Source organism: Miniopterus natalensis, chromosome X (assembly GCF_054644295.1).
Source record: "Miniopterus natalensis isolate mMinNat1 chromosome X, mMinNat1.hap1, whole genome shotgun sequence".
In the NCBI taxonomy this organism is placed as follows: Eukaryota; Metazoa; Chordata; class Mammalia; order Chiroptera; family Miniopteridae; genus Miniopterus; species Miniopterus natalensis.
In genome coordinates, this window is record NC_142103.1 from 67,690,527 (window position 1) to 67,809,979 (window position 119,453).

The window sequence follows — 119,453 nt, forward strand, 5'->3', positions numbered from 1 at the left end:
TGGGACATTGCTGCTTCTGAGCAGGCAGCATGCTGCTTTCCCCACGCACATCATTCCTATCATCCGAGTAAGCCCACCCCTCTAGCACAGGGCCTCCTCCATGAGGGCAGGCCCCATGACTGATGGGCTCAGCACCAGGCACAAGAGTAGAGGCCCAAATAATATTTAACAGACAATAAGAAAGAGTCGGTGTCGCAGGGTCTAATGTGAACTGGAAAGAGGGGAAGGAGAGCCAACAAAGGGACACTGGTGAAGATGTCTGAGGTGGTAGGACAGATGACAAGGCCCCAGATAGAGAGCTAAGGAGAGGCAGAAGAGGTTGTTGGAGGTAGGAAGGCCAAGTTGTTGAGACCTGGCCATGGCACTACCTGCCTGAGGTCCCCTGAATTGTGTGACCCCAAAGCCTGGAGTGAAGGATGGCCCAGAATTGAGTGTGGGGACAGAGGAGAAAGCTGCCCATCCCCTCCAGACTTGCCCAAGACTCAGGGACCTGTGGGAGGGTTGTGCTTGGGGCAATGTGGAACAGGAAGGTGGTGGGAGGATGGTAGGAGAAGGCCACAGAGGGGCTTGTGGGCCTGGGAACCAGCAGGCAGGCATGCCCACCTTGGCCTATGCCCACCCCCAGCTAACCAGAGGCGTGCTGTATAGCGGTTTCTCTCCTCAGTGCAAGCCAGGCCCCCTGTTTCCAGCCCCAAACCCTGATCCAGTCCCCACTCCTGAGACCCAGGCCAGTCTTGCTTTGGGTCTCACTGCCCTCTTCAGGTCCCAAAAGTCGACAAGAAGATTCTTCTCCATCATGCTCCACGATGGGGGCTGGCAGGGGTAGCAGTGTGGAGGAAGGAGTGGCCAGCTTACCCAAAACTCTGGAGGCGCTCTCTCTGTTCTGGCTGGGGCTGAGGAATGGCCCTAGGGGGTCTTCCCCTGATGGGCACAGGAAAGAGGCCTAATGGGGCCAGAGCAGCTTGGGCCTTTCCAGAATTGGGGTACAAGAGGGCAGAGACCACGCAGACCAGAGGACTGGCCACCACTCTTCATACCAGAAGCCATAACCAACCCAGCCCGGGATCCCCCAGGCCTGGAGCCCATGGGTTCCAAAGCTGCAGCACAGCATAGGAAGTGAGGCCCCAGTGATGCCCTCTCCTGGCCTAGGGGTTTCCCATCCACTCTCTGACACTAGCCTTCCCCATATGAAGATGTGCACTGGAAATACTGTCTAGCCACAGCCACCGGTAGCAGGAGTGGGGAGAAGTTAGAGGAGACAGGCTGGGACTCTGGTGGCTCTCCAGTCTACAGGCCTCCATTCGCCTGTGAGCCCTTCCCGCGGGCCCTGAACAGCAGGGGCACTGCAGCCCAACCCTGGGGTACTAGAGACTTGGGCCCCCATTGGGCCTCCCACCACCCTCCTCTGCTAGCAGCCCAGCAGGGAGCCAGAACCACAGGCAGGCCCACCTCTAGGGTGGCAGAGCTGGCTGCCAGGGCTGCCTCTTGCTGGCACTTTGTGTAGGGGGCAGGGACAGAAAGTTCTTGTACAACCAAGAGTTTGTCTGCCATGATCAAGGGAGCAGAAGGTTGGGTGGCAGTGGGCTAGATCGGATGGTGTGGTCCCATGGGCAGTGGCCCTGCCTCCTTGGTTTCTTTCCCATAGGTCATACCCATCCCCTCCACACTCATCCCCCATCCCTGTCCCTTACCCCTCCCTCCAGCTCACCACTGGCCCATTGCTCTGTCTGTCTTTATTGATTTGGGAAAAACTGGAGGGGAGCTGGAGGGGAGCTGAAGGGCCACAACACAAGCGGGACCACCCACAGTCAGCGAAGCGCAGAACAGCATGCAGGAAGGACAGCCCCTGGTGCCTCTTCAGCTTCTAGAGGGGTTGTGCAGCGACAGCAGAAGGGAGCCCCCGTGGACATGCCCCACCAGCCCCTAGGCAAGGGCAGAGCCTGGGGGGTGCTCCACTCCTACTTCGGTACCATGTGCCACACACACACACACACACACACACACACACATCTCAAACTCTCCAGCAGAGGCCAGCTCCAAGGGTATGGGAATGGGGGAGAGGACTGAGAGGGTCCATGGGAAGAGAATCAGGGGTCAGTGCACTCAGCCTCGGCATCTGCCAGGGGTGGAGGGAGAGAGAAGCGCACAGGGAAGGGGAACAGTCAGGAGGCACCCCTGGCCTGCCCTGTGCCCGAGCTCCCAAAGCTCTCAGCTGTGGAGCCCACTGGGTCTTGGCACTGGGCCCCTCTCAGATTCTCATGGTCCCCGCAGTCCCCACTCTCATCTATTCCTCCTAGAACCCTGGATCCTCCCTTCCATCTGTGCTTTCTGCCCTCAGCCCTTTTCTTTCTGGGGTTCACCTAGCCTTTGGCCACATGGGGCCCAACACCCTCTAAGCTCACCAAGGAACCACCTCCCAGGGGATGCAGGGCCCACCCCCACACACCTGGTCATCACCAGCTAGGGGGCTGGCCAGCCCGGAGGCCCGGGTGGCTGTGGCGGGCCATCCTCCGCTCTGAGGCCTCTTCACCCTCTGAGCTCTGCCCCAGCTTTCGGATGTGACGAAGGAAAGAGGTGGCATTGAATGCTCGCTGCAGGGAGAGAAGGGTATCAGGCTATGCCCCAGCCCTGGCCCCAAGACTTCAAGGATCACAGAGGCCACTGGCAGCCCAGGCCATCCCCCTCAGGCTAAGGAATGGAGTTGGTGGGGAAGGGAGGCAGCCTGGAGCGAAAAAATGTCCACAGGCCTGGCCCATACTGACCTTCCAGTGGGTCCGGGCAAAATTCTTCTGGATCTGTTCACTGACTGAGCCCAAGATGTCTTTGTCAAAAGCAGCATCCCCAGAGATCCTAGCAGGAGACCAAGGGTCAGTGGGAGGGGGGTATCTCTAAGGGTGTTGGTCCTTTCCTCTGGTCCTGGGACAGCTGGGCAGGGGTTCCACTCACCAAAGATGCTGTAAGGCCTGCTGGCAGGTGAACCTCTTCTGGGGGTCTCGTTCCAGAAGGTGCCGGATGAAGTCTTTGGCTGGAACAGGGAGGCCAGGTCAGCCCAACCTGTTCCCATTCCCCTTATCACTCCCCCCTCCCCTCTCTGAGCTTGGGGCCAGCCTCAAGTTCACCTGATTCTGAGATGTCATCCCAAAAGGGAGAGTCAAACTCGTAGCTGGCCCTCAGGATCTGGCTGAAGAGTTCGGGGTCGCTCTCATCGTAGAAGGGAGGGTACCCACATAGCCTGGCACCCACAGATGAATCACCCAGCTGTCCAACCCTCCCCAACCCAGCAGGAGGCAGGCAGGCAGAAGAAGAGCCTTCCCAGTGGTCACTCACAGGATGTAAGAGATGACACCCAGGGCCCACACATCTACGGCCTTCCCGTAGGGTTTCTGCTCCAAGAGCTCCGGGGCTGGGGGCCAGAGACAGACAGACAGACAGACAGACACACACCCGTGCACGCACACACCAGCCTTCAGTGCTGTCTATCTCAGCCTAGTCAACCCCAGGAATGGCCCACCACCCACCCTGCCCCTGGCACCAGAGTCCCCACAGGGTTCCCCGGCCCCCTGGCCCCCAATGAGCCTCAAGGTGCCCCCTCACATACCCACATATCCTGGGGTACCACAGGCAGTACCCAACATGTTGCCAGCCTGAATTTTGGAGAGGCCGAAGTCGGAGACCATGATCTTGGAGTCCTCGAATGGCGTGGCATAGAGGAGGTTTTCAGGCTATGAAACACAGGTGGCCAGAAAAAATGCCAAGTCAGCCTTGGCATGGTCTCCAGGGCTGGGACAAGGGGCTGGGTCCTCTCAAGTCCCCCAGACCCTTGGTGCACAGGGAGGCTGGGTAAGGCCTGGGCAGGTGGGCAAGAGGGCAGGCACCTTGAGATCACGGTGCACAATGCCCAAGCTGTGCAGGTAGGAGACAGCTCCAAGAACCTGGCCCACCAGGTGGCTGGCATCCTTCTCTGTGTAGGAGCCACGCTCCATGATGCGGTCGAACAGCTCACCCCCTGTGACCCTGTGAGGAGCAGGTGCTCATTTGACCCACGCCTCTCGGCCCCCATTCACCACCCAGCCCCAGCCTACCCCTGCTCTCCTCACAGCTCCATGGCCAAGTAGAGGTGGGAGGGGCTCTCGTGGACATCCTCCAAAGCCACGATGTTGGGGTGGCTGACCCTGTAACGGCAAGAAAAAAGCCCTTGTAGGCCACTGCAGCAACCCTCTGGGCCTCAAGGCCTAGGAGCACTTCCTTCCACCTCTGTCCCCTTCCCTACCACGGGCCATCCCTGCCCAATCCAGCAAGGCAGAACCCCATGCCAGGCCTTCCTGGGGACACAGAGGAGGCAGGACACTGCTCCACAGGCCTTAGGCAATAGCAGCTTGGCCAGGGCCAGGCACGCACCTGCGGAGCACTGCAATCTCGTTCTCTACCAGGGCCTCCTTGCCCCGAAGGGCCTTCTTGGAGATGCACTTGAGGGCAACAAGGTGTGAGGAGCCCCGCTCCTGAGCCAGCACCACCTCAGAGAAGGCACCCCTGCAACAGAGACAGTGGAGGCAGGAAGGGAGGGGGAAAGGTAAAGAGGAGGATGAGATGAGGGGGAGGGTAGAGAGAGCAGAGGTGGGGAGAGGGAAGGGCCCCCCCCAGCTGAAGCAGAAGAGGAGGCCCTCTCCATCACAAGCCGACGTCCCCCCCACACACACACACATTCACCAACACACATTCATTGCCACACATGCACACACATCACATTTCACTGACACACACTCACGAGCCCAGCTTCTCCCGGATCTCATAGATGCTGCTGATGTCCTCCGTCTGTTTCTTGAGCAGCAGCATGTCTGGGGGGCAAGGGAGAGTTGGAGGGAGATGCCCTGGGTGAGGAGCAACCCCGTCTCCCACCCCAGGCCCAGCAGTTCTTCACCCACCCTCAGCGACAGCCTCACTCAGGAACACACGTCCGGTAAGGTTCCATACACCCTCCCCCAGCCCGGATACATCTCGCCCCTCCCCCACCGCCCAGGTCAGCACTACTTGGTGGACGCCTCCCCAGCGAGGCCACAGCACACACTCCTTCAACCACCACCCCCAGATACACTGCCGCGATCCTGAACCCCCCCCACACCGATGGAGATCAGCGCCCAGACACCAGCTCTCTGCCGCCACACAACCAAGTCAGCCGCAATCAGCCGCCTTCTAGAAGGCTCCATGCACCCCCACCCTGGCCACTCGGAGCCCACCCCCATCCACAGCGCCCAAAGGCCGAGACTTGTCACCCATTCATTGCCCAGCTCCCACAGGCACACCCCACCCAGACCACCAACCCGCCTGAGATGCACCTGCGACCCCAGCCCACAGCCGCCTGCCACGGCCACCCACGCGGCTGTCCAGGTGCACCCGGCCCTCGGCGCCGCGGGGCAGGAGGAACTCCGCAGCCTGGGCCTCCCAGGTCTGGAGCTGCGTGGGCAGCGGGCGTTCGGGCCGGGAGAGCGCTGAGTATGACAGGTGTGCGCGGGGGCAAGCGGGGGCTACAGCGACCGCCGGGCCCGACCCTGCACGCCCCCGCCTGGGAGCGCTCGGTACAGACCTGGATCGAAAGCCGCAGCGTCGACTCACGCAGTGGCAGCCGCGCGGAGCCCCCACCCCCCACCCTGCCGGCCCCGCCCCCTCCGAGCGCGCTCCTGCCGAACGCTGGCGGCGGAGCACGAGGTGGCTGAGCCCGGCTGCCGCGCTGCAGGGCGCCTTGTAAGGCAATCTGCAGGCGCTGGCTGCTGGCTGCGGGCTGCCGGCTGCCTCCCTCCACCGTCATTCATGCAGGTTCCCACCGGCTTCAGCCCCTGGCGGCCTGGCTGGGCTGGCCCCAGGGCCTTTGCACCACTGGTGTTTTCCATCCGGAAGTCTCTTCAGTCGCATGTTGACATGGCTATGAGCCTTCTGGTCTCCACTTCGTCCAAGCCATTTGGTCTAAAACAGCCCCCTTCCCTGTCCCAGCCCTGCGACTGCCACTTCTGTCCCCCTGGCCTGAGCCCCATCGGCACTCAGTTGGACAGCCACAGCCTTCTCACTGGGTTCCCTCTGCCCTCTGAACCCTAACCTTAACCTCTCCTACACCAGTCTCTTCCCCACCCAGCAGCCAGAGCATTCCCTTCATTGAGACCATGTCACCCCTGGGCTGCAGACTCTCCAATGGCTTTCCATGTCACTTCAAGTCAAAGCATGAGTCCTGACAGTGGCCCCAGGACTCTGTATAATTGGTCTCCCTTTCTTATCACGGCTCTGGCCCCTCTCCACCCTTGCTCAAGCAGCTTCAGCCAACTCCAGCTACACTGGCTTCCTAACTGACCCCCAAACACACCATGCATGGGGTGTATACCATACATGGCCTTCAAACACACTAATATGCACCTGCTTTAGGCCTTTCACTTGCTGCCTCTCTGCCTGGAATGTTGTTCACTCAGATATCTGCTTTGTTTGCTCCATCAGGTCTCAGCTCAAATGTCACCTCTTCAAACAGACCTCCCCTGCCCCCACCCCCCACCCCCCTTGGTCCTGTCTTCAGAACATCCATCAGCTTCTGTGTCTTTTCCTCACCATAACATCCACTCCCAAAAAGTGTCTCTGCTGACCCGGCCCAGGCAAAGTGCTCAGGAAATAAATGCTGGGTGGCCAAAATCAATCTCTTCAACAACTAGTGGATTCCTTTCACTTAGTCCCATGGGTTCTGGTGCACTGCCCAGGGGGTCCAGTCCTCACCAGGGATGGGGGGGATGGGTGTCCTGGCTGTTGACAGGAGCACGGTCACACAAGCGAGAGCTGCAGGGGCTTCATAGAATCACAGGGTCCAGGAGTCACCTGTTGAATCTGTCTTTACAGGGATCTGCAGGCCCCTGGCATCACACAGTCTTTAAAAGGGTCCATGGGGCAGGCAGAGGTTTTTTAAAATCATCTTTCCAGATCTCAACTCCCACATGTACTCTGTCCAAAAATCGGTAAGTCTGAGAAGGCCCTCTCTTGTTCCCATCCCCCACCCTGTCCCAATTGCTCCTCTCAGTTCACTCAAGAAGGTTCCAAGGGCCCCAGCACTCGGCAGCATGAGCCTCACTCCCAATTGCTCATCTCTATGAACAGGGCTTCCTAGGACTTACACCTAAAAACAGAAAAGAGGAATGGGACTGATGGTGAGCCCCATCTCACACTGGCAGTAAGTCCTATTTGACGCAGACTGGAGCCCATCCATCTTGTTTGTTTGATGATTATGCCAGAAGAAACATGATCAGAGCCCCATGGTCATGGGTTATAACAAGAACTGTAACATATACATTTGTGTTTCAGAGAAGTACGATGGAGGAATAACAGAAGACTGTCCACATGGAGAAAAGTGGCACATGGAGACCTCTCTGAGAGGCAGCAGATGAAAAGTGGAGGCAGGAATAAAAGGTCCCACTTCCCAAGTGAGCCTGGGAAAGAAGAGCCAGCATGCAGACTTTGAGATGGACATGGGTATCAGTTCACCAGGTGATTTTGATGCCATTGGCTTCGTGTAAAAAGTGATATCACAATTTTTGTTTTAAGTCAGTATTTACAATATACCAGAAATTACACCCTTCACATCTATTTAAATAGCTGTTGAAATATTGTAAATGTGAACTTCAAAATGCATGTGTGTGTGTTGGGTGGTAGTGGATTAAGAGCTTTTGAAAATCCTTTCAGGGGACCTCTTACAGAAAAATTAATTCAAAGTCACTCATAGACCTAAATGTAAAATGCCAAACTTCTAGAAGAAAACACAGGAGAAAATCTCTCTTACCTTGGCTTGGTGATGAGTTTTTAAGTACAACAGGAAAAGCATGGTCCATGAAAAAAAAAAAGTGATCAATTGAACTGTATCAAAAGTTTAAACGTTTGCTCTGTGAACAGCATTGTTAAGAGAATGAGAAGACAAGCCACAGGCTGGGGGGAAATCTTTGCAAAACACATCTGATAAAGGACTGGTATTCAAAATATACATGGAACTCTTAAAACTCAACAATAAGAAAACAACTCAATTAAAAATGGGCAAAAGATCTGAACAGAAGTGTTACCAAAGAAGAATTACAAAGGGCAAATAAGCATATGAAAAGGTGCTCTACATCATATGTCATTAGGGAATTACAAATTAAAACAAGATACCACTACATAACTATGCAAATGGCCAAAATCCTAACACAGACAACACCAAATGCTGGCAAGGATGTGGAATAAGAGGAACTGTAATTCATTGCTGGCGGGAATGCAAAATGGTGGAAATACAGTCACTTTGGAAGACAGTTTTGGTGGTTTCTTACAAAACTAAACATACTCTTATACGATCCAGCAATTGTGCTCCCTGGTATTTACCCAAAGGATTTGAAAACCTGCACCCAGATGTTTACCACAGCTTTATTCACAATCAGCACAAAGTCAAAGCAACCAAGATGTCTGTCCTTTAGTAGGTGAGTGAATAAATAAACTGTGGTACATCTAGACAATGGAATACTATTCAATTATAAAGAGGAAAGAGCTATGAAGCCATGAACAGAAATGAATGAATCTTCAATATACACTGCTAAGTGAAAAAAAGCCAGTCTGAAAAAGGCTACATACTGCATGATTTCACGTATATGACATTTCAGAAAAAGCAAATTTATAGAGACAGTAACAGATCAGTGGTTGCCAGGGGTGTGGGGAGGGTTGGCATTTGACTAAGGGAAACCCAGGAGTGATTCTGGCCATGAAACTACTCTGTATGATGCTGTAGTGGTGGATACGTGACTTTCTGCATATGTCAAAACCCAAAGAACTGTACAGAAGAAAGAGCGAATCTATGCTAATATGCAAAATTAAAAATAATATTTCAGGAGGTTGGGGGATGCCAGGAAGGAATGCAGACTATAACCAAAGAATCTATGTGTATTACAAATGTACAAAAGCATCTCCCTGAAGGGGGTCAGGGAAAAGGGGCTGATCTAAGTCCCTTTGGAAATGAGTGGAGTCTAAGACCTAAGGCACAAGGAACCGCTTGTGAACACTGAACTCTAGCTGACAACGCTGTTCCCAATGGGGTACGGGTTAGCAATTCTTAAACCACTCTACATTTGCACTGGAATTAGACAATTAAGTAAATGGAAGGCAGATGGTGGGAGCCAGGCTTCTCACTGTTGAAGTGGGAAGAGACAAACAAGCAAGGGGAGGTACTAGAATGATCCATGTGGTGATGGATCAGAGTTGAAGACATCAGTATGAACTTATGTTTACCATAATATAGATACAGATGCATATAGATATATGCATCTGTATCTATATATTATGTATGCATATGTTTATAGATATGTGTATCGCATAGGTTAGTTTACACATAAATTTCTTTGTTCTATCAGCTGAGAGGGCCTATAAGCAGTGATACTCCAGCAACAATGAGCACACTAGAGCCCAACCTTGGTTTCTAACACCATTCTCCAATAAAGGGCTCCTTGGAAAAAATGGCCGATTCTAGGGCTGGGGCAAAAAAATAGACAATATGATCCTGGAGCACCCTGTAGTGCCAGAAAGGAAAGAAGTGTTCTCTCTCTCTCTCTTGCACTCTCTCTCTCTCTCTCTCTCTCTCACACACACACACACACACGTGACAGGGGTATGAGAAAGGGACACAGGAGTCAACTGAAAGAGCCCCAAGCTCCCATTGGCTGATGCTGGAAAGATTTGAGCAACAAAATAAATAGAGTAGAATTGGATTATAACCAAAAGTATAAAATAAATATCCAGTTAAAAATAAATGATTAAATAATAAATAGGGGGAAAGAGACAAGCTCTGTGCAGATAATTCCAAATAATTTGTGTAGAGACTTGCCCAACCCCCAAGGGGGAGCATAACCCCATTCTCAAGTGTGGGCTGTGCACTTTGGTCCAAAGAGGACAGGGTGAAAAGGGGGGAAATTACACTGAAAGTGGAGACACCAGATGAACAAATGCAACCTCAGCCAGGTGACCAAGGTTGATGTGGACAGAGGCTTAGTCATGTTGACAGCATGAAGCCTTACTATGATGTGACAGGAAGGGTGCTTCACCTCTGCGGTCCTCCTCTCAATAGCCATGTCCCCGTCTACTCGGCAGAAACAGCAGACAAACTCCGAACAGCAGTTCCCCATCTGAGAGGATAGTCACAGCCAAGAGGAGCCTAAGGAGACACGACTAATGCAGTGTGGGATCCTGGGACAGAAAAAGGACATGAGGGGAAAGCCAAGGAACTCTGAATAAGACTACAGACTTGAGTTCATCATAAGGTACAATACTATTGATTATTGTGACAAATGCACTGCACCAAAACAGAATGCTAGGAGTGCGTGTGTGGGAACTCTCACTGCTATCTCTGCCATTTGTCTGTACATCTAAAGCTATTCAGAAATAAAAAGTTTATTTAAAACATAAAAACAAATTTATAAATCCTTTCAGGGGTCTGTGTGGATAAGCACAGCTGGTGAACAAGGAGTGCTGTGCAGGAGTGGGGGTCAGGTTGCCCCCTCCTAGACCCCAGGCCCAGTGGGCGGCCTGGCGCCATCCTCCCCTCACCAGCTGTTGGAAGTACAAAGCCTTTCAAGGTGGACTCCAGCCTTCCCTCTGTTGCCAGCTAATTCTAACTGCAAAGCTCCTTGTGCAGGCAGCCTGCAGCAGAGGAGGCGCCCCCACCCTCCAGCTGCCCAGGTCCTCCTGGGGTTAACCCATTGCCCCAGGGCAGGATGCCCTCCCACCCAGCCCACTCCGTGGTCCACGGGGGGGGGGGGGGGGGGGGGCTGTAGCCCCAGTCTCGGTGGGTACTGGGTCCAATTCCCAGACCTCCCTGGACAATGGGAGCCCTCCTTCCAGTGCTCCCCTCCTCCCCTCCCCCTCTTCCTGGGCTCCTACTCCACCTTCACCCCCACTGGTTGCCCACCATGCTGCTGCCTGGGGAACACTTTGCTTCTCACCCAGTACACAGCCCACACTTGAACACAGGGGTTACACTCCCCCTTAGAGGTTGGGCAACTATTTACAGGTATCTCACCCTCTCCTGCACATGCTCTGGAACCAGAGCCACAGGACCATGAACACAAGGACATGACAGGACAGGCAGAGGCTTAGATGGGGCTGGCAGGGACAGCTTCCTGGCCCTTAGCTGGGGTCCTGGGGCATCCGCCCCACTCCTCTCTAGCAGCTGCTGGGGGTGGGTGGCAAGGTACACCTTACCCAAGCACTGAGAACACGCCAAGATCCAGAGGGCTGGAAATCCCTCTGTCTTCGTTCCACTCAGGTGCCCAGCACGCCACGGAAACTGCCCCAGGAACGCTGCAGCTTGGATGCTCCCACAGGCTATGGGGGTCAGCACACCAGAAGCCAGCATTATGGCCCCAAGCTCCCACTTGGGGAAACTCTGGCCTAATCATCCAGTCCAAGAGGATCGGTTCTTGAACTTCAAGCACCAAACAAGCCCAGCTGCCCTGGCTGGGCACGGGTCAGAAGGCTCCCTGACTTTCCTCTCTAGCCTCCTGTAACAGGTGGTAGTTGAGCTGAGTCCTACAGGATCAGAAGGAGGTCAGCAAAGAAGAGGTGCCCCAGGAAGTGGGCCTTGGCAAGGGCCAAGGGCAGGGAGAGCAGCTTGGGAGGCGGCTGCTCTTCAGTGCTGGGGAGCCCAAAGGCCAGCTGGTGCCTAATCTTGCAGCCTTGGAGAGGAATTGAGCTTGATCTCCAGTGCAAAAAGCCCAAAAAAAAAGAGCAGATGGTGAGGGACTGGTCAGATTTGTGATGCTATGAGAAGTGTGCAGTGCATGGGCCTCAAGGAGGATGCCACTGTGTAGTCCAAGAGGGCCAGGGGAGTGGTGTCCTGCTTGAGGAAGACTGGGAGAAGGGGAGGGGGAACGGTGTGGCCCTGTCTGCTCTGGCAGCCTGTTGCACCGCCCCCCAGATGAGGAGGCCCCTGCTCCAACATCTGAAGACACCCTTTGAAAGCAGCTGTCCTTGGAGCAGTGGGAGCCTCCACCACAGGAGTCCCAGAGCTCACACAAGCCATCGTCACCAGCCACTCTGGCCTAGCCACCTCCCTCTCAGCCTCTGACCCCAAGGAGCCACGTTCCTGCCACTAGCCTTGGAACCTGCCTCCCCTCCCAGGAGAGTGGTTGAGGGCCTCACCCTTGGCTCCTTGGGTCCTTCTTGGGCTCCCTTCGCCTTGCTCTTTTCACCCCATGCCCTCACCCTCCCGGAAGCTGTGGCCACTTCCCCAAAGCACCATCAGCTCGCCCATGTCCTTCTCCAGTCACTGCTTTCTCTCTCTACCAAGCTCCTTGGACAAGCGTGATCTTGAGTCACCTGCCCACAGACACATCTTCACTTCCCCCTGCTTCTTTGTGCGCTGTCTGGCCTCTGCCCTCGCCTCTTCATTGAAGCAACCCTCACCCAGGGGGCCAGCTCTCCCGGCCATCTAAGGGTAAGGTACTTCTTTATCGCCCCTTTGACTCCAAACCAGCTTCAGTTCTAGGCTGGGCCAGAGAAGACTCAAGTTAGGGTCTTCTGACGAGCAGTGCGACCCTACCAGCTCAAGGGTCTCCAAGCCCTCCTCAATCCCACCCATCTCCCCCATAAGCCACTTGAGGCTCCTCCAGCCAGCCTAGGTGGAGATGCTGCCCCTCCCTCACCTAGCAGGTTCAATCTGGCTCCAACCGGAACTGCTTTTCTTCTTAAAGCCACTGGATGGCCGAGGGTTTAGCTTAACAGGATGAGCCATCTGGGGACTGCAGCAAGCCTGGGACTTGGGCCGGCAGTGGGGAAGGAGGGGCACACTTCACGTACCGGTCCAGGACAATGATCCCTTCCTCCTCTCCCCTCATGACTGCTCTTGGCCCTGGAAAACTCCAAACAGGCTGCTCAGCTGCCAGTGGAGAGGCAGCTGAACAACCTTGTTCTTCCTGGGGAGTCCTGGAGGTCCTGGGGAAAGGAGTGTCAAGAGTGGGGAGCTGGGACCTCCCAGCTGAGGCCTTTGAGGAAGGGTCTGTACACCCACTAGGCACTAGGGGGCAGTCTTAACCGACTTCTACCTGAGTCTCCAGCAGTTCTGGCAGGGATGGGGGCAGCAGGGGTCCCTATCACTCCCCCACCTTGGTGACAAAATGTAGCCTTGCACCTCAGCCAGAAGGGCTCCCCTCTGTCCCCTTAAAAGGCTCATAGAGACTTGTCACACCAAACGCTGGGACCCTGAACTCCAGCTTCCAGGGCTGCACCCCTTGGGAAGGACAGAATGCCAAGAAGAGGCAGGGTGGTACCTGTGGCAAAACCCCACAGCACACCTGAAGGCAGACATCCCCACCCCCAGCCTTTCCCTTGTGGCCAGCTGGGCCCAGCCCTTCAGGTGGCTGAAGCATCCTGCACCCTCTCTGGTGCCCAACACTGCCCCTGCCCCCAGATGGGAGTCAGGGAGGGACCAGAGATGAGACAGACTGGAAGGGGGAGGAGAAGGAGAAACGGGGATAAGGATGGCTGGAAGGCAGCCAGGGAAGCGGCTCTTCTAGAACCGGGAAGGACAGGTTAGGAGTGGCAATCTGGGCAGGGGTAGGCCAAGGTGAACCTGGGGACAGGGGCAGACTGGCCTCTGGGGAGGAGGTGCTGACGGGGGCCTCAGGTAGCAGCCATCCTGTGCTTCCCGCTGGAGCGCCGTCTCCTCCTCCGGAGGAGGGCGGGAGGAGGTGGGCGGAGTGACGGGGAAGGCGGGAGGGAGGGGCGGGGGAGGGGGAGGGGGAGCAGCCCGGTCGTGGGGGGTGGGGCGACAGTGACATCACCCGGGAGTCTGTTCTTAAGCAGCAGCCGGTCAGGGTGAGGAGGAGAGGAACGGTAGGAGCGCGGTGGCGAGTCGCTGAACCTACCTCGGCCGGGAGAGCGGCTGGAGCCGCCGCCGCCGCCGGGAAGGAGGGGCGAGGGCGCCCCGGGCGCCACTGCCGCCTGAGCAGGAGCCGCCTGAGCAGAAGCCGCGGGCGAGCCAGGCAGTCGTACGGGCCCGGGCCGGGGCGGGGGGCGCGGGCCGCAAGCCCATGCTCCGGCCACCGCTTGCAGACAGCGGGCGCCCGATGCCGCCCACGCCCCGTTAGGCTGAGCCTCGGGCCGGGCGAACCGCCGCCGCCGCCGGAATCGCGCGCGGGCAGAAGCCTCGGGAGTCGCCGCCGGCTCCCGAACCGCGGGCAGGAGCCTCGGGAGCCGCCGCCGCCGCCCGGCCGGGCCCCGCCGCCGCCCGCGCGCCCCCGGGCCCCCGACACACATGAGATTCTTCAGGCTCACTTTCAAGTGCTTCGTGGACTGCTTCTGACCTCGCCGCCCGTTCGCCCCGCACCCCACCCGCCGCCCGCCCGCCCGCCGCCCCGACTCCGGCCCGGCCGCCCCTGGCCGGCCCGCGCCTTCGGGGCCCCCAAGCCGCCGGTGCCCCCCGCCACCCGTCCCCCGGCCCGGCCGCGCCACCCGCTGGGACCATGGCGAAGAAGAACGCTGAGAACGGCATCTACAGCGTGTCCGGAGACGACAAGAAGGGCCCGCTGATCGCGCCCGTGCCCGACGGGGCCCCAGCCAAGGGCGATGGCCCCGCGGGCCTGGGGGCGCCTAGCGGCCGCCTAGCCGTACCTCCGCGCGAGACCTGGACGCGCCAGATGGACTTCATCATGTCGTGCGTGGGCTTCGCCGTGGGCCTGGGCAACGTGTGGCGCTTCCCCTACCTGTGCTACAAGAACGGCGGAGGTGAGCGCCCCCGCTCCTCCGCGCAGTGGACCCTCCCCCGCCCGCCACCCGCCCCATCGGGGCACCCGGTCGAAGTCCAGGGAGTGGGGAAGGCCCCCTGGGCAGTCGGGGGCCAGGGGTCGCCCCTCGCCTGCTGTTGCCGCTCCGTGGCCCAGCCTGGCAGCGTCCACCCCCAGGCTAGTCATGTGCCTGGCAGTGTGTGGGGGGAGGGCGCCGGCGAGCCTCTGGCCCAAGCCCCGGGGCTGCCCCCTTGTACTCCTGGAGCTCTGGGATTGGCCACTGAGGTGGGAAGGAGAGGCCTGCCCCCTGGGGGGGCGCCCAGAGGTGAGGAGCCCTGGCTGCCTCCGCTGGTCAGGCACACAAGTGGCACATTGTGTGGGCCCCCCACGTGTGCACACACGAACACACACACACACAATGGGCCACTCTGTCCCTCCCCCTCCCATCTCTTCCCCTCCCTTCCCTTCCCCTCTCTTCTCTTCCCCTCTCTCCTCTGCCCTCCCCTCTCCACCCTCCCCTCTAGCCTGGGCCTGGAACACTGGGTGCCTGAGCCAGGCATGGGAAGCCTTCGGCCTGGGCTGCTTGGCGCCCCGCCGCTGGACACACTGCATGCACACCCCATGCCTGCTTGCCCGCCCCAGCCCAGCTTAGCAACAGAGATGGGCACGCATGTCCAACGACTGCAAAGCAGCACGGGGCTTGGTGGAAAGCCACCGTGACTGAGTGATGGGTGGGAAACTGAGGCCCAGGGTGAAGGCCTTTGCCCAAGGTCACACACAAGAAGGATGCTGGGACCAAGAGCCAGGCAAGCTGCAGTGAAGACCGATTTCTGAGTAGTGGAGAGAGCTGGGCCAGGGGCAAGGGTATGAAGCTGGTGGAGTGGAGAGTGCACAGAGGCTACTGGGGCCCAGATCCCCCAACCCCCCATTCCTGACCTGTGGTCTCTGACCCTGCTCTGCATGCTGCCTCCAGAGCCAGGTGGCCTCTCCCACAATGTCTCCCTCTGTACTTGCTCACTGACATTTTCAGACACACACACACACACATAGACACCCACTGGCAGAGGACTGCCACCCACTCACCCTCTTCCCTGGACCTTTCCACTTGTAGGCCAGTATGTGAATACAGGGAAGGCAAGGGCTCCCTGCCCTCGCCCAAACCAGGAAGGCCACCAGGCCTGAGCACCAGCCATGGTGCACGTACACACATGCACGCACATGCCCTCACCGCCTTTTCTTCCTGTACTGCCTGGCAAATAAGGAACTGTGACACGAGGGATGGCTTGTGTATGCAAGCACATGTGTCGCTATACCCATTAGGTCACCCTAGATAATCATGGAGGCAGAAGCCTTGTGGGCTTAAGGCTCCCACTTTAGGGAGCTGGGCCACAGTTCCCACTCAATACTCCAACCCCCCCCCCCCAGGGCTGTTCACCCGGGGCGTCTGAGTCAGTGGCCACCCCCTGCACTGATTCACCCAGTGGGAAGTTATGATGGGGCTGGGGTAGAGCCCAGAGCTGGGGCTTCACCCAGCCTCCCACGCCCTCTGAAAGCTGGAGTGGCCACAAGCCTACACGGCCTGGTTGTGGAGTTTTGGTCAAGTCCCTGGTCTGTGCCCTCCCTCAGGCGTGTTCCTTATTCCCTACATCCTGATCGCCCTGGTTGGAGGAATCCCCATTTTCTTCTTGGAGATCTCATTGGGCCAGTTCATGAAGGCCGGCAGCATCAACGTCTGGAACATCTGCCCCCTATTCAAAGGTGAGCATCCCTGGGCCAGCCCCTCTCTGCCCTCTCCCTCAGCACTCTTTCCCTTTTCCACTGCTGGGGCAAGGCTGGCACCCACTTGAGAAATCTCATCCTGCCTGAGCACTAGGCCTGCGGCCCATTGATGGCCCCCCAAGTCATGAGGGGGAAGCTGGAGACCATGCAGACCACTCTGACTTTGGGCAGGGTAGGGCTAGAGGGGGGATTGGGCCTCTCTACCAGGGTGAGGATGCCCAGGCCCAGCAGGCTCACTGGGGCTGAGTGGAGGGTGGCTGGATGCAAGAGACAATGGTGGGAGAAGCTGCCCAGGGCCAGCTCTCCCAAGGCCAGAGGGCCAGGCTAAGGAGCTTGGATAGGAGCCACTGAAAGTTCAGGGTCTGAATGCAAGAACCAATAATGGCAAAGGTCACCTTAGAGCCCCTTCTGTGTGTGGCATTGTTCCCCATCGTCTCTCAAGGCCCTAGGAGGTAGGTTTTACTGTTACTGTCCAGAGGAGGCTGAGACACAGAGGGGAAGTGACTAGCTGAGATTGCCCACTGAGAGGGTGACTATCTCCCACACTGCCCCAGGTCACCAGAAAGCCCCCCATGCTGCTGAGAACTGGAGGCCACTGGGGGGCCAGGTGGAGGCTTGGCCCTCCTTCAACTGCCATGGTGACAGTGAGGTCCAAGAGAACGGGCAGGTGTGTGAGGCTAGGGAATCAACAGGACTTAATGCTCAGATAGGGGCAGGATGGGAGGGGCTCTGCTTTGGGTCTGGGGAGGATGCAGGTGAGGCCAGGAGCAGGGGCTGATTTTTGGCCAGGGACAGATTGGAGAGTTAGCCCAGCATTGGGACACTTGTACAAGGGATAGTCTACGGGGCTCGGTCTGGAACACAACAGAGGACCTAACGGGATGGATGGTGGGGAGGGGGAAGACAGCAGATGCAGGGAGCGGAATGTTAGGGGAGTGGTGGGAAGCTGGCCAGAGAGATCCTGCATAGAAACTGCTCTCCTCCTAGGCCTGGGCTATGCCTCCATGGTGATTGTCTTCTACTGCAACACCTACTACATCATGGTGCTGGCCTGGGGCTTCTACTACCTGGTGAAGTCCTTCACCACCACTCTGCCCTGGGCCACGTGCGGCCATACCTGGAACACTCCTGACTGCGTGGAGATCTTCCACCACGAAGACTGTGCCAATGCCAGCCTGGCCAACCTCACATGTGACCAGCTTGCTGACCGCCGGTCCCCTGTCATCGAGTTCTGGGAGTGAGTCAGGCGCCTCTGGACCAGGCCCAGCCTGTGCTTCTCTCTCAGCTCCACATGTGGCCCCTGGCCCAAGTCTGCATGGGTTGGGTGGGGCCCGGCCCTGGGGGGATTCCCAGCAGGAGTCACTCCTGGGCCCTGCCTGCCCTCGGGGGTCCTCCCCAGCCCAGTCCTTAGGGGAGCTAGAATGGATGGGCCTTGCTCCTTCAGCACCATTTCTTACTCCAGGCACTATCACTCAGTCATACCTACCAGCCTGGGGGAGGGGGAACTACCACTATGCATGCTGGGGGTAGCCACTAGCCCCACCACCTTTGTCCAGGGGCTCCCGGGCTCTAGGCATACACACTGTGATGTCTCCAGGTGACAGGCTTGAGCCTGGGCCCAACCCAGGCGCTCAGGAGGGGCCAGACAAAAGCTGCAGGAGGAGCACCACCCCTGGGACAACTCCCAGTAGTTTTGCCCTCTGCTCATTCAGCCTTCATGTGTTCTCCCTCCCCAGGAAGAAAGTCTTGCGGCTCTCCACAGGGCTGGAGGTGCCAGGGGACCTCAACTGGGAGGTGACCCTGTGTCTGCTGGCCTGCTGGGTGCTGGTCTACTTCTGTGTCTGGAAGGGGGTCAAATCAACAGGAAAGGTACAGCTGGAGGTGGGCAGGGCTGGGGGGAATCTCTGCCAGGAACCACTGTTGCAACAGGAGGTGACTGGGTTAGGGCCAGGACCCGGACCTGAAGAGGGGGCAGGTACTTCAATCCAGGCCACTTGATCCCCACCCTATGGCTTCATAGTCCTCCCCACCCTCCAAATCCAGGTCTAACAGCCTTCCTTCTGGTTGGAGAGGCCCAGGCAGCAGCTGCCCCTCCCCTGTGTTGGGCATCCCCGCTCCCTCCCCTCCTTCCACATTCCTCTCTATTCCTCACTCACCATCTGAGTCTGCTTGGACAGTCTGGGTGGACCTGCTCTATGGCTCTCTCTCGCATGTCTGTCCTGGCCCAGAGTGGAGTCTAGACACATGCTCGCCCCAGAAGCTCTCTGTAAGGTTCAGGAGACAAATGTGTGAACAGACCCATAATAAGACAGTGTTCTGAGGGCTGTGGGACATGGCCAGGTCCCTGGAAGGCTGGCTCACTCCCCAGCAGGGTCTGAAGAGCAGCCGCTTCCCGAGCTGGCGGTCCCACTTGGATGGAAGGCAGAGGCCTTTGCCGTCTGTCTCACTCTTGCCTGTCTCTGGCTGGCCTACTTCTAATCCCAGCTACCAAGGACCCCGCCTCTCTGCAGATGACGACCGGGAGTCAGGGACACAGGACACATAGAACCTGCCTCCAGGCTGCTGTCCCATTCTCTGCCCGGGGAGGGCCCTGCCTCTCCCCTTCCTCTGCAGCTGACTTGTGCTTGCTGTGGGGCTGCTAATGCCCCAGCCAAGCACCTGGCTGCCTTTGGAAGGAGAAATGGCTCTGAGGAGTTTAAGGGGAGGCTGCTGGCTGGCCTCATGCCTTACCTCTGAACACACTGTCCACTGGCGGGGTACCGTAGCCTGCCCTGCTCATGCTGGGGGCTTCTAAGAGGGTGGTGGGTGCTGCAGGGCCCCTCTGAGCAACTTGGCCCCCCAGATTGTGTACTTCACTGCTACGTTCCCCTACGTGGTCCTTGTTGTGCTGCTGGTACGTGGAGTGCTGCTGCCTGGCGCCTTGGATGGCATCATCTACTATCTCAAGCCTGACTGGTCAAAGCTGGGGTCCCCTCAGGTGAGGTGGAGGTAGTGGGAGGTAGACTAGGGGGCCAGCCCAACAGGGCCCCTCACATCTACTCTTTCCTGGTCCATGTCCAGGTATGGATAGATGCTGGGACCCAGATTTTCTTCTCATATGCCATTGGCCTAGGGGCCCTCACAGCCCTCGGCAGCTACAATCGCTTCAACAACAATTGCTACAAGTATGGACCCCTGCCCTGCTCCCCTGCCCTGCCTGCCCATGGGCAGCAAGCAAGCAGCCTAACCAGCCCCCGGGGTCTCCTGTGCTCCCAGGGACGCCATCATCCTTGCGCTTATCAACAGCGGGACCAGCTTCTTCGCTGGCTTCGTGGTCTTCTCCATCCTAGGCTTCATGGCCACAGAGCAGGGCGTGCACATCTCCAAGGTGGCAGAGTCAGGTAAAGACCCCTGGGCCCCAGCCTGGCATCCAGAACAACTGCTACTCTCCTAACATACCATGTACATGAAAGCACATACAAATTGACCTTCTGAGAAATGAAAAAAAATTCAAACTCAACTTGTCACTGCTCTGGGCCAGAGACAGGCCTGGATGAGCAACTGCAAGGCACAGCTGCTCCAGCTAGCTTAGAAGCTGAAGCCTTGTGGGCCGGGCCACCTGGGAGCTTGAGCCCCAGGCCATCCACCCCCAGAGGCCTTGGGATATGGCCTCATATTTGCCAGTGTTGCAGAGGGAAAGGAAGGCCTTTAAGGCATCAATGGTGACCAGAAGTCCAAACCAGACACCCCACTCCTATGGGCAGAGATATGTTGAGGACTTGCAGGAGCCTTCCAGCCCCTGGTATGGCACACCCACACAGGGCTTGAGCCACTTAGCAGTGCCTTGATATGAGAGGAAAGGTCCTTGGTCACAGGGTGTTATGGCATCTACGGTTCTGGTATCAGGGAGTAGGGGTGGGGGACAGGAAGTGGGCATAGGCCACCGGTGTCCACATCCTGCTCCTTTCCCCCTCTAATTAGGGCCTGGCCTGGCGTTCATTGCTTACCCCCGGGCAGTCACGCTGATGCCCGTGGCCCCACTCTGGGCTGCCCTGTTCTTCTTTATGCTGCTGCTGCTGGGCCTTGACAGTCAGGTTTGCAAGGGGTACAGGACAGAGGGGGGCTGGAAGGGGGTGGCAGGTGGGCAAGGGACGTGGCCTGAGCACCTGGCCACAGTTTGTAGGTGTGGAAGGCTTCATCACAGGCCTGCTGGACCTCCTCCCGGCCTCCTACTACTTCCGTTTCCAAAGGGAGATCTCCGTGGCCCTCTGTTGTGCTCTCTGCTTTGTCATCGACCTCTCCATGGTGACTGATGTGAGTGGGGGCAGGGTAAGGGCTGGCTCTGGCCCCTGGCTGCCACTTGGCACCTGCCCTGACCTGGCTCTGTCCCCAGGGTGGGATGTATGTCTTCCAGCTGTTTGACTACTACTCAGCCAGTGGCACGACCCTGCTCTGGCAGGCCTTCTGGGAGTGCGTGGTGGTCGCCTGGGTATATGGTAGGTCTGGGCCAAGGGGTAAGTGGGGCTGCAGAGTGGAGCTGGGGTGGTGGGTCTCCAGCTCTAGCCCTCCTGCCTCACCCTCACCCCAGGAGCTGACCGCTTCATGGACGACGTGGCCTGCATGATTGGGTACCGGCCGTGCCCCTGGATGAAATGGTGCTGGTCCTTCTTCACCCCGCTGGTCTGCATGGTAAGGGTCAGGAAGGCTGGACTGGGTAGGGCGGGGCACCTCGGACCACTGGCTGATTGCAGATTCTTTCCACAGGGCATCTTTATCTTCAATGCTGTGTACTCCGAGCCACTGGTCTACAACAACACCTATGTGTACCCGTGGTGGGGCGAGGCCATGGGCTGGGGCCTCGCGCTCTCCTCCATGCTGTGTGTGCCCCTCCACTTGCTGGGCCGCCTCCTCACGGCCAAGGGGACCATAGCTGAGGTCAGTTCCTTGACACCGCCCCTCCCTTATGTTGGGTCAAAGCCTTACCTCCAGGCTGTCCATTCCTCCTACCAGGATGGGTGATTGTACCAGAAACCTCCAGGCCAGCTGAATGAAAGGAAAGCTGGCCATCCAGAGTCATGGCAGGGGGAGGAGAGGCCTGTCCCTAACCTCCATTCTCACTGCCACATAACCCTGTCTCCCTGGTACAGGGATTAGGGCCTGGTCAGTGTCCTGGGAGGAGCAGTCCTGGGCCCTGAGTTGGTGCCAGGTGGTGGTAGTGGAAGGAGGCCAAGGACAAGCAGGTGCCCCTCCCAGGGGCTCACTATGTCCCTTTCTCTTGCAGCGCTGGCAGCACCTGACACAGCCTGTCTGGGGCCTCCACCATTTGGAGTATAGAGCTCAGGACTTGGAGGTCAGGGGCCTGACCACCCTGACCCCAGTGGCCGAGAGCAGCAAGGTTGTGGTGGTAGAGAGCGTCATGTGACAGGGCCGGCTCCTAGTGCCAGCTCTCCGTCTTGTAGCCATAGCAGCCCCTGCTTTAGCGCCCCCAACCCCTCCAGGGGGCTTGCCTTTCCCTGACACTTTTGGGGTCTGCCTGGGGGGGAGGGGAGGAAGCACCATGAGTGCTTATAACTAAAATAACTTTTTCCATTTTTAATAAAATGCCAAAAATACCACAACCCACCAAAAATAGATGCCTCCCCCCACCAACCAAGCTGGTGCCCACGCTGCTTCCCAGGCCCTGCCGCCTGCCCTTCCTAGTGCCCGCTGCTTCTCCAGGCTCTGCCCAACACACCCTGCCCTCCCCCTAGTGCCTGCTGCCTCTCCAGGCTCTGCCCAACACACCCTTGGGTGGCTCCTCACCCCAGAGGCAGCTTGGGGAACAAGAGAACAGGAGAGGGGAGGAAGGGGAGGGAGGGGCAGTGGAACCAAGGTGAGTATTTTAACTGGGCTAGACCCCTTTCCCCATCCCTAATCTAGAAGCTTAGAGAGCCAGCCAGCAATGGAATCTTCTGGTTCCTGCGCCAATTGCCACCAATATCAACTGTGTGAGCTTGTGTACGAGTGCATGTGTGCGTGAGTATGTAGGGCATATATAGATCTCTATCTCTTAGCAAAAGGTGAATACCAGGTGTAAACTGTGCCTGTGGGCAAATGAGGCTTGTATTTTGCACATTTTATAAAAACTTGAGGAGAGATTTCTGCTTGTATATTTCTAAAGAGAAAACAGCTCCGAGGTCCCTCTCCTTGCCACTCCCAGTCCCTTTGAGCCCCTCCTTATTCCTCTGCCCCAGCCAAGGAGTGTGAATTTATAGATCTAATTTTCATAGGCAAAACAAGAGCTTCAGGCTGTCGAGTGTGGGAGTCTGTTGTGTGGGTATGCATGTGTAGTCCCCGGCCCCAGACTGAGGTGGAAAAGTGCATGGTAGGGGCCTCCAGGGGTGTCTCCACACTGCCCCTCTGCCCACAAGTCATGGGGTTAAGTAGGTATGGTGTTCTGTCCCAGGGATCTGGGGCTGCTCACCTGGCATGCTCAAGCTTACCCACGTCCTGCCCCCCGGGCTGGGCAGACCACAGGGATCTGAGGTGGGCACCAGCCAGGGAAGGGATCATCCAGGCTTGGCTCCCACCTGCAAGCTTAAAGCTGATACACTTTTCATGTCTCAAGTCTTCCATGTAGCAGCTTTACCTAACCTACATCTGTGTCATATCTAATCCAAGGACAGCCAAGCGGACCCTAGAAAGACTTCCCCCACACCCTGACATCAGCTGGAGGGGAGGGACTAGGCAAGGGCGGGGGGCCAGCGGGGACATTCTTACTGTGCTAAAAGCCACTGCAAACATAGCAATAAAAACATGTCATTTTCCAAAGCTGGCTCCTGTTCCACCTCTGCTTGTCTGGGGGAAGGGGGTGGGACTGGAAGTACAGGGGAGGCCTCCTCACCTCAAGTTATTTCCTTGGGGAAGTATTTGTTCTGTGGGGTCTCCATACATACCTGACAGTGTTTCAGGAACTGGGAATAGAGCAGGAAAAGAAGCTGGCAGAAAGCCTTTTCCCCAGGGAGCTGACATACTTGGGGAGAAAGGATAACAGTATGCTAAAGAGGAACACACTAAGCAGGGCAAGTGAGTGTGAGGTCATGGAAGGTGGGTGGGAAGTCACGGGTGCAGATTTTCCAAAGGTTGCCCAAATGCCACACTAAACAGATGACTTTCCAAGATGTAGGCAGCAAGAGGCAGGCGAGGTGGAGAGGTGAGGTTGCAGCAGAGCCCGGGGAAGGTGGAGGTCACTGGGACCAGGGCACCAGCAGTGCAGGGGAGAAGTCTGGATTAGAGACCAGTTTGCAAGGTGGAAACAATAGGGCTTGTGGACCGCTGGGATGCAGGGTTGACAGAGTAGTCAGGAAGGCCTCAAGAGATTGAGCATGAGCACCACAAAGGGTGGCATTGCCAGGCCCCATGCCAGGGAGACGACAAGGTTTGAAGGGGATGGTGGTGTCATCTGAGTGGAGACTAGATGGCAGCTGGAAAAGAAGCCTGGAGTTCTGGGAAGAGTCTGAACTGAAGAGAACCTAGGAAGTTCTCAGCACATAAAGACGGCCCTGAAAGCCCTGAGCCTGGATGAGCTCAGCAAGGGCAGAGAAGAGTGGGTATAGAGGGAGCAGCAGCCCATGCACTGAGCCCTGGAACACTCAGAGGTGTCAGAGAAGGGGAATAGGCAGTGGAGACAGGAGGGGTGGTCAGCAGGTGGGACAAATCCCAAGAGTACAGAGCTAATCCCGGAATGTGTCTGAGGAACATGCCCCCCCCACCATAGGTCAGGTAGGAGAGAGTGTGCTTGGCTGTCAGGTGCTGCTGATGGTCAAGGGAGAGGGGGCCTGAGAATGCTGGCTGGGTTTGACGACAAGATCATGGAGACCTGGACCAGAGAGGTTTGGGTTGGGGGGCTGTGCAAAAGCCTGAATGGAGTGGGATTAAGAAAGAAGGGGGCTGGAAACAACCCAAGTGTCCAGTGACAGAGGAATAGATGAACAAAATGTGGACTATTCATACAGTGGAATATTATTCAGCCTGAAAAAGGAAAATTTTACACTTGCTACAACATTGATGAACCTTGAGGACATTATACTAAGTGGAAGAAGTCAGAAACAAAAAGACAAACACTGTATGATTCCATTCTATGAGGCCCCTGGAGGAGTTAAGATTCATAGAAATGGAGAGTGGGCTGGTTTGTGCCAGGGGCTAGAGGAGTATGGGTAAGTGCTTAATGGAGGCACAGTTTCAGTTTTGCAAGATGAAAAGTTCTGGGAATGGATGGCAGTGACACACAACAATGTCCTTGACACTACTGAACTGTAATCTTAAAAATGATTAAAAAGGAAATTTTAGGTTACATATATTTTACCACAACTTAAAAGAAGGGGTGGTAAAAAACTGGACACAATGGCTCCATTCAAGTCCTTGTGGGCAGGACCTCAAGCACAAGAGGCTTCAGCCTTAGGTGAGAGCAGAGCGCTCTCTATCCAGTGTCACGGGAGGAAGGGCAGGATAAGGCATGAGCACAGGGGATGGCCAGGGCCAGCCCAGTCATCAGCTGAGGCAGGCCTGGGGTGAAGGTCAAGGTTTAGGAGCCTGGTGCTCACTCTGGATGCCAGCCTAGGCAAAAGAGATAGCCCCTCAGAGAAAAGTGAGTTTGCTCCTCTCTAGGCATTTAATATACCAAGGCGTGGTCCCCTTAATGAAGAGGGGCTTTAGCCCCAAGTATACAACCAGGGCAGGCTCTGACTTGTGATGTTGCTATCAGCCATGCTCTGATGGTCACAAGAACCTGGATGGGAGGCAGTTCCCCACAGAGCCTGTGCTGGCATGTGGGGAGGCACCTCCCCAGCAGACCAGCCCCTGTAGGATGCCTGACAACCTGCTCTTCCAACCCAACCCATGTCCCACCCTTCTCTTAAAGGCTTCTCACACTACAAACCCTCAGCTCTCACCACGCCTGCAACTTCCAGAACCCTGAGTGCTGTCAGCTCCTAAATCTCCAGCCTGGCTCTCTTGGGGTAATAAAGCCCCTCATTATACCAAGCCCTGCCCCCTGGCAATTCCCTCCTACTAATTTAAAAGAGCCTGGCATCACCCTTACACCCACTCCACTCCCCACCCCAGGTTCACATCAACTCCTTAATTTCTCCACTCTCCAACAGTGGCCATGCCTTGGTCCAGATCTTTGTCACCTCTTGCCAAATGGCCTCTAAGCCACCTGCTACACCACCAGACTCAGAAAACATTGACATCACAAAAAGAGAACCTGACAGAGGTAGGACTGCTTGGCTGGGGCCAGGAGAACTGTAGGCAAGCACCATTTACTCAGGTAGCTGCCCCCTGAGGTAGGAACTTACAACACAGGGACAGGCAATCTAAGTGAGAGACAGAGAGGAAATAGATCGGCCACGGGGCCAGCCAGACAGGGATACTGGGGTACAGTTCTGCTCAGAGAGTAAGGTTATTGGAGGAAAATAACTCAGGATCACCCAGAGGGGCCGGTTTCTGCAGCTGGGCCTCGCTTTCCACCTCTAAGAGTCTGTCACCCCCAGCTAGGCAGCCGCCTCCTCTCTGCCCAGCCCAAAGCCTGATGCCAAGGGGGCTCAGAGGCCTCCTGGGACTGGCCAGGGAAGAACCCAAAGCCACACTGGACTCTGGCCTCTAAAAGTTTGCAGGGTGAATTCAGAAGGCTGTGGTCGTCAAGGGACACTTCTTGGAAAAGTGAGACCAGCCTTCAACCTTGGCATAGCAACCAGAAGGTGTTAGCTAGGGGCCCCGCCCCAGGAGGCACCACCCAGGGAGAGGTGGGAAGAGGCGGCCACTGGAAAAGGCGGCCACCAGCCCAGGCCTGGCAGGGGCAGGAGGAGGGGAGCACAAGGCTGGTCATCAGCACAACCATCCTCCAGGAACCCCCCAATTCCAAAAGAATACACCCTCCACCAGCTCCCCAGGTCCCACGCCCCTCGCCCAGTCCTCGGGCCGGCAGCCCTAGGCACCCCTGCCCTAGCCTCAGGCTGACCCTAAGTACTAGGCCCTGCTTGGCAGGGGATGCTGAGGGGCAGTGAGCTAGAAGAGCAGACTCTCCAAGCGGACAGCACACCTAACATGTTCTCAGAGCTGCACCTGACCAATCCAGAGCCCCTCCCCACCTCCTAGCTCTGCCCTGGGCCAGTCATAGGTCACTGCCAAGGGCGAGTCTCCTCTCTCAGCCTGCATTACTCAGAGGTCATCCAGTAAACCTTGGTGGGGGGAGGGGGGACAGGGAGTGACTAGTAGCACTCTGCCACATTCTATCTGTCCTAAATATGATGAATAGGACTCAGAGGAGGCAAGCGAGTCTGCCACCAGGAAGACCCACCAGTTTACTGAGTCTGACAAGCTCCTCTGGGCCCAGAGGCCAACCGCCAGGGAGACCAACAGGACAGATATGTCCCAAGTGGCCATAAAGTGGAACCTGGCCTAGGGAGCAGGAAGTGGAGGGGCAGAGAGAGAGGGCAAGTATGAGCCTGGGCCTAACTTGGTGTGGGAAGACTTTAAGGATTAAAGTTGAAAGAAAGTACCTGGAAGGGCAAAGACTAGGGGATCTCTGTCAGAGCTATCACTTAGGGGCAGCCTCAGTTACACACATGAACCATGGACACATCATAACAACCTTTATTGCCAAGAGAAACTACTCTGCCTGCTCCACCCACCCTCCTGCAGGAACAGAGAAAAGGGGCCTGCCTTGGAACCCAGAACATCAACGAGCAACACAAAAGGGGGCTCAACCCAGCAGGAAGTAAATCCCACTGCAAGGGTTCTAGGTGCCCACCTTGCTCTGGCCAGGCCAGCAGCAAGCTCATCCTGAGTGGGTGAAAATCCGGTCCCCCGGGGGGTGCTGGGAGAACAAGGAACTGTAAGCAGAGTGAGGGGGCAGGAAGTGCAAGTACTGAGGGTGGCCTGGCTCTCAGGAAACAGCAAACTTGGGCCAGGCCTCAGCCACAGGTGGAGAGGAGGGGCCCTCACTCCTCCTTCTTGTCCGTGGGACCATCTATCTCCATCTAAAAAAGGACAAAAATCGCAAAGCACTGGAGTGGCACACTCTTCCTTCCCCTTTGCCCTCTAGCCCCTCCACCCCAGAGGTCCAGTATGGCACCCTTTCCCCCAAATTAAGGTATCCAGGTGAACAAATGTCCCCACCCTCAGCAAGATCCAAAAGCCTGCAAGGGTGGAAGTAGCCTCACTCTAGCAAAGGCCTCAACCCTTATATCAGCTGACCCCAAACCAATACCTCCTCTTGGGCCCCATTCCACCCCTGCCCCCATGCCCACACAGCTCAGCTTTCCAGTCCCTTCTGAGTCTCTTCCAAGTCCAGGTCAGCCTCTTCCCAATTCTGCACACCTTTTGTAGTTCTTGCTGGTGAACCTTCCCTACACTGAGACTACTGGCCCCCTCTGGGGGCTGGGCCCTTCCTCTTCGACCACTGTGGTGTCCTAACTTGGGCCGCCAATTGCCGAGACAAGCTATCAGAGCTTAGGAGTGTTTACCTGGCCTTCATGCCTGATTTCCAGGCCACCTGAGCTTCCAGATGCAGCTAGTCTGAGGACTCAGACCAGGCCTGGGGGCATAGGTGACAGCAGTAACTAGCACCTACTGGGGCAGGGGCAGCCTGCAATGCCCTGAGCTTTTTACCCCGACATAACCTTGCAGCCCCTACAGAGGGAAGGCCAGCAGCTAGTTCTGGAGCTTCCTCTGTACACGTCTCTGGTTCTTGATGAGGTCCCTTCAGTGGACTTGGACTGGAGTCAGGGGCCCCATACCACAGATCAGTGGTGGGGGGTCATGTAAGGGAAAGAGCTCCTTTCAAGGACACTAATGCTGGGCATGAGGTCAACCCCACTGCCAAGAACACCTTAGTAAGTAGGTGCCATCTGCCAGGCCACACCTCTCCTGCCCAAGAAAGGGGTCTGGCTGCTGGGCCCAGACTCAGCAGCAACGGAGAAAGGCGGAACAAGAGAGAGGGAGCAGCCCTCCACCCACCACCAGGGCCTATGGAAGGGCCTACAGCAGGAGGGCAGTGGCCTCCCCAGTGGATAGGGATAAGGCACTGGGGTAAGAGGGGCCCTCCCACCCAAAAGAGCAGGCCGAGGCATGCTGACCTGCAGCTTCATGTGCTCCTCCAACAGGCGGTCATACTCCTTGGTCAGGCCTTCAGATTGCTTCCGCATGGCCAGAGTCTCATTTTCAGCTTTCTCTAGTTCTGGGGATGATGCAAGTGATGAAAAGATGAGGATTAGTGAGAGAAAAAACCCCCACTTGTGTTGACACCAAATACAGGCTCTGAATTTGTCCCCAGTGAGACAAACTCCTCTTAAGAAAGCTCCTTTGCCAGCTGCCCCGAGAGCCCCCCAAATGGGGAAGTTGGCCAACAAAGCTGGGGGAAGTGGGTAAATACGGAGGACCTCCCAGACCCTTTAATGAAGGTACCCTGAGCGGCTTTTGGCAGGGGTGATTTCAGGAAGTCTGAGGGCATAGGACAAACATTCTGATAATGTTGGGAGTGAGAGCAAGAGGCAGGGAGCAGAATCCCTGCCTGGAAGCTGAGAACAGGAGAGGTATGTTGGAGAGGCCTTTAGGGAGGGAGTGCCTGGGAACTCGCAGTACAGTTTTGAGGAACATCTCAACCAGCTCTCATTTAGCCTCCCAAGTTCTTTCCTTCCCTACCTGCAAGCCCCTGTTGACCGCAATGCCTGGCACTGGGTGAGATGCTCTGGAATTAGTTTACAGGCCACTGGGACCCCATGTGCACCGCTAAACCACTGAGCCCCACAGGCTGTGTCTGAGCTGGATAAGGGTGCCATTTGTTTGTTTTCACCCAGCTCCTGAGCCCACGTTTGTTATTAATACTTTGGCATGAGCGGTAGCAGCCACCAGTGGAGGCTCCAGACTTCTGGGGACCAGGGGACACCTGAGGACAGTGCTCACTTTGCTTGTTGATGGCTAGCTCATCCTTCAGCTTCTTCAGCTCAGCCTGCAAGTCACTGTTCGCTAACTCCAACTTCACCTCCCTGGCATTCAACTCGACTCCACCACCAGCAGCTTCCTAGGAAGAGTGCCAAGGGCCTGGTTACTTGGGGGGCAGGGAGGGAGAGAGGAAGGGAAGGAGGGAAGGAAGGAAGGAGGGAAGGAAGGAAGGAGGGAGGGGCAGGGAGGGAAGGGAGGCACTCCAGCACCATCCTCCCCACAGAGCTGCGATTCCTCAAGCTGCCTGGGCACTTGCCCCTTCGGAAATGTCAGCACGGAACTGGGCCACTGCTTGTTCCTAGCCATCAGGCAAAGGGCAGAGCCAGCAGGGCCACCTGTTGCAGCTCACAGGCCACACACCCTGCCCACTCTGGCCCCCCGCCTTGCCTCCTGTCTCAGCAGCTCCTCAGAGTTTACCAGTCCATTCAGTGAGTCAATCTGCTGTCATCTGGGGATTGCTGCCAGTCACTCCCAGTGACCAATGCTCCTCCTTCCTCCCCCCAGGCTCCACAGCTCACTCTGGCCAAGGAGCCCCAAACTCGCCCCTGCCCGTCCAACTCTATCCTGCCTTGGAACCCAAGCCCATCAGCCTCCTTCCCAGCTTGGCTCACACCTCACCTCTTCTCACAGGCCTTCTAGGATTGGCCACACACCATCCCTACCTCGTCCCCAGCTGATAGCAATGCTCTTCTGGGCTAACTTGCCCACAGGTCACAGCATAGGGCTCAGCTCACTAGGGAGTCAGTTTTATCAGGGAAGAATCTGGCTGAATGTTGCAGGTAGAGGTGAGAAAGCAGCAAGAGTATCCCCTCTCCCCACCCGTCCCCCAGACCCCTCTTGTACATGCTCCCACTGAGAACTGCCCCTTTGCCCCTCCACCCAATTCCTTGGCTTTTCCAATAACCACAGTGTTACTGATAGGCTCTCAGTGGCCACTGTGGCCCATAAAGAATGTCACATGGTGGGGTCAGGCAGCAAAAACTCACCTTCTTCAGCTGCTCATTCTCTTCCATGTACTTCTTGGCCGCCTCACTAGCGCTCTCTGCCTGCTTTTTAAAGGCTTCATTGGAGGCCAGCAGGGTGGCCTGCTGGGAGATGAGAGTCACCAGGCGTCTAAGCAGGCTGTGATTGTTTACAAAAAGGGAGAAGTGAGCAAAAGAAAGAGAGAAAAATGGCTGACATGAATTTCTCTTTGTTGCTCCCACTCCATGCCTGCCTCCAGCCTAGACCTGCCCTCTTGGATTGCCAGGGCAGCCAAGCGAGACGCTGCAAGCCTGGATTTGGCATCATGGGGGGAAAGGTAGATCAGGAGCTGTCCTCTGCACCAGAATAATTAACACTGCCCCCAAATGGCAGGCAAAGGAAGCAGGAGCCTGACAGGACACCCAGGCAGGGTAAGCTACAGCCCAAGGGCCTGGAACTTGGCACTCTCCAGGTCAGGACCTGGAGGTGCCAGAAAAGCCAGAGCAGCACCATTTTCCTCAATGCAAGGCCAGGCTCGCCCTGGTAAACAAGAGCAGCTAGTGCCTGGGGGTGCTTCCAAAAGGCCAGCCAAATCCTCACACCTACCATGTGAGGTAGGGGTGATCATTGCCCCCATTTCACAGAGGGGAAACTGAGGCTCAACAGGCTGAAGCAACTGGTCAAGGTCAAGTGCCAGGAATGGATGTGGCTAAAATCCCTACTCCTATCTGTCTCACCCCAAGGCCTGAGCTGGGAACGACTACACGTTCTAAATTTCCAAAGCCAACTGAGAAAGAGGGAAATGACTATTTCTCCCCACCCCTGTCCCAAACATGTTCTGCAGGCAGCTGCCAGAACACATCTGTTAGATAACATTGCCACACTGAGGTCCTCTATGGCTAGGAGGACAGAAACAAAGAATCAGGGCGAAACAAGCCATGACAGGCAAACAGGCAGCAGCTGGGGGCACACGCTGCTCCAGTTCCTGAAGTCACCCTCAAATGGTCAAAACTGAGGGGTGGGGATGGACAGGATAATTTTCCCCACACACCTGGGGCAGAGACCCAGGCCAGCCATAGCTTGGAGGAAGGCATGGTATACGCAGGAGCCCTGGGGAAGAGGGAAAGACTATGCTTTGTCCAGGGCCATTCCCAGGCCAAGCCATCCTCTCCAGCCCCATCAGCCAGCCTTCATGGGTTCCTCATGGACACCTGCTACTCAGGCAGCCCGAGGGAACAAGAAAGCAAACAAGGCAAGCTCTGGCTGACTGGACACCCAGGCCCAAAGGCCCAGAACCTGGGTCAGGACCTGGAGCCTGGGCCCAGTCAGAACCCCTGTCAGAAACAAGCACGTAGAGGGGAGCAGGCTCCAGGGGACATGAGATGCCCACCATGCTTCCTGGTTTAGGGACAGGTTCTAGGTTCCCCTGGCAGTACTGGAAGAGCAAGGCCACTGGTTCCTGGCAGGAAGGGAGAGTTTCCAGTGACATGTGCTCTCTAAAATTAGCAGTTGGGACCTCGTGGCCCAGGGCTCAGGTTTCCCTGTCTCAGCCCCTGCATACCCACCAGCCTGCCCCCCACTGGGCTGGAGCCCTGGAGGGAGCTCCCAGGAACCCCAGAAGCCAGAGAAAAGCAATGTACCTGACTCACAGAGGCAGTGGAAGTCGCTGGAGGAGCCCCAGAAGGCAGGCAAGTCTGACTAAACCCCAACCTCCTAGCACAGAGTGCTTAGGCCAATCCCCGGCGGGGGCGGGGGGGGGGGGGGGGGCGGGGGGGCACGTGTGCCACCTGGTGGACCCAGCAAGCAAAGCTGGAGAGGCAAGCCCAAGGGTGACACTTCTCCCTAGCTGCCCCACCAACAAAGCTGGGCAGGCAGCTGACTCGGGAAGGACTCCAGCAGTGCTGTGTGAGGTTGGGTCCAGGGTGATGGGTGATGGTGGCAGCAATGACAGCAGCAGCACAGCAGAGGCCCACCTCTCCTCGGTGTCTTACCAGCCCATCCCCAGCTATGGAGCACCAGTGTTGCCAATAGGAGCCATCCAGGGCCCTCCTGAAGCCTCAGCCGGCTCGCCACCCCCCCCCCACCTCAGCTTGCAGCTCTTAGGGTCTCCCCCTCAGCGCAAGGTAGATATCCCCCAGCCCCATGTGTTTCATGCCATCTATGTCCTCTCCTTCCCTTCCTGTTAGACCTGTTCCTCCAACCCTGCCCAGGAAGAATCTAGGTAATTCTTCCCTCCATGAACCTCACTCCTCACCATTCTCCCTCCTACCAACCCAAGCTACTCCCCCTTCTCCTCCTCCTTCTATTCCTAACCTATGCCAATCAAGGCCACAGCCCGGCCAAACCACTAGCAGGCCCACCAGTGCCATAACCACCCAATCCAAGGAGCACCCTGGAGTCCTGGGGGGCACTCACTCTGCAGCATTGAAGCAGCTGACAGAATCCTCCCCTGCCCTTGATTCAAGCAGCCCTGGCCACTTTCCAATCTCCTCCCTGACCCTTACGCCCAACTGCCTACTAGACTGTGGCTCCTGAGTGTCCCCAAGACACACCCAATGCAGCTTGTTGTCCATGAGGGTCAGGCTGCCCCTGCACCTCCCAAGCTCTCAGGCCTGCACCCCACCTTAGGCCTCCACTCCTCCCCCCAAGCCATTGTCTACTATTAATTTCAACTCCAGACTATCCCCCCACACACACCCTGTCATCCCCATCACCGCTTCTGCCCTGGGTGGTTTTAACAGCTACTAACTGGCTTCCTTCCTACCCATAACTGTACTGCTTTGCAATCCATGCCCTGAGGGAAACCAGAGTGATCTTTCTCCAAGACAATCTGATCATGACACCCCTCTGCTTCCATCCATCCAACACCTGTGCTCAGCCCTTGGCTGGCACTCTCTCTGCTCTAGTAACACCAAATCACTGGCCCTTCTTGGAACCTGCAGGGTTCACACTCGCCTTGTTTCCCTGCCACTGCACTCAGTCTTCCAGTCTACAATGGCTCCTCCCCTTTGCTGATGACTCAAGACCCAACTCAATCACTACCTGCCCCCCAAAAGCCCCTCCTGGCTCTCCCCTGTTCCGCATCTGGCTGCATTCTTCTCCCTTGTCTGGCTGCCCAGCTACCAATGCCTTCAGTCCAGGGACTGCACCTTTGACCTCTAGATGGATCCCCCAAGGCCCTGGAGGTGACCTTCCCCACTCTCACGTGTGTGCGGCTGCATCTCAGGCCAGGGCTGGATGCAGGTCTGGGGCCCTGGATCTTCCCCGAACCAGCTGCACCGAGGGGGACACAGGACATGGAGCTTGCCCGTGCAGCAACAGGGTGGCAGGAAACAGTGGCAGAAAGGCACCATGTCAGACCCGTGTGGATGAGCAAGCCAGGCTTGTGACTGCAGTGGTAGCTGAGAAGGCACTCCGGAAAGCACTCATCACCATAGCCGGGGACAGATCCCAGTGTCCTGGACCATGTCCATAGGGTGTACCCACAAGGCCCCAGGCTAAGCCAAGAGGAGTGCTCCCTAGCAGACCAACTAGGCCTGCCCAGGAGCCGACCTTCTAGAACTCTTACTGCCCCTCATACACTAGGCCCCATGCTGTTGCACCTGCCCTACACTCACCCATCAAGATCCAGCTCCGACACTCCCCATGACCCTTCACCCTCCAGCCCCTCTCAAACACATCAATGCCCCCTTGTGTGTCCCCTCAGTGCTAAGTCTCCACTGAGCCCACGATGGAAGGCGCTGAGCTTCAGACTCTCCAAGTCTCAACAGCCCAAGAGATATCAGCCTGGCGAAAACGTTGAGGTACTGCTTCTCCCTCTCCTGCTGGTTAGCCTCAATCATTGCCTGCTTTACCACCAAATACTGTCATGGGGGTAACTGCTCTTAGCTAACCATTTCTGGACAATAGGTCAGACAGAACTCAGGAGCAAAAGGGATTTCCCAAAGGTACAGGGTTGACAGAGGGGCCTGGGTTCAATGCCCCCAGTGACAGAGGGAGAAGCCAGCACAGGAACCTTGAGAATCCAGATGTGTCCTTGGCAGACTAATGGCCTCCCCAAATACCTGAACACAACACAGGTTTCTTGGTAAGATGTTTTTGGACACTGAGCAGGACTCTCATGCTTTTATAAAAGATTGAATAAACAAGAGAAGGCAGAAGAGAGCAAGTCTCTGTATGGACACTAGAGAACCAGGGCCAACCATATCAAATAGAGGAGACATGCTTCATATCCTGTCTCCCTCCTGTGGGCTTAACAGGAAGTAGAACAGAACAAGGGGGAAGGTCCTTCCAAGTCCTGCCTGGAATATTCTATGGTTATGGTGGACCCTCATCCCTGTTGCTGATCCTGCCCACTTAGTATTTACCAGGCATCTCCTAAGTGCCACATCCTCAGGTGAGCTGGGTCACTCAGTCTTCTGGACACCACCAGAGCACAGGTAGGCAGGCAGCTCCCTTCACCCTGCTGCCCCTGTGCAAGTGGGAAGCTAGCATCACAGCGCCACCTGTTGATTCTCCAGGTCGACTACAGCCCTGCCCCAGGCGGGGCTCCCCAGGGTGGGTGGATTCTGGGTGAACCTGCCCCAGCTGTCCAGGAAAACAGGAGGCTGCCCTGACAAGGAACTAAAATCCAGGTGATGCCTCAGGAAACTCTCACCTTGAAGAGCCTGCAGTCATGAAAATAAGGAGGCAGCAAAGCAGAACTCAAGAAGATCCAGGGACAATCCTCCCACAGGCTGATGGAGTAAATCTCAGCATACCCATTCAGCCTTTCTCTTAGCCCTGGAGCAGAGGTTGTAGAAAAAATAAGGAGGCAGCACAGACGGCCGGTAGGGCTCAATGGTTGAGCATCAACCCATAAACCAGGAGGTCAGGGTTCAATTCCCAATCAGGCACAGTTTGCAAGCTTGATCCCCAGTAGGGGGTGTGTAGCAGGCAGCCGATCAATGACTCTCTCTCATCATTGATGTTTCTATGTCTCCCTCTCCCTTCTCTTTGAAATCAAACATATTTAAAACTAAAAAAAAAAAAAAAAAATGGGGGGGGAGTAGGAAATGCCCCTGTGGCAACTCTAACTAAAGACCCAGTTGGCTATTGGCCACCCTGATGACAGCAAAGCCAGCTAGAGGTGGAGGGGGCAGGGATATGCAACCAGTCCTCCACCCCCTTGAGCTGAAGAGAGCCAGTAGACAGGAGCAAGCTGTGTTTCTGGGGTTTTTATGGTGTGCCTTCTAGAAACCAGCCAATGGATTCTGTGTAAACTGGGGGACAGAGAGCAACTGAAGGTGGTCAGACAACCTAGGCAAAGATATTCTGAAACTAGCTGACTCCAACTAAAACATGCTGTTAGCCCACCTGGCTACTGGAGAAATAACCCTGAAGGCAGTGGCAGGGAGGGGGCCATCACCCCTGGATGTGCCCTGCACGGCCCTAGAGTCCAAAGGAAACAAAGCAGTGGCTCCAGCAGGAGGCCCACTGTGTTCAGAGCCTGGGGGTAGGCAGAGAGGTAAAGGACAAGAGGTGGCTTCAGCTATGCTGTCCAAATCCAGTTCCTCAGTTACACAAGCCACACTCCTCACAGTGAGAGTGTTTCCATCTTGCAGTGATGGGTTTGGAGGAGTCCGCTGGTCCCTTCCCATCCAGAACCCTGCTCTCCACTCTCCCACCCTCTGCCTTTAGGCCAGAGGCTGGAGTCCTCAGGCTCTGAGAGAAAGGGGCCTTCCTGGAAGGGTAAGCTTTCGATGAACTTGGAATCAGGAAGAAGGAACCCCTGCTTGCTTGGCAGAGCCCCAAAGGTCATTCACTGTTTGTTTTTAGTGTGAAGAAGAGAATTCTTTGGCCCAAATCAAGTAGCTGAACAATCTATTTTAAAAGAAGTCAATGTTCATTCTGATGTATGTAAGATGAGCCTTCTTGGACTCTTCATAAGGAAGACCCCTACACACACTTTACTGCAGACCCCTTTGATCAGTGCCCCTCCTATGCTCAGCATCCATAGGACACTGGCACACTACTGTGGGTGGGGTGACTTTTGCTTGGTGGGGACTAAAAGTCAATGGACTTATCAAAAAGGCTCTTACCATGCCCTGGCCAGTGTGGATCAGTTGGTTGAAGTGTTGTCTTGTGCACCACAAGGTTGTGGGTTTGATTCCCAATCAGGGCACATACCTAGGTTGTGGTTCGAGGTGCACCGGAAGCAACCAATCGATCGATCTCTCTCTCTCTCTCCCCTCCACCCTCTCTAAAAATCAATTTTAAAATATTTTCTTATAAAAAGGCTCTTACCAGTGCCTAGATCTGAAGTGCTGTTACCTTTGTATTCTTAGAAAATGATGGCAGCCAACAAATGCATGGATCAAGTGGAAGTGAAGACCAAAAATTCCTCTGCCGGCCTTCTATAGCAGTGTTCCCCCACTTAAATCACTATCTTTGGGTAGGACCAATCACTGGGATTTTAAAAATATCTTAGTTAGATACCAATATAAACAAAAAACAAAAACAAAACCCTGCAAGGTAATCAGGGAAATGTGAGCAGATACTCATGAGTTTGTTATTAAGGAGTTATTGTAATGTTCTTATAGGTGAGATATTAGTGTGCCTCTAATTTTTTTAAAGGTTTTTTAATTGACATTTAGAGAAAGAGAGAGGAAGGGAGAGGGAGAAAGAGAGAAACATTGATCAGCTGCCTCCTGCATGACCCCTACTGGGGATCAAGCCTGCAACCCGGGCATGTGCCCTGACCCAGAATTAAACCAGTAACCTTTCAGTGCATGGGAAGAGGCCCAACCATCTCTTTTCAAAGCAATACACCAAAATATTATTTTGCCTTTAAGCACAACATCTGGGATTTGCTTCAAAATAATCCAGAGCCGACTGCCCCAATGGCAGTTGTAAGCAGCTTGGGCAGCGGGAGAAGCAGCAGCGGCCAAGCAGCCCAAGTTTGCCAAGCGACTAGGTGCGCCGTGGCCCTCAGGCACCCAGCACACGCCTGCCCTATCCCAATTTGGTAGAATTGTTTCCTAAAGAAAACCACTCCTTGGTCTTGGCTCTCCCTGTCTATTTCCTGCACTCTAACATCTTTGGTGTGGTAGTCCAGTTTTCCTAGTAACTTTGTTAATGTGCTGTGAAAGACTGAAATTTTGATTATGTAGTATATATGATATTAAACTGTGAATTAGTGGGACTCTGATGTAACAGCATATCATTTGAAGATATTGGTACTTGATACTCTATTAAGGGAAATTAGCCTCCAGATTTTAAACTGGAAAGTCACTGGAATAGCTGGTTAGAAAAGAATCACAACCACATGACTTGTATTTTTGGTACGTATGTTAAGAACTGCGTACAGCCTGGCTGGGCATGGCTCAGCAACTGAGCATCGGCCTAGGATCCAGGAGATCGCAGTTCGCAGCTCGATTCCCAGTCAGGGTACATGCCCCGGTTGCGGACTTGATCCCCAGTAGGGGGTGTGCGGGAGGCAGCCAATCAATGACTCTCATCATTGATGTTTCTCTCTCTCTCCCTTCCTCTCTTTGAAATCAATAAAGATACAGTTTTTTAAAGAAAGAAAAGAATTGTGTACAAATTGAAATGTACTTATTCTCAAAACAAACAATAAAATCTCAATTATGAAACAAAAAATAATAAAAATAATCCAGAGCCAGGAGATAGTGGGGGATGGGGGGAGATAAAACAAGACTGGCCAGGCAACGTTTACTGCTAAAACTGGGTGACATTCACGGGGGACCATTCTGTTCTGCCTCTACATATGTTTGCTACATATGTTTTCTACATGGACTAAGCAATAAGCTAGCAGTCCACCTTGGGCTAAGAACCCCGTAGCATCATCCAACTAGATGCCCAGGGCCCCCAAAGACATATCAGCTTGCTTGCCTTGAACTTTTTCCTTTCTTTTTATGCTTCCAACTCATTTGGCCTCTACCTGGGAAAGCCCTTCCCCCAACTCTCTGCTCTTGTTGCAGAACCTGTCCTCTCTGCCTCACTCTACTCTGCCACCACTCCATGCCCAGCCCAGAACATAAGAATCCTAAAAGCCAAAACTCAGCTTTCTCTTCCTTTCCCTACTGGGAAAAATCCCACAAAACTCTAACTACTTGGGGGGATACTGATAAAAGTTACCATTTATTAAACACTCCCCAGGTGCTGGGCATAGTCGCCTCGATCCTTACACTAATCACCTAAGAGAAGTATCCTCATCTCTGCTCTGAAAGTAAGGGAAAATGCTCAGAGAGGGTAACTGACTTACTCAAAGTCACACAGCTAGCCAGTAGCAGACTCAGGATCCAAACCCAGGCCCAATTCCAAAGCCCACTCTCATCATGTAGCTTTTTTTTTTTTTTTAATTCTCACCCAAGGATATTTTTTCCATTGCTTTTCAGAGAGAGTGGAAGGGGTGCAGGGAACAGAGATAGAGAGACACATCGATCGGTTGCCTCCCGCACATGCCCTGACCATGGCCAGGGACTGAGCCTGCAACCGAGGTACGTGCCCTTGGCAGGAATTGAACTCAGGACCCTTCAGTCCTCAGTCCAACACTCTAACCACTGAGCCAAACCAGCTAGGGCATTATGTAGCATTTGCGTCCTCTGGGCGCCTAGAAGTATGTCTTCACTAGCCCCCCTGGGATTCCTGCCAGCAGAGCTTCGACACAGAGAGGCCAAAACAGACTGTGGAAGGCTGCAGGGAGTGGCCATGTCCTAAAGGATCTAGGTGTCAGGCCTATATACCAAAGGTGCTATGAAGGCACTAGAAGCAGGGGGTGGTGGGATCGGTTTGATGACAGAAAGGTCACCTGGCTAGGGGAGTAAGGCTGGCAGCAGGAAGCCCCACCATGACAGTGGCTCCCAGGACACTGAAGAAGCACGCAGGAAGGGAGATACCTAGGCTGTGGAACTGGGGCAGTTTCAGTTTTACAAGATGAATTGAATCCTGGAGTTTCATTGTATACAGTGTGCACGGACTCAACACTACTGATCTGCACACTTAGAAATTATTCAGATGGTCAATTTGATGTTATATGTATTCTGCCACAATTAAAAAATATATACAGGAGCAGGGGAGCACATGTGAAAAGCCAGAAGACAAGGCAAATCACCCTCAGGCTTCTGGGCTGAGACAGCGTGCCATCCTGCTGCCGGTCCCATCCTCCACCCCCGTTTCCTTGTTCCTTCTGATGGGCCTCACCAGTTCCCCTCCCTCCCTTCCATGTACATGCACATGCAGGTGGTCCTCTGGCTTCTGCCACAGCTGCTACTCTGCAGATGCCCACAGCACAATTGCCACGTCAGCCTCAGAGGCTGTTAGCTCCTCTGGTATCTTCCATCAAACCTCTCAAATCTGTCCGCCACTCTCAACTCATGCTACCACGCCCTGGTTCAGGCATCTCACTCTAGCGACCCCCAACTTGGTCTCCGTGCTCCCAGGATACTCCACTCCATCCAGTGCACTGCTGCCAAATATGAACACACAACTCTGACCACAGTGCAGTACCCTGGAAAAACATAGCTGGGTATGTTTTCAGTCAAACATACCACATGGAGGCTGGGTACAAATTCAGTCAAAACCTTCTAGCTTGTCCCCTGCCACTCCTGACCAATCCACCCTGCTCTGCCTCCCTTCCCAACTTAACCAATACCTACAGAGGTTTAGGTACTGAGTCAGTGCCTGCCAGAGAGATGTCTGCAAACACAGACAAGGAAGAGACAGACAGTAAGAGGGACATGGACACTCGGAACAGGATCAGGAGGTCCACAGAACCTAGCCTGGTGGTCCCAGCCTTCACTAAAGAGCACTAAGGGCTCATCAGCTTTTGCATTAGTTTGGCCACTAACTCTTAGTGAGCTGCAATGAGCCACGACCACAAGTCTTTCAAGTTCCTGTTTGGCCCTATCTCCATGGTCCTTTATGAACCTACACACACGTTTACAAATGTTCCCCTTTTAAAAGCTCAAGTCCCATTTGAGTCAACCCCACCCAGACAACCACGGATTGAGAGGCAGCTAACCTACCTGCTGTTCGCTTCGTCCTAGCTTCCATATCTCTGCATCTGCTCACCGTGACAACTGTTCTCAGCACTGAACACTGAGCAGGTCTGGGGTAGAACCCAAGCTTCTGAGGCCTCTATCTGGATGGAGCTGATCCATGGGGCAGCCACTCATGGGAGTTAAAATCCCACCTAATGACTGTTATGCTAGCACAGGGCCCACACGTTAGCACCTGGTCCATAAGAATTGAACTGGAGCCTGGAAATCATCCTGCTGAAAATCCATATATACTAGCTCAAGAGAGGGCAGGATCAGACTGAGAGAACTGGCTCTCAAAGAATTCAGAGTAGTCGCCAACGATGCCTCTTTTCTCTAAAAGCACACAAGCTATTCTTTCTAGAACATGGCTTGAGATCAGAATCAAACCCTCCCATTCTAGTTATTCTCTCATCTACCTTCTCCCTCCTTTGGAAGTTGGGATGCCTGCCTGTCTGTAGTCTTCCAGAATCTCTCCCGCCCTGCAATTCCACCTGCAAGCAATTGCCAAGAGCCTCAGGACATAATGTCATCAAGCCCAAGTGGAAACTAAGTCATTTCGAGTAGCTGGGCACTCCAGTGTACCTTTACCCTTCTGAGATTTCAGTCATGTCATCCCAATGCTTCCTTGACCCATGACCTTCTACCCACCATTCCTTACTTGACACAGAAACATCAAGGGAACTACTTCTCCCATGTCCCACACATGTCCTATCCAGAGTTCACTGCAGGCTTCCACCTTTCTCATACTACTCTTAAGCTGTGTGTGCTCCTCTGGGGCAGTCCTTGCTTTTATTCCTGGCCTTCCTATCTTCCAGATGAGATATGAAGTAGCTGGGAAGCCCTGAGTGCCTCTGTGGTCCCTCAGACTTGCAGTGCCATCGTGTCCCACTTCCCCCACTCCCAGCTCCCATGCAGATGGACTTGGAATCCTGTTTTTGAGACCTGGTCCTCCAGACCTGCCTCCCTTTCAGTCTCAGCCCACAAGATCATCATCTTTTTCAGAGCTTCCTGAAACCCTAAAATTCTAGGGTCTGTGTCTGACTCCTCCCAGCCTTCTCATTTCCTGACTCTGTGGTTAGTTGACTCACCTTGAAGAGCTGTCTGCCCTTTCCAGCACCACCCGTGACACTTTTCCAACTTTGACCTAGAGAGAGCAGGCTCATCTGAACTGACTTTTTCTGAAAAACTGAAACCCAGACAGGTTGTCATTCTAATGCCTAGTGAAAAATGATGTTCAGGTGACGGGTGGTGGGCGATCTCAGCCCAAGGATCCACACACTCACACTGCTTCTGAGTATCCGCGCAGTGGGCATCTTCCCAATACCTCCGGAAGCCCTTGGCCTTCTACCCCCTGCCAGTCGGCATATTTAGAACAGCCAGGGCCCCAATCAGAACCCCTGTGAGCAGGAGGCAGTAAACCAGTCCCAAGCTCAAACAGGTGCTTTCTATCAGTCTAGTCTTGCCCAATTAGCCAACCCCATGGCCCTAATAAAGGAATTCAATCTTACAAAAAAAAAAAAAAAAAAAACACGAACAAACAAAAAATGGAAATACTCAGACTGCCATGGATTAGAATATGTTCCCACAGGTCTAACATCTGGGAAGGCCCTGGGGACACAGTAGGTCTCAGCCTCTTCATGACATTTCTGCCCACTTCTCCCAGGGCAGGACCCTATACACGGAAAGCCCATTTAATTGGTCCCTTTTAAAATGGGTTCCAGCCCAGTCGGCATGGCTTAGCGGTTGTGCATCGACCTATGATACAGGAGATTGAGGTTCAATTCCCACTCAGGGCACATGCCCAGGTTGCAGGCCCAATCCCCAGCAGGACTCATGCAGGAGGCAGCCAATCAATGACTCATCATTGGTGTTTCTATCTCTCTATCTCACTCTCCTTTCCTCTCTCTGAAATCAATAAAGATATATTTAAAAAATAAAATGGATTCTGAAGGGCCTCTCCTGGAGAAAGAAACACCTCACTTACTTCACACTACGTACAGAGAATAAGCTGCTAATGCATTTGCCCTAACAGAGCACATGGCAAGTTGTGGCAGAGCCAGAACTCGCATCTTCTGACCTTCCAGTCAGTCCTGTCTCACTCCTTATACTGCCTCTGGAGATCAGGAGGAAAATCAGAGTTCTCTGGGGAAACAGTGGATTCCCTAACATAGGCAGGCCTCTGGTTCAAGGTCATGAACTGAGGAGTCAAAGTCACAGACCAGGGGTCCCCTCATAGCCCCTCACCTCTCCCTACTCACAAGGACAGCAGCAAGGAAAAGCCAGCAATGTAGAGATTCCTCTGGGCACGGAAAAGCTTCATGTGGAAGTGTTCCACCGCTCCAGGGTTGTTCTGGAGGTTCACCTTCTCTGTCACGTCGTCATACTTCGAAATCTCACGTACAGCATCTGCAGGGGAACAGAGAGGAGACACAGAGTTTAACTCCCTCTGGAACAAATCCAGGCCGTCCAGCTGAGACAGATAGTGTGAGTCCGGGAGGCCTTGATTCCATCAAACCATCTCCAGTTATCGCCCCTTCTACACACGCCTCAGGAAATGCCTGTCAGAGCTCTACCCGCAGAACTTCTCTCTCCTCCAGCTTTTCTCATGTCCCTCCCTGACCCCATTCTACCCAGGCCACAAGCTTGCTCTCTGTGTCAAGATACTAACCAAGTCTGAGGCACTGCTAGCCAGAAACAGCCCCGCTTTCCCATGGTCCCCCCTCAATGTCTGGTTCTGTTTATCTCAAGTCAGGCAAGCCACCAGCCACCCCACTGATAAGCCAAGGTAATCCTGCTTATGGAAATGTCCACTAAGGAGACATGAGCTGCCCAAGAGGCAAGAACCAGAGGATGCCTGCTAAAGATTCAAGGGTTTTCATTTCTAAGCTTTGTAACAAGTTTTATTACTTAAAACAATTTTTATTCGGATTAAAAAAGGAATTCATGTTCATCAAAAGTTCAAACATTCTAAAAAAGGATCTCTTACCCTTTGGGACAGTAGGGATGGAACAGGAGAGTATTATGCTAAACGAAATAAGCCAAGCAGAGAAAGGCAAATATCATATGACCTCACTTATACGTGGAATCTAAAGAACATAATAAAGTGATGAACAAAATAGATTCAGTGCCATAGAAGCATGGAACAAACTGATGAATCTCAGAGGGAAGATGGGGGTGGGTGGGGAGAGATTAACCAAAGAACTTATATGCATATATGCAAAACCTGTGGACACAAACAATAGTGTGGTGAAGGCCTGGGGGGGGGGGGGTGATGCAGGGTGGAGGGGATCAATGGGGAAAAAAGAGGACATCTGTAATACTTTCAACAATAAAGATAATTTTAAAAAAAAAAAAGTTGAAATATTCAAGAAATGTAGAAAAAGAAAGAACTCCATAACACGATCACCTCCAGCAGGGTAAATGGTATGTGACCATTGTATTTAAAGCTGTCACTTTAAGTCACATTACCCTATGTTATTTTCTTGGTAATACACACCCATATCTGAAAGTATCCTAATTACAGGTTTATTGCCCGTCTCTTCCAAATTAAACTAAAAACTTCACGAGAACAGAAATATTTTCTACTATATCCCTAGGGCCTAGCACAGTTCTGGGTATACAGGGGGTATGCAAGTAACTGCTGAATGGTGAACAGCCTCTGCTTCTGAGAGCCGTTGTTAGATGTACAGTACTCTAGTTTATAAATATTTTCACATGTATATGTTTGTGAAGTAGAAATGGAATCATCCCATACCTACTGCTTTCTCCCCCATACCAAGACATCTTTTTAAGTTAGTACATAAAGACCTACCTAAAGTGGGCCTTTAATAGACCCCCACATAAGAGGGCAAGGTATCATTGTATGGATATCGTCTGAATCTAATTCCTGGTCTGAGACTGCTTGGTTTTTAAGCCGATCTTACATTATAAAAACCTGCCTTCCCTTACTGGTGCCTTTGTGTTAAATCTGTATCATGCCCTGGCCAGTGGCTCAGTTGATTGATTCTCTCTCTCTCTCTCTCTCTCTCTCTCTCTCTCTCTCTCTCCCTTCTTCTCTAAAAATCAATTTAAAAAGCATTTCATCAACATTGAGGCAAGATCCTCCAACAGTAAAAAGATTATGATTCAATGAAGGCTCAGATGGTTAGCCCTTTTAACAACAACAACAAAATATTTTATAATTCTCACCTGAGGATGTTTTTATTGATTTTAGAGAGAGGAAGGGGGGAACCATCGATGTGAGAGAAACATTGATCAGTTGCCTCCTGTACGTGCCCCGACTGGGGAGCGAACCTGCAACCTAGGTATGTACTCTGACTGGGAATTGAACCCGCCACCTTTTTGGTACACGGGATGATGCTCCAACCAACTGAGCCACACGGCCAGGTCACAATAAAGTATTTTTAATTAATATATATACATTATTTTTATAGACACAATGCTATTACACACTTAACAGACTATAGTGTAAATATAACTTTTATACTCACAGGAAAACAAAACATTTGTGTGACTCGCTTTATTGTGATATCCACTTCATTGCAGTGGTCTGGAACTGAACCCACAGTATCTCTGAGGTATGCCTGTACAGTGAACCCTAGATATCCATGGGTTCCACATCTATGGATTCAACCAAGTGCAGATCAAAAACATTTGGAAAAAAATGCTGCATTGTTGCTGATGTGTATTATGTAGTTAGGCCTATGATGGTCGTGTCTACACTGAACATGTATTGACATTTTTTTGTCATTATTCCCTAAACAATAAGTACAACAACTATTTACATAACATTACATGTATTAGGTATTATAAATAATCTAGAAATGACTTAAAGTATATGAGAAGATGTGCACAGGTTATATGCAAATACACCATTTTACATAAGAGACTTGAGCATCCGTGAAATTTGGTATGCACAGGGGTCCTGGAACCAATCCCCCACAGATACCAGGGGACGACTACGTTACACAATCTTTAAAAAGAATTAAACTGCTGTAAAAAGATGTCTAAAATACAGTAAGTGGAAAAATGCACAATCCAAAACAGTATATAGTATATTAATAAAGGCATCAGCACAGAAAATGCTTATGGAAACGTGCAATAAAGCATTAATGATGGTTATCTGTGAGACATGGAACTATGGGGTACTTTAACTTTTTAGGTTAAATTTCTGAAATTTTTAAAATGTTATTTTTTGTGATTAAAAAAACATTGTTCTACAGTCATCAGCATCTAGGAACCCCACCACCTTAAGGACCACCTTGGCCTATGGCAAAGAGCAGACTGGGGATGGCAGTGTTAGGGCATATTAGCCCAAATCATGCAACAGAGTGCTGTCCTCCCTATCTCAGGCCTCTAGCCCAGGGCAGTTGACCCTGGACCCTCATCAAGCCCACTCCCCAGTCAGATCTGCCCTAGGCCCCTCTCAGTGAAGACTAGGGGCCATCCAGGACTGCAGCTCTAGCTAGTAAATCCATCACCTTTCACTAGTATTTGCTACTAGCTAACACTTATATTTGTGGAGGCCTCTACAGACCTCTCTAGATTAATTACAATTCTTACCATTAGGGTAAGAAGCAGCCTGTCATCATAGCCGGATTTCTCTCTCTAGAACTATCGACTAATTTCCCAACTCCAAAAAAGAAGAATGGCGCCTTTGCTAACTACTGTGTTCTCCCCTAAAGGCCTCCCTGGACCACTCGGGTGTGTTAGGAAATGGAGAACTCCTAGAGTCTAGTTTGCAGAAGGGGAAGGCCCAGAGGAAATACCCCAAGCACAGCCCCTCCCTGCCCAAATTCTCACCCCCACTCCACATTCAAAAGCAAAAGCATAAGAAAAGCTTGGCTTTTCATGCTCAGGGGATGATGTGCATATTCCCTACCCCTACAGGCTCAGAGGCTGCTCAGGGAGATGACCGATTGGAAAGAGCTACCTCTCAATGGAGACTTGCCAAGTATTTCAACAGCAAGGTATGCAGGGAGCTGACACCCACTGCATGGCTTCGAATGAGTAGGCCACACCTGGCCTGTTCAGAGGCAGTCCTGCCTGAACATATCCCATCAGGCCCTGAGACAGTAGGAAGGAGAAATGCCTAACACAGCAGCTAGTGGGTAGGACCATGCAAGTTCCCCTAAACTCTGGCCCCCTGGCCTCCCACTCCCTGCAGCATTTACTTTTTTAAAAAAAGTACATGGTTTTGTTTTGTTAATTGATTTTAGAGAGGGAGGGAGGGAAAGGGAGAGAAACACTGATATGAGAGAGAAACACCCATCAGCTGCCTCCTGCACGCCTCCTACTGGGGATCGAGCCCGCAACCCGGGCATGTACCCTGACTGGGAATCGAACCTGTGACCTTTTGGTGCACCAGACAATGCCCCACCAACTGAGCCACACCAGCCAGGGCCCCCTGCCAAATTTCTGATATGGACTGGGGAGGAGTGCTCTGAGCTTAAGCAAGCATCATACCTTGAAAACAGGACCTCTGTCTATGGCAGAGTTGAGCCAACACTTTGGAGTCCAAGCAAGGTGACGTATTGATCACTCACAGCAAAACATATATTTAACAGCCATATGAGAGCTTCACTAATTCCACTGGTCTCTAAATAATCATGCCACCAGCACGTCACAAAATGGTTGCCTCTCATCGTAGCACCACCTGGCCCCAGGCCCCATCCCTGGCATGTACCTCAATGTGGGGTTTATAGAACTTCAGAGCTAGAAGAACCTGGAAAGACCTGAAGTTTGACCCAGATCCGGAAAGGTCTGGGATCTGCTCCCTAGATAAGCTGCCAGACCTCTTGGTCACCCCTATACTACAGGACACAGCAGCTTCCTTCCCAGCTAGGCTCCCTATCTACTGGATCACTCAGTCCCCTAATTGTGGCCTATTTCAGGCATGGAGGGAGAGACTGATTGATGCTACTGTCTAAGTGACTAGAGAGCAGCATTACTCAGACCAAGGTGAGCATGAGCCAGTAAAGGTTCTCTTGGTTTCAGTTCTGGAACGACCCCAAGGAGCTGCCCCAGAGACATGAAGTGGTCATCACAGGGTCCACAAAAACTGCTGGTCAAGGTGAAGGCCTTGCCAGCAGTACCCTCTTCATGGATGAAGGGAGTCTCTTCCCCAAGAGAAAGACAGACACTTAAGTGGTCCATCTCTGAAAAGCCAAAGCTGTACGCTACACATGAAACATGACACAGAGCTTTGCAGCAAAGGCCATAGCAAGGGTCTAAGTTGGGTAGCTGCCCTCAGCCACAGCTCACTCACCAATGACCAGCAGCACAAGGATGGCAATGAGAACCACAAAGAAGGTGTTGCTATAGGTCACTACCAACTCCACCAGGCGGGACTTGAAAATCTTCTGCCATCTGTGAAGAAAACAAACAAAAAAAAAACAGAGGCTATAGAAAAAGAACACTTGGATTCTGGGCCTTGAGAACAGAAATTCAGTTTTGCAGTCTTCTCCAATGGCCAAATAGCCCATACAGACTCAGCCTTAGTTGCTTACATTTTTCCAATTTATGACATCCATTCAAGAGTGGGTAAAAAAAGATGCTTGTCCATAAATAGAAATTTCTAGAACACCAGTCATAAACACTGGCAGTCTCTGGGGAAGGAAATGAGAAACTTACTTTCCACTGCATTCCTCTATGTAGTATTCAAAATGCTTGTCACATACACATTCTTTCTTTCAGTTGTTTTTCCATGTGACCAATCTTGATTCATCTAGAATCCCACCACCCTGGATTATTACGAAGCAGATCCAACCTCCCTTCACTTCCCTCCACAAATACCTCAGGATGTAGCTCTACCAGAGAAAAGCCTTCATAAATGGTTAATATATCACAATACCATCACCAAACATCAAGAAAATCAGTAAGAATTCCTCACTATCAGAGCCAGAATCCCAAAGTGTAATTGTTGTATTTTTAATAGCTTGTTTATTTGAATGCAGAGATACGGTTTCAATTTTGCATTTAGTTGAAAAGTATCTTAAATCTCTCTTACTCTCTGAGCCCTTCCCTTGCCCTCTTTTGCTTTCTTTCCCAATTTACTTTATGCAAAAACCAGGTTATCCTATGAAGCTTCCCAGATTGCAGCTCCCAGGGGGCCTCTGTCTCTGTATTTCCTCCCAACTGTATGAGGTGTGAAGAGTCAGATCTGGCACTTGACAAGAATATTTCTTAGGCAGTGCTGTATACTTTCTATTGTATCACATCAGGTGTCTGTATTTTTTCATTAAAAACAGCTTTTAAAAAATATCTTTGGAGCCCTGGCCAGGTGGCTCAGTTGGCTGGAGCACCATCCCATACACCAAAAGGTTGTGGGTTCTATTCTCCATCAGGGCACATACCTAGGTTGAGGGTTCGATCCTGGGTCGGATGAGTACAGGAGGCAACCAATGGGTGTTTCTCACATCAATGTTTCTCTCTCCCTTCCTCTCTCTCTAAAAATCAATAAAAACATATCCTTGGGTGAGGATTTAAAATACATCTATGGAGACTCAGCTTCATTTGTAATGTTCTAATTTAAGTCAGAATGTGTTCATGTTACATGCAAATAAAAATTATTTTTCAATTAACTTTTAACAGGTCTTCTGTTCACTGAAAAGGAATACGGCTTCACCCTGCATAGGCTGAGTAATACTCATGAGGCTACTACACAATACCAGTGAGACTAGTTTAGTAGGACAAAAGTCACCAAATCAGCATCAATGTGACCTCATGGTACAAGTCTTCCAGATCCCACATTGCCATCCTTGAAGCCCAGGGATCCAAGGGGAAGCAGGAGGCATGATTCCCAGAACCATAACTAGAGCTAGGTCTTCTCCCTTTTGGGGAATTCAGAAGACCAAAAGGCAGGGTGCACAGGAAAAGAACTCAGCAAGATATGACAAAGCAGAACAGTGTAGAAGGTTGGCAATATAAACACAACCCCTGCCACCCTCACCCCAGACATGTTCTACCTGTTTCTGTCTGGCGACAATTCCAGGGTCCACCAACTTTACACACATAACTTATGGAGCTTGGCAACAGTCACCTTATTTGCTTGCCTGCTTGCTCCACAGGCCATACCTTTTGGGTGAAATGAAGGGAATGCAGAGAAGCAGCACAGCAAAAACCTCTGCATAGAGGAAGGTGGCAACTGCAGTCCACTGCAGACTCATCCTGTTGCTAGAAGGTTTCCAACAGGGAGATGTGAGCTTGTTTCCTACAGGGAACAGAAGGAACAGGAGTCATGAAAACTGGACAGCCATGCTATCCTGGAAATGGGGCTCGACTCAGCAGGGAGACTTGAGCATTAATGCACAAAGGCCTGACCAACTTCCACCTGCCAGGGCAGTGTTACTCTGCTGCCGACTCCAGTATGTGTGTTAACACGTCCAGAGCCACCTTTCTGGACAATTCCTTTCCCTGTGGAGTCCAAGAGACACCTTATGCTTGTTTAAGTGGGAACGTGTTTTTAATAAAAATTATATAGACAGGAGGAAATTCTTAACATCCATCAGGCCCGCTCCCTTCCCAGCCACCGGGAGCTCTTTGGCAGAGGCTCCCAGCTCCCAGCCGGCCCTGCGGCGGCAGTATTTCAGTAACGCATTTTCTCCAAAAACCAGGGCGTCCCCCTCCCCCGCCCCAGGGAAACCAGGAGGCCCTTTCCGAAAACCAGCAGCTCCCTCTGGGTCTAGAGAAGGGGCTAACAGGCTTCCCGAATGCCGCGCCTGCCTCTGATGGGGCTGGAGGACTCGGAATACCTCAAAAAGCCCACAAGAGCGACTCCTAGAGGGCGGGAGTCACGCGACTCCGAGGACCAAGAGCAAATGCACAGCCCGATCCAGAGAAATTTCTAGAAGCAGCTGTCTCCTCAGTAGCCAGAGGAGACCCTCCCGGCAGCCGCGGTCGGCTACAGCTCCCACCAGGCTTGGGAGACACCGAACGCTGCCCCCCGGAGGCCCCTCGACGTGGCCCTGGCCCGGCACGCCCCCAATACCCACCCCCGAGGCTCCTCCGGAGGGGCTTGACCACCGCTCCCCGCCACCGCAGCCGGCCCTCACGTCCCTAGAGCCGAGCTCCGCCGCAACAGCCCCGACTTCCCTCCGCCCAGCCCTGCCCCCGAACTCCCGGCTCGGCCCTCAACCCCGGGCCTCTCCACCCTGCCCGCCGTTCCCCGTTGTCGAGGAGCTGAGGGGACCTCGGCGGCCCCAGAGCCCAGCCAGGCATGAGGACCCGCTCACCGAGTTTCCCACAGAACTCAGCACGCTCCTCCGCAGCCGCCAAACTCTCCCACCCAGGCACTGGCCCCGCCCCTTCCCCCGCAGCCGGAAACCGGAAGCGCAGACAAGGCCCTGCCCCTCCCCCAGCAGAAGCGAAGCCGCGTAGGCTCCGCCCACGGCCGCTTTCCACCACCACCCTGGCCTCCCCCAGCCGATGAGCCAATGCGCTGATGCCCAGGACTAAGGAAGAAGCAGAGCTTTGGAAGCGCAGAGAGGCGGGGCGAGGCCTTGGCGGGAAGACGAGGGGCCGCTTCTCTAGCTCGCGCGGTCCTCCCACGTCTCTTTGGTCCGGGAAGGGGGCGGGGTCGGACCGTGGGGCGAGAACAGGGTGGGGCGCGGGGCGCCCGGGCTCCGCCTCCCGCCCCTCCTCCGCCTCCCGCCCCGCCTTCGCCTCCTCCCCTTCCCCCGACTCGCCCCTGGAGAGGGGTGGGTAGGTGGGGATTCTGGGCGGTGGCTGAGTCAATGTCGCTTCAGCCTGGCTGTGGAGAGGACTGACGCGCCTGTTGCCCCGGGGAGGGGCGCCACCAGGGTAGGAGGAGGAGGTGGAGGAGGTGGAGAGGAAGAGACGCCCTCTCTGCTCGAGCCTTCTCGAGGTTCTGACCCCAGGGGCTAGGAGACTGATAAGTTCCTCCACCTCCGCTGCCTGAAGAGGCCGCGACCCTGGAGGGACCTGAGCCCACCGCACCAGGGGCCCCAGCACCGCCCCGGTGGCCTAGAGCAACAGTCTCAGGGACCACTGCAAGGTTTCCAGTTGCCTAGACAACGAGCCGGGGTCAGAGCAACAACCCTTCCAGCCACCTGCCTCGACTGCTGGCTCAGACACCAGTCCCAGCCCCGTGCATCCAGCCCAGGTGACATGCCGGTGCTCTCCACCCCCCGGCCCTCGCGGGTGTCCACGCTGAAGCGCACAGCTGTGGTCCTGGCCCTCACGGCCTATGGAGCCCACAAAATCTACCCCCTGGTGCGGCAGTGCCTGGCTCCGGCCAGAGGCCCTCAAGTGCCTGCAGGGGAGTCCACGCAAGAGACCTCAGGGGCCACGTCAGCCACAGTGGCCACAGCGGCCAAAGCCGGTGTGAACCGAGTGTTCTTGCAGCGACTCTTGTGGCTCCTCAGGCTGCTCTTCCCCAGGATCCTATGCCGGGAGACAGGGCTACTGGCACTGCACTCAGCAGCCCTGGTGAGCCGAACTTTCCTGTCAGTATATGTGGCCCGCCTGGATGGGCGTCTGGCCCGCTGCATCGTTCGCAAGGACCCCCAGGCCTTTGGTTGGCAACTCCTGCAATGGCTCCTCATCGCCCTTCCAGCCACCTTCATCAACAGTGCCATCCGCTACCTGGAGGGCCAGCTGACCCTGTCTTTCCGAAGCCGTCTAGTGGCCCATGCCTACAGCCTCTACTTCTCCCAGCAGACCTACTACCGAGTCAGCAACATGGATGGGCGGCTTCGAAACCCTGACCAGTCATTGACGGAGGATGTGGTGGCCTTTGCTGCCTCTGTGGCGCACCTGTACTCCAACCTGACCAAGCCACTCCTGGATGTGGCCGTGACTGCCTATACCCTGCTTCAAACGGCTCGCTCCCGTGGGGCCGGCACGGCCTGGCCCTCGGCCATTGCTGGCCTCGTGGTGTTTCTCACAGCTAACGTGCTGCGAGCCTTCTCACCCAAGTTTGGGGAGCTGGTGGCAGAGGAGGCACGAAGGAAGGGGGAGCTGCGCTACATGCACTCTCGCGTGGTGGCCAACTCAGAGGAGATCGCCTTCTATGGGGGCCATGAGGTGGGGCAGGTTGGGGTGCTGAGCATGGAGGAAAGCATGTGGCTGGGAGGCCCAGGGGCAGGCAACTGTGAGTGGTGGGGAAAGCCGAGGGCTGACTGGGGTTGATGCCAGAGGTGTGGGCAGGCCACAGAAGAGGGAGACGGGATGGCCAGGGCCTTGGGCAGCCCAGACTTAGACACAGAAATGGAGAAGCAGGAAGGCTGGGTGGGGACTGCCCTGGAACAGCTGCCTGGTCACTTCTGCTTTCTCTCCTCATTGAGGCTGTCCTGGCCTTGGAGCTGCAGATCCTAGCGGTTTGAGATGCTAGAGCTCCTGGCTCGCCCCATTCCTGTAGTCAGCTGGAAGGAGGCTCCTGCTGTCTGGGATCAGGGATGGTGGAACATGGCCTGCTGCCCAGCCCCTCCTGGGCCCCAAGGCCCTTTGAAGGCTGGCGTCCAGCTGAGCTGGCTGGCCAGGCAGGCAGGCATTATGGGCATGACTCAGCCCAAGTGGAGGTTAACAAGCAGCACCCAGCGAGGTGGCCGCAGCAGTAGCAGCACTCAGCACTCCAGGTCAATGGCTACTCTGCCTGAGCTCAAGGGCCAGCTGGGCTGCCAGCTCAGACGCCTCCCTGAGGCCCTGAGCCAGAGATGCAGGGCCCAGGCCGCCACCTCGGAGCGACGCACTTCCTGCCCGCCCAGTGGCCACCCTGCCCCCCGGCATGGCTGTCCTTCCGCCTGTGTCCCAGGGCTCAGTTCCCCAGTGGGCCAAGGCAGGGTAGGGGCAGGGACCGCCAGGAGCTGGGTGCTGGGAAAGGTTACTGCAGGCCAATGCTCCCCTTATCTCACCCTAGCCCCTCCTCTTCCTCATGCCTGGGGTTGCAGCTGCCTCAGGGCCCTGCCCCCTGCTCCCAGCAACTCTGGTTTCGGTTCTGAGTACTTCTGGGGGAGGGGTGCAATGGCATCCACCTCCTGAAGGCCTATGTGTCCTCCCTGGGTCAGGTGACCTCTTGCCCCTGGACCTTGTCTCACTGGCTGTATATCAGACTCCAGATTAGGAGAAAAGCGCCTGGTCTGCAGCTTCAACCCCCTTATCCTCTCGCTCATGCGGGCTGCAGGTCCTTGGCAGGCAGCCGTGGCCTTGGGTGAGGCGCTTGGCACATTACCCGCAGCTACATTGTCAGCCCCAGCTGGCACTCCTGCCAGCTCCCAGCACAAGTCAGGATTGCCAGGGTGCTCAGAGGCGGCGTACTCACTTCAGGAACAGGAAATTGGGCTTGAGGCAGAACCACAGGATGCAGAGGACCTATATGGTGAGGGCAGAGAGATCACTTGCTCTTTGAGGGACTTCCTCTAGGCTAGCTTCAGGAAGTAGCATGTTCGCCAGGAGAGTTCAATAGGGGTAGGGGGAGGCAGTATGTGTTCACTGTCTCTTTAGGCCTCTGCCAAAGGGCTGGAAAGCAGCATGGGATAACAGGCCACCATGGGTGAGTCAATTTTCCTTATTGTGCAGGCATGTGGCTCATCCCAGTCCCACTGGCTGGTGTCCCAGTGGACGCTGGCCCAGGCTCAGACTAACAGGTTAAGGCAGAGGTGACTGGCTGGCTGGTAGACAGACAGCAGAGTATTCTCTTCTTACTGAGATTTCAATGAGAAATCTCAGAAACATACACACACACACACACACACACATACATACACACAGCCTCTTGCTGGCTTGATAACAAGGTAAACCTTTCTTAATACATCAAAGCATCATTTCCAAAAATCTGGTTTTCCTGATGGCTCTGCCAGTGTGGTCCAAATTCCACACCTCTTGCTACCTTTAAGTTGTGTGAACTTGGGCAGGTCTGGGCTTCTGTAATATTCTACTGTACAATGGAAACGAGAATGAAGGTAGCGTAGCATGTGGTGAGAATCAAATGGAGAGTTAAGTGCAAAAGCACTTGGCAAAAGAAATGGTGCCAGGCTGGGCAGCTATTGTCAGTCAGGGCTAGGAAGGTAGAGCTGGGATGCACACTTCTGTACTGAGCCAAGAAATCCATAACCCAATGGCCACCTTGCCGTGACCACTTCCTGACACCTCCAGCCCCCCTGCCTATCTGGACGGTACTGCCATGGGAGAGTCTCTTTCTCTCCCACTCCCTTTCCTGCTCTCTCTTCTCCAGGCTGGTACCCATTCTGAGATGGCAGGTGGTGGCCAGTGCAGGAATGGGGAAGGGAGGGGAGGATAGGATAGGAGAGGCCCACCCCACTGGAGCACTCAGCTGACCATTAGAGGGTGAGTCCTGCAGGGCTGGCTCAGGAGCATGCCCTCCAGGTTTCAGTGGGAAAATGCAGTGGAAGTTTCTCACCCAGAGGATCCCTGGGGAAGGTAGCAGGAGACAGGGCCTAAGTAGGCGTAAGTAAACTGTTGAATCAAGTTCTTCAAAATGAAGCACTGCCTTTTGCTGAGTTCAGGTTAGTCCTCCAGCAGTTACCCAAAGAAACAGGCAACGTGAGCTACCCAACTAGAGAGGTAGTGGAAAGACAGGACCAAAATGGGCCTCAACAGTTGGGGTCATTCTTCACCCCTCTGTACCCCAGTGTTGTTATGTCAGACAATCCCATACTGCCTCCCCACCTGGAGTCTAAGACCTTTCTACTGTAAATGTGGCCCAGTCATAACTCCCACCTCTCAACCTTGTCTTAGCCACCAGGTGGCATGGCATATGTGCCCTTGGCAATTGGGACCTCTTGCTGTCGCCCCCATGTTCATTACCACAAGGCCTCTCAGGCTGTCTCTGTCGCCTCTCCCTGGCAGGTGGAGCTGGCCCTGCTGCAGCACTCTTACAAGGCCCTGGCTTCCCAGATCAACCTCATCCTGCTAGAGCGCCTGTGGTATGTCATGCTGGAGCAGTTCCTCATGAAGTATGTGTGGAGTGCCTCAGGCCTGCTCATGGTGGCAGTTCCCATAATCACCGCCACTGGCTACTCAGAGTCAGGTGAGAGTCAGCACTCCCAGGGGGTGGGGGCAGGGCCCTGTCCTCCTGGACCACTGGGTGCTAGGCTCTGGAGGGTCCAGTGCTCAGCTGGCCCATCTGCGCCTTCCACTGCTGAGGCTTTGAGGCCTGGCTGGCTTCCTAGAGATCACCACAGGTCACACTCTCCCTTGCTGCCTTCCACTTTGTGTGAGTCTCCCCTTTTCAGTATCTCATGCTTCTTGGTACTTCTCACCTGAGACCGGGGACTGTGACAGGAATACCACAGGTACCCTCACCAGGTGCACGTACCCTCACCCAGTTATGCCTGTCCTCAACCAACTATGACTGGAAGGTGGGAGGATGGGGAAGTACCTTGAGCAAGCCCCTTCATCCCTGGGCCTTGACTTTCCCAGGCCTCAAACAACTCTCGCAGGTTGCAGAAGCTAGAGACCTCTGCCCTAAGGCCTGGGGGGATTGGGAAGCCTATTCTGCCTGTTACTTTAGCGATTGGATTCTCAGGATTCTCATTTTGTTCCTCTACTGGCTTGCAACATATTCCTTCTATTTCATGGTTGCCCTTTCAAAGGTTAACTTGTGTGCACACTGAGAACAGTCTAAGTCAGTGATTTTCAACTGGTGTGCCGTGGCACACTGGTATGCCACAAGAATTTTTAAAATATGCAGTAACTGACTATTTAGTCAGGGGCACTGACCTCATTTCCCTTAGGTTGTCAAATAAAAAAACGACAACAGCCCTGGCTGGTGTTGCTCAGTGGTAAGAGCATTGGCCAGCAGACTGAAGGGTTGTGGGTTCACTCAACCAGTAGATGTGTCTCTCTCACATCGATGTTTCTCTCTCTCTCTCCCCCTTCCTCCCTCTCTTCCATTCTCTCTGAAAAAGCAATGGAAAAAAATATCCTCATGTGAGGATTAACAAACAAAAAATGATAACAGCCAACACAATAGCCATCCAGTGTTAATGAATCAAAATTATACCTATTTTTTGTCATCAGATCGGCAAAAAATATAGTATATTTTTTGGTGTGCTGCAGAATTTTAGTAATTAGCTTATGTGCCATGAGATGAGAAAGGTTGAAAATCGATGGCTCCTCCTCCTCTTGGAGGAGAATACTTTAACACGAGGACCAGCCCCAGCTGATGGGTTGATGTAGCTCAGTGTCACATTTGTGTTCCTGTGTTTTTATACTTGACTATTGCTATCATGCTGATGCATATCTAAATCCATCCCCATGTTTACTGATTTCTCTGCTCACAGCCTAGTCACCTTCCTCCAGAGAGACATCTTTCAGAGGGTCTTTCTGCAAGGCTTTCATCGGGGACAGTTCACAATTATTTTGTTGCCTGAAAATGTCTTTGTTTTACCCTCCCCCCCCCCAACTAAAGATTAGCTGGATGTGGGAGCCCAGGACGATAGTTATTTTCTCTCAGCCCATTAACAATATTCTATTGTCTCTGCTGGAAAATCTGTTATCAGCTTAACCCCACAGCAGCCTATATTGTCTCTCTGGTTGCTTTTAGACTTTACTTTCTCTGGTATTCTGCTGTTTCACATGGAAGTGTTAACCTGTGGGTTTCTATTTATCCTGCTTGAGACTAGTTGTATGGCCTTTGAATATTCAGATTTTTTTAATCGTTTATTAAAATTCTCAGCTGTTATCTTTTCAGATATTGACTCACTCTTGTTCTTTCACTTGATCCTTCTGGAACTCTTGCTGGACTTCTCCCTCTCTCCTCTGTGGCTTTTCCACTCTTTTCACTATTTCCCATCTAATACTATCTGTGCTGAATCCTTGGAGATTTCTTCAGATCTTCCTGCTCACTGATTTGCCAATTTTCTCTTCAGTCGAGTCTAATTTGAATTTTTTTTAAATTTCAGTGACTGTTTCTATCAAGTTCTATTTGATTCTCTTTCAAATAGAAATTTGGAAATAGAAATTTTCGTTTTCAAAAGGAAATTTCAAATTGTTTTGACAAATATCTGATTTTCTCACCTTTTGACTGCTCCTTTTATGCTGTATATCATATTGATGATACACAGCCTCTATCTGGCTATTGGGTTATCTGAATTCTTGAGGGTCTAAGCCAGCTTGATCATCCATCTGCCAGTCTTTATTCATGGTGAATCCTTTCCTTGTGGGTTTGTTTATTTGTTTTGTTGGGGTTTTTTTCTTAATATATTTTTTATTGATTTCAGAGAGAGAGAGAGAAACGTCAATGAATTGGCTGCCTCCTGCATGCCCCTATTGGGGAATCGAGCCCATAATCCGAGCATGTCCCTTGACTGGGAATCGAACCGGCAATCAAACCTACAACTTCCTGGTGCATGAGACAACGCTCAACCAACTGAGCCACACCAGCCGGCCCTGGTGGGTTTGTTTTTTATCCTCACCCAAAGATATGTTTTTATTGATTTTAAGGGGTAGGGTGGGGAGGAAGAGATGTGAGAGAGAAACATTGATTGGTTGCCTCCTTTAGGCGCCCCAACCCGGGATCGAACCTGCAACCTAGGTATGTGCCCTTTTTGGTGTACAGAGTGATACTCCAACCACTTGAGCCACCTGGCCAGGGCTCCTTGTGGGTTTTGTGACCAGACTTTCCTGGGAACCCTGTATGGCCTAACAGGAGGGTACAGTTCCCCAGTGCATATTGGCTTTTGTTTTGGCCAAGCACTCCTGGTAATTAATCACTTGGAGGCCATTTTCATGTTCACCTCTTAGTTTGGGGAAGAGGAGTACCTGAACTTGACAGTAGTATTCATTTGAACCGAAGACACATAATTACCAATTCTTAGAGGTGACCTTTTGTTTCCTACACCTAGAGCTCTGGCTACATGACCTGTCTTCTCAGTCTCTAGGGATTTCATTGGTGCATCTGGCTGCTGGCTTTTCTGTAGGCTCCTGGGAATTTGCCTTGCTTTCCTATGAGCATAGCACTGCTTTCTTTTTATTTCTTTTTGTTTTTGTTTTTATTGATTGATTTTTTTAGAGAAAGAGAAGGAGAAAGAAAGAAAAAGAGGCATTGATTTGTTGGTCCCACCTATTCATGCATTCATTGGTTGATTCTTGTATGTACCCTGACCGGGGATGGAACAGAAACCTTGGCATATGGGAATGACACTCTAACCAACTGAGCTACCTGGCCTGGGCTATAGAACAGCTCTACTTTCAAAGGGGTTCTATTTATGCATTTTGATAGTGAGAGAGTTTTCAGTCATGTATAGAAAGAGCCTGACTTGTTTCAGAAATCTCTCTGATTCTCTTTCTATTGGTGGCTCTACCTTGGGGCTTCCATACCCTCAACTGTCTGTCCCTCTCTGGGTGACCCCCAAGAGTAAGGATCTAATTGGAGGTGGATAGTTACTTTCCACCAACAGTTCTACATGAAGAATGGCCCTGATTTTTTTTTTTTGATTTTTTTTTTTTTAGCAAACAAGTGAAGCTTTATTGAAACATTTTAATTGGAAGTGAAAACAAATGGGAACAATGAAATATTGGATTTGCAATTAGCTATTCAAAATAATTGAGGAGAACTTATATTTGGACATAATGGGAAAGTAAGCATTAGGAAGAGTGACAGGCATTAAAAATAGTAGAAATCAGCAATTCTTGTATAAAACTATCAGGTGGGAGCTACAGCCCTGGGCAAGGAGTAAGTGAATGGGCTGGGACAGGTTGCGTTTCCCTGCAGTTCTTAGAGAAGCTACTGGGAAGAGGTTGAATCCTAATAGCTGCCTCCACCACCACCTCTGTTACTGAGGGGTCTCCCCTCCAAAGCTGGCTGCAAGAACTCTTGACATGTGACCAACTGGAAGTACCAACGTGACCCCAGAGCAGGGGCACCATGACACCTTCTGCTAGTTCCCTCCTTCCATGATTCCTGCTTGTTTCATTTCCTCTTGGGGGCTTCAAGCAGTGAAGGGTCCTGGAACCCTGGCTGGCTCACCCCTTTTGGCTTAGCGCTCCTCTGTTCCCATTGGCACTTGTCTTCCAAGAGTGGCCCTGATTTAGGCACTGATGCCAGACCCAGTCAGCATACCTGGTCCAGAGCATGGGGACAGACCCATGAGAAAACACACCTATGATTTCTGTGAGGAAGTGCCTGCAGCGACTTCCCTCTACCCCTGGTGCTTGGCACAGCTCGGCCAGCCTAGTGCCTGAGGCCTCTCCTTCCTCTGAAGCCCTAGGACTTTTTGGATCCTCTACTGTGCCATAGTGCACTGTGATTTAAGAAGCATAAGCTATTGTCTCCATCCTCATAGCTTTTATAGTCAGTTACCTGTGAAAATGTGAAATTCTCCTGCCCCCTTGCTCACTCCACTTCCCTCTTACTGGCCTCCTTGTTATTGCCCCAAAACACCAGCAGGCTTCTGCCTCAGGGCCTTTGCATATGCTGCTCCCTGTTCCAGGAATGCTCTTTCCTCTGAAGTCCCACCCTCCCATCAGATTTTTGCTCACAGGCACCCTCTAGATAAGGCCTGCCCTGCTCATGACCCTGATTCTTTCTTCCCCTTCCCACCTCCCTGCTTTCCCAAGCACTGAACACCCTATCTATTCCACTTATCTATCTGGTTTGTAGTCCCTCTGCCCCTTTAGGCTGGGAGGGCAATGAGGGCAAGGATTTTTGTCTGTTTTGTCCTTGCTCCAGGTGCTTCAAAGAGGCTGAGGGCACTAGGGACCAGTGGGAGGATGCAGGTATTTTATCAACTGAGGAAGATTTTTTTTTTAAATTTATTTATTGATTTTAGAGAGGGAGAAGAAGGGAGAGAGAGAAACATCGATTTGTTGTTCCACTTAGTTATGCATTCATTGGTTGCTTCTTGTATGTGCCCTGGCCAGGGATCAAACCTGCAACTTTGCCATATCCACACAGTGCTCTAACCAACTGAGCTACCGGGCCAGGGCTCAACTGAGGAAGATTTAGATGCCTTTGCCCTACTCGTCTGCTGGCACTGCAAAACTGGAGGGCCCCAGGGAGGCCTTGGCCATGAACAACTGCTAGGTGTGCTGCTCTGGGGCCTTGGTCTTAGCTGCCCAAGGGTAGTTTATTCTGTCTCCAGGGAAGTACCAGCTGTTGCCAGGATGCCCCAGGCACCTGCAGACCCTTTCACTTTATGTGCAGTTACTGTCTAGCTCTCAGGACATCCTGGGAGAAGGGTCTGTGTCCCCCTTCCTGTTGGGGTCTGTGTCCCTGGGGTCACAGTGAGAATGAAGGCCCAGGAACTTAGACTATCATGATTAACAACCCCTTCCCCTGCCCAGTTCCTTAGATTCTTGGGCCAGGCCCCAGAAGGTGATGTGAGGTGCTCTAGCCAGCCATCAAGTCCCCTTTCTACCCCACACTGCACCCTTGCTGCTCTGTAGGCCCTGAGATGACTTCCTGCCCCTTCCTGCCCCACCCTATCACCATATCCGAAGTTTCTCCCTCTGATCAACATATGCCCCTGGATAGAGTCCTTCCCATTACTTTGGCTTCAGGAGCCCCGGCTTCCCTTGATGCCACAGTGGATACTGCTCATTCACCCACACCCAGTACCATCAGAGTCAACATTCCCCTTGCTCCTCATCACCATTTCTAGAACATTCTTTGTGTAAAAGTCCTGCCCCTTGGAGTTTTCCAAGAGTCAAGGAAGTCAAGGGCATTGACAAGAAAGGATTGAAGTGAGCAACCATGGGGTCTAGACTGAGACAGCAAAGCAAGTCAAGACAGGAGCAGGTTCCAGGGAGAAGTCAGGGTATCTAGGATGGCAGCTCTCATGGAGGCCACAGGGAGGGGGGAGGGAGAAATGGGGGCAATAGTGGAGGTCCAAAAGGGGATAGTCTGAGAGGCTTGCAGGTGCAACAGCTCTAGGCCTTAGAGAACAAGGTGCAGGTATGGCCCCAGGGGGCCTGCTGTGATTAGTGTAGGACATGGCGAGAGCAGTCTAGAGAGAAAGAGCTGGGTGTGCCAAGAAAGTAAACCAAATGCCTAGTGGCTCTTTTTTTTTTTTTTAATCCTCATCCGAGGATATTTTTTCCATTGCTTTTCAAAGAGAGTGGAAAGGGGAGAGAGAGAGAAACATCGATTGGTTGCCTCCTGCATGCTCCTGACCTGAGCTCCCGATCAGGGCCAGAATCAAGCCTACAACCAAGGCACGTGCCCTTGGCAGCATCTGAACCTGGGACCCTTCAGTCTGTGGGCTAATACTCTAACCACTGAGCCAAACTGGCCAGAGCTGGGTCATTTTTTTAATCTACATTGTTGAGATGTAATTAACATACTATACAATTCAGCCTTTTAAAGTACTCAATTCAGTGGTTTTTATTTTATTTTTTACTTTATTTTATTTTTTTATTGATTTTAGAGAGAGAGGAAGGGAGAGAGAAACAGGTAGATAAATCTCACACGCACCCAGACTGGGTATGGAATCTGAAACCTAGGTATGTGCCCTGACTGAGAATCGAACCCACAACCTTCTGGTGTATGGGATGACCCTCTGACCAACTGAGCCACACCAGCCAGGGCAGTGGTTTGTTTTATTTATTTGTTTGTTTGTTTGTTTGTTTGTTTTTTAATCCTTGCCCGAGGATATTTTTCCATTGAGTTTTAGAGAGAGTGGAAGGGAGGGAGGGGGAGAGAGAAACGTTGATATGATAGAGACACATCAATTGGTTGCCTCTCGCATGCACCCGGGGACTGAGCCTGAAACTGAGGTACGTGCCCTTGACTGGAAATCGAACTTGCAACCCTTTGGTCCTTGTGCCAACACTCTAACCACTGAGCCAAACCAGCGAGGCTAGGGCAGTGGTTTTTAATATATTCACAAAGTTGTGCAACTATCACCAGTATCTAAGTCCAGGACCTTGTCCTTACCCCAAAAAGAAAGCCCAGATCCATTAACAGTCACTCTCCACCTCACCCCCAGCTCCTGGCACCTACTAATCTTTGCATCACTATGGACTTGCCTTTTATGAACACCTCATGTAAATGGAATCACAATATGTAGCCCTTTGTGACTGGTTTCTTTCACTCAACAGAATGTTTTGAAGGTTCATCCACATTGTAGGATGAATCAGTGCTTCCTTCCTTTTAGTGGCTGTATAATACTCCATTGTATATGTGTACCATAGTTTCTTTATTCATTCATTGATGGACATTTGGATTGTTTCCACTTTTTGGCTCTTATGAAAATGGTGCTATGATCATTTGTGTGCAAGTTTCTGCATGGACATATATTTTTGTTTTTCCTGGATATGTACCTTGGATTGGAATTGCTGGGTCACATGGTAACTCTATGTTTAACTTTTTGAGAAATTTCCAAATTGTTTTCCACTGTGGCTACACCATTTTACATCCCCACCAGCAGTATATGAGGGGTCCAATTTCTTTACTTCCTCACCAACACTTGTTATCTCTTTAATTATAGTCCTCCTGGTGGGTGTGAAGTGGTAATTTATTGTGGTTTTGATTTGCATTTCCCTGATGACTAGTGATGTTGAGCATCATTTCTTGAGCTTATTGGCCATTCGTGTATCTTAGATATACAATAGAAATGTGTATTAAGATATTTTGCCCATTGTTTAATTGGGTTATTTGTTTCTTTGTTGTTTAATTGAAAAAGTTCTTTATATATTCTGGATTCTAGAACCTCCTCAGATATATGATTTGCAGATATTTTCTCCCAGTCTTTAAGTTGTCTTTTCACTTTCTTGATGGTTTGCTTTGGTGCCCCAAAGTTTTAAATTTTGGTGAAGATCATTTATCTGTTTTTATATTGTCGCTTGTGCCTTTGGTATCTTATTTAAGGAGTCATACATAATCCCACGTCATGAAGATTTACCCCTGCCTTCTTCTAAGAGTTTTGTAGTCTTAGCTCTTACATGCAGGTCAGTGCTCCCCTTTGAGTTAGTTTTTGTGTGTGGTGTGAGGTAGGGGGTCATTCTTTTGCATGTGGATACCCATTTGTCCTAGCACCATTTGCTGGATAGACTCCTCTTTCCTCCAATGGACCAGTTTTAATTTCCCAGTGTCCCCACCCCTCCCCTCCACTGTGCTCCATAGATTCAGAAGCAGTGAAGAAGGCAGCCTTGGAGATGAGGGAGGAAGAGCTGGTGAGCGAACGCACAGAAGCCTTCACCATTGCCCGGAACCTCCTCACAGCTGCTGCGGATGCCATTGAGAGGATCATTTCATCCTACAAGGAGGTACCCCACCCCCACAAATCCACCCCTACCATGCCCTCTATCCCACCCCCAGATGGCAGGAGCTGAGCCAGGGTCACCCTTCCCACAGGTGACAGAGCTGGCCGGCTACACAGCCCGTGTACATGAGATGTTCCAGGTGTTTGAAGATGTCCAGCACTGCCGTTTCAAGAGGCCTGGGGAGCCAGAGGACGCTCAGGCAGCGTCCAGGGCTGTGGTCAGGTCTGGTGTCCGTGTGGAGGGTCCCCTGCAAATCCGTGGTAAGGGTTCCCTTCCTAGAGAGGCCCCACTGGTCCCTGCCCTCCCACCACTAGCACCTCCCAGTGCCACCCAAAAGGCAGGATCTTTGAGTTGTGCCCCCAGGGAGGGCTTCCTTGGTGAGTTGTGGCCCCCACAGCCTTCCTTCCCAGTGTAGTCACTGCTGACCAACCTACTCACTGCCCTGTTCCTTCTAGGTGCCGTAGTCAGGATTTCTCCTTGCAAAAGAGGGGGACATGATCCTTGAGTAAGGGAGTCACTTGCCCATATGGGCAGCAAGAGAAAGTTAAAGCCTACAGTAGGGGCCAGGATGCTGTGATAAAGGGCCCACAGTGTTTGAGCCACCACTGAGATGGTGCCAGGAGGGAAGGGCTTCAGAGCAGGGGTGGACTCCATGCCTTGGATTCCAGAAGCCATAGAAATAGCTTTGCCTCTCCCCACCCAGAACACAGCACCAGACACTGGGGTGGGGGGGCTCTGCTTGTAGGAAGACCCAATGTACTCCCAAGGGGCCTTGGGCCACACACTGGCATGCTTTTGGAGGTCGGGGGGGGGGGGGGATGTGGAACCTACCAGAAGGCAAAGGGAGTGCTACTGCTCCCTAGCTTCCTTCCTTGTGTTCTCTCTCCAGGTCAAGTGGTGGATGTGGAGCAGGGGATTGTTTGTGACAATATCCCCATCATCACACCCACAGGAGAGGTGGTGGTGGCCAGCCTCAACATCAAGGTAGGTTGAGTGGGCTGGGCTGGGCTGGGCTGGGCTGGGCTGAGCCATGGGGCCTGAGGCCTGGCCTTCTGTATCTGCAAGCCTCAGCCCTTGGCATCCAGCCTAGCTGGCCTGCCTGTGTTGTCAGCAGCCATTGTCCCAAGATCTACGTGGCAGGTGTGCAAAGGTCAAGGTGAAAGACCAACGTGTCTCTGCCTGTTAGTTGTGGGGCAATGGAGACAGAACTGATTTAAAAAAGAGAGAGAGAGACTTGAGATTACCAGGATTGGCCAAGAGTCACCTGAAGGTTCACCTTATCGTTGCCAACCCCGCCCCTACCCCATCCTAGTCCCACAGAAGCCCAGAACTTAGGGACTCTGGTTCAACTCCTACTGTGGTGGAAGAGATTGTCCTCCGATGACCTGGGCTTGGGGTCCCACCCATCTGCTTCAAGAAGCTGCCAGTGCAGGTGTGTATGCTGAGTGCAGCATGGCCCTCCAGGAGGGCTCTCAGCCACTCCACAGGCCATCTGTGGAAAGGAAGCCCTGGTGGCTGACATCCACCTGGTTGGGGAATGATGGAGCAAAAGAGAAATCTATGGGGGGAGGGTGCATGGAAAGAAGTGAAAGGGAGTCATTTGTTCATTTATTTATTTATTCATTCAAACAGCATTTTCTGAGTTCCAGGCTGGGCACTGGAAACCAGAAGTAAATCAGGGAGGCCCCTGCCCTCTGGGAGGCCCCATTCTGGGGGACCCTAAAATGTTACAAAGGTCCGCAGTGAGCTGCCCAGAGTTCAGCAGGGGTCATAAGAAGTGTGGTCACCATCCCTGGTGGGAACAGAGGTTAGATGAAACTTCATCCAGAAGCTTCCAGGTGGGTGGACAGCGTGCTGAAGAAGGCCCCTCCAAGAGAGCAGGCAGAGAAAAGACAGTGGAATGGTGGGAGGAGTGAGAAACCGGTTCAACAGGAGCCATGGTTGGGTAGGGAGTAAGTGCAAAAGGTGAGTGGAGAGGCAGTGCCTGGGTCTTCTTTCCTTGATCTGCTGAGAAGGGCCCTGATAGCCAGTTGGAGGCTGGGAACATGTCATTACCTCAAGCAGCATAGGACAGTGGTGTGGTCCCCATCGCCCCCAGCAGTGATCACTCTTAAGGATGTAGGGGAAGCTGCTGATAGCTGGTTTATCCAAGGTGAATGATTTCCAGGCAGGCCTAGTAGAAGCCCAATTAGGCAAAGACCAGAAGCCCTAGTGAGCCGGGCCTCAGCTGGGTAGGAAGCAAGACCAGGCAAGGAGTGGGTGACTGGGGTGGAAGAGCAGGGGTTGGGGGCTGAGCTAGAGCTCTGGCCTGGTGGAGCTGGTGGTAGAGCTGGGCTCTGGGTCTGGGAGATGTTGGAGAAGGGGAGCAGTTCCCAGCCATGATAGGCCAGGTACTGCGGTAAGAAGGACAGCTGGAGAGACGCAGGGAAGGAGAGGAGGGAGGGAGCTATGGCACCAGCTGAGGGCCGAAGCAGCTCTCCCACAGTCTGGCACCGGAAGAGCCCTCACACATCTGAAAGGAGGAAGGCTCAGGCTCCACCAAGGGAGTTTATAGTCTTAATAAAGGCCACAAATTGAGGGGCTCAAACAATGGAAGTGGAGCTTCTCCCAGTTTTTGAGGCTAGAAGTCCACACCAGGGTGTCTCCTGAGAGCAGTGAGGGATAATCCGTTCCAGGCTATCCCAGCTTCTGGTGGTTGCTGGCCATCACTGGTGTTCCTTGGTTTCACTTTAATCTCAGCCTCCATCTTCACATGGTGTTCTCCCTGTGTTCATGGCTGTGTCCAAATGTCCCCATTTTATAAATAAGGACACCAGTCACATTGGATTAGGAGTCATCACACTCCAGGATGACCTCATCTAAATTGAACTAATTACATCTGCAAAGGCTATTTCCAAATAAGGTCACATTCTGAGGTCCTGGGGTTTAGGACTCCAATACCTGAATTTGAGAGGACACAGTTCAACCCCTAACACTGACTGAGGTAAGCCAGGGAAGGACTCACATGGGCTACACTCTCAGATCTTCTGAGGACTTCGGAGGCTGGTAGGTGGCCTGAGGACAGCAGTCTCCCTCCCTATGACCCCTTCCTTCCCACACCCCCCCCTCCCCCTAGCTTGACTGGTCTTTTTTCATTAGCCAGTGGACATCATGTGATTGGCCAATTGGGGAGCCTGAGGCCCTTGACACTGAGCCTGGGGGTTACAGCAGCATCTCTGTGGCTCCCTACTATCCATGAGGGCAGTGAGAGGGCTTTGGGGGACAGCTGGAGTTTACTGTCCACCTAGAACTCTAAAGAAAGCACCTTTCCCAGAGCAGTTCCCAGAGGGAAAGCAGTTCTGCTGGGGAGGCCAAAACACTTGGATTCCCAGTGAAGTGAGATGGAGAGTGATGTTGACTTTTTGGGGCTTGCACCCATTCATATGGCTGTAGCAGAATAGGCCCTCCTCCTGCTGGCCCCATACTCTCTGGTGTGTGTTGGGGCCTTAAGAGACAAGTTGGGGCCCAAAACAGGTATTTGGTTAGGGCTCTGGATGCTGGACCTTATTGTCCAAGCCCTTCCATCCCTTACCAAGAGACCAGGAGGGCCTACCCACTGGCCCCTGGCATGCACCTGGGTGCAGGTAGCTGTCAGAAGCTGTCAGGGAGGCTGCAGGTGAGAGGAAGGAAGCCCTTGCCCCCCTGGGTACCACATGGTGCTGCCTCCACAGGTGGAAGATGGCATGCACCTGCTCATCACGGGCCCCAATGGCTGTGGCAAGAGTTCTCTGTTCCGGATCCTTGGCGGGCTCTGGCCCACATATGGTGGTGTGCTCTACAAGCCCCCACCCCAGCGCATGTTCTACATCCCTCAGAGGTGAGCGGTGCAGGGGAGAGGAAGGGAGCCAGAGTCCCCAGCTCTGCCCCTTGCCCCTTCCGACCTGTGGAACCTGACACCTAGGAAATGGCAGAACTTGGGGCCTTGGGAGAGGACAGCAAGATGCTGCTCCAGAATCAGAGGGGCTATGGAGCCTCCAGTTGCCCCCTCCCAACCCCCCTCACCTGGTGACTTTACAGCTGTGTGGTGTGCATGTATGAGGGTGCACACTGGGGGGGTGGGGTCATGTGTCTGTGTGCATATAGTGTGTGTGTGCATGTGAGCATGTGCATGTGTGTGCTGTGTCTATGCGTGCATGCATGCATGCCTATGTGTGCAGGGTGAGTGTGTGGTGTACACATGCGACTGTGTGGGCCTGGTGTGCATAGGTGGATGTGAGCACTGCCTGGAGCACTTTATAGCAGGGATCTGTGGGCTTCGAGTTCACCACACCTCTGGCATCCAGGGGTCATGGTGGAGCCTGAACAGACACGGCATGGGCAAGGCCAGCCCTTCCCTTGGTGGACATGTAGCTTTCCCATAGGCCCTACATGTCTGTCGGCTCCTTGCGCGACCAGGTGATCTACCCTGACTCAGTGGAGGACATGCGAAGGAAGGGCTATTCAGAGCAGCACCTGGAAGCCATTCTGGACATCGTGCACCTGAACCACATTCTGCAGCGGGAAGGAGGTAGGGGATGGGACACCTCTCTTCTCAGCACCAGGGAGTGAGCCATCCATCCAGTAACCTGCTACCACCCCAGCTCTGCCTCCCTCTTGGCCCCCAACATCCAGGAGGCCAATGTGCTAGGTGCCCCTGAGAGCCCCTCCTAATAGGGAGGACTGACAGGAAGCGGATGGCTCAGGCAGCCTGAGTATGCTAGGGAAGGGAGGCCAGGTTAGCAGGTAAGGGCCATCCAGGGGGGTGCTCACCATCAGGTGAGATGCTCACAACAGGCCCTGGGGCTGGAGGAATGAGGGTAGTTGGGGGGGGAGGCTGAGAAGGAAGGAAGCCCTTGGAAGGCTTTAGGCAGGGAAATTACAGGTCAGTTCCGAATTTCAGCAAGAGGACTGACCTCAGGCATGGCGGCTTGAGTAGGGCAGCTGGGGGGAGGAGTGAGGAGCAAGCACAGGCTGTCTGCACAGAGGGCCTGGAGGTTGAGAGGCAGGAGCAGAGGTGTAGGGGACACCCCTGGTTTCTGCCTTGAGCTTAAGAGGCACGGTGTCCTGGGGAGAGGAGGGAGGGACAGGCTAGTGGCAAGAAAAGGCAGTGGTCAGGGGCCTACTTCGTTTGTCTGGGAATGCCTGTAGGGCCCAGAGGTGAGGAGGAGAGGGCAGAACCCAGGGCGGGGCTGAGCTGATATTCTTAGTGAAATCTGAGCAGCAGGGTTCCTCTTCCTGCCTCGGGCCACTTAGGGGCAGCTTGACCTTGAGCAAACACCTCACCTCTTGAGCCTCTGTCCACTTGTAGAGGGGGACAGGTACTAGTTCCTCCCTCAGCACCAGCATTAAATGAAGTTACTCCTGCAGACTCTTCCCAGGTGTGGTGGCCTGCATAGGAAGAGGGCTGCAGGTGGTGGAGTACTGGTTGCCACAGTCATGCTGAAGCTTCATCCCCAGCTTCCTCCTGGCCTGGCCTGACCTCTTTTGCTCCAGCCACCCTCTGCCTGGAAGTGCACCCCTCCTGTCCTCCAGGCACTCCTGAGTGCCTGGGGCCCCTGAGGCTGACCATCACAACCTATTAACATTGAGTTCAGCTGTGAATAAACAGGACCCCCCCCCCCCACAGTGGCTCAGATAGCTCACAAGTTTATCTTACTGTGACATAAAAGTCCTGAGGAAGGAAGGCCATAGTTGGTTGGGGTGGCCCTGCTCTGTGCAGCCTCCATTCCCAAAGTCACCCCATGGTCCAAGATGGCTGTTCCGGCCATCACATAATATCCCAAGCCATAGGATGGTGGAAGTGGAGGGAAATGGTATATGCCATCTGTCTTTTAAAGAAAGTTCCAGAAGCTGCCACACTGTAACACTTAAACCCCATTGGCTAGAATTCAGTCACATAGTCATATACTTCAAGACAAGCTAGGGAGTATAGCGTTTTTTTGAGGGTACCATGCGCACTACCAAAAATTCTAGTCCTGTGGGAAGGCAGAGTGGCAGGAGGTAAGGAGCCATTTCTGGTGAATCATCTACACATCTGCTCATTCAAGCAGCTGCCTGAGCCTTACAGAGGGTCTGGCATGAGTCAGTGATACAAAGGCCTGGTGCCTACAGGTGAGAAGCCTTCTGGAGAGACTGCTCCAGCTTTCCTGGGGCTGACTCTTCATTGGTACCCTGTTAGGTCCCTTATGAGTTTTCTGTAACAAAGTACCACAGACTGAGCAGTTTAAACAGAAATATATTAGCCTCCAGCTCTGGAAGCCAGAAGTCTAAGATCAATGTGTAGATAGGGTTGGCTCCTTCTGTTCTAGGCCCCTCTCTTTGGCTTGCAGACAACCATCTTCTCCCTCTGTCTCTTCACATCATCTTTCCTCTATGTATATTTCTGTGTCCAAATCTCCCCTTTTTATAAGGCTACCCATTATACTGGATCAGGGCCCACCCTAGTGACCTCACTTTAACTTGATCACCTCTATGAAGACCTTTTCTCCAAATATAGTCATCTGAGATCCTGAGAGTTAGGATTCCCACATATCTTCTTTTGGAGGAGATATAATTCTAGTCTCAACTTCGTTTTTACTATTAAAGTATCACCTACAGACAGACAAATGCCCAGAGCACACATAGCCAGCAGTTGACCTTCTCCGGAGTCAAATGTGCTGTCATCTTCCACTGTCACTTGTTCCCCAGCCCCCTCCCACTACACCCAGTGTGCCTGGGCCCTTGTTGAATTGAACAGAGCCCCCTTGTCCCCTGCCTAGGTTGGGAGGCCATGTGTGACTGGAAGGACGTTCTGTCAGGGGGTGAGAAGCAGAGGATCGGCATGGCCCGCATGTTCTACCACAAGTGAGTGGGTTGTCCAGGGTGGTAGGGCTCCCTCAGGCACTGACTGCTCTCCAAGCCAACGGCAGCTCAGCATGCATGCTCCCTGGGGCCTCCTTAGGGAGAAGGCAGTACCATTAGAAGGCCCTATCCAGGCCTCAGCAAGGATTGGGCCACATGGGGCGAGGGACTAGGATCAACAGCAGTGGAGGGTCCACAGCCTCGTCCACTCTGCTCCTACTCTCAAGGCCCAAGTATGCCCTCCTGGATGAATGTACCAGTGCCATAAGCATCGACGTGGAAGGCAAGATCTTCCAAGCAGCCAAGGATGCAGGCATCTCTCTGCTTTCCATCACCCACCGACCCTCCCTGTGGTAGGTGCCCTCTCTTCCTTCCTGGAGTCGAGGGGAAGGAGCGCCCTTCCATCATTCTACACCCCCTTGGCTTTGCAGCCTGGGAGGAGATGGTGCTGCCATCAGAGGGGCAGAGGACTCTGGTAGGCCCTGCATGCGTCTCCTGCTGAGCAGCCTCTGCATCTCTGACCCTGTCCCTCTCCTGGTCCAGGAAGTACCACACACACTTACTACAGTTCGATGGCGAGGGCGGCTGGAAGTTCGAGAAGCTGGACTCAGCCGCCCGCCTGAGCTTGACTGAGGAGAAGCAGCGGCTTGAGCAGCAGCTGGCGGGCATTCCCAAGATGCAGCAGCGTCTCCAGGAGCTCTGCCAGATCCTGGGCCAAGGCCCCAGGGTTGTCCAGGGTGCTGCCACCTGACAGAGGATCATGGCTCTGGGCCCTCAGCCCCTGCCCTGCCCCAAGCCCTCGGATCATATGAAGGAAACAGCAATGCCTGCCTATCCACTCCCCCACCACCCAGCCCCACCATAGGCCCGCTCCGCATGACTTTCCCTCCTCCTAGACCTCCCTGCCACTGGCCTGCCCTGCCTAGACAACTGCCAGCAAAAGGGTGTGCCTGACCCTCATGCCCCTGCCCTCAGGCCAGGAGACATGTAGGGTCCTACCCTGCCGCCCTCCCCAACCCTGCCCCCTTCCCTGCCCCACCATAATTGTGACCTGGGCAGGGTAGCTGAGTCCTCTCTTTTTTGGGGGGAGGGAGAGAAGGGTAGGAGGTAAGCCCTAGCTCACACTACCAAGACAGTCTGTGCTGAGCCTCATTTGTGGGGTACTACCCTCCGGAGACTGAAGTCCCCCTTGTTTCCTCTTTTTCAGTCCGTTGGAGACCCCATGGTCCATCCTTCTATTGCCACTACTCAAGTGGCCGTTGAGGCTCCCATCCCACTGGATGCCCTTCCTGCCATAGAAATGGCCAAAAAGGACACACGGCCAGACAGGGCTCCTTGTCTGCGCCCCTTCTCCCTACGAGTTGCCCCGAAGAGCTCTTGGGAGAAAGAATTGCATAGCACTTCTTAGCAAGCGATAATAAGAATGTAGACCCTGTCCCTCTCGGTCCCTACAAGCTAATTTATTGGATTCCTGTTTGTAGTCTTCTTGATTGCCAATGTGAACACCCTGCTGGCAGGGGAGGCAGCCCGGGCTGTGGTCCTTCCACAGGTGGCCCAGCATCTGAACCAGCCCCAATGAGCCTGTTGCCCCACCAGCCTACACTGCCAGCTACCACCAGGGGGGGCCCAGGCCAGCCAGAGGGGGAGATGGACACTGTGCTGCCTCAGGAGTGTGGGCACCAGTGTTCCCACCTCAGTGCCAAAGAGGGGTCAGCCAGGGAAGCTGTCTCTGCAAAGCTAGCTCCTGCCCGAGAGGGAGACCCCACTGCCGTCGTGTGCCTTCCAAGGGTGGAGGGGGGCTCAGCCCTTGGGCCAGGAAGCCTCCCTCAGTCCCTCAGTAAAAACCTCCCATGGAAAGTGTGTTCTTGCCTCCTGGCCTCTTTGTCTGGCCTGGCTTGTGGGAGACAGGGATGGACAGCGGGGTGCCTGGGAGAGAAGGAATAACCTCAGCCCCCACACTTCACCTGGAGACACAGCTCAGCACATTCTGTGGCTGACATGGTGGTGGGAGGTGGATTCAGCAACAGCATCTCATAAAAATATTGGCTGAGCCCAAATTATTGGCTGAGGACTCTAGACCAAGCCTAGACCCAGTGTGGGGTGAGGAGGAGGGTACCGGTGGTGGGTCCCTGCATGAAGAGCTTCCAGAGAGAATATGGAGAGAGCAGTGAGCTGCAAAGTGGGCTGGTTGGGGGAACATGGAGAAGGAAGGGTCCTGAGAGCCTGGCAAGGGACAGTGGGGAAAGCGCTCCTCGGACTTCCAGTAAGGAACATTTGTGAAAAGGACCGGGAATGATCAGGAGCAAGACACGGAACATGGATGCTGAGGGCAGGGGAGGGGAGCCAGGGCCACCCCGAGGAGCCTGAACTCATTCCGGAGGCAACAAGAAGCCACTGAAAAGTTTTCAGCAGGATGGAAACCACATAGAGTTATGCTTAAAGCAGGCCGTGTGAGGGGTTGTTTGGAGAGAGGCACAGCACTCTGAAAAGAATGAAATTCTGATCTGACCTGTGCTACCACATGGGTGAACTGCAAAAATGTGATGCTGATTGAGTGGAAGAGGCCAGTCACAAAAAACATATATCATTTGAGTCCATTCATATGAAATGTCCAGAATAGGCAAATCCACAGAGACGGAAAGGGGATGGATGGGTGCCAGGGGAGGTGAGAAATGAAGACTGACTGCTAATGGGTACAAGGTTTCCTTTATGTGAATTTCACCTCAAAACATAGATGATAGATTGATTGCTTGACGATAAAGGATAGATTGATAGGTAATAGAGAGAGAGACGTATATGAGCAAACACACCACCTAAAGCAGCCCAGACAAGACATGCTGAGGCCCGAAGTCCTGGACAGATCAGAAAGAGATCAGAAAAAAATCAACAGGCATGGGGGTGAGGGGTCAGACACTGAGGGGAGGGGGAAAGTCAAGATGACCTCTGGGTTCTAGCTTGAGCAGTCTGATGGGTGATGGCACCCTTCAGTTTGGAAAGAAGCCATCATCTAGTTAGCACTTGCTGGGTCTGCGCCTGCAGCCCCGTGGGAAAGGATGAGTAGGGAGTAGGCAGTGTGGATGAGCTCTAGCCTGCAGATCCGCTGAGGGGGCAGCTGGGAGCATGGGCTGGCAGAGTCAGGTGGTGGTTGAAGATCTGCGTAGACAGCCTGGGGGAAAGGGGCTTGGTCTGGGGAGGGGGACGGTGAGAGGTAGATGGCATTTTATCCAAATGTGGAGGTTAGGATTTGTTCATGACTCCGGGGAGGCAATGAATCAAATGGTGGGGGTTGTTGAGCTGCTCCTCCATCTCTTCCCAAGAATATGTCAGTCATCCCTGCCTGATCATCAATCTTTTAAAAAAAAAAAAAAAAACGCAAAAACTTAAGAAGCTAGAATGGTTCTGTGGTCTGCCACCAAGCCCTAATTGATATGGATGAAAAGAGACAAACTGGCAAATACCATCCAAAAGGAAGTTAGTGAAGAGAAATTAATATCAGACAAAGTAGACCTCAGGGCACAAATCTTTATTGGGAATTAAAGAGGTTGCTGCATAATGGTTACAGAAATAACTCATTTGAAGCATTAACCATTCTGAACATGTGTGCACCTGCCTAATGCCAGAGCCTCAAATGTATATCAAACAAAAAAGTACAGCAAAAGGAAAAATTAATAAATCAGTAAATTCACCACAATAAATTACACCACCTCTCACTACAATTGGCATCTCAAGCGGACAAAAGTAGTAAGAATATAGGGAAAAAATGAACACGTTTGATAAATGGGAATTCCAAAACTAAAGACTACACATTCTCATGGAGTTCACCTCGAACATTTACTATAACTCACCATGTCCTGAGCCACAAAACAAATCTCAACAAATACTAAAAGAATTGGTATTGTACAGATCATGTTCCCAAGCTGCAATAGGATAAAATCATAAATTGATAATAAAACTAAGTTCTCCCAAATGTTTTGAAATTTAAATTTACAAATTCAAATTTAAAAATACACTTTCAAATGATTGGTCTAAGAAGAACTATAATGGAAATCTAAAGAGAGGACTGAACAACAACAATGAAAAAACTACATCTAAAAACTAATGGGGCCTGACCGGCGTGGCTCAGCTGTTGAGCATCGACCTAGGATCCAGGAGATCGCTGTTCAGTTCTCAGTCAGGGCACATGCTCGGGTTGCGGGCTCCATCCCCAGCAGGGGGCGTGCGGGAGGCAGCCAATCAATAACTCTCATTATTGATGTTTCTCTCTTTCTCTCCCTCTCCCTTCCTCTCTCTGAAATCAATAAAGATATATTTTTTAAAAAGACACAAAAACTTATGGGATGTAGTTCAAGCAGCACTTAGGAGGAAATGTATAGCCTTAAAATGAATAAAATGAGGGCCAACTCAGGAAGTTAGAATAAACCTAAAGAAAGTAGAAGGAAGGAAATCACAAAGAGCAGAAATTAATGAAATGGAAAACAGAAAGATCAATAGTGCCCTGGCTAAGGTTGCTCAGTGGTTAGAGCATCGCCCCACACACCAAGGGTCTCGGGTTCGAATCTCAGTCAAGGGCACATACCTGGGTTGCAGGTTTCGATCCCTGGCCCCAGTCCGGCCGCATGCGGGAGGCAACAAATCGATGCCTCAATGTTTTTCTCTCTCTCCCTCTCTCCCCCCCTCTCTCTCTCTCTCCCCACTCCCTCCTTCCCTTCCACTCTCTAAAAATCAATGGAAAAAATATCCTCAGGTGAATATTAACCAAAAAAAAGAAAGATCAATAAAACCAAAAATTGATTCTTTGAAATTAGTAAAATAAGCAAGCCTTTGGCAAGAATGAAAGGGGAGAATATACAAATAAACAATGGGCAGAAGCCCTGGCCAGGTAGCTCAGTTGGTTAAAGCATCATCCCTATATGTCAAGGTTGTGGGTTCCATCTCAGGTCAGGGCACATACAAGAAGCAACGAATGAATGCATATGAATTCATAAATAAGCAGAACAACAAATTGATGTCTCTTTCTCTCCCCAAAATCAATTTAAAAAACAATACTCAGAAGGAAAAGTGGAATATAACCACAGACCCAATAGTCATTTCAAACATAATGGGAGAGTCTGGGTTAAGCATGGGAGCTTGAACACCTGTGTGGTCCTTGCTTCTCAAAACACCGTGAAAGTACCCTGGCAGATATCTCAGTGGTTAGAGCAACAATCCGCGGACCTAAGGGCCACGGGTTTGATTCCCCGTCTAAGGGCACATACCTGGGTTGCAGGTTTGATCCCCAGCCCCTGTTGGGGCATGTGCAGGAGGCAAACAATCGATGTGTCTTTCTCATATCCATGTTTCTCTCTCTCTTCCTCTCTCTCTCTCCCTCCCTCTCTCCCTCCCTCCCTTCCACTCTCTCTGAAAAGCAATGGAAAAAATATCCTCAGGTGAGGATTAAAAAAAATTTTTCTTGGGTGATGATTAACAATAAAAAAAATAATAAAATCAAAACACCGTGAAAGTGACGGTAAGGGGTGACAAATGTAAAAAGGAATAAATTCACCAAAGAAAGCGAGAGGAATACCTACTAAGAAAATTTTGGAAGCTAGAAAACAGGTGGAAGAGTAATAAGAGATTTAGGAGACCAGAACAAACTTTTAAAACAGTGGTGGGAGGCAGCCAGCAGCAGGGACTGGTTTGCACAAGAATTGGAGGCAGCAAATAGATCAGAAGAAAAAAACGTGTGTGTGGTGGGGGTGGTGCAACAGGAGAGTTGACTGAAAGTCTATATAAGAAGCTTCTAAATCATGAAACTGCCAAATGCTCACATCTTTGCCCCACCTTGTGCAGGAGACCAGACCTTACTCTCTGGCGAGTTAAAACAGAAGGTCTCTGGAAATGCAAATTAAAGTCATAGTAAAGTAGCCTTTTATTCTCACTGATCGACAGAAATTAAAAAGTTCAACAATACCAAGTGGTAGCAGTGCTATAGAGTACCAGGAACTCGTACACTGTGGAGTGGGGCGGGGGGATGTAATTGGGTACAACCACTTTGGAAAACAATTTGGCATTATCTAGTAGAGTTGAAGACATGCATATTTATGACCTAACAATGTCACTCCTGGGCACACCCTAGAGAAGGTCTTTCGCAAATACAACAGATTACATGCACAAATCATTCATAGCAGCATTGTTTATAATAGGCAAGAGCAACCCAAATGTCTATTAACAGGAGAATAAACAAACTATGTTAGAGTCATATGATGGAAAACCATTTGGCAATAAAAGTGAATAAGCTACAACTATATGTATTAACTTGGATGTATGTAAAAATTGTAATATGGAAAGAAAGCAACAAATTGCAGAAAAATCTAGTATGATTATATTTATATAAAGTTTTAAAAATATAAAACTAAATAATATATCATTTAGAGAATTCATATTTGGGACAAGTATAAAGAAAAGCAAGGAAAGGATAGTGGTTGCCTCTGTCTAGGGAAGAAGAGGGTACATGGAGGGGCTTCAAAGGCATTGGAAATGTTGTCCTGCCACTGACAGTGGGGACTATGTGTAGCACTTTATCATCATCCTCTAAACAATTCCTGTAAGTGCTGTGTGCTCTTTTGTATGTATTAGGTTGAGCGAGATGAAACAGCCATTTTTTATAGGTCAAAAATAGCTGAATATTAAGCATTATCATCTGGTTTTGACCCATCAAACTTCATAATAAAATAAAACTAAAAGACTTTATGCTAATAAATTTGAAATTTTGATGAAATGGGCATGTTCCTAAGAAAATATTGTTTACCAAAAACTGACTCAAAATAGAAAAATTCACCTTAAAACTCATATGGAATCTCAAGGGACCTCAATTAGCCAAAACAAATCTGAAAAAGAAGAACAGATTTGGAGGACTCACACTTCCTGATTTCAAAACATATTACAAAGCTACAGGAATTAAAACAGTGTGGTACTGGCATGAAGACAGACAAATAGACCAATGGAACAGAATAGAGAGCCTAGAAATAAATCCTCACATATATAGTCAAATGATCTTCAACAATGGTGCCAAGACCATTCAATGGAAAAAGACAGTCTCTTCAACAAACTGTGCAAAACAATGATGTTGAACCCTTATCTTACATCATATAGGAAAACCAACTTGAAATGGATTAAAGACCTAAGTGTAATAACTAAGACTATAAAACTTCTGAAGAAAATGTAGGAAAAAAGCTCCATGACATTGGAATGGGCAGTGACTTCCTACAAACAACACCAATAGCATTGGCAACAAAAGCAAAAGTAGACAAATGGGACTACATCAAACTTAAAAACTTGTATGCATCAAAGGACACAATCAACAGAGTGAAAAGGACTCCTACACAATGGGAGAAAATATTTGCAAATCATATATCCGATAAGGTGTTACTATCCAGACTATATAAAGAACTCCTAAAAAATAAAATTATCCAATTAAAAAATGGGCAAAGGAGTTGAATGGACATTACTCCAAAGATGATATACAAATGGCCAAGTATATGAAAAGATGTTCAACATCACTAATCATCGAGAAATGTAAATCAAAACCACAATAAGATCACCTCACATCCATTAGGATGGTTACTATTAAAAAAGAAAATATCAAGTGTTAGCAAGGATGTGGAAAAATTAGAAGCCTTGTGCACTGTTGGTGGGATTGTAAAATGGTGCAACTGCCATCGAAAATAGTATGGAGGTTCCTCAAAAAAATTAAAAATAGAATTACCATAGGATCCAGGAATCCCAGTTCTAGGTATATACCCAAAAGTATTGAAAGCAGAGATATTTGCATACCCATGTTCATGGTTGGACTATTCACAACAGCCAAGGCGTAGAAGCAACCTGCGTGTTCATCCTCCGGTGAACAGGTAAGCAAAATGTAGTGTATACATGCAGTAGAATATTATTCCTCCTTAAGAAGGAAGGAAATCCTGCCATATGCTACAACATAGATGACCTGGAGGACATTATGCCAAGTGAAATAAGACAAACACTGTATGATTCTACTTATATGAGTTATCTAAAGTAGTCAAATTCATAGAGACAGAAAGTAGAAGGGTGAGTGCCAAAGGCTTGGGTGAGGGGAAAAGGACTAGTTGTTTAATAGGTATAGAGTTTCGGTTTTGCAAGATTTTGAAAAAGTTTTGAAGACCTGTTTCACAACAATAGAAGTGTACTTAACACAACTGAACTGGTTAAGATGATAAACTTCATGTTATGTATTTTATACCACAATAAGAAAATGACTCAAGAAGAAAGAGAAACCTGAACAGTCCCAAAATTATTAAATAAATTGGATCAGTAGCTTACAATGTATGGATAGAGGGGCAGGAGGCTGCAAAAACAAGGAAGGCCTAGATAGTTTTACAGATGAGTTCTATCAAACCTTCCAGGAACTGATAACCCTTCTCTTAAATTGTTTCAGGGAACAGACAAAGAGGAAATGCTCCCCCAGTACATTTTATGATGTCTTAATACCAAAACCCAACAAGGATTATACAAGGCTTTTAAAAAAACCAAACCAGAACTGTATATGAATAAAATACACCATGACAAAGTTGAGTTTAGCCCAGAAAATGCAAGGGTGGTTTGACATTAGAAAACCAAGTAACATACTTTACCACATTAAGAGATGAGAAGGGGGGGGGGGAGAGAAAGAGAGAGATGAGAGGAGGAAAATCTTATCATCTCAGTAATGCATTCAGAAAAAGCATTTGATAAAATTCAACACATAGCAAACTAGGACTAGAGGGGAACTTCCTTAATCTCATAAAGGTGTCTACCAAACACCCCCAACAAACATCATATTTAATAATGAAACATTGAGAACATTCTTTTTGCTTCCATTCAATGGTGTACAGTCCAAGGAAGTAAAAGGAGGAAAAGAAACTGTAGTTAAAAGGACTGGAAAAAAAGAAACAAAATAGTCATTACTGACAGATAACATAATTACGTAAGTAGAAAACCAAAAAGAATTCACAAAGGGAATCCAGAAAGAATTATTAGACTTGATACAAGAGTTTACAAGGTTGCTTGATACAAAAGCCATACACAAAAGTCAATTGTGCCCGGCCGGGCGTGGCTCAGCGGTTGAGCGTCGACCTGGAATCCAGGCAATTGGGGTTCTATTCCCGGTCAAGGCACATGCCCGGGTTGCGGGCTAGGCAGCCAATCAATGACTCTCTCATCATTGATGTTTCTATCTCTCCCTCTCCCTCTCCTTTCCTCTCTCTGAAATCAATAAAAAAAAGAAGAAAAAAAAAGTCAATTGTGTTTCTATATACCAGCAACGCAATCAGAAGGCGAATTTAAGAGAAGATAGCATTTATCATGGCACAAAAAACAAGTCTCTAGTAATAAATCTAACAAATGATGTGCAAGTCCTTTAGGGGGAAATGCACTGATCTTAATAAATAGAAAGATATTCTATGCTCGTACATGGGGAAACTCAATATTTTAGAGATGGCTAGTCTCCAAAGTAATTCAAATTTCAAAAAATCCCAGCACAGTTTTTCCTGGAACTTGACAATCTGTTTCTTAAACTTCTAAGGAGAACTAAAAGTCCTAGAATAAGCGAGATAATTGTGAAAGATGAGGAGAGGGAGGGGCAACAAATGGAGGAGGAACGCAAGGAAGAGGAAAAGGAGAAAAAGAGAATAAAAAAGAAGAGACTCCCAATTATGAAAACTTGCTTTAAAGCTCTAGTAAATACAACAGGGTAGGCAAGTAAATCCAATGGACAGAAGAGAGCCATGCTTACATAGGTATGGGACATGGCATATGACCAAGGGCTCACCACACATCTGTGCAGAAGGATAGGCTGACTAATGGGGTGTGAACAATAGACACCCCTGTGGAAAAATATAAAACATTATCCCTATCTCACACCATACACAAACAAACTCATTCTAGATAGGTTACAGACCTGAATATGAAAGCCTATAAATATATTCAGAATAGAAACACAAGAGGAAATCTCTATGCTCTTGGGTAGGGGAGGATTTCTTAAGACAAAAATGACAAACCATAAAGGACAAGATCAATAAATGTAATTACATTCAAATTAAGACTTCTTCATCTAACAATGCTACAAGCAAACTGAGAAGATGGGTAATGGGCAGGGAGAAGACATAACAGACCAAGGACTGGTATCTAGTATATATAAAGAATCCCTCAAAATAGTAAGGAAAAGACAACTCATATAGAAAAATTGGCAAAGACATGATCAGGCATTTCACAGGAGAGGAAACACAAGGAAGCTCAATATTACTAGTACTCAGGGAATGCCAGTTAAAAGCCCAGCAAGACATAACCACTTTGCACCCCTCATATTGACAGAAAGTACTAAGTACTAGGTAAAAGTACTAAGTACAAGTGTTGGCAAAGGTGTGGAGAAACAGAAACGCACTAGGTATGTCCAAATTCTCCCTGATTTGCTGACTTCTGCACCCTCAAAGCTCACCTCAACCAACCTTGTGCTCCAGGTAGAGGGAAACACCCCATGAGCATGTCACCTGCAGTCTCAGCCTCATCAGTCCCCATCACTCCTCCTGCCCAGTTCCTGCCGTGTTCATGGTTCAAGGCCATGTGGCCTGATGGTTAAGTGCAGAAGCCCTGTGGTTGACTCCTAACCTTGCCATTTACTAGCTGTGCAAACTTGTGTAAGTTTCCTAACCTTTCATGCCTCAGTTTCTTCTCCTGTGAACTGGAGGAAATAGCTATACCCCCTTCTGGGGCCAATGGAAGGACTGAATGAGTTAATATATCTAGAACACTTAGCCCAGCCCCAATACCTCAAGAGCAGGGCCATAGTCATAGCACTGGTTTAAGGTTAGCTTAAATATCGCTTCCTTTCCCTGTTGCCCTGAGTGCCTCTAGACTTGATTCCCCCTCCCTGTGCCTCTCCATGCCCTCCATAGGTGGGCTTTTCTGGAAATGGGGCCTTATCTGTTGGGAAGTAGTTCTGCTTGAGACCCAGAAGACTCTTGAGGCATGTGGAAGTGAGCTTTGTCTCTGAACGGTGCCAGAAGCCTGGCACCCAGTAGGCACTTCATGGAAGGCTATGGAATGCTCCCCTGACCACTCCATGGGAGGGCACCTCCCTGCTCTCACCTGCTCCAGCCAGGTGCCTGCAGCCTGCCCTCCGGCCTGCCCACCAAAGCCAGCAGAGGGCAGCAGCACCCTGCCCTGCGCTGTCGGGCAAACGGGTGGAAGGGGAGGGGCTGGGCTGCCTGGCCAGCCAGGATGAGTTGGGTTGGGCTCTATTGCATTGTGGGGAGGGAGGCCAGGGCTACACAGAGAGGCACTTCTGGCACCCTCAGCTGCTCTTCAGCCTTTGCCGGGGGCCCACCCAGGTAGGTAAGAATCAGGGCAAGTGAGGGCAAGGGGTGCAGAGGTCTCTGGATTGGGGGGGCACCACCTCAGGGTGTGCTGGGACCTGGGAGAAGCCAGGGGTCCATAGGGTCAACTAACTCTGATCCGGCAAAGGCCTTCAGGGCCAGGCCCCAGCCCTGAGATAATACCTCCTGATGCCTAGGGGACAGCACTCCACCCCCACCACCCCCCAGGGTGGTCCTGGAGCTGGGAGGTAAGACTCAGAAGTTCTGCCCCTGAATGGAAGAGCTGGCGCTGCCAAGGGCAGGGCACAGGATAAGGGGGTGGCCCGCCTGCCTCCCTGCCCCCACAGCCACCCAACTGGCCCAGCCAGGTGGCAGCAAACCCTGCTGCTGCCACCTTGCCCTGAAGCCTGCTGCTGCTGCACACCATGGAAAAGGCAGAGACTCCAACCTGAGTGTACCTGCCCCTACATCATGGGGCAGAACTGTAGCTCTGATGGTTTGGTGTGCAGATGGTGCCCTGTGAGGGTGGCAAGGGAGCCAGCTGCTAGTGGACACTGCTTTCCCCACCCCATGCATGGAGGGGGGTCTAGGCCCTTCCTGGGATGGTGTTTCCTTGAGGAGGGGGAGGGGTACAGCCAGCAATCAGTTGCCATGCCTGAGGCTAAGGGTTGGGTTCCTGTGGGCCATACCTACCCACCCCTTCCTGTGTATTCTCTGCTGGCACTGTCCACTACCACCATGATCTACCTGGCATGACTTTGCCAGTCCTCGGAGGTGGGGCTGGACGGGGACAGCCCAATCATTTGCTCTCTGGCCAGTCTTATTCTGGGCCAAAGGGGTAGGGGGCGTTGGAGGAGAGTCTCCTAAACGGGTTGCCTTTGTCAGAGTCTCCCCTGCCCCCAGCCTGGACAAAGGCAGGCATTGAGGGCCAGGACTGGCACTTCAGCCAGGCACCAAGGCTACTAAGGCTGAGTCTGGCATTGGGGGGACTCGGCGCTCTGACCTTCCGTGGGGGCTCTGTGGCCTCCCTGTGCCATTGTGCACAAGGAGGAGCTCCCTGGCTGACACCAGAGGGATGGGGCTGGCTGTGTGGGTGTCATTTTTCTGGCTGGAGGAAACCCTGTGCCTTTGTCCCCAGATCCCAGGGGGTGTCTCTCTGAGGGTGGGGAGTGGCAGGGAGTCCCCTGGCCAGAACAGCCGGGGTGGGGGGAGAGTACCAGATAGTGGGTTCCTGGCCTCTGGACAGAAGGGACATTGTTGAGGTGGAGGCAGGGCTGCATTGGCCAGGCCACTATTGACAAAGCTGCCAGCTGTGGTGGAGCCCGGCCACTATACCCTTGCCCTCCCCCGCCAAGCCTCCCTCCTCCCCCAGGGCCAGTGTGAACGGGGCCAAGCCTCAACTGTCTCCCTCCCACTCAGGGCAATGCCTCCTACAGCAGTCTTGTGCCTGTCACCACTGCCCTGGGGCAGCTGAAGTGAGGAGACGTGTTTCCCTCTCCTGCTCTCCTTCTCCGTGGTGAGTGCCTGGGTCCCCAGTCCCCAGAGATGTCCTTGGGAGGGGCAGGGCAAGTAAAATAGTATAGGGGATCCTGGGTGTGGGGTTCCAATTGCTGCACCTCCTGGCCACAGTCCCTCTACCCCACCACCCGCATGCCACAGACACTGTCACTGATATCCCAGGTCTAGAGGAAATGGCCTTGTCTCTGAGCCAGGCCTGACCTTCCTGTCTGTGTTACTAAGATAAGGGGCTCTGCCTCACCACCATGCCTGCGAGCCCAGGAGTGCATCTCTGCTGGCAGGCACGGGGCACTGAAAGAGTGTGGGCCTCCTCCTGCCCTACCCATACGCAGTTACGTGGGATCCTAGCTCAGCTTAGGATCCAGCTGTCCCCTTCTCTGTGGCTCTGGGTTTGGGGTCAGGAGGAGAGAGGAGCAAGGCCTAGGGGCTCTGCCCTTTTGACATCTCTCTCTTTATCTCTCTTGCCTGGTCACCTAGGCAGCCAGCTAGGGCCATTGGGTAGGGGCTGCTGCTAATAGCCCCCCCCACTGGGAAGCAGGGCTCAGACTTGAGTACCCACCAGACCCATGGGAACTACGTCCAGTCTGGGCTCCAAATGGCTCCAAATGGGTGGGGAGTTGTGCCTATGCCTTCTCTGGGTAGGACGCCCTTCAAGCACTCTGCCCTTCCTCCCCAACTCCCCTCTCTTCAGTCAAGCTCTCTTCCTGGCTATCTTCTCATTCCCCTCTGTTCTTTCTCACCCCTCCACATCCACACTCGTGGCGCCAGCAGGGGACAGACTTCCTGTACCCTGTGTTGTTTCTTGGTGCCCTCCCCTCCCCCACACCTCACTCAGGCTGGCTCCCAGCTCTCCCCCAACTCCTGCTCTGACCAACTCGAAGCTCAGTTTGGGGCCCTCGCAGCCATCTATGGCATGACCTGTTCTCCTTGGCCCTGGCTTGTCCCTCCTCCTTGAGTTCTTTGGGGCAAGCTGGGGCAGTGTCCAGCTGCATCTCAGCTTGCATTCCTCCCACTGCCTCAGTTTCCCCCTGCTCTTTCTCCTCTCTCCAGCACTCTTTCTGCCCACTGGTGAGGGTCCCTCTTTGCCAATGGCCCAGGGCCAGTTTCCTTTCCCTGATGGGGTCTCCCTGCTCTTTTTTTAAAAACTTTTTTATAAATTGATTTCAGAGAGAGGAAGGGAGAGGGAGAGAGAGATAGAAACATCAGTGATGAGAGTCATTGATCAGCTGCCTCCTGCATGCCCCCCTGCTGGGGATCGAGCCTGCAACCAGGGCATGTGCCCTGACCGGGACTCGAACCAAGATCTGGATCATAGGTCGGCGTTCAACCACTGAGCCACGCCAGCCGAGCAGGGTCTCCCTGCTCTTGCTAACCCTCACACCTCTTACTCCCATGCCCTCTCGTCTGAGTGGCGGGCACAGGATCCCCTATGATGTGGTTTCCATCAGCCTTCCTTCTCCCATGTCCTCTTCCGGCTCTGGGCTCCTGCTCCCTTTCCCCATTGTCTGGGTGCTCCCCATTCCTCTGCCTCCCTTCCTCTCTCCCCATCACCACCTCCTCTGCCTTGCCCTCCTCTCCTCTTCTCCATGGTCTTTCCTCTCTCTGTCACAGCCCCCTGTCACTGAGTCCTTCTGTTCATGTTCTTCTGTCTTTACAAGATCTGTCTCCCTCCAACAATCTAAATGCATATAAAATAGAAGATAAAAGCAATTCTTTCGGGCACATGCATATGAACACCCCCCATCTCTTGGAAACTCTCTTTGTCCCTCTTCCTACCCTCTCTCTCCACCCCCCTTTCTCACTCACTCCCTCTATCTCCCTGTCTCTTTCTCTCTGCTCTCTTTGTCCCTCTCTTTGCTTCTCTCTTCCCTCTCTCTTTCTCTGTCCCTGCTTTCTGCCTCCCTCTCTCTGCCTTTCTGTCCTTCTCTCCCTCCCTTTTTATCTCTGTCTCTCTTCTCAGCTCTTCTCTGCCTCTGGTGCTCTTTCCCTACCCCTTCTTCTTCTGTTCCCCTTGCTGCTCGGACAGGCGCTGGCCAGGGGTGGGGAGGTGGTGCTCCCTCCCACTGGGCCTCAGGTGCTTGCCTCTCCCTCAGGCTCCTGTCATGGCTCCCTGGTCTCCCTTTGGCCCCCACCTGCTGCTCGTGCTGTTACTGCTGTGCCCACCGCTGCCCCTGACTCAGGCCCATCACTTCTCCGCACTCAACACTACCTTCAACCATTTGGCACTGGCGCCCGGCGGCGGCACACTCTACGTGGGTGCGGTGAACCGCCTTTTCCAGCTCAGCCCTGAGTTACAGCTCGAAGCTATGGCTGTCACCGGCCCTGTCTTCGACAGTCCGGACTGTGTGCCTTTCCGTGACCCGGCTGAGTGCCCGCAGGCCCGGCTCACTGACAACGCTAACCAGTTGCTGCTTGTGAGCAGCCGGGCCCAGGAGCTGGTGGCCTGCGGCCAGGTGAGGCAGGGTGTGTGCGAGAAGCGGCGCCTTGAAGACGTGTCCAAACTACTGTACCAGGCTGAGGACCCTGGTGATGGGCAGTTTGTGGCCGCCAATGCCCCAGGAGTGGCCACAGTGGGCTTGGTGGTGCCTGCACCAGGCCGGGACCTCCTGCTGGTGGCCAGAGGCCTGGCGGGCAAGCTGTCAGGAGGGGTGCCGCCCCTGACTGTGCGCCAACTGGCTGGGCCCCAGCCCTTCTCCAGCGAGGGCCTGGGCCGCCTCGTGGTGGGAGACTTCTCTGACTACAACAACAGCTACGTGGCGGCTTTTGCCAATGCCCACTCCGCCTACTTCGTCTTCCGCCGCCGTGGGGCCCGGGCACAGGCCGAGTACCGCTCCTATGTTGCCCGAGTCTGCCTGGGGGATGCCAATCTTTACTCCTATGTGGAGGTGCCCCTCAACTGCCACGGTCAGGGCCTCATCCAGGCTGCATTCCTTGCCCCCGGCACTTTGTTGGGGGCATTTGCTGCAGGCCCGAAGGGGACACAGGCAGCCCTATGTGCCTTTCCCCTGGCAGAGCTGGACGGGAGCATGGAGCAGGCCCGGCGCCTTTGCTACACAGCAGGCGGCCGGGGCCCCAGCGGCATGGAGGAAGCCACTGTGGAGTATGGCGTCACTTCACGCTGCGTCACCCTGCCCCCTGTAAGTGGCTGGGGCCCAAGCACCACATTTGTCTTCTCACCTCAGGCTTTGCCCACCATCTTTTGGAGGCAGCTCTGACCTCTTGCTGCCTCACCTGGCCTTGCCTGCCTTTCTGTCCTGGTCCCTCGTGGTCCTACAGCATCTCTCAGCCCAGGGCAGGGGCTGCTACATGTAGTCCCGGGCCAGGGGCAGCTGGATACTCTCATGTGACAATTACCAATAAGCTCTTGGTTAGAGGATGTCAAGGAGGGGCCGACTTGTTCTCCAAGTCTCCTAGCTGGTCTGTCTTTCTCCCTCTCTGCATTGTGAGCTTGTCTTGCCACGGGGCTCCCTGGCCCTGCCCTCCAGCCTGCCTCTCTCTCTTCTCACTGGCTACCTGGCTGTCCTCCTCTGACTAGCTCTGGGCCTGGGGAAGGTACCTTTTGCCTCTTGCAAAAACTGATTCTCCCCTCCCTGCCTGTCCAGGACTCCCCTGAGTCGTACCCCTGTGGCGATGAGCACACCCCCAGCCCCATTGCTGGCCGCCAGCCCCTGGAGGCCGGGCCTCTGCTGCAGCTCAGGCAGCCTATCAGCGCCATTGCAGCCCTCCAGGCAGATGGACACATGGTAGCCTTCCTGGGGGACACCCAGGGCCAGCTGCATAAGGTGAGGGCCTGACAGAGCAAGGGGGCTGCCATAGAGCCAACCTCTCAGCAATGTAGTCTCAACACTGCCAGGCTAGGCCCTGCGGCGGCTCAGGGAAGCCCTGGGTACCTTCCACCTCAGCTTGTGTCCTGGCTCGCTGGGTGCCGCCGGCTTGCTGTCTGACTCCCAGAGGCATGGGCTAGGATGACTGCCCAGGAGCCTCCCAGGCAGCTCCAACTTCTCCAACCAATAGTGGGAGCTAGCAGCAAAGGTGGATGAGGGTGGCATGGAGGTGGGATGGGCAGTGCCTGATCCTCAGAGCCAGCCTGGCCCCAGAAGTCTCCCCCAGGCAAACTCTTGCCTTCTCATGACCTGCTTGTCTCCCCATAGCTGCCTTCCTGCCCCTGGTGCCCGAGGGCTTCACCCAGGGTGGCCCTGCCACCCCAGCTGGGTGATGCTAGATGGAGGAGGCAACATGGTCAGGTTGGATGCCTCCATGGCTTGGGATCCCCAGTCAGGAAGAGAGCACATGCCCTGAACAGTCAGCCTGTGGCCAACTTCAGAGTGGGCCTTCGCTCAGCAGGCTGGCCCAGCCCTGTCCTTGCCGTCTCCCCAGGTTTTTCTCAACGGCTCCCAAAGCCAGGTGTACCACTCCCAGCAAGTGGGACCTCCAGGCTCAGCCATCAGCCCAGACCTGCTGGTGGACAGCAGCAACAGCCACCTCTACGTCCTGACTGCCCAGCAGGTGAGAGCTGTCCCAGGGGTCTGGGTACATGAAGCCTGAGTCCCCACACTCACTGCCTCTGTCCCTACTGTCCATCTAGGTGGACCGGGTACCCGTGGCAGCTTGCCCCCAGTTTCCTGACTGCACCAGCTGCCTCCTGGCCAGGGACCCACTCTGTGGCTGGTGCATCCTCCAGGGCAGGTGAGTGCAGGACCTACGCCCAGGTTGGGGCTGACAGGTGGTGCATGCCAGGAGACCAACACCTGGAAGCAGCTCTAGGCATGCCAGGAGGCCAGTTCAGCTCCCTGTGGTAAAGACTCGGGCCACTGCTGAGTTCCCCCATCCTGTTCCATCCCACAGAACCAGTAATCAGCAGCCCCTTCCCACCACTGCCAAACCTGTTCACTTCTCATTCTCCCAGCTCTACCCTAGGCCAGGCCTCTGTCACCACTTCCAGGTGTCCCTCTAGCCCATGCTCCATACGGAAGCCCCAGAAATCCCTACGGCACCCCTAAGTCAGGTGCACATGCCTTCCTTCTGTAGCACAGCCCCCTCTTACTGTAAAGACCAGAGTCCATGCATTGGCCACCAAGCCCTTCATGCTTGGCCCCTTCCTCTGTGAGCATAGTCTTTTCCCCTGCTTACTGCACTCCAGCTGGGTCATCCTTCCAACCCCCTTGCTGCCAGTCATCCAAATAGCCTGAAACCCACAGAGTGACCCAGTGGGCTCCTTCCCGCAGGTGTACCCGCAAAGGCCAGTGCGGGAGAGCAGACCAGCCTAACCAGTGGCTGTGGAGCTATGAGGAGGACAGCCGCTGCTTGGATGTCCAGAGCTTGCTGCCCACCCACCACCCCCGCCAAGAGCAGGGCCAGGTGAGGTTCCTGTCATCGCCTGTCTGTGGGGGGTGCCCCCAGGCTGTCCCTATCGTCCTCTCCTGCGGCCTGTGTTCTCACTTGCTTTGCTCTGGCTCCATCTCTTGGTGAGTTGGCCCCCCTAGAAGCCCTTGCTTGCTCTGTTTTCCTCACACATGCCCTAGGTCACCTTGTCTGTCCCCCGGCTGCCCACCCTGGCTATGGATGAATACTTCCATTGTGCGTTTGGAGACTATGACAGTTTGGCTCACGTGGAAGGGCCCCATGTGGCCTGTGTCACCCCTCCCCAAGACCAGCTGCCACTTAACCCTCCAGGCACAGGTGAGGGGCTGCTGGGGAAGGTGGCCGAGGCAGGAGCTGGAGGGGCAGGAGCCACATGACCTATTCTGCTCCCACCATGCCCTCTTAGACCACATCACCTTGTCCCTGGCCCTGATGTTTGAGGATGTGGCCATAGCTGTCACCAACTTCTCCTTCTATGACTGCAGTGCTGTCCAGGCCTTGGAGGTGGCTGCCCCGTGAGTGCTGGACCTGGCTGCTGGGTAAGGGTGGTGACCCCAGAGAGTGCCCAGCCTGAATAGCCCCTTGCCCCTCTAGGTGCCGTGCTTGTGTGAGCAGCTTCTGGCGATGCCACTGGTGCCCCCAGAGCAGCCGCTGTGTGTATGGAGAGCACTGCCCAGAGGGCGAGAGGACCATCTATAGCACCCAGGAGGTGCGTGGGCCCTCTCTGTTAGGCTCCCTTCAGTGCTCAACTCTCCATGGCTGCAGGGCTGCGACTGTGGGCCTCTGCTGGCCCAGCAGCCAGCCTGACACCTTCACTGCCATTGCAGACCCACCCCACCCTATGCTCTGCCCAAGCCCCTCAATTTTCAAAGGGCTAAGGGATCTTCTTTCCCCAGGTGGACGTCCAGGTGCGTGGCCCAAGGGTTTGTCCTCAGGTTGAGGGCCTAGCAGGTCCCCTCCTGGTGCCTGTGGGCTGGGAGAGCCGTTTGGTCCTGCGAGTTCAGAACCTTCAGCATTTCCGAGTAAGCAGTCTGGTGGGCAGAGGATGGGAATGGCGGGTGGGGGTTGACAATGTCCAGGGTCCTGACAGTGTCTACCCCCAGGGCCTGCCTGCCTCCTACCACTGCTGGCTGGAACTGCCCGGAGAACTACGGAAGCTGCCAGCCTCCCTGGAAGAGACGGCTGGGGATGCGGGCCTCATCTACTGCCAGGCCCAGCAGGTGAGCAGCCACGCCCCACAGCCTCACCTGCCATTGGATGCTTTCTACAGCCCTTAGATGCCTCACACCCCCTTGCCTCCCAGCTTGTCCCAGCCCTTCAGAGGCTTGCCCTCTATATCCCACTGTCATGAGGCCTGCTCTGTGCAGCAGGAATATGGTGCTCACAGCCTCTGCCCCAGGCCTGCAGTCTGGTGGGAGACGTGGGCCCTGAACAATGGCACCCATTCTGGGAGGAGTGTCCTAGAGGAAGCAAAGGTCAGAGGTGTCCTGAGTTGTTGGGCTAGGCCTGATCCACCCTCCACCCACAGTTCTACCCCTCCATGGCCCAGCGGGAGCTCCCGGTGCCCATCTACGTCACCCGGGGCGAGGGCCAGCGGCTGGACAATGCCCGTACTCTTTATGGTGAGCTTGGGGGTGGCAGGGAAAGCAGGACAGAGTGTGCAGCAAAGGGGAGGTGCATCAGTGTGCTGCCTGACCTTCCCTAGTGACCCTGTACGACTGTGCTGTGGGCCATCCCGACTGCAGCCACTGCCAGGCTGCCAACGGGAGCCTGGGCTGCCTGTGGTGCAGCCACAGCCAGCCTGCCTGTCTCTATGGGCCACTGTGTCCACCTGGGGCCGTGGAGTTGCTGTGTCCAACACCCAGCATTGACACAGTGAGCCCCCCCAGCCCCCCACCCTGGCTTCTACCCTCCACTCCTCCCCAATGACCCAGTCTCCCACCTCCTGCCCCACCCCCAGTCCCATCTGTCTTGCCGTACCCCTTACTGTCCTAGCTTCACTCAGGTCAGAGCCCTGCCTCTGGCTGGTCAGCTAGCCAGGCACTCCCCACTGCAGAGCAGGTGTGGCTTTGGGGATCCCATGGCCATCCTTCCCTGCTACAGATTAAGCCCCTGACTGGCCCCCCTGAGGGCGGCTTGGCCCTCACCATTCTGGGCTCCAACTTGGGCCGAGACTTTGCTGACGTGCAGGATGCTGTGAGCGTGGCTGGCCAGCCCTGCAGCCCGGACCCCTCTCTCTACCGCACCTCTGTCCGGTGAGGCCCTCAGGGACTGGCCACCCAGAGAGAAGGGAGGCTTGCAGCCAAGAAACGTGGGCCTGGGTCAGATGTGCCAACGGAGAGGAGGGGAGCTGGCAGTGAGAGGGGTGGAGGGGGCAGGCTTCCAGTAGTGGCTGGTGGGTTGCCCACAGCTCCCACCAGGGAAGGGCCCAGCCCATAAGGGCCCTGAGCAACTACCGGGCCTCTGCTCCCCAGGATTGTGTGTGTAACATCTCCTGCCCCCAAAGGCACCACAGGCCCAATCCAAGTGGCCATTAAGAGTCGGCCACCAGGCATCTCAACTCAGCACTTCACCTACCAGGTCAGTGCCCACCCTGAGATGATCTTAGTAGGAGGGAGGGGCAGAAAGGCACAGACACCTAGATGAGGATTTCAAACTTGACCCAAGCGTAGCCAGAACACTGCATGTCCAGTAGGGAAGCTACATGATCTGAGTGGAGGACGGGCTGAGAGCAGTAGCGGCACAGTGAAGACACTGCTGGCAGCAGCTGTCCAAGAGGGAGGCGGGCAGCAGAAGCAATAGTACAGAGGGTAGGTGGCCAGTCTGACTCTAGGAGCTGTTGGAACTTGCTGCAGGCCTAGCTGCCTGCGGGCATGGGGATGGGGGAGAGCAGGTGATACCTTCAGGCACTAGCCTGAGCCTTAGGCGCCTGCTGGGGCCATTTGGGGAGCCAAAAAGCCCAGGGCAGGAGCAGTGGGGGCTGGGGCAGGTTAGCATTGGATTAACATCTGCTTGGTGCATGCAGCACCCCAAGGAGGCAATTGGATCTCAGGGTTTACAGCTCGGGGGGCTTGGGTGGTGCAAGGGATGGCAGAGGAGGCCCTCTGGGAAGGACAGACACAGTAAGGGGAGAAGAGCCCCCCTCTATAGGGCAGGGAAGCTGAGAGGAGAGCTGTGGGACTACGGAAGCTGAGCATAGGGCTTCCAGAAGGTGAGTGCAGTCAGCTGTAGCCCAGGAGACAGAGCTGAGAAGTGGGCCAGCACCTCACAACCCAGGGGCTTGGGGGCTGGAGCTGAGGTGAGGAAGTGCCAGGCTAGGCCAGGCTGCCATGCCAGTCCCAGCCTATTCTGCACCCCAGGACCCCATCTTGCTGAGCCTGAGTCCCCAGTGGGGTCCCCAGGCAGGGGGCACCCAGCTCACCATCCATGGGCAACATCTCCAGACAGGAGGCAACATAAGCGCCTTTGTGGGCAGCCAATCCTGTCCTATGTGAGTATCTCTCCTCCCCATTCTAGCTTGGCTGCTGTCAGCTGGGAACACTCCTTGTGAGTCTCAGTAACCCCTTTTGTACAGCACAGGGGGTTGACTTAGGGCTCCCCAAGGTCCCCATGAAAGACCAAGAGAAATGGTCACTGAGACCACCCCTGGTGGGCTCTGCCCTAGAGGGAGGCAAAGTGGGGCTCTTGTGGGGTGGCCAGGCTGAGGCTAGAGTCCAAGATGCCAGACCCCTCTCCCCTACAGCCAGGAGCCAGTATGTCCTGAGGCCATTGTGTGCCACACCATGCCTCAGGCTGGGCCAGGAGAAGCTGTGGTTCGCGTGGTCTTTGGCCATGCCCAGCGCACACTGCTGGCCAGCCCTTTCCGCTACACCGCCAACCCCCAGCTCATGGCAGCAGAGCCCAGCGTCAGCTTTCGAGGGTGAGGACCTGGTCCACCGGGGCAACCTGGGAGGCCAGAGGTGGGGAGGCAAGGCTGAGCTGGGCTGTCCACTGCCCCCACCCCTGCTGACTACTATCCTGGCACAGGGGCGGGCGGCTGATCCGAGTCAGGGGCAAGGACCTGGATGTGGTGCAGTGGCCCCTGCTGTCTGTGTGGCTGGAGGCCACGGCAGAGATGCAGGCTGCGGGGCCTCAGCCCCAGGACCTGAAGAGGAGCTGTGGGGCCCCTGTTACAGCCCCACAAGCTTGTGTCCAGCTTGAGGGGGGTTTGCAGCAGGTGAGCACCCACCAGCAGTCACCGGGGCTGCCATGGGGCCATGCCCAGTGAAGAGGGCAGGGAGGGCCACCATGTTCCTGGGAATGATCAGGGAAACCCCAGCCCCCGCTCACCCCACCTTGTCCTGGCCCCGACTTCTTCGCAGTGCTCCACCGTCTGCTCCATCAACTCTTCCAGCCTCCTCCTGTGCCAGAGCCCTGCCGTGCCAGATGGAACGCGCCCTCGGCGGGTCTTCTTCACCCTAGACAATGTGCACGTGGACTTTGCCAATGCCAGCGGGGGCCAGGACTTTCTGTACCAGCCCAACCCCCGGCTAGCCCCCCTCAGCCGCGAGGGGCCTGCCCGCCTCAAGCCAGGCAACGTCCTGGATGTGGAGGTGAGGGCTTCTGCCACCATTGCTGCACAAGGGCTGTGGGCGCAGGCTGGGTAGCCTAGCTCAGGCCCCTTGTCTGTCTCCCAGGGCGAGGGCCTTAACCTGGGGATCAGCAAGGAGGAGGTGCGTGTGCATATTGGCAACGGCGAGTGCCTGGTAAAGACGCTCACACTCACCCACCTGTACTGTGAGCCACCCCCGCGGGTCCCACAGCCTGCCAACGGCTCCAGCACACTGCTGCAGTTTGTGGTAAGGCTGGGCCCTGGGTGCAGGGGTAGATGGCCAGTGGAGCACTGAAGGCCCTCGCTCAGGAGCCCTGCCTGCCCCCAGGTGCAGATGGGCAACCTGAGGCTGGCCCTGGGCCCTGTCCAGTACGAGGCTGAGCCTGCACCATCTGCTTTCCCAGTGGAGGCCCAGGTAGGCCTGGGCATGGGCGCTGCTGTGCTGACCGCCGCCGTGCTCCTCCTCACTCTCATGTACAGGTGAGGGGCCCTCCCCACCATGTGTGCACCTGCACAAACTTCCCTCTTCACTTTTGGAAAGGGCACCCCATGGCAGGCCTCCAAGCAGGCAGCTATCCTAGCTTGGCGGCCCAGCCCAGGCAGGCCTGGGCCTGTGGCTAACACCTGGTCCCTGGGCTGCAGGCACAAGAGTAAGCAGGCCCTGCGGGACTATCAGAAGGTTCTGGTGCAGTTGGAGAACTTGGAGACTGGTGTGGGCGACCAGTGCCGCAAGGAGTTCACAGGTGGGGAGGGGGCAGTGGGAGGGGGCACAGGGGAGGGGGCAGAGGGCCCACTAGGGCCTGAGCCCACACCTTGGTGGCTCCCGGTCTGCAGACCTGATGACAGAGATGACTGACCTCAGCAGCGACCTGGAGGCCAGCGGGATCCCCTTCCTGGACTACCGCACGTACACCGAGCGTGTCTTCTTCCCAGGGCACTGCGGCTGCCCGCTGCAGCCCGTGTTCGAAGGGCCTGGGGAAGAGGGCCGCCGTGCCCCCGTGCGACAGGGCCTCACGCAACTCTCCAATCTGCTCAACAGCAAGCTTTTTCTCCTCACAGTGAGGGCCACGTGGGCGGGCAGGGGATCTCATAGGGGGGCACGGAGGTGGGGCTGGGCACAGGCTAGGCTGGGCTGGGTGGTGGGTATAGGCACAAAGGTGGGAGGAAGCATAAGGCATGGGGCGTCCCAGAGTGAGCAACAGTTTCCCCCACCATCACCTAGCTCATCCACACACTGGAGGAGCAGCCCAGTTTCTCCCAGCGGGACCGCTGCCACGTGGCTTCACTGCTGTCTCTGGCCTTGCACAGCAAGCTCGAGTATCTGACTGACATCATGAGGACGCTGCTTGGTGACTTAGCTGCCCATTACGTGCACAAGAACCCCAAGCTCATGCTTCGAAGGTTGGCTTTGGCCTGACCTTGGTCTTAGCAGCAGGGGTGGTGGCTCCCTGCTCCCTAAGTTCCCCCCTACCTTGCTCTGTCCTGGGGTTGGCAGGGCCAGGAGTCCCCAGGAGGTGGGCTAGGACAGAAGCCACTGGTAGGGAAGTAATTAGGCACCCTCACCAGGGACCTAGGTACAAAGGACTGACAGGTGGAAAAACTGCATTGCCTTCATTGCCCACCTCAGACCAGGGACAGGGTGGCCCTGCAGCGCCCATCTCTAACCTGAGGCCTGTTCCTTGCAGAACGGAAACCATGGTGGAGAAGCTGCTCACTAACTGGCTGTCCATCTGTCTCTACACCTTCCTGAGGGTGAGGGGGCCCTGGATGGCACCTTCCCCTCTTGCTCCATTGAGGGACTGCCACCTGTGACCTCATTAACTTGCACCCAAATTCCCTCAGGGGCCTCAGGGCTTGAAGGCACAGCAGTGGGGAGGGGGTTGGAAAGGGAAGGGCTTTGAACTTTTTCCTGGGCTGGATGTGAGGCAGGAGCCAGCTGTCATTTTCCACCCTCACTTTGTGCAGCTGGCTGCCCCTCTCCAACCCCACCAAGCCCTGTGAGCTTTGCACAGTCTGCCAATCCCCTGGCCAATGCTGGCCCATCCTAATGGTTGCAGGAGGTGGCTGGTGAGTCGCTGTATATGCTTCTCCGGGCTATCCAGTACCAGGTGGATAAGGGTCCTGTGGACGCTGTGACAGGCAAGGCAAAAAGGACCCTGAATGACAGTCGCCTGCTTCGGGAAGATGTGGAGTTCCGTCCCTTAACATTAATGGTGCTTGTGGGCCCTGGGGCTGGAGGAGCCGCAGGGAGCAGTGCAGCGCAGCACGTGCCCGCCCGGGTGCTCGACACAGACACCATCACACAGGTCAAGGAGAAGGTGTTGGACCAAGTCTACAAGGGTACCCCCTTCTCCCAGAGGCCCTCTGTGCACACCCTGGACCTTGGTGAGAGAGCTTGTTTGCCTTCCCCTCCTGGGTCTGTTCTACCTAAAGAGGCTCAGCTCTGCCTTGCTCTGAACGGCAGACTTGAGGAAAGGGCTGGAGGCTGATTGGCTTCCCTGGGTCCCCCCAGAGTGGCGCTCGGGCCTGGCTGGTCACCTAACCCTGTCAGATGAGGACCTGACCTCAGTGACCCAGAATCACTGGAAGAGACTCAACACCCTGCAGCACTACAAGGTTCGGGGTGGGCACAGGCTGGGGAGCAGGTCTCCTACCTCTAGATATGCCAGAGAAGGAGCCCAGCCACTTCTCCCCTCCTGTCCAGGTCCCAGATGGGGCCACAGTGAGGCTCATCCCCCAGCTGCACAACGGAGGCGCCATCTCCCAGAACCTGGCCCAGAGCTGCCCCTCTGGGGAGAGTGAGTCCCGAAACCCAGGCATGCCCATCTGCCCCAGGGAGCTTGAGGCGGGCAGGCAGGAGTCCTGGTCATGCCTTCACCTGGGCCTCCCCACACCTTGCCAGCAGGCCAGCCAAAGCTCCAGGCTGAGCATAAGGCCTGGGGCAGATGAGGGCAATGATGAGTCCTGGTCAGGTAGCTCCAGGGCTATGGGGTGTTGGGCTGAGGAAGCCCCAGGGCTGCCACCCTCCTTTCCACACTGCTACCCTCTGCTTCCCTAGGTTCCTCCCACCCTGTACCACCTTGCCAAGTGGGGTGGGGTGGGCAGCAGGGACATAGGACTGAGGCCCACACATGTGTCCTCAGGCATCCCCATGCTGGAGGATGGCGAGGAGGGTGGGGTCCGCCTCTGGCACCTGGTGAAGGGCACCGAAGAGCCAGAAGGGAACAAGGTACGGCGCAGCAGCCTGCGGGAGCGGGAGCGGGAGCGGACACGGGCCAAAGCCATCCCAGAAATCTACCTCACCCGCCTACTCTCCATGAAGGTCAGTGCAGCTGAGGAGCTGGGCTCCAGGGGAACCAAGTGACAGGAAGGCTCACCAAGGGGCCCCTGACTGAGCTGGGGAAAAGACATGTTCCTGAGGCTCCTGGGGCCCCATACTCACTGACAGAACCCACTGCCCTTCCAGGGCACACTGCAGAAGTTCGTGGATGACACCTTCCAGGCCATCCTCAGCGTGAACCGGCCCGTGCCCATCGCTGTCAAGTACCTGTTTGACTTCCTGGATGAGCTGGCAGAGAAGCATGGCATCGAGGACCCAGAGACCTTGCACATCTGGAAGACTAACAGGTACCCTGCCTGCTGCCCCCCATCCCTGTGCAGATGGGACATGGCGTCCCAGAGGGACAAAGTCATTGCCATGGTGAGGGCAGCAGGACCTGAACAGGAACCCAGGCTTGGAGGCATCCGGCTGGGTTTCTGGCCACCCACAGCATGAACTCGCAGGACAGCTCCCCGTGGGACTCAGGGCTGGGGCCCAGGCTGCTGATATGCGCTAGACTAGCCATGCCTCACACCCATGGCCGGCCTGTGTCTCCAGCCTGCTGTTGCGTTTCTGGGTGAACACTCTGAAGAACCCACAGCTCATCTTTGACGTACGGGTGTCAGACAACGTGGATGCCATCCTTGCTGTCATTGCCCAGACCTTCATAGACTCCTGTACTCTCTCAGAGCATAAAGTGGGCCGGGTGAGAGCAGAGCCAGCTGTGGTCACATTCAGGGAGTTGAAGAAAAAGGGCTCGTGGGGGAAACCATGGGGGTTGGGTGCAGAGCCCTCGGTGGGGCTGGGGCTGATGGCGCATAATGGGGGCCAGGGGGAGGAGGCATTGGTGGCTCAGTCAGGGTGATAGGGCCAGAGCCCTGCCACCTCCCCATTCACACCCACCCACCCCTACCCGGAGCAGGATTCCCCGGTGAACAAACTGCTCTACGCCCGGGAGATCCCTCGCTACAAGCAGATGGTGGAGAGGTAGGTGTCAGGGTGCACGGCTGGGGGTGGAGGCTGCTTTCCCCTAACTGTGTCCCCTCCTCCAGATACTACTCTGTCATTCGCCAGAGCTCTCCAGCAAGCTACCAGGAGATGAATTCAGCTCTGGCCGAGCTCTCGGGGGTGAGGCATAACCCAGGGGCACACCCCTCCATATTTGGGGGACAGGGTGGAGGAGGAGGCTTGGGGCTTGAGGCCCAGGCTAGTGCCTCACCACCACCCCTGAAATGTGCTGCCCCCCAGAACTACACCTCTGCTCCCCACTGTCTGGAAGCTCTGCAAGAACTCTATAACCACATCCACAGGTATTATGACCAGGTGAGGCCAGGACTCTCCAGGAGGAGAGGCACCCCCCTGGGGGCGGAGGTGTCCAGCCCCCCCCCCCCACAGGCAGACGAGAGGAGGGGCCCAGGTTAAGAAGGGGCTTGGCTTCTGTTTAGATTCCCCAAGGAGGCCCCGGGCAACCCCTGCTGGATACCCCAGCCACTGCTGAGATACAAGCAGGGCTGGCTAGCACTGGGTCAGTGGGCAGAAGGCTGAGGGCTCATGCAGGGTGTCCTCCTTTGCCCTGACAGATCATCAACGCCTTGGAGGAGGACCCTGTGGGCCAGAAGATGCAGCTGGCCTGCCGCCTGCAGCAGATCGCTGCCCTGGTGGAGAACAAGGTGACTGACCTGTGAGCTCAGGCCACATGTGAACCTGAGGCCCATCAGCTTGGAGAGCAGTGAGCAGGACCCATCACCACAGTGCCTTATGACCCCTGGATCAAGCCAGCAACAGAGAGTGGGGAGGTGGGGGTCCCTGCAACCTCCCCTCACCCTTCCCCTCTGCCCCAGGCTTTTTTCTAATTTATAGAAATCTTTCCCCCTCCCCCTCATTATATTTATTTGCTTGCTGGAAAATTGCATCTGGAAATAAAATCTCTCTTTTTAGAAAAAGCCAATCTCCAGCTCTTTCCTTCCCCTGCAGTCTACATAGCCCTCTCCTCAGCACCATGGCTGTGACTTCTGTTGCCTGAGAAAAAGAGGGGTCACTGGGCATCCCCAGGCCTTGCTCTCCTCCCTCCCTTTGCTTCTACAGCTCCCTGCAGGAAAGGTGCCCTTGTCCTCCTGCCCCCATCTATGCCTACCCTGCCCTACCAATTCTTTTCTGGCACAGGGACACAGGACCAAGTGTTTCCCATCTTGGGCTAACCACAATCACTGTTAAGACCCCCTGTTTCATTCTAACTTCTCAACAGTCCCCAACTGGCCTCCCACCTCCATTCTTGCCCCCTCCATTCCCTCCTGGGAGCAGCCAGTATGATCCCTCTAAAGAGTAAAAGTGCCCATCAGCCTCTGCCAGAACCCCATACTTGGCCAGCCAAGGCCTGCCCTCCTCTCCCTGACCCCCAGCCACTCTGTGGCAGGCCAGCCATGGAGGTCGCCAGCCCAGGAGGTTTCCAGTCCATCCTGCTGCCGGATTTATCCCAACCAGGCCCTTTGCCGCCCTGGAGGCTTACCCTTCCACCCCCTTTCTGGGGACCCAATTCTTCCTGATCCCTTGGATGCAGCTCCAAGGTCACAAGCTCTGCCTGGCCTAAACATCCCTTTGTCACCAGCCCACTAGAGCTGTGGGTTTGTTTGCTCCCCAATAGAAGAGGACCCCTGAGGGCAAGGCCAGTGTGGACAGCTCCCTGTGGCTCCCACTTGGGCACATGGTACATGTTGGTGGAGACAATGAGCAGGGCAGGGAATGGCAGGTCTGAAACAGAGCTGGGGAGGAGACTGCACAGCATCTCAGTGCCAGAGTCCTGGCTGGACAGGTTCCCAGGCTTCCATTTAGCCAGCACCTCTGATGGGAGGAATGAGTTGCCTTCAGCTCATGTCCCTGACTTGCTACCCCAGGGCCCTCAGTGACCCACATTCAGGAAAAGGAGGACACCAGGCTCCCACCTGTCTCAGGGGTCAATGAGGTACAGGAAAAGTGGGAATCTAACTGCAGGGAATGGGGTTCCCATGGGAATATGAGGGGTCACCTCTGGGAAAGCTCCTACAAGGGCCAGGTGGGAAGCCAGAGAATGTCTGAAAACAGTCAACAGTGCTCTAGGCACAGAGATGGGGTGGGGGAGGTGGGAAGTGGGAGTTATTCTTGGCCTGAGGACTGGGGTGCCATATCCACAGCATCCTTACCTGGCTGTTCCCCTCAGCTGGCTCTGGAGTTCAAGAATTCAGCCTGGGGTCCAGTCGCCATGTCCCCACGTGGGTAACCTCCTTGATCCTGAGGTGTCTGTGGGCTGCTCAGTATGGAGGCTGAGTCACACCCTGTCCTGGAGGTGGCCCCCTCTACCAGCCCTGGGCAGCAGCAGAGGGCTCATCCTGGGGGTCGGGCTCTCCCTGGCCACTGTCGCAGCACTGCCCCCTCCTCGCTGCATACCTTGCCCACAGCTGAGCAGCTGGGAGGCTATTTATAAAGGCGGGTGAGATCAGCGGCCGAGGCTATAAATTCGCAGGCTGAGACCAGGCTCCACAGGAGCAGCAGCAGGCCAGGCTCCACAGGAGCAGCAGCCCGGGGCACCGGAGCTGTGGGCCTCAAGGCCAGGATGAGCGCCAGCACGGGTGGCAGCAGGTAGGGCTTGGCCCAGGCGCCTGGGGGGGCGGTTGGCACCTCAGGAGCTCACTGCCTGCCCACCCCACTCGCAGCTCACAGGCCTCCTGCGGGCCTGAGTCCTCAGGCTCTGAACTAGCACCCACTGCACCCACACCTCGGATGCTGCAGGGGCTGCTGGGCTCCGATGACGAGGAGCAGGAAGACCCCAAGGACTACTGCAAGGGTGAGGTCTGGCCTGGGGCACAGGTGGCCAGGTACCGGCGTAGGGGGTGGGACAACCCAGGAGAAAGGGTGCTGGCACCAGCCCACGTAGGCCAGGGGGCCAGAAGGGTGACATCCCCTACAAAGAGCTATGGGCTCCCTTCCCCAGGCGGCTACTACCCTGTGAAGATCGGAGACCTATTCAATGGGCGGTACCACGTGGTACGCAAGCTGGGCTGGGGCCACTTCTCCACCGTCTGGCTCTGCTGGGACATCCAGTGAGTGTCCCCTTTGCCCCTGGGTCCCAGTGCCAGCTGGGATCCTGCCTCTGGGCTTGGTTGGGGCCACCATGATGTCCCCATGGGTCTGGCTGTGGCTGGCAGCCAACACGGGTCTTGGCACTACAGGCGCAAGCGCTTTGTGGCCCTGAAAGTGGTGAAGAGCGCAGGGCATTACACGGAGACAGCTGTGGATGAGATCAAGCTCCTGAAATGTGTGAGAGACCTCCCCTACCAACTCCCAGCTCCCTGCGAGCTGCCCGGGGCCTAGCAATGTGGGTGCAAGGCCTGCCGGGGCTCCTGGGGTAGGGCAGGACTCCCAGAGGGGCACGCTCCAGCTGGCTCTACCCAAGTGGGAGGACCTAGAGGAGCTGGCAAGGGAGGGGCCACCAGCTTGGTCAGAATGGGAGAGGGGCCCGCTGCTACTGGGAGCAACTGGTGAGGGGCAGGTTGGAGCCACCCACGGCAGCTTGGTTTTTGCTCCAGGTCCGAGACAGTGACCCCAGTGACCCCAAAAGAGAGACCATTGTCCAGCTCATCGATGACTTCAGGATCTCAGGGGTTAATGGAGTCCGTATCCTTTGTAGGCTGTGGCAGTGCAGGGGCCAGCTTGTGCCTTCCCAGCTACTAGGGCCTCAGTTTGCAAATCTGCATGATGGGGGTTTATGCCTTCCAGTGACACTTCTTAGAAATACTCTTATTACTTTTTCATGTGGGGGAGTGCATAACTAAGCAGGTTGCTGAGTTATCCCCAAATAGCAGGGGCCGCCTCTCTGGCACACCTGGGCATAGGAGTGAGGCTTGTCTAAGAGGCCTCTGTGTCTGCTCAAGTGCCTTCTCCCTAGGATGACCACAGAATGTACCATCCCAACTGGCACACCTGAGTATGACAGGGACACTATGACACTGGAATGGTGGTGATCACCAGGACTGCCCAGGCCCAGCTCTGCACTGCCTGAGCCTCATTGCTCCCAATCCCAGCTGAGGGTGAGCAAGACCTGTGTCCCAGCTGTGTGCCTGCCAGCCATCCTTCACTCCCAGTCCCAGATGTGTGCATGGTGCTGGAGGTCCTGGGCCACCAGCTCCTTAAGTGGATCATCAAGTCCAACTACCAGGGCCTGCCTGTGCCCTGCGTGAAGAGCATTGTGAAACAGGTGAGCATCCCGGGCCCCGTGTGAACAGCATTGGGAGGCAGCCTGGGCAGGGCTGGCAGAGCTCAGGAATGGCTGTCCCCAGGTGCTACATGGCCTGGACTACCTCCACACCAAGTGCAAGATCATCCACACAGACATCAAGCCCGAGAACATCCTGCTGTGTGTGGGTGACACCTATATCAGGCGCCTGGCTGCTGAAGCCACAGAGTGGCAGCAATCAGGGGCACTGCCTCCATCCCGCTCCACAGGTACAAGAGCCCGTGTGAGGCTAGGGCTGGGCCTGTGGGCCTCAGCCCCTACCTGAGTCTGTTCCTTTCTCCACCCACCCCCCACCTACATGCCCCTCCTGCCACCCAGTGAGCACTGCCCCCCAGGAGGTCTCGGTAAGTTGGGGCACCCCTCTTTTCCTGTGCCTCATTTCCCCACGTCCTCAAAGCTTGTCTCCTCAGCCTCCCCGCCCTCCCCAGCACTCCCGCAGTGGCATTTCCAAAAAGCTAATGGCTCAGATGAGGGTGACACACAGGGTGGATCACATGCCCCAAACTGCCTACCACCATGCTCACCATTGCCTCAGGGGAAATACATCACATCTTGGGTCAGGAGGGGCCAAGGCTGCCCCCAAAGGAGGCAGGCACACAGTCAAGAGGCAGGCCCATCAGTTCCTCCTCAACCTTGAGCTTTGAGGAGTGAAGGCAGGAGGGAAGGCAGAAGATGGGCAAGAGGCTGGTGTCAAGGGGTGGGATGGAGGGAGGTTGTGCCACATTCTTATGTCCATGGGAGCCCTGGAGCCTGAAGGTCTTGTCCCCTGTGGGGCATGTGGGCCACAGACAGAGGCCTGGGCTGGTCAAGGGACGGGTGACAGGAACCCTGCTCTAACGGCAGCCGGGTAAGCTGTCGAAAAACAAGAAGAAGAAGATGAGGCGCAAAAGGAAACAGCAGAGGTGGCTGCTGGAAGAGCGGCTGCGTGACCTGCAAAGGCTAGAGGCCTTGGAGGCGGCGGCCCAAGCCGAGGGTGAGCTGAAGGGGCTGGAGAGGCCCAGGGGCTGCCAAGCATGGCCGCCAGGTTGTCTGCTCACAGACCACCTCTGCCCATCTCCCCAGACTCTGGCTCAAGACTAGAGGGGGGCAGTGGCTCCACCTCTTCTTCTGGCTGCCACCCTGGGGGGGCCAGAGCCGGCCCCTCCCCAGCTTCCTCCTCCCCGGCCCCGGGTGGCAACCGCAGCCTCAGCCCAGGCTCCCAGACCTCAGGCTTCTCCGGCTCCCTTTTCTCTCCTGCCTCGTGCTCCATCCTCTCAGGCTCATCCAACCAGCGGGAGACTGGGGGCCTACTGTCACCCAGCAGTAAGTTGGGCAAGGGCAGCAGGTGGCGGGCAGGTAGGGTGGGAGGGGCGAGGCCAGCTCAGCCTCTCCCTTCTCTTCCTTCCTCAGCACCATCTGGTGCCTCGAACCTCCTGGTGAACCCCCTAGAACCTCAAAATGCAGACAAGATCAAGATCAAGATCGCAGACCTGGGCAACGCCTGCTGGGTGGTATGAGCATGCCTTGGAGAGCAGAACTAGGTGCCCTGCCATGAGGGTAGAGGCACAGGCCCACTCCTGGGGAGCCCCACTTGGGCCTGTGGGGTACTTGATCATTTGTTCAGCAAGGGCTCACCCAGCAATACACTTGACCAGACCCCACAGCCTGCCTGGCACAGCAGACCCAGGGCAGAGCCCATAGGTCCATTCCAGGCAGCAGAACTGGGCTCATGGCAAGGGGCCGAGGGCAGGGTGGGGCACTGGGAAGGGGCCAACCTCTACCTCAGATCACCTGGCCAGTTCCTCCTGGGAGTTGGGGACCCTGAGGCTCACAGACCTGGGCAAAAAGCCCCACTGAGCTCTTTGGGTGCATGGCCCAGAAGAGGTGGGAGACCGGTGGGGCAGGCCAGCTGTGGTCTCAGCTCCTCCCCAGGGCTCCCCTTGTCTCCAGCACAAGCACTTCACTGAGGACATACAGACGCGGCAGTACCGGGCCCTGGAGGTGCTGATTGGTGCCGAGTATGGGCCCCCAGCCGACATCTGGAGCACGGCATGCATGGTAGGCCTGGGCTGCCCCCACCAGGGGTCAGCCTGCTGGCCAGCAGCTTCAACCTCTTCCCCTTTCAGGCCTTTGAGTTAGCCACTGGTGACTACCTGTTCGAGCCCCACTCTGGAGAAGACTATAGCCGTGATGAGGGTAGGGGAGGCATGCCCTGGGCTCGGCCTTGGGGCCTCGGGGCCTCGCAGCTGCCTCCCAGCCTCATCTCTGTCCACAGACCATATCGCCCACATTGTGGAGCTCCTGGGAGACATCCCCCCAGCCTTTGCGCTCTCAGGCCGCTACTCCCGGGAGTTCTTCAACCGGAGAGGTGGGGCTGAACAGACTCAAGCTACCTGGGTGCAGAGGGTGGGACAGGAACCTTGGGTTCTAAAAGAGGGGAGCACAGGCTCCAGAGCCAAAAGCGATGCTGGCAGAGCCTAACCTGAGTCCTGCTGTCCACTGCAGGAGAGCTGAGGCACATCCACAACCTCAAGCGCTGGGGCCTATACGAGGTGCTCATGGAGAAGTATGAGTGGCCCCTGGAGCAGGCCACGCAGTTCAGTGCCTTCCTGCTGCCCATGATGGAGTACATCCCTGAAAAGCGGGCCAGTGCAGCTGACTGCCTCCAGCACCCTTGGCTCAATCCCTAGGCCCTGCCAGCTCCTGCCCCAACCCTCACCTCTCAGTGCCTTCAGGGAAAGCGAGACAACTCCTGCCACCCTACTGGAGCTACCCTCTCCTACCCTGTGGGTGCAAGCTCTCATACACCCCCATGGCAGAGTAGACAGATGCTGGGGCCAGGCCCACCTTTGAGAATTTGTTCTACCCCTGACCCTCACAGGGGGCCCTATGAGTGAGAATTGTGCGTATTTCTTTTCTTAATAAAGTGTGAACTGAAACACCAGCGTCCTGGAGTGACAGAAGCACAAAGCTGAGGGCTAGAGCAGAAGCCGGTTTATTCTGGGTCCATCCAACAAGGCAGTTGGGGTGCTGGAGTTGGGAGAGCGACAGCCTAGGCCTCCACAGCCCGGCCATTGATGACGCGGATATGGCGGATGATGTCCTGGATGGCTTCCGATGTAGTGCCCTGGCCCCCAATGTCCGGGGTGTGCATCTGTGGGAGATGGGCAAGTTTGGGCACCAATATCCAACCCCTACCCTGCAAGTGGCCCAGGGCTGTACACTGTCGCCTATGGCTTGCAGGGGCTGGAACTGCCACCAGGAGGGTAGTGGTACCAGCTAAGGCCTAGAAGCCCTACCCTACCTGGTACCACCCTCCCCTTGGGGGCAGCAGGAAGTGCCAGATCACCATCTCCAGCCCCTCAGGCATCACACCAGCTCAACCCAAGATAGAGGAAGGGTTAGGGGGGCAGGAGAGGGGAGCAGAGGAACCTCACATTTTCATTGTCCATGGATGCCAAGACAGCCTTACGGATGGAGGTGGCGTAGGAGTGTAGCCTAAGGAGGGAGAGCAGCCTTCAGTCCTTGGGACCTAAGGGGCTGGTTGGGGGGCTGATGACCGGGCATCAAGAAGTCACTTACTTGAGGTGGTCGAGCATCATGCAACTTGCCAGTAGCGTAGCTGTGGGGTTGGCGATATTCTTATTAGCAATACTCTTGCCTGTGTTCCTTGTAGCCTGGAAGAGGCAAGATGACGAAGGTGGTAGCAAATGTAAGAATGTAGGGAGTATGATTCCATTCGTGTAAAGTGTCCAGACAAGCAAAATCCATAGAGACAGAAAGTAGATCAGCGGGTGCCCGGGGTCAGGGGAAGGGGAATGAGGAGTGCCTGCTAATGGGGACAGGGTCTCTTTTTGGGGTGATGGGAATGTTCTGGAACTAGACAGAAGTAAAATACAACACTGGATGTACTTAATACCCCTGAATTACTCACTCTGAAATGGTTTCATTCTATGTTATATAATTTGTCCTCAAATTTTTTTTAAAGACAAAAAACAAACAAAAAAACCCCCAACAAATGGATCAAAACATGGTTTATCTATATAATAGACTAGTATTAAACGATAAAAAGGAATGAAGGCCACAACATAATTCAACCTTGAAAACATTATGCTAATGGAAAGAAATCAATCACAAATGGCCACATATTGTATGATTCCATTTATAGAAAATGTCTAAAAGAGGCAAATTCATAAGACAGAAATCAGATCAGTGGTTGCCAGGGGCAGGGGTGGGGGGATGGAAAGCGACAGCTCACAAGTACAGTTTCCTTTTGGGGTGATAAAAATGTTCTGGAATTAAATAGTGATAACTGAATATTCTAAAAAGCACTGAATTGTATACTTTCAATGAAGTGGATGGCATGTGAGCTATAGCTCAAAAAGGCCAGCAGCCCTGGTGCCAACAGCAGCACTCACCGTCTCAAATACAGCATACACGTGGCCATAGTTGGCCCCAGCCACAAGGCCAGGGCCCCCGACCAGACCTGCGCAGACGTTGTTGACAATGTTTCCGTAGAGATTGGGCATCACCATGACATCAAACTGTTGGGGCCGGGACACCAGCTGCAGGGCAAGAGGGGGGCGGGGGGAGACAGAAGCTTGAGCATGAGAAGCCCAGGGTGCCTAAAGCAGGCGGCCGTGGAGCCCAGTGGGTTAACTACCTGCATGGTGGTGTTATCCACAATCATATTCTCAAAGGTGATCTGGGGGTAGCGGGCTGCCACCTCCTTGCAGCACTGGAGAAAGAGTCCATCACCCAGTTTCCTATGGGGGGAACACAGGACACCAGCTTGGCCACTGCAATGGTCAGCTGGAAGGACGGGGTGTGCAGATGGCCACAGAAGGCTGGGTTCTAACCTCTCTAGCCAGTCCCCCATCTGCAAAATGAGCAGAATTCTGCTCCTCCTCCCCCAAGTGTGCACTGGAGCGAGGTCATGGCCAGACACAGGCAACAGGGCACAACCCTGGGCATGGCCCCTTGGTGGGTGGCAGAGTCCTGCGCCCTGAGTCCCTGAGAACAGACCAAGTAGCCTGCCCATTTCAGCTGCTTCAGGACTATTGGTGGAATAGGTAGGAACATGGCAGGGGCGGGGAGCATACATAATGTTAGCCTTGTGCACGGCTGTCACTTTCTTGCGACCACTCTCCTGGGCCAGCTTGAAGGCATATTCAGCTATGCGCAGGGACTTGGCCTTGGTGATGATCTTCAGACTCTCCACCACTCCTGCCACACTCTGAGAAGGGGATGGGGAGAAGAGACCAAGGTCCTGTCTGATCCTGCTTTCTAGCACAAGCTTCTCCTTGGGCACAGCCTTCCTTATGGCTAACCCTCACCAGGCTCTTACCCAGATCCCATGACCTGAGAGGGTAAGGGGGTAGTCTGGGTCTCAATCACCTCATGCTCCAGGCTGCTGTACTCGCCCTCTGTGTTTTCCCGGACAATGAGGATATCTATGTCCCTGTGCCGGGTCACCACTCCTGGCAGGCTCTTACAGTGGATGACATTGGCATAGAGGTCTAGGCTGGTGCTGGGGACACAGAGAGAAGCAGCTGGGAAGTGCCACCAATCTCTGCTGGCACAGACCATCCCACCCCTGCTGAGCCCCCATCCCATTACTTGGCTCTCACCGAAGGATGTTGTTGCGGGATTTGTAGGATGGTGGCAGGTTATGGTTTGTTTCAATATTGCCTGCAGGACAGAAACAAGACAGGCAGTCTGAAGAAGGGACCCTCAGGCTCAGTTGTGCCACCATATTCCCCTTCCTGATCCAGGGATTGCACATCAAAGGCAGCTCCAACCAGAGAAGATGGCTTTCAGCAGCAGAAATACTTTACAGTGCACTAGATTGTACTTCCAACATAAGCCCCATGAGGGTGGGGGGAGAGGGTGTTTGCTTCACTGATGGGTTCTGAGGACCTAGAAGAGCACCTGGCCCATACCAGACAATAAATACCTACTGAAGGAAGAAATGAATAAGGCTTGGCAGGAAGCCAGGAGGTCTTGCCAGACCCTAGGAGGAGACTAGCAGGGTCTGGCTGGACAGAAAGTGGCCACTCCTGCGTATTAACAGGCTAGTGGGCCAGGCCACTGCCAGCAAGGTGACCTTGGCCAGGGTTACTGCCAGGCCCTGCATCAAGGTGCCACACAAGTCCTACCTCAGGGGCAGGAAGGAGCTGCCTGAAAAAGACCATGGCTTGGCTTTGGCTGGACCTAGGGCACCCAGAGCAAGTGCAGCTGGGGTGGGGGGCAGCAACCACTGGGAAAAGACAGTCAGAGGGTGCAAAGTAGAAGAGGCTTTTCTCGGGACCTACAAGGGCCATTGGCCCCTCCGAGTCATGACCTGCCTGGACTGCCTTCACCCAGAGTGCTTTGGGCACCCTGTGGTTTGCATGTTAGCCCCTCCATTTGACCGCCAAGGCCTAGGTCTCTACTTCAGTTCACCTTTGCTTACACACTCCTCACACCAAGCAGTGATGGATTAAGAACCTGGACCAAACCAAGGCAAACTCAGGAGGGGCTATAATTCTTGTCTGTAACATCCATAGCTGTGCCAGCTGGAGCCAAGGCAACAGGCAGAGGTTGAGAACTGCATCTCTGGGATATTTGGTTTGTGAAGACAGACTCTGAGAGTCAAATCTGACCCCAACAGAGAGGGCTGCCTCAAGAGGGAAGAAGTGGGTGGGAGGCAGCCCATCGCCCACACAGCCTAGTGCCGCTAAGATCTCAGAATCATGGCACGGACAGGCCCCCAGAACCTTCTGTCCACTCTTCAAGCACAAGGGTCCTCCCTGGCCAGAAAAGCCCTGAAGTCAGAGCTGTAGGGCCCCAGGGACAAGTATCAGCTCAGAAGAGAAATAATCATGCACAGCACCCTATCCTGGCCCCCAAGCTCACCCTTCAGGGCCACGCGGTTCCGACGGATGGCCATGATAGCATTGCGGATGTCCTCTTCATCGGCATTGGAGCTCACGTGCACCTCTTCAAAGTCCACAGGCACACACGCATGCCTGGGGCAAAACTGGATCAGGGTTGCTGGCCCTGGGCCTCCTCCACACCTCCTCTAAGAAGCCTGCCTGGACCACTGGCTGCAGTAGCCTCTCTCCTGCTACTGCCTAACCTGACCTGGCTCTGGCTGATAGGAAACTGGGCCCACCTGCAACAACTGATGGGGACTTGCATGAACTCCACAACACAGTTAGGAGGACTGGTGCTACCTTTCCCATGCCCAGGCCAGCCTAGCAGGATGGCCAGCACTGGGATGAAAGGCCTGGGAATACAGCCCTCCTGCCACTGGCTCACTGGGTGCTTGGGCAAAGTCCCAGCCAGTGGGGCTTCTGGGCTTACTGCTTCTCTGGCACAAAGTTCTCAGAGTACCCTCTGGTGGGACCTGGCACAACATTCCTTAGGAGGACACATCAAGGGAAGGTGCCTGGGGGCTCCATACCTGAACACAGACTTGACGTGCAACATGAGCTCCGGCCCAATGCCATCCCCTGGAATCATGGTCACCGTGTGCCGCCCACCATACTTAGCAGATGGAGGCTGGAAAGAGAGCGAGGGGGAAGGCAGGCCTTTAGTTCCCTTCCTCCTACCTGTAATGACCTGGTGGGCCAGTCAATCGTGAGGTGCCAGCTTGGGGTATCTTAGCCTTGTCCCTCACCCCACCCCAGACAGGGCTGCTCATTGGGGGCTCCTTGGTCAGGAAGACAGCAGGAGAAGCAGTCCTTGCCCCCACCTGGACTTTCATCAATCCCAAAGCAACTAAAAGCCCCAAATCTAATAGGCAGATGAAAAGAATACTCACAATTGTTTGTTGCTAGAGGGGAGATAGGAAGGAAGAAGACTTGGATCAGCCAAAGTTGGAGGAACAAGGCTGTGCCTTTTCCCTGGGGATGCTGTCCAGCACAGTTCAGGTAAGGAGGTAAGTAGGAGGGGTGGGTGACCTCTGGAGACCACACCTCAGAGGGAAGGACAAAGAGGGCCAGGGAGCAAAGAGGCCCGGCACATACAAGAGAACATGCACACATCTACACATGCACACAGACAGGTGCACACATGCATGAACACAAATCTACACACATGCAAGCACACACACATCCAGGCAAGTACTTACTGAGAAGTTCCTCTGGGGGGCCTTGTGGGCACCTAGAACCTGGCAAAGAGAACCCAGATGCTAGTGGTTGTTGTCCAGCCCAGAAAGTCAATTTGGCAAGGAAGAGCAACTGTCCCTACAGTGCCCAGACAGGCCCTGCACATTACCCCTTCCACTTAATCCATAGTCACTGTCTGGTGAACAACAGTACACAGTGCATGCCCAGACATATGGCTCCAGAGCCATTTCCCAGGGATTAGCCTGCTGAAGCACCATGGAGGGTTGTCACAATCCTTTATGCCTCCTTCAGCTACATGGTCAGTTTTTAAAAAATGTTTAGCCCGGCCGGGCATGGCTCAGCAGTTGAGCATCAACCTATGATCCAGGGGATCCAGGTTCAATTCCCGGTCAGGGCACAATGCCCAAGTTGCGGGCTCAATCCCCAGTGGGGTGCATGCAGGAGGCAGCCAATCAATGACTCGCTCATCATTGATGTTTCTATCTCTCTCTCCCTCTCTCTTTCTCTCTGAAATCAATAAAGATATTTTAAAAAAGAATAAAAAATGTTTATGTCTCCCTTCCTCTCTTTAATTGTTTCTGATTCTTTTTTGGTCAATTATTCCTGTTTAGTGATGTCTGTAACAAGAAAAAGTTGGCATGTTAAACATGACACAATAAGCAAATCATTATAACAAACCAGAGGGCCACCACAATGATCATCTTATCATTTTTCCTTATTACAAAAGCAGAACATGAAGAAAATCTAGAACATAGAGATATGTGATCAGAAGAAAAAGACAGCACCCAGCTCCCCCTCCAGAGGCAAGCACTGCTGGGATTTGCCCTCCAGAATCAGAAATCCAAAGCAAACGTGCAGGAAAAAAATCCAACCATTTTTAAAACAGTAACAGACACCAATCTTTTAGAAGGCTTTCATAAAGGATTGCAAAACTGCTTCACAGCCTACATGAATGACAAATGTCCCCAACTCTGACTTGGAACAGCCATATCAGTGCCATGCTTGACAGTTTCAGAGCAACTCACCAAGCCAAATAGGACAGGTGCTGAGAAGTGACCAATCTGGAGTCCCCACATTGTCCTGGAGGGAGAAGCCCTCATCCAAGGTCTCACTGCAGGGGGGCTACAGGGCCCACACACTTTCCTCCCTGCTGTGCCCCACCTGGGAACACACCTGAGTGTCCCTCAATCCAAAGAGGCAGGGGCAGAGTCAAGGTCCTCCTTGTCACTTGGGGATGCCCTGCCACTTGCCTGTGGAGCAGCAGCAGAGCATTCCAGCCAACAGCAGAGTCACCATGGCCATCTCTCAAAGAGCCGTGCCTTCCTGCTAGAAATCCCGAAAGCTCGAGCAGAAGCTGACCATCCCCATCTCAGTCTCCTGGCCAGTATTCACAAGGCGCCCATTTGCACAAGCTCTGGAAATACAGGTGTGCCACTTACCCACCCAAGCCAGGGGCTAAGAGGGGGGTTACTGCTAGGGTAAGATGCTCTGGGTGTATCTGCTAGTCCATGTGGCCCCTGAATCTGTAGCCACAAACACACTCAGGGCTTTTCTGTTTTCCTTCTAGCACTTGTCAGTTTGGGTATTCCTCTTGTCTACAGGCTCTCCATACAAACTTGTGGAAGGAAACAGAGTGCCCTTCCTCCAGGAAGCCTTCCCTAATACCCTAAGGGTGCTGAGGTATTGGTACCTACCCCCTATCCCGGGCCTCCCTAAGCCCTACCTCAATTCCTCCCCCTCCAACCACAATCTCCCTAGGTTGTTGCTGCCTTGCTCCCTCCCCAACCCCTAAGTCCCTGAAAGTGGAGGCCAAATTTGTCCAGTCTCCTACTGTCACCCTAAGACCCAGCAGAATGCCTAGCCTAGAGATAGGACACAGAAACACTACCTGAATGAATGAGCACATCAGGAAATAAAGGAAGAGATGGAGGGCTTTTGGGGCTAGGGAGACCTCAGTCCAAATCCACATCCACTACTCTTGGCAGCAAACAGCTTAACCTTGCTCAGTTTCCCGTCCTAACCTGAAACCCATGGAAAAGAGATGCCTATTTTACGTGGTCCCGACTTTAGGTGACTACTGAAGGATTGAGCAAGACGGGGTCTGCAAGTTGTTCAGTCCCTAGCAGGCACACAGAGCTGTGGAAAAGCATACCTTCCTGTTTACCCCAACAACCCCTCAGGCCAGTGTTTAAGGCTGGTGTCCAATGAGGGGGATGCTAGGCTGACCCCTGCAGCTCCTGGCAGTAATTCCTCCTGGGTTTCGGCCCTCTGAGGTCCACTGGACAGGTAACTCGGGCGTGGTGGTGAGCCAGCCCTAGCACCAGGCCTGGCTCTGCTTCTGTGCAACTCCCCTCCCCCACCTTGGATCACATCACCACCACCAGGGCTGAACCTCTTCCTCGTTTGGTCCCTATACTAGATAGTCCTTCCAGCTTTGGCTAAAGACCCAGAGAGCTCTCAGGATAGAGATTTCCCTGACCTTGCTCTGAACAGATGCAGGCACGTTCCTTCAGGTTTACAGAGGATCTGCTTCACATCCAGTCCCAGTGAAGCTACCCATCAAAGGAGCTCAGTAAGCAGCAGGATGGGATACATGCACAGGCTTCCTGCAAATTCCTCAAGCAGAGGGTGGACTGTCAGCCCTCATTCTTTGATGGTGCTATGGAAAGAAAGGAGTCCAGGGTGGTATGTGTTCCCACGAAAGGCTCCCACACTCCACAGCTTAGAGAGGCTTCTCTCTTCAACATGTTTCTGTTGGATCAAGTGTGAATGATGGCTACATGTTTTCCCACAAGGTTCCAATTAGTGGGAGCAAAAATCTAGGGTTCATTTCTAAAGGTTCCCATACCCAGGACAACCAGTCTCAGGGAAAGGCACTGCCCAGGTTGTTCACAGTCCCCTCATGCCCACCCCAGCAGGGACACAAGCACACACACAAGGGAGGTCAGGAAGGAGACAAATGTCTTCACCAAGACCCTGTGGGAGCCTAGCTACCAGAGTCATCAGGGCCTCTGGGAAATCTCTCATCAGCAAGGTGGGAGGAGTGAGCATTTTAAACAGAATTTCATAAAGCATATGCTGTTACAGGGCCATCTTCCCCAGGGGCCAGAGAGGGAAAGCATGACAGGAGATGTGTCCACAAGGAGTGTAAGCAAAGTTGCAGCGTTCTGGAAGGTCAGAGTTGGCTGGATCCTTTGAGAGAGAGGTGAAACTAAAGCCCAGATAGAGGAGGGGCCTGGCCTAAGGCCACACAGTGGGTCAGTGGGGTAGCCAGGCCTCGAGATCATATCTCTTGTCCTCCAGGCCAGCTATGGCTCGCTGATGCTTCACCCAGGGACTAAATTATTCTCATTTAAGTGTGTAAAGAGAGAGGAATCGGACCCGAATAACCAAGATCCTAAACGGAGAACTCCGTTTGCAAAGGCCCGCCAGCCTCAGAAATCCTAGCTCCCTCCTACTACAAGCACCTGCAGTGGGGAGAACTGGGGCTATAAGAATGTCATGGGGAGTGTTGGGGGGTACTGACAAAGTCCAATTCTCCATCTCCACTGGGACATGTGGCAAACAGTCCACAAGAAGAGAAACCCAAGGAACGTCAGCAAGGAACCGGATTACCACGCCGGCAAGAACAAGACAGGCCAAGATACGTGACCGTCTTGGGAGGGGTCCCACAAGGGCACTAGGAAGGTAACAATCGTAGGCCGCCAAAGCGTACTCTCCCCACCACTCTGGAGCAACCCCGCCACAAAATGCAGACCCCAGGGGAAGCCAGACCAGCGCCAACTTTGGCCCACCCCTTCACTGACAACGGAGGCAGCCAATCAACTCCGGTGCACAGACCCCCTCCCCGCCCCCAACAGGACCTGCAACCAATCGGACTCCAGGACGCCCTGGGAGCCGAAGCTCCAGATCTGGCCCCCTGATGGGCAAGGACCCCCCCAGCGAGCGCTGCAGCTGCCCCTGCGGCTCGCTCCCCACTCTCACCTCCCAAGGACGGCAGAGGAGGGCTGGCCTGAGCAATGCCTTCGCAGGGCCACCAACAGCCATTGCCACCTTCAGCGCCATGACAGAAAGTGGGAACCACCGCACGTCCCTACACGTATAGACCGCTCTCGCGAGAGTTTGGAGGGGAGCAAAGTCCGCAGAGTGGGTGTGGCTCTAGTAGTGTGCATGCGCATGGCTTTCCGTTTCCCACGCCCTTTTCCTGCTCTGGGAGCACAGCCTCCGCCGCCGCCGCCGCCGCCATCTTGAAGGGAGCTCAGCTGAGCCCCATGTCGAGTGAGGGGACACGTCAGTGCCGCCAGCGACGTCACAGCCCCGCCCGGCCTGCCAGCGTCTGATTGGCTACCGCGTCCTCTTGCGCGTCGTGCTTCCTAGTCTGCTCCTCGTGTACAGTGGAGTCGCTCTTTTTACCTCGGCATAGAAGAGGCGATGGTGGCGCTGGCATCTCTCGGCGCATTGGCGCTACTCCTGCTGTCTGGCCTCTCCTGCTGCTCAGGTAGCGGCATAGCAGGAGCTCGTCTCTGGCGAGCTTCTCTCCCACGAGTGGTGGTGCGTGGCGGGGAGGAGGGGTGCGGGCAAAGCGGGGTTCTGGGCCTTCTTCCGAGAGGCAGGTGGCCTCGGGGCGCGACGACCAAGGCCACCATGTGCTCTTGCACCACACAGGTTTATCCAGCAGCCAGGCTGCCAGAACAAACAACCAAATCTTTTCCCCTTCTGCTCCTGCGAGGGAGAGTTCCAGAGGCTTTCCCATGCACCCGACCCCCATCTCCAGCGGGGAAAGTGCACACGTCCCTGCTCCCTCTCCCAGAGCTCCTGGTCTCTAAGGAAGGTGGTACAGGAGCAAAGCACTGCAGCGCAGGGTGATGGGGGTAGAAACTGGTCTGGTGGAGAGGAACCACCTGATTGGGTGCGGTGGGGCCAGGCCTCTCCGGGAAGGGAGCTCTTAGGTGAAAAGGAAGCAGGGACCACCAGGCAGAGTGACCATGAGCATGGGCGAGTTAGATCGGAGCTGGAGAGGTTAAGGTAAGCGGGAGCCTTGAGTGTCAGGCCAGACTGTTGATTTTTTTAGTTTTTACCTGAGGCCCTGATGTAACCTTAAAGGGCTTTCCAGCAGAGCAGAGCCACAGATCAATTGACATTATTTAAAGAACACCTAGTGGCAGGGCTGAGCTCAGACTGGAGTCCAGAAGTGTGCTAAGGAAGATGTCCTTGCTACAGCCAGAGCCGTCTAGGGGCTGGACTAGGGAGGGGTTACTTTCTGTGCATTCACTTTACCCGCCCTACTTCAGGCCAGCACCCTTGGTGTCTGGAGTGTTCCACCAGCCTAACTGGCCTCCTGCCTGCACCCTTCTCACTTATCTTTCAGGAATTCCCCATGCTATAGTGAGTGATGCCTGGAAACGACAAACCTGGCGGTAAAACCCTTTGGTGCTCCAGTGTCCGTAGGAAAAAGGCCAAGCTTAGCAGGACACAGAAGGATCTTTGGGATGTGGCTCCTAAAAACCGCCCGCAGCAGTGTGCCCAGGCATCTCCCCAGTGTCCTGATCCAAAATCTCTGATTGCCTCAACCTAAGGCATGGCTCTGCAGGGACACCACATACAGAGAACAGTTGACTGAGAACTTTACCATTGGTAGCATTTACTTGGTGCCCTGTGACTTAGGTGGCACCCTTCTTTCTCTGTAGCCTCTAGCAGTGCGGAGATGGCCAAGGCATCATTCTTTCTCTCAGGGCAGCCCTGTTCAAGGGGACAATTTGTGCATCTAGATCCAGAACCTCCCCCATTTCCTTCCCTCTGGAAACTGGAGCTAGTGTTGACCTTCTGTTAACTGGCTGGGGGAGAGACCCTTCCCTTCATCACAAAAGCCCACGTGCTTTGACAGCAGCACCATGTTTGGTGTCTGCGGAGGACGCCTTTAGTAAACTATCCAGGGCTCTTCATGGTTCTGAACTGAGGTCACCTTAGCCCCCTGGGCTTCTGGAGTGCTACAGGCCAGGGTAGGCTGCAGCCTCAACCCATTGCATGGCTTCCCTGACCATAGGTCTAGGGACAGATGTGAGTTGTGTAGAGAACCCATCCAGCCCCCCACCCCTGACTCCCCTGCTCTTCTTTTGCCCTTGCATTGAGGTTCCACCTGTACAAAGCCTTCCCATTCCCCATCCCACCCCTTGGCCACTGCATTTCTGACTGATCATTTATATCTGTCTCCCACATCTCACCTGGCGGGGTCCAAAGGGCTCCATATGTCCTCAGATAATGAGGTGTGGGAATTAGGGCCAGGGTCATCCCTCTGACCCGCAGCCCAGCATGCACAAGCTAGGCCTTACCCAGGTATCTCTCTGCCTTCTCCCCACAGCAGAGGCCTGTGTGGAGCCCCAGATCACCCCTTCCTACTATACAACCTCTGATGCCGTCATTTCCACTGAGACTGTCTTCATCGTGGAGATTTCCCTGACATGCAAAAACAGGGTTCAGGTAAGGCAGTGGGGGTTCAGCCAGGAGGGTGCTGGGGTGAGAGGCTAGTAGTGAGCCTGGGACCTTAACATCAGCTACTCAGCTGGCAGTAGATGGGGTCAGACCAAGGGACCAATGTGGATTTCGATTCACAGGTGTAGGAAAGCTCAGAGCACACAAAGATCAGATTATAGCAGGTGTTTAAAGAACATTCTCCTAAGCTGCCTGGTTTGTTTTGCCTAGGTGCAGTAATGTAGGCAGATGGACACTTTGCTGTGTTTTAAAAGAGTGTATGTGGAAGTGAGAAACAGCCAGGGGTCAGTCCCCAGGCTCTTGCATCCCTTTTCTAGTTGCTCTTTGCCAAGGTATATGTCCATGTGGGTATTTGGTAAATTTAAGACTGAACAGACCTGGCGTTGGCCCCTGACCTTAACCTGCATCCCAAAGGCCCAAAGAAGGAAGTTGGGCCTTACCCCTTGGCTCCAGCACCCCCTTACAGCCTCAGAAATAATAACATGTCAATTATCCCATGCTGTTCACAGTTAACAGGATTGCTGTGGGTTAGGGGGGCCAGGCCATAAGAGGAATGTGCCCCCTGCCCCTGCATTGAGGAGCCAGAGAAGTAGTGATAGCATTCATGGGTGTTGGCTTCCTGGCAAGGCTCTGGGTTGTGCCGGTCCTACCTCCATGATTCTCTCATGGTGTCCCTGCCAGACACACTGCGGTCCCTACATGCCACAGGTGCTGCTGTGGGCAGCACAGTGGGGCCTTTGCCAACAGCCATATAGGGGAGAAAGTGATTCTCCCTTTGTCCTCTCCCCAGAACATGGCTCTTTATGCTGATGTCAGTGGAAAACAATTTCCTGTCACCCGTGGCCAGGACGTAGGGCGTTATCAGGTAAGGGACGCTTTGGTTGTCATTTTGGAGGAAGGCCACCTGCTCACAGGTGTGATGAAGCCCTAGAGGTGGTCTGGTCAAGCAGGGTCAGGGTTCTTTATCTTGGTAGTGGCGCTGTGTTAGCACTGGCAGGGGGACCCTGATATGTTCATTGTGCCCACCCCATGCCAAAACCCAACCCAGGTGTCCTGGAGCCTAGATCACAAGAGTGCTCATGCTGGGACCTATGAGGTCAGGTTCTTCGACGAGGAGTCCTACAGCCTCCTGAGGAAGGTGAGTATCACCTGGAGCTCCTCCCAAGCCTGCAGGAGGGAGGGCACACTCTACTTCCACAGCCCCCTCCACCCTACAGCCCCCCCCCCCCTTCCTAGAGCTCTGGGCCACTCAGGGCCTTGCTTGCAGGGAGGATGGCTGGGCGTGGGTGCCTTCCTATACACCTGCCCTACTTGTGCTTGTACCTTGTGTTTTTCACTTACCCATTTCTCTCCTCTCTCATGACTCAAGCCAGTGTTCCTGCCTCTTCTACCCCACCCCACCTGGCAGCGCCCCTAACCCCAGCACCTCCCTTGCAGGCTCAGAGAAATAACGAGGACATTTCCATCATCCCACCCCTGTTCACAGTCAGCGTAGACCATCGGGTGAGTGGGCTGAAGAGGCTGGCCTGGTCTTGGGAAGCAGCAAGCCTCATCCTTTTTGGGGGGTGGAGGCTGGGCCATAGTTGGCCAGTGTGTCTTTGTGCCCCAGAAGGAGGGTAATGAAGGCTGGCTGAGCCCCTTGCCCATCCCTCCCCTGAGCTTGCTTTGGTCTCCTTTCTTGCAGGGCACCTGGAACGGGCCCTGGGTTTCCACTGAGGTGTTAGCCGCAGTCATTGGCATAGTGATCTACTACCTGGCCTTCAACGCCAAGAGCCACATCCAGGCCTGAGGCCAGCACTCCCAGCCCCACTTGTTTCTTTCAATAAACAGAGGCTCCTCACTTGCATTGCTGCACCTTGCCTTCCACGCGTCAGAGCCTGGCAGCCAGCATCCCCAGTGCACCCCAGACAGTGCAGCGCTAAGTGGGGATGGCGCTAAAGCTCCTGTCTCGTGGGTTTTCTTTACTCTTTGCTGTGACAGCCTTTCCTTCCTCAGCTGCCAGCTATGCCTTCCCTACCTGGGGCCCACAGTGACCAGTGTCTCCCAGTTGCCTGCATGGGTTTGAGTGGGGCATGGAGTTGCCCCTCCTCCCAGCACATGATGTCTTCTGGCAGAGAGGACTTCCTTGTTCTCTCCTGCCCTCCTCCAGCCCCTCTGCCTGCTTAGGGTAGGGCCCTCTGACCACCTACCATTGGGAAGCCAACTGTCCAGCTTTCCCGAAATCTAGCAGTCAGCAACACATGTAGACTCAGCCCTGCATGGCCTACAGAGTAGTTCTTGTGTTTGGAGCCCTAGGCAGGAGCCACACATGGAAGTACTTTCCGTGCTTACATTGGGAGTGCCCATTTTACTCATGTGGTTGAAGCTGATACACCTGCCAGCTGTCTGGATTGTGGTCATTGTAAGTACTACACCCCATCACCTCCATGTTGCCTCTTAATGTGCTCCCACTTCATGGTGTCAGGTGGGACACATAGAAGGCACAGGAAGAAGAAATGACCTGGACCCCCATACCTCTGAGGAGCCCGTTGCTAGCCTCTTCCAGTTTGGCCTTGCACTTTCCCCTCCTAGTGATCCCACTCCCCTGAGCACCCAGTGCCATCGGAACACCAGGCAGACATGCCTGTGCCTGTGTCACGCTCCAGGTCAATCTTCAGCTCTCCTACCTGGGTGCCACCCATGGCTACAGAGGTGCCGAGAGCCCTGGCGTCCAAAGGAGCTAGATGGCAAATCCCAGGGGAGTCCTTCCTACATGCATGTTCCAAGTCAGTTTGCTCCGTTCTGACGTGACTGCCTCCTATGGGGTCTGTGAAGGGGTCATTGGGCCCATCTGGCAAACTCCTGGCACCTTGGTGCTTGATCACCATTGCCTGTTACAGAAGAGAAACAGGCCCGTGTGAGTAACACAATAGAAGCCTC

The 119,453-nt window shown here is 54.0% G+C and overlaps 8 protein-coding genes across 10 annotated transcripts; 5 read left to right on the plus strand and 3 right to left on the minus strand.

Moving 5' to 3' along the window:
* Positions 1-1,995: 1,995 nt before the first annotated feature.
* Positions 1,996-4,964, minus strand: PNCK (pregnancy up-regulated nonubiquitous CaM kinase). Its single transcript, XM_016215135.2, has 11 exons — positions 4,766-4,964; positions 4,399-4,530; positions 4,098-4,172; positions 3,876-4,014; positions 3,599-3,722; positions 3,328-3,403; positions 3,120-3,232; positions 2,947-3,025; positions 2,763-2,850; positions 2,447-2,591; positions 1,996-2,116 (listed from the first exon to the last, which is right to left on the minus strand). The coding sequence occupies exons 1-10, from the start codon at positions 4,831-4,833 to the stop codon at positions 2,454-2,456; spliced, it is 1,032 nt and encodes a 343-aa protein (XP_016070621.1). The 5' UTR covers positions 4,834-4,964; the 3' UTR covers positions 1,996-2,116; positions 2,447-2,453.
* A 9,504-nt stretch (positions 4,965-14,468) lies between these two features.
* SLC6A8 (solute carrier family 6 member 8) lies at positions 14,469-23,298 on the plus strand. The gene is made up of 13 exons (XM_087813605.1): positions 14,469-14,754; positions 16,380-16,511; positions 17,520-17,769; positions 18,269-18,401; positions 19,375-19,509; positions 19,593-19,696; positions 19,788-19,912; positions 20,493-20,605; positions 20,688-20,825; positions 20,905-21,007; positions 21,100-21,200; positions 21,276-21,446; positions 21,793-23,298. Exons 1-13 carry the CDS (start codon positions 14,493-14,495, stop codon positions 21,931-21,933), a joined length of 1,908 nt encoding a protein of 635 aa, XP_087669731.1. The 5' UTR covers positions 14,469-14,492; the 3' UTR covers positions 21,934-23,298.
* A 3,829-nt stretch (positions 23,299-27,127) lies between these two features.
* Positions 27,128-50,788, minus strand: BCAP31 (B cell receptor associated protein 31). Its single transcript, XM_016215143.2, has 8 exons — positions 50,731-50,788; positions 49,574-49,709; positions 47,766-47,866; positions 42,757-42,904; positions 30,479-30,614; positions 29,454-29,571; positions 28,628-28,728; positions 27,128-27,529 (listed from the first exon to the last, which is right to left on the minus strand). The coding sequence occupies exons 2-8, from the start codon at positions 49,663-49,665 to the stop codon at positions 27,491-27,493; spliced, it is 735 nt and encodes a 244-aa protein (XP_016070629.1). The 5' UTR covers positions 49,666-49,709; positions 50,731-50,788; the 3' UTR covers positions 27,128-27,490.
* Positions 50,789-51,245: 457 nt separating this feature from the next.
* Positions 51,246-72,400, plus strand: ABCD1 (ATP binding cassette subfamily D member 1). Its single transcript, XM_016215159.2, has 10 exons — positions 51,246-52,543; positions 55,325-55,505; positions 63,543-63,685; positions 63,774-63,942; positions 64,572-64,666; positions 67,393-67,538; positions 68,083-68,228; positions 70,459-70,543; positions 70,768-70,893; positions 71,084-72,400. The coding sequence occupies exons 1-10, from the start codon at positions 51,626-51,628 to the stop codon at positions 71,289-71,291; spliced, it is 2,217 nt and encodes a 738-aa protein (XP_016070645.2). The 5' UTR covers positions 51,246-51,625; the 3' UTR covers positions 71,292-72,400.
* Positions 72,401-81,844: 9,444 nt separating this feature from the next.
* Positions 81,845-98,618, plus strand: PLXNB3 (plexin B3). The gene is made up of 36 exons (XM_087813502.1): positions 81,845-81,912; positions 83,317-83,413; positions 85,509-86,552; positions 87,018-87,197; positions 87,793-87,921; positions 88,001-88,101; positions 88,641-88,773; positions 88,938-89,094; positions 89,183-89,291; positions 89,371-89,485; positions 89,673-89,798; positions 89,880-89,996; positions 90,305-90,398; positions 90,482-90,651; positions 90,880-91,031; positions 91,251-91,356; positions 92,136-92,266; positions 92,519-92,695; positions 92,803-92,992; positions 93,138-93,368; positions 93,453-93,614; positions 93,696-93,847; positions 94,010-94,110; positions 94,202-94,425; positions 94,590-94,768; positions 95,053-95,119; positions 95,425-95,752; positions 95,880-95,983; positions 96,072-96,165; positions 96,511-96,689; positions 96,834-96,994; positions 97,245-97,392; positions 97,609-97,673; positions 97,739-97,814; positions 97,935-98,009; positions 98,267-98,618. The coding sequence occupies exons 3-36, from the start codon at positions 85,518-85,520 to the stop codon at positions 98,369-98,371; spliced, it is 5,673 nt and encodes a 1,890-aa protein (XP_087669628.1). The 5' UTR covers positions 81,845-81,912; positions 83,317-83,413; positions 85,509-85,517; the 3' UTR covers positions 98,372-98,618.
* Positions 98,619-100,250: 1,632 nt separating this feature from the next.
* SRPK3 (SRSF protein kinase 3) lies at positions 100,251-104,862 on the plus strand. The gene is made up of 15 exons (XM_087813344.1): positions 100,251-100,298; positions 100,373-100,503; positions 100,651-100,759; positions 100,889-100,976; positions 101,246-101,333; positions 101,807-101,913; positions 101,996-102,161; positions 102,271-102,294; positions 102,791-102,925; positions 103,015-103,254; positions 103,342-103,442; positions 103,882-103,989; positions 104,058-104,127; positions 104,207-104,299; positions 104,437-104,862. Exons 1-15 carry the CDS (start codon positions 100,273-100,275, stop codon positions 104,619-104,621), a joined length of 1,671 nt encoding a protein of 556 aa, XP_087669470.1. The 5' UTR covers positions 100,251-100,272; the 3' UTR covers positions 104,622-104,862.
* A 48-nt stretch (positions 104,863-104,910) lies between these two features.
* On the minus strand, positions 104,911-114,164 carry IDH3G (isocitrate dehydrogenase (NAD(+)) 3 non-catalytic subunit gamma). 3 transcript variants are annotated; one of them, XM_016215147.1, is made up of 12 exons: positions 114,030-114,164; positions 110,048-110,086; positions 109,379-109,476; positions 108,829-108,941; positions 107,562-107,622; positions 107,329-107,461; positions 107,034-107,167; positions 106,595-106,697; positions 106,350-106,496; positions 105,514-105,608; positions 105,369-105,429; positions 104,911-105,085 (listed from the first exon to the last, which is right to left on the minus strand). In XM_016215147.1, the coding sequence occupies exons 1-12, from the start codon at positions 114,108-114,110 to the stop codon at positions 104,984-104,986; spliced, it is 1,167 nt and encodes a 388-aa protein (XP_016070633.1). In that variant the 5' UTR covers positions 114,111-114,164; the 3' UTR covers positions 104,911-104,983. The 3 variants fall into 3 exon arrangements, with proteins under 3 accessions (XP_016070633.1, XP_087669469.1, XP_087669468.1); XM_087813343.1 differs by lacking the exon at positions 114,030-114,164 and adding an exon at positions 112,525-113,364; XM_087813342.1 differs by lacking the exons at positions 110,048-110,086; positions 114,030-114,164 and adding an exon at positions 109,739-110,002.
* Positions 114,165-114,390: 226 nt separating this feature from the next.
* Positions 114,391-118,380, plus strand: SSR4 (signal sequence receptor subunit 4). Its single transcript, XM_016215132.2, has 6 exons — positions 114,391-114,543; positions 116,404-116,522; positions 117,325-117,399; positions 117,583-117,672; positions 117,972-118,037; positions 118,219-118,380. Exons 1-6 carry the CDS (start codon positions 114,477-114,479, stop codon positions 118,321-118,323), a joined length of 522 nt encoding a protein of 173 aa, XP_016070618.1. The 5' UTR covers positions 114,391-114,476; the 3' UTR covers positions 118,324-118,380.
* The last annotated feature ends 1,073 nt before the right edge of the window (positions 118,381-119,453 follow it).

Bases quoted from the DNA above. Each gene is read 5' to 3' on its own strand.
- PNCK (XM_016215135.2), bottom strand. From the start codon at position 4,833: ATGCTGCTGCTCAAGAAACAGACGGAGGACATCAGCAGCATCTATGAG. The intron at 4,015-4,097 runs GTGAGGAGAGCA...TGCTCCTCACAG, and splicing joins CTCTACTTGGCCATGGAGCT to GGTCACAGGGGGTGAGCTGT. The intron at 3,404-3,598 runs GTATGTGAGGGG...TCTGGCCCCCAG, and splicing joins TGGTACCCCAGGATATGTGG to CCCCGGAGCTCTTGGAGCAG.
- SLC6A8 (XM_087813605.1), top strand. From the start codon at position 14,493: ATGGCGAAGAAGAACGCTGAGAACGGCATCTACAGCGTGTCCGGAGAC. The intron at 19,510-19,592 runs GTGAGGTGGAGG...GTCCATGTCCAG, and splicing joins CAAAGCTGGGGTCCCCTCAG to GTATGGATAGATGCTGGGAC. The intron at 21,447-21,792 runs GTCAGTTCCTTG...TTTCTCTTGCAG, and splicing joins CCAAGGGGACCATAGCTGAG to CGCTGGCAGCACCTGACACA.
- BCAP31 (XM_016215143.2), bottom strand. From the start codon at position 49,665: ATGAGTCTGCAGTGGACTGCAGTTGCCACCTTCCTCTATGCAGAGGTT. The intron at 29,572-30,478 runs GTGAGTTTTTGC...CACTCTTCCTAG, and splicing joins AGAATGAGCAGCTGAAGAAG to GAAGCTGCTGGTGGTGGAGT. The intron at 28,729-29,453 runs GTGAGCACTGTC...CATCATCCCCAG, and splicing joins GCTAGCCATCAACAAGCAAA to AACTAGAGAAAGCTGAAAAT.
- ABCD1 (XM_016215159.2), top strand. From the start codon at position 51,626: ATGCCGGTGCTCTCCACCCCCCGGCCCTCGCGGGTGTCCACGCTGAAG. The intron at 52,544-55,324 runs GTGGGGCAGGTT...TCTCCCTGGCAG, and splicing joins CCTTCTATGGGGGCCATGAG to GTGGAGCTGGCCCTGCTGCA. The intron at 63,686-63,773 runs GTACCCCACCCC...CCCTTCCCACAG, and splicing joins TCATTTCATCCTACAAGGAG to GTGACAGAGCTGGCCGGCTA.
- PLXNB3 (XM_087813502.1), top strand. From the start codon at position 85,518: ATGGCTCCCTGGTCTCCCTTTGGCCCCCACCTGCTGCTCGTGCTGTTA. The intron at 86,553-87,017 runs GTAAGTGGCTGG...CTGCCTGTCCAG, and splicing joins GCTGCGTCACCCTGCCCCCT to GACTCCCCTGAGTCGTACCC. The intron at 96,166-96,510 runs GTGAGTCCCGAA...ATGTGTCCTCAG, and splicing joins GAGCTGCCCCTCTGGGGAGA to GCATCCCCATGCTGGAGGAT.
- SRPK3 (XM_087813344.1), top strand. From the start codon at position 100,273: ATGAGCGCCAGCACGGGTGGCAGCAG. The intron at 101,334-101,806 runs GTATCCTTTGTA...TCCCAGTCCCAG, and splicing joins CTCAGGGGTTAATGGAGTCC to ATGTGTGCATGGTGCTGGAG. The intron at 102,162-102,270 runs GTACAAGAGCCC...CCTGCCACCCAG, and splicing joins GCCTCCATCCCGCTCCACAG to TGAGCACTGCCCCCCAGGAG.
- IDH3G (XM_016215147.1), bottom strand. From the start codon at position 114,110: ATGGCGCTGAAGGTGGCAATGGCTGTTGGTGGCCCTGCGAAGGCATTG. The intron at 109,477-110,047 runs GTAAGTACTTGC...CTCTCTTTCCAG, and splicing joins CCCCCCAGAGGAACTTCTCA to CCTCCATCTGCTAAGTATGG. The intron at 105,430-105,513 runs GTAAGTGACTTC...CTCCCTCCTTAG, and splicing joins ATGATGCTCGACCACCTCAA to GCTACACTCCTACGCCACCT.
- SSR4 (XM_016215132.2), top strand. From the start codon at position 114,477: ATGGTGGCGCTGGCATCTCTCGGCGCATTGGCGCTACTCCTGCTGTCT. The intron at 117,673-117,971 runs GTGAGTATCACC...CCTCCCTTGCAG, and splicing joins CCTACAGCCTCCTGAGGAAG to GCTCAGAGAAATAACGAGGA. The intron at 118,038-118,218 runs GTGAGTGGGCTG...CCTTTCTTGCAG, and splicing joins CAGTCAGCGTAGACCATCGG to GGCACCTGGAACGGGCCCTG.